Raw genomic sequence first — 132,293 nt, 5'->3', positions numbered from 1 at the left:
CATGTAACTAAATGTAGCTGGTTCACATCTATGCGCTGCACTGAGCAGCGTTACAGAAACGTAGGGTTGCATGCATTTCTGTGCTTTGAGCTGGAAAGCACACATCAATGCAAGTGAATGGGTGCGCTTTTTTAGCGCATAGAAGCGCGTACAAGCGCATAGAAGCGCATGCGTATTTTACCCCTAATTGGAGAAAAAAATACATTTACATACAAAAACAAAGTTTTATTGACAACTGCTGCTGGTACAACAAGCAAAACGTGTTTTAAAGAAGCACAGCGGAACGCACAGAAACGCGCACTAAAGCGCGCACAAGCGCATGCGTTTTTTACCACGCGCTTTCATACGTTTTTCAGCGTAGCAGATGTGAACGAGGCCTAAGTCTGCAGGATGCTATTTCTGCCCTACAAACTATCCAAAGTTCTGCCCCCGTTATACCATCAGACATGCCTTTCAGTGGAGACTTCTGGATGCCTGAGTTGCAGATAAAGGAGACTTTGCTGTAGTAAAATATATACAGTAGGTATTGCATCCTAAACAAAGGTATAATGATCTCCTAACGTATTGTCGCTGTAACGAAAAAGGTAGTGCTAATAGACAACACAAGGGTCGCAGTATCTACTACTGTATGACTGCACAGGACATTATGAGAGCACAACACACACACTCAAAACTATGAACATACTGTAAATAAGCTATAAGCCTATGCTACGTAACTGTGCATGATGAATACTTACAGCGTGCAATCTCACGGAATTAATCACATGTAGACAATTCCTGCTTGTCTTACAGGACCCACTGACTGTGCTACCTGTGTCACCACTTTGCTGATAGCACAAGAAAACATTGCCAGCAAGGCAAAACAGAGGAGTTTAACTTCCTCCTGCAGTAGAGCGGCACAGCTGATTGGCCTAATGAGCTCCTGCTCAAACTGCTTCTGACACATTTTTACTGTTTCAGAAGAGACCTTTGTCATAGGGGCATTCACACTTCTCCTTGCAAAGAAACAAGCCTGCAGTTTTCCACAGGCACGATTCTGCCATTGCAATTTTTGCATTTTTTTTTGTATGTTTTTATGTGCAATATTTCACATTGTAAATTTTCTGTAACTAAATCAATTTACAGATTGCCCAGCAAGCTCATGGTGAACCATAACGCCTAAGGGCTCGTTTCCACTGTTGCGGTGCGGAATCGCCTGGATTCCACCGCAGAAGAAATCGCATGCGGCTGCGTTTCTGCATGCGGATTTAGCCGCGATTTCGCATGCGATTTCGCATGGCAAGGAGCCAGGCGAATTTAACCATGTCACTGCCTGAGTACAGCTCCATAGCAAACCATGCGAAATCACACGCGAAATCGCGGGGAAATCCGCATGACAAAGCCGCATGCGATTTCCCTATTAAAGGCATTAGCGGCGATTCGCCCGCATTCCTCCCGCACACGAAATCTGACGGCTCTGCCGTGCAGATTTCTGCCGCACCGAAAAACGCTCCCGCCGCCGCACAAGTGGAAACAGCCCCATCCACTTACATTGACTATGCGAATCTGCATGCAGTGCCCGCATGCGGATTCGCTATAGTGGAAATGAGCCCTAAGAGTGTGTAAATCTGAATACTCCACTGACGACTCAGGAAAATGGATCTCAGAGATGTAACCCAATGACGAGCGTTCCCTGATCCTTTCTGCGGGCAGGTACAGGCGACGGCACGGGACGGCAGACGACGGGCGTGAACTGGATGTCAAGCCATCACGGTACTTTGTGAAGAGTCGTTAAGGATCTTAAAGATCCACCATGGTGGTCATTATCACTGCGTGTTGCCAAACATCGTACACATAACTGTGTGCCTGTACCCACAACGGAAGATCGTAGAAACGATCATTCCATGCTTAAATAATCACCGGTCGTTGGAAAAATTGCAAAGTGCATACGAGCCTTTAGGGCCCGTTTCCACTAGAGCGAATCTGCATGCGTTTCCTGCATGCAGATTTGCATAGTCAATACAAGTGGATGGGACTGTTTCCACTGGTCAGGATTTCCTAGCATTTTTCTGTGCAGAAAAAATCTGCACGGCAGAACCATCAGAATTAATCTAATACAATGTTACATAGTTACATAGTTATTTTGGTTGAAAAAAAACATACGTCCATCGAGTTCAACCAGTACAAAGTACAACGCCAGCCTGCTCCCTCACATATCCCTGTTGATCCAGAGGAAGGCGAAAAAACCCTTACAAGGCATGGTCCAATTAGCCCCAAAAGGGAAAAATTCCTTCCCGACTCCAGATGGCAATCAGATAAAATCCCTGGATCAACATCATTAGGCATAACCTAGTAATTGTAGCCATGGATGTCTTTCAACGCAAGGAAAGCATCTAAGCCCCCTTTAAATGCAGGTATAGAGTTTGCCATAACGACTTCCTGTGGCAATGCATTCCACATCTTAATCACTCTTACTGTAAAGAACCCTTTCCTAAATAAATGGCTAAAACGTTTTTCCTCCATGCGCAGATCATGTCCTCTAGTCCTTTGAGAAGGCCTAGGGACAAAAAGCTCATCCGCCAAGCTATTATATTGCCCTCTGATGTATTTATACATGTTAATTAGTTCTCCTCTAAGGCGTCTTTTCTCTAGACTAAATAAACCCAGTTTATCTAACCTTTCTTGGTAAGCGAGACCTTCCATCCCACGTATCAATTTTGTTGCTTGTCTCTGCACCTGCTCTAAAACTGCAATATCTTTTTTGTAATGTGGTGCCCAGAACTGAATTCCATATTCCAGATGTGGCCTTACTAAAGAGTTAAACAGGGGTAATATTATGCTAGCATCTCGAGTTTTTATTTCCCTTTTAATGCATCCCAAAATTTTGTTAGCTTTAGCTGCAGCGGCTTGGCATTGAGTACGATTATTTAACTTGTTGTCGATTATTATTATTATTATTTAGTATTTATATAGCGCCGACATATTACGCAGCGCTGTACAGTGTATATATATCTTGTCACTAACTGTCCCTCAAAGGAGCTCACAATCTAATCCCTACCATTGCAACATGTCTATATTATGTAGTGTAAGTACTGTAGTCTAGGGCCAATTTTTTTTAGGGGGGGGCCAATTAACTTATCCGTATGTTTTTGGAATGTGGGAGGAAACCGGAGTGCCCGGAGGAAACCCACGCAGACACGGAGAGAACATACAAACTCTTTGCAGATAGTGCCCTGGCTGGGATTCGAACCAGGGACCCAGCGCTGCAAGGCGAGAGAGCTAACCACTACGCCACCGTGCTGCCCATCCTAAGTCCTTCTCCAAGTTTGATGTCCCTTACTGTATCCGATTTATTTTGTATGGTGCTAGACCATTGGTACGAACAAAATGCATAACTTTACATTTGTCAACATTGAATTTCATCTGCCATGTATGTGCCCATATAGCCATCCTATCCAGATCCTGTTGCAATATGACACTATCTTGCTGAGAGTTGATGATTCTGCACAATTTTGTATCATCTGCAAAAATAGCAACATTGCTCACTACTGCATCTACTAGGTCATTAATAAATAAATTGAAGAGCACTGGACCCAGTACAGACCCCTGTGGGACCCCACTGCTAACAGTCTCCCATTTTGAATACGATCCATTGACCACAACTCTTTGTTTTCTGTCCATTAGCCAGTTCCCTATCCATGCACACAAATTCTTCCCCAGTCCTTGCATCCTCAACTTTTGCACCAGACTTCTGTGGGGAACAGTGTCGAAGGCCTTTGCAAAGTCCAAGTATATCACATCTACAGCATTCCCAATATCCATATTAGCATTCACTACCTCATAAAAGCTGAGCATGTTAGTCAAATTAATAGGAAAAATGCATACGTTTTTCTATGCATTTTCGCATGCGTTTTTGTGTAAAAACAATGTAAAAAGCACACCAGCATTGACATGGTTAAAAACGCTTGGCCACAAAACGCATGCGAAATTGCATAGAAAAACGCATGGAAAAACGCATCCGCATGCAAAATCGCACATGCGTTTTCCGCACTAATCGCACCACACCAATGGAAACTTACCCTTAGGGGCTGAAAGGGATCAAAAATAAGTACCGTATAATTTTGTTATAATAAACTCTGATATAAAAGTGAGCCGCGGCTGGGGAACGGAGGATTGCTATACAGGTCGGCTTGGGTACAGGTCGGCTGCAGGGTACACTTGGGTATTGTAAACTACCTCTCCAGGTCCCGGTCAATCTCCTTTATAAGTCTATGGGAGCAACGCCTGGCATAGTAAACTCTGATATAATAAAACTTCTGTTATAGTAAACATGTTTTCTGGCCCCTACGTGATGCTGACTTTGGATATAGTAAACTGTAGGCGGAGCTTGCGTCATATGTCAGTGTGAAACCCATGGATGGCTGCTCTCTTCAGGCTGTTTGCAAGTGAGGTGATGCATTTGTAAGAGAAGAAGAATGGCACTGGCGGTGGATATACAGTACTGTACAAATAAGCAGCCTGGGGAAAATGAGGAATAGTGTGAAAATAAACAAAAGACGATGCAGTGTTACCACTTCCACTTTGCAATTGCTTAAAAAAGTATTGTCACAGTCCTATCACAGGATTTTCTTTTGAAAAGATGCTTCATGTTTGGCCCAAGTGTGAGCAGAAAGTTTTGCAGGACACGTGCTGCAAGTCTCGCCTGTGTTGGTATTGGAGCCATTCACAGGAAGCAAGTAGCTGCCTGCAATGTTTAAGGGGCCCTGGATACTGTACTAGTAATTTGTCCAGCCTGGCTATGCCGCCCTACGGTATACTTAAAGTGGAACTGTCGGGCATAAAATAAAAAATCAATTGTTTATTTGTATCTGGTAAACAAGTAATAATGATGCTAACCAGACAATCCAAAAGTTAAAATCACTATTACTTTTCTTGTTGATAAATGATCATTCCCTAGTGTACCTGACTCTTACTTGGTACACACAAAATTTGGTCCGCACAAAGGAAGTTGCAGAGCATGCTGGGTTGTCCTTTTTTGCCTCTTAACCACTTCACCACTGAGGGGTTTTACCCCCTGACCACCAGAGCAATTTTCACCTTTCAGCGCTCCTTCCATTCATTCGTCTATAACTTTATCATTACTTATCGCAATGAAATGAACTATATCTTGTTTTTTCCGCCACCAATTAGGCTTTCTTTAGGTGGGACATTATGCCAAGAATTATTTTTTTCTAAATGTGTTTTAATGGGAAAATAGGAAAAATGTGGGGGAAAAAAAAATTATTTTTCAGTTTTCGGCCATTATAGTTTTTAAATAATGCATGCTACTGTAATTAAAACCCATGAAATTTATGTGCCCTTTTGTCCCGGTTATAAAACCGTTTAAATTATGTCCCTATCACAATGTTTGGCGCCAATATTTCATTTGGAAATAAAGGTGCATTTTTTTCAGTTTTGCGTCCATCCCTAATTACAAGCCCATAGTGTGATGATCCGCTCAGCTGGCTGCACAGGCAGACAGCTGTTTGTCCATTCCTCTAGTCTGTGGGCTGCAGGTCTCTGGAACAGAGACCTGTCTTTTCATTGCAAGTTTCTGTTCTGTTCTCTTGCTGGGGAATTTGCATACATTCGTTATGCAAATCCCCTACCTGCCTTCTTTGATGACTGGCACTATAAGAGCTTTATGCTTCCCAGAATGCTTTGCTGGTCATTTCCCTTCCATGCTCAGTTCCTGATGGACACTGCTGAAGTGTCAGCCATTGCTATCTAGTATAGTTAATTCCTGGGGGTTGCTTTAGGCTCCCCTTCTAGCCCAGTCAGGTTGTATTATCTGTATTGCCTGTTCTGTCTTGTCTTGCCTGTTTGCCATTGTCCTGTCCCTATGGTGGTTGACAGGAAATGGTTCTGATCTATGTTCTTGGAGTATAGCTGGTGCAGCGGTTGCTGCCAGCTATCTCTTCTGTTCTGTTTCCTGGGATCGCGCTAGCTACTTTGTGCTAGCGCTGGGGATCCTTCTGTTCTGTTTCCTGGGATCGCGCTAGCTACTTTGTGCTAGCGCTGGGGATCCTTCTGTTCTGTTTCCTGGGATCGCGCTAGCTACTTTGTGCGAGCGCTGGGGATCCTTCTGTTCTGTCTTGTCGGTCGCGATTGCGCTGTCACCAACGACGGTTGATAGCGAATCGTTCTGTCTTGCTGAGATCGCACTAGCCGCTAGCGTTAGCGGCTGTGGATCTTTCTGATCTGTGTTCCTGCTTGGATCACACTTGCTCTGGCGGAAGAGCGGTGGATCCTTCCTGCCTAGTTCTTGTTTTTCGTGTGTCTGTCTTGTCCGCTGCGCTTGCTACAGGCTCGGTGAGGTAACCGTTAAGCAAGCGCTCGCGTCCCCTGTTTCATGTTTGTCTGTTTATGGTTAGTTAGGCGTGCTTGTCTCTATTGTGCTTATCACGTGGAGATCGCGCATAACCGCGTGCACTGTTGCGAATGAGTGCGGTGTTCGCGGTTAGCTAGCGGTTGTTATTTTCCGTATCTCCTTATTGTATTTGCTGTGCCTTTGCTACCCTCATATTCTATTCTGTTCTGTCTTGTGCCACGTCTCGCGATCGCACCTCTCGCGATCGCGTTCCTATTTCGTATCTGCTGTTGTGTGTGCGCGGTCGCGGAGTGGCGACTGGATTGGCGCACACACATACAACCTATCCCTTTTGCTCAATCTCATTCGCAATCGCCTCTCTTGCGATTGCGTTCTGCGCTTCGTACAATTCCTGTCTGGCACTTGTGGAGGTACAGAGGATTGGTTCCTCTGCACTCCCCAGCGCCATCTGCCGACAGGAATTTCCCTCTACAGGTGCATAGCACCTTTTGCTGGGTTCCTGCAAATTATACGCTTGTGGAGGATCTCCGCCGTGTCAGCGCACGCGTTGTGCGCTGATCACGGGGAAAGTTCCACAATCGTGACACATAGTTTATAAAGTAACAGTGTTATACCCTCTTGACTTAAATATTTAAAAAGTTCAGTCCCTAAGGTAACTAATTATGTATTTTTTTTAATTGTAAATTTTTGAATTTTTTTTTAATTACAAAAAAAAAAAAAAAATGGGGAGTGTGGGAGGTAATGAGTTAATTTTTTGTGTAAAAGTAATTTATTTGTATGTGAAAAATGTGTAGGGTGTAGTTTACTATTTGGCCACAAGATGGCCACAGTAACTTTTTGCTTTATTGCGACCTCCAAGCCTCCTTCCGGAAGCTTGGAGGAAGAATAAGGAGGCTGGACACGTGAGTTTCTTCTCACAATGATCGCGCTGCCCATAGGAGAGCAGCGGGTCATTGTGGGGCTTAGATCAACGAACGGGAATGGATTTTCCCGTTCATTGATCTCCGGGCGAGCGGGCGGCGGCGTGTTTACTAGCGGCGGGCGGCGTGTTTACGAGCGGGAGCGCGGACAGCGTCGGGAACGCGGAAAGTACGTGTTTCTCCGTCCCTGGTTTTTAAAGGATGGAAAAAGGGGCGGAGAAATACGTACGCGCGGGGGTAAAGTGGTTAATTTCCCCTCAGACTTAACTAATGCAGCATGATTGGCTGACACCTCTTTCCCTGTTTTCCCCTCCCACGCCTCTGTTCCTCTCTGATTGGCCAATATTTCTCAGTCTGACACAATGCACTTTCTATAGTGGAGGGCGGGCAATGCATATACAATCAGGCAGAGGAGAGTAAGGGAGGAAATTGTGGACAGTGCAATATATACTGTATATACTCACATATAAGCCCAATTTTTCAGCTCAAAAAATGTGCTATAAAGTTACTCCCTTGGCTTATATGCAAGTCAATAGAGCAGAACAGATGGTGGAGCAGGTTTTGTTACTGGCATTGGAGCATAAGGATCATGCGCTAGTAATTCTGCTCTTGCTATCTGACTCCCTGCTGTGTTCATGCCCCCATCCCCTGCAACATGGTGTGCAGCTGCTCAAGACTACCTGTGTCCCCCGGCATGTGGAGCAGAGCATGCCAGCAACCTGGCAATGACCTGGAATTCTTCCTGTGCGGCGTCTTTAGACACAGCTGTATCATCCTTGGGGCACATCTGGCTATGGGGAGTGGAGCTGACTTGCACTGGAGGCACATCTGGCTTCTGTGGAGGGGGCTATACTAGGGAGGGACTTATACGTGAGTCAATCAATTTTTCCTGTTTTCTTAGGGAAAAGTGGGTACCTTGGCTTATACACAGGTTGGCTTATATGCGGGTTTATACGGGTATGCTATGTAAGTAGAGCAAGTATTTATCTACTTATACATGTGTTTTTTTCTGAGATATTATGGCTGACAGCTCCTCTTTAACCTTATAGTGCACCAAATGTGCAAGTGCTTGTACTGTACCTCTAATGGGAGAACAGTATTGCTCCTTTGCAGCGAAGAATGTGCTAGGGCATACTAGGCTATTTATAGGACAATTTCTGATATAGTAAACTTCTGATATAGTAAACCACTTTTCCTGGCCCCTTGGAGTTTACTATAATGAGACTATACTGTACTGTGCCTGAACAGAGTGCGCCTGGCAACGAGAGCGCATCAGCGAGCAGCGCATCCACGCATGTGCAGAAGCTGCCAACCTGGTTGGGTTGGCAGCCGCTACGGAGAGGTCCCCAAGAGACAGGCTGAGAGCGAAGCTGCAGTGAGGGACACATAGGCTTCTGGAGGCTGAAGGAAGCCCCAGGTAAATTAACATGATTCTATTTGTCTGCATGTATCCTTTAAAGCAAATACCTTCTGTTTTAAGAAGACAAAATTCTGTTTTACATATCATTTTAGTTAGGAGCAGGGGAAAACCCAGGATTTCCAAGGGGGGGGGGGGTGGGGGGGGGGGGGATTTCTGAAAGGTTTCCCTCAGCCATGCACAATACAGTATAATAATATAGTAGGAGATCATGCTTGGTACACGCAATGCAATTTCCCCGTCTGCCTGACAGGCTCTGACAATTATTTCCTAGATGTCCCATCTGCTCCTGATCGACAACGGAATCGATCAGGAGCGGTTTGGATACAGATAATGATGAAGACAGTCGACATTGCTAATGAAGAGGAAAGTGAAGCATTCACATACCAGGGCACAGGGCTATTTACATGCCTGACTCTGTTAAAGGGAAGGTTCAGGGACAGTTGATAAAAAATAAAAATCCGAATCCACTTACCTGGGGCTTCCTCCAGCCCGTGGCAGGAAGAAGGTGCCCTCGGCGCCGCTCCGCAGGCTCCCGGTGGTCTCCGGTGGCCGACCCGACCTGGCCGGCGGCCAGGTCGGGCCTCTTCTGCACTCCATTGTGCGTTCCACGCCGGCGCGCTGACGTCATCGGACGTCCTCCGGGCTGTACTGCGCAGGCTCAGTAGTTCTGAGCCTGCGCAGTACAGCCCGGAGGACGTCCGATGACGTCAGCGCGCCGGCGTGGAACGCACAATGGAGCGCAGAAGAGGCCCGACCTGGCCGCCGGCCTGGCCAGGTCGGGTCGGCCACCGGAGACCACCGGGAGCCTGCGGAGCGGCGCCGAGGGCACCTCCTGCCTGTCACGGGCTGGAGGAAGCCCCAGGTAAGTGGATTCGGATTTTTATTTTTTACCAACTGTCCCTGAACCTTCACTTTAAGTTCACCAGAGCTGCTCCATGCTCTGTACACACACTGCTGCTCCGTGCTCTGTACACACACTGCTGCCCCATGCTCTGTACACACACTGCTGCTCCATGCTTTGTACACACACTGCTGTTCTATGCTCTGTACACACACTGCTGCTCTATACTCTGTGCACACACTGCTGCCCCATGTTCTGTACACACACTGCTGTTCCATGCTCTGTACACACACTGCTGCTCTATGCTCTGTACACACACTGCTGCTCTATGCTCTGTGCACACACTGCTGCTCCTTGCTCTGTACACACACTGCTGTTCTATGCTCTGTACACACACTGCTGCTCCTTGCTCTGTACACACACTGCTGTTCCATGCTCTGTACACACACTGCTGCTCTATGCTCTGTGCTCTCACTGCTGCTACATGCGCTGTACGCATGCTGCTGCTCCATCCAAAGTCACCTGTAGCAGGGAAAGAAAGGGTGTGGTGCTGTGAGCTGCATGATGCCTGCAGATATTGTGGTGTCTCAACTTGTGCCCATCCCCAGACACTGCACTGGCCCTGGTCTGAGGGGGGATTCTGGGCAGCTGTAATCCCCCCCTGTGTTTGCCTATGAGGAGGGTTTTTGGTCTCTTCCAGTCCCTTATGCCCCTTAGGAATTCTGGTTCACCATGACCTTGCTGGGTAACCTTGCCAAAGCAGGAAGACATCGGGTGGGGTAGGGGTACAGTGGGTTAGTTTGGCTCTGTATTATTAACAAGCTGACACATCATTGCATTCCAGCGGTTCTGGGGGTTGTGTTTAGCTATCAGGGGCAACAAAGGGATGATCTGCATACTCAACCTGTTCGGGCAAACACAACATTTGCATGTAGCTGTGTAATCATTGAACACTATCCAATGCAACCGAACACTGGTAACTGGGTTGTGTCTTCAGGTGAGGTTGCTTGTAGGGGCAGTGGCTTCCAGGGGCGTTGCAAGAATCCTAAAAGATCCGGGGTACCTTGGGGCACCAAGGGCAAAGGTAGAGTGTGACGGGGCAAAAATGGATGTGGCTTTGTGTGGGTGGCAAAAATGGGTGTGGTCATGATATAGGCATAGCCAACTGTAGTGTAACAGATTAACTCAAAAGAGCCCAGGGTTTTTTCCCCAAAACACAGTCAGGCAAAGTGACCCTAAAGGTACCATAATAATAATACACATAACAAAGCAGAATTTCCCCCTTGATGTGGTGGTCTCACATCACCGATGTGCAGAAGACAAATCTGCAGAAACTAAGTCATGCAATCATGTCAATATTGGCCAAAATCTGGGGAATGCCATGAAAATGAAGGCAGTTCTGAAAGCAAAAATGATCCATCTCAGTACTAGCAAGATGTAACTAATAAAACAAACACTACACCATTATTATTATTATTATTATTATTATTATTATTATTATTATTATTGATTTATAAAGCGCCAACATATTCCGTGGCGCTGTACAAAGTAAGAAACAAACATGGGGTACATAATACAGAGAATGGTGTACACTAATATACAAGATACATAATTAGTGAGAAAATACAAAAAAAAATGATACAGCATACAGAATACAAAATACAGAAGTGGTAATGACAGTGATAAAAATAAAATGATGAATAAAATGTATAATGATTTCCAAGACACAAAAGGGGGAGAGAGCCCTGCCCTTGCGAGCTTACCAATATAAAATGCAGAATGCAGAAGCTGTTACCCCAAATGTAAAATGCAGAAACCGTTACCTCAGATGTGAAATGCAGAAATGATTACCCCACATGTCAAATGCAGAAACTCCTACCACACATTTCAAATGTAGAAACAGTTACACTACATACTGGAAATGGGAAAAAAAAAAATGTTATTGGAGATGTGAAATGCAGAAACTGTTACCTCCGGATGTACAATATAGAAACTGTTACTACAGATGTGAAATGCAGAAAACATTATGCCACTTGTGACAAGCCAGATGGATCTGTTCATTTACATAATCCTGGCCAATGGCCATACATTCTCAAGTATTGAGAGAGGGCTAAATACAAGCAGTGCAACTCGTAGCACTGATCAGTTCTGACTTAGGTGCTATACTTTTTGTTCACAGCCACAACAATAACTTTTGTTCTTCAGTCACTTACCCAAGGAGGAAGATGAGCTGAAGACAAACCAGTAAACAGCCTACATGATTGGTGTTGGTCAGCATGGTCGCTTTCATTGCACTACTACTGGCAAAAGTTATTTTGCCAGTATATCTCATTTTACGGTGCAGTGATAATTTAGCTGATCTGATGGAGGGATCGTCCCCCAAGAGCTAATACTATAACATTTTTGGGGGGTGACACTAAGGGCCCATTTCCACTACATCCGAAAACGCAGTGTTTCCCCCCATGCAAGCCAGACAATAGGCTTACCATTTAAACCGCATGCCGCTGCGATACAGACGGCATGCTGCAATTTTTCACAGCACACATCTGAATCCATAAAGCCTTGCATGGCACAGCTATAGCTATTCGGCTGCGACATCACAACAGCATGGGTACCCCGTCCAATGGCCGTAGTCATCTTTTCCACTAGCAATCGCTAGTGCTTGCGCTAAACCCTAGCGATTGCAATTCAGCAAATCCCAATTTTTTTTCCCACAGTTGCATTCGCGATTTTGCTATGCAATGCACTGCATAGCAAAATCGCGGTAAGAATTGCTCCGAGGCGCGATCGCGCTTTGGTTAAAATCGAATCGCAGAAGTGGAAAATACCTACCGCAATTCCTAGGTTATTTAGCAAACCCTAGCGATTTAAAAATCCCAGTATCACGTTCAGTACTCAACATTTTTTAGACTTATCAGTAGGATGATTGTGTCATCCTAACACTTTGAATTGTTTGTGTAGTACAGCTAGGAAATAGAACAATTGTCATCCCAGGTTCCGTTTAAGGCCCCGTTCACACTTGCGGTTGTCTGCCAAACGGACCGGATGACCTGACCGGATCCGGACCGGATCCGGATCGGAACCGTACGGTTCTGATCCGGATCCGATCCGGATCCGGTCAGGTTGCATCAGGTGTTCATCAGGATGCGATCCGGATCCGTTTGGCAAAAGTTACGTAAAAAACAAAAAAAATGTTGGGGTCTGGGAGGTCAGCAGAAGGGGGACCTGTGGAATCAGGCCCTCCGCTGTTTAGCACTCACCTCCACCTCCAACATGCTGCCAACATCTCCAGCTCGTGCTGCTCCACTCCAAAATGCTTGCCCATGTGTCCCCGATCCAATATCGCCGCAACAATCCTCATAGGAAGTGGGGTAGAACATCCGGATTTTTAGCCAGTGTGTTGTGCGCTATCCGGTTCTCATTGATTTGTATTGGCCGGATGGTGCAGTCCGGCTCCGCCCCGGATACGGCTGCCGGAGGAGCCGGACCAAAAAATAGCGCATGTTGGAACGGACGCCGGAGTCCGGATCCGGTCCGGCTCCGGTCCGGACGAAACGGACGCATGTGAACGGTCGCATAGACTTTCATTGCTATGCCGTGCGTCCGTTTCGTCCGGTCCGCATGCGGTCCGGCTCCGGCACGGCGATTCCGGATAGCAACCGCTAATGTGAACCGGGCCTAAGACTTTTGACTAGTAGTTTATGTGTTATGAGGATTTGGTAATCTATTAATAACTAGCACAAACATGAATGATGTGGCCTTTGCTGCTGCTTTCTATCTCTTGTTGTGGTGCAGCATCATTGTAAGGATATGATGTAACTGTCGCTGCATAAATGAATACACAGTGTATCCCAGACAGACACTGTTGCAACTTGCCTTCCCCTCTGTGCCCCTATAGGCTATGAGCCTCTGTCTGTCCCACAACACACAGATCAGGCAGCTCAGCCCATTGAAATCCTATAGTGTGTGTAGTTTTGGGAATTGTCCTGGCGCCCCCTCCCCACTGGCATGTCTGTGCATGGAGGAGGAGAGGGGGAGGAGGCACAGGCAGTCTGTGTGTAGTATTGTAGCAGCAGGCAGCTCGTGTGGAAGGGGCAGGAAGGACTAGATTGCCCTGCCAAGAATCATCTCACCCTCCAGACTGCGACCACTCCAGTCACCAGAGACTCCTCCACCCCTGCTGGTGCATAGAGATCACCAGATCAACCCAGTGAGATACACTCTGCCCTGGACTGACTGCCACTGAAGTGTCTGGTGGCCAAAATCCATATCCCATCCGAGATCTGGAGAATAGAGCACCTCCAAGTCACCAGAGACCACCCTAATACAACAAAGATCTGGAGAACAAAACATCCCCAAGTCACCAGAGACCACCCTAACACAATAAAGATCTGGAGAAAAGAGCACCCCAAGTCACCAGATACCACCCTAACACAAAGATCTGGAGAACAGAGCACCCCAAGTCACCAGATACCACCCTAACACAAAGATCTGGAGAACAGAGCAACTCCCAAGTCACCAGATACCACCCTAACACAAAGATCTGGAGAACAGAGTACCCACAAGTCACCAGATACCACCCTAACACAACAGAGAGAGGCGTTCAGAGCACCCCTAATCCCTGGCCCCTTGCAGAGAGGAGACAATCCCGACCACCAGAGACCCCTGAGTGAGCAGCATGTGAAGCTTACCCCCACAGTACAGAGCGCTCCACCAGCAGAGGACCAGACAGAGCCCCCTCCCCTCATTCACTGGAGACTGCAGACCACCCCCACCAAACACGAGAGAATAACCAGAGAGCCCAGCATGGAGTAACCCGAGGCCCGGAGCGCAGCGGGGAGAGATCAGAGGCTGCATGGAGTGATCGGCTGGCTGCATTGTGCAGTGTCCGGAGCTTGGGATGGAGGCCTGGGCCCTGCTGCTGGCTCTGCTCCCCGTGCTGGCCGAGGCTCTCCCCCCGGGCTGTAAGCAGGACGGCAGGCCGCGGGCGGCGGGGAAAGCGGGGACTCCGGCCAGCGGAGGAGAGGCGGGGAAGGTGCAGTGCAGCAGCCTGGACACCGGGAGGAGGTTACCGCTGGAAGCCCTGCCGAACCGGACCAGCACCCTGTGAGTACAAGCGGCTGCCTGATATTACCTGCTCGCTGGCTGAGACACCGCTCCCCACCCCACACTCTATCATCCCCCCTTCCATCATCTGCCCCACAGCCACACTCCTTCACCCCCCTCCTCTGACCCCACAGCCACACTCCTTCACCCCCCTCCTCTTACCCCACAGCCACACTCCTTCACCCCCATCCCCCATCATGTACCCCACAGCCACACTCCTTCACCCCCCTCCTCTCATCTACCCCACAACCACACACCTTCCCCCATCATCTACCCCACAGCCACACTCCTTCACCCCCATCATGTACCCCACAGCCACACTCCTTCACCCCCCTCCTCATCTACCCCACAGCCACACACCTTCCCCCATCATCTACCCCACAGCCACACTCCTTCACCCCCATCCCCCATCATGTACCCCACAGCCACACTCCTTCACCCCCCTCCTCTCACCCCACAGCCACACTCCTTCACCCCCATCATGTACCCCACAGCCACACTCCTTCACCCCCCTCCTCTTACCCCACAGCCACACTCCTTCACCCCCCTCCTCTTACCCCACAGCCACACTCCTTCACCCCCCTTCTCTTACCCCACAGCCACACTCCTTCACCCCCCTCCTCTCACCCCACAGCCACACTCCTTCACCCCCATCATGTACCCCACAGCCACACTCCTTCACCCCCCTCCTCTCATCTACCCCACAGCCACACACCTTCACCCCCTTCCCCCATCATCTACCCCACAGCCACACTCCTTCACCCCCCTCCCCCATCTACCCCACAGCCACACTCCTTCACCCCCCTCCTCTCACCCCACCGCCACACTCCTTCACCCCCCTCCTCTCATCTACCCCACAGCCACACTCCTTCACCCCCCTCATCATCTACCCCACAGCCACACTCCTTCACCCCCCTCATCATCTACCCCACAGCCGCGAAATTATGGTAGCGTACTTGCCATTAAAATCGTAATTGATAATACCGTAAGCGTAATTTTCAACACGTAATTTCGCGTTTCGTTCATAACGTAATTTCACGTTAAACCATAACGCAATTTCGCATTTCTTCGTAATTTCGTGCAGGCAGCCTCTTCCCCTATGAGATTGCTCAACTTCCTGTTGTTTTTGTTTGCATTAGCCAATTAGAAGCGAATCAGCGGTAGTAAGACGAACGCTAACAAATTTTCGCATATGAACGCTTTTTCGCGTTAAATAATGTAAAAACGAAGCATGCGCAGTTCAAGGGTGTATTGACAAGAATGTTTCTATAGTTTAGTATGAACTATCGCGGAATTACGTTATGTAACTACGCTTACAAATGGTTGCATGCAAGGCAAACGTAATTTCGCGATACCCACTGTAATGCGAAAGCTACGCGAAAATTACACTTACGCGGAATTTCGCGAAATCCTTCTTCATTACAATTATGTACTTACGGCCATAATCGTACTTACACTAATAGCGCGAAATTTCGCGAAATTGTAATTAAGTCATTACGCTCACCTCTACCTCCCACATCCCAAAAAAGTACAGACAAGTTAATTGGCTTGTTTCAAATTGTCCCTAGACTACGATGGACATATAATTAGATTGTGAGCTACTCTGGGTGACAGGCCCCGTTTCCACTTGTGCGTGGCATGCGTCTTGTGAGATGTGATGCCGGCACAGCTGCTCGTGTCTCGCAGCCGAATCTCTCTAGCCACGCAATGCACGGCTATGGGATTCGGACAAGTTGCGTGATAGTATGCTGCAGGACCTCAGATTTTTCCTCGCCCACGAATTCGGATGCTCTGCATTGACTTCTATAGGCTGCCAAATTCCATCCGAATTCGTGGCCGAGGAATCTGCCCATTTTCGCACAAGTGAAAACTTAGCCTTATTGACAAGACTATACATTCTGTACAGCGCAATGAAAGATGTCGGTGCTATATAAATACTAAATAATAATATTCCGAAAATAGGCTTGCCTTTCGAAATGCATGCCGGTGTAATTTTGGACGTCATGCTACAGTTTTCCATACCACGCCTGGCCAAATTGATAATTTTTGACGAGTCTGATCTGATCAATTTTGTACAGAAGTGATAGGAAAATCGAACAGAAAACTTGTTGGAAATCAGACTAGACCTGCTGGGAATTAACGATTTGACCTGTTGAACGGACAGGAAATTGCCTGGTGTGTACCAGGCATAAGGGTTCGAGAGCATGCTGTCCACCTAATTATGTTAGCGGAATTTCTCTGAGGTTTCCCGGGGGCCCCCTAAAATAGATGAGCTCCCAACCTCTACCACACTCTCACCCCCCTCCCCTCATCAATCCCATACCCCTATACTGCTGCTACTCCACCTACCCCACAGCTGCACTCTCTCACCCCTTCCTCTCATCCACCACCCATCACTCCCACCCCACAGTACTCTCTCACCCCCTTCCTCTCCTCCATACCCCCTATACTACTACCGCCCACCACTTCCATCCCACAGCCACACACTCTTTCCCCCTCCCATCATCTGCCCCATATCCACTCTCTCTTACCCACATCCTCAACCCCCCCCCCCCCCCCCCCTTCCTATCTTTAAGCATTGCCATCTGCTCGCCTCCTCTAACATATACCCACAGACCAATACACCCCTCCTATTCTCTACCCCAAAGTACCAACACCCTGACAACTCTCTCTCATACCCATATACTGCTTTTGCCCATCCACATCTACATACAGCCCTCAGTATTCCACCTGCATACTGCCAGCCTTTTCCCACTAATGCCCACATACTGCCAGCCATCTCCCAGCTATACATTGACAGCATTCTATCCCTTATGCCCACACACCGGCAGCCTTCTACCACTTGTAAGACCACTCTGACACACACACACACACACACACACACACACACACACACACACACACACACACACACACACACACACACACACACACACACACACACACACACACACACACACACACACACACACACACACACACACACACACACACACACACACACACACACACACACACACACACACACACACACACACACACACACACACACACACACACACCTTGCCCCAAATACCCACAAGCTGCTTCCCCTTTCCGACATACATCTAACCCCTTCCGAATCTCCCGATCCTCAATGCCCCACACAAACTACCAATCATTCCCAGTTCTTGCACAAATTCGAGCGCTTTGCGATTTCCCTATACATCTTCCCCTTTACTCCATCACACACAGCCACCTGCCACAACCAGACACACTGCTAGTATCTCTCAGCAACCAGAAACAATCCCAGCTGCTCTCAGTAGCCAGACACACTGCCAAGTCTCTTTCAGTAGCCAGACACACTGCCAAGTCTCTTTCAGTAGCCAGACACACTGCCAGTCTCTCTCAGTAGCCAGACACACTGCCAGTCTCTCTCAGTAGCCAGACACACTGCCAGTCTCTCTCAGTAGCCAGACACACTGCCAGTCTCTCTCAGTAGCCAGACACACTGCCAGTCTCTCTCAGTAGCCAGACACACTGCCAGTCTCTCTCAGTAGCCAGACACACTGCCAGTCTCTCTCAGTAGCCAGACACACTGCCAGTCTCTCTCGGGAGCCAGACACTCTGCCAGTCTCTCTCGGGAGCCAGACACTCTGCCAGTCTCTCTCGGTAGCCAGACACACTGCCAGTCTCTCTCGGTAGCCAGACACACTGCCAGTCTCTCTCGGTAGCCAGACACACTGCCAGTCTCTCTCGGTAGCCAGACACACTGCCAGTCTCTCTCGGTAGCCAGACACACTGCCAGTCTCTCTCGGTAGCCAGACACACTGCCAGTCTCTCTCGGTAGCCAGACACACTGCCAGTCGCTCTCGGTAGCCAGACACACTGCCAGTCGCTCTCGGTAGCCAGACACACTGCCAGTCGCTCTCGGTAGCCAGACACACTGCCAGTCGCTCTCGGTAGCCAGACGCACTGCCAGTCGCTCTCGGTAGCCAGGCACACTGCCTGCTTCTTCCCCCCCCCATTCCTGCACATTGCCAGCCTACTCCAGTACACCACACACTGCTATCCTCCCCTACCGGTAGTACCTACAAATTGCTAGCCTTCCCCAGTAACTGTTTAGTGTGCTGTTAAGTGGTGTGTTAACCACAAACAGTTAGACTATTGAACAGCTTGCTAAGTATCTCCTTGCTTTATAATGCTTGTTTATTTAATGACCACAAGACAAAAAACACAGTGTTAGTCTCTGTATAGAAAACACACACTGTTACATGTCGGCAATGTGTTGTGTTGCTATTATATGACTGAATACTGTGTTGCCGAATATTGAGATCAGTAGATCTATAATGAATACTTGTATTTGGGATTAGGAAACCTTATTCTGGGGGCCTACCTGAGATCGTGGAAGCTAGAACACCAGTTCAACTAGAAAAGATTTTTATTCAGAACGTAGACAACAGGTTTCAAGGGTACTATCCCGCTTCCTCAGGGCCAATACCCAGTGCATTCTGACTGTGCATAGTGTATGGGCATCTCTGACTATGGGCTCATACTCTATGCACATTTTTAGAAGGCACTGTGTATTGACCTGAGGAAGCGGGATAGTACCTGTGAAATGCATTGTCCATCTGTGTTCTGAATAAAAATCTTGCCAGTTGAACAGGTGTTCTATCTTCCAGCGAGGTAAGAGAATACCTCTCTTTTAATGAACTGTTATGCCAATAGAAAACTATTATTTAATACTCTGGGCGCCTCCACCCCCCAAAATACTTTGTATATAAGAGCTTGATAAACAGAGCAGGGGGGCTAGTCAGTCAGTGAGACAGTTTATTCCAAAACTGATGGTGATAAATTCTGGAAGCACTCATGTTGTTTAGTGTAAATGGCAAGCTTTACTTTTTTAGAAAAATAAATCTGTTTTAAAAATGTACTTACCTGCAGCTGCACAACTATCCATGCAGACACAGGACCACTACACTACTTTCCTGCGTACGAGAGGAATAGGCGCAGGAGACTTGGCCGCAGGATACAGCTCCTGCACAAATTCCCATCGATATTAAATACTATTCCCCCTCCAGGCCACCATGGATGGTAAGGAAGGAAATAATTTGGCTTCCAGCAACTGCCATATTATAGTGTTTTATAAGTAACTTCAGCTCTGTCTTCTGACGGCGCCGACGTTACTCACTGCTGCGCCCAAGTCTCCTGCACTGGAATGAAAGTGTTTGTACTTTCCTGGTGTAGTTTACTTCCTGTGTACTACAAGTCTACAGCAGCTTATGGCAGCACAGTGGCTAACGCAATGGCTATCATTCATAAAAGTGCTGTCGGTAAAGTAAATCCGTGCAGGGAAACACCGCTGACGGTATTTCAGCCTTCTGGGTGGTCATTCACAAAAATGTTGCCTGTTGCGATAGGAGTGCGGAGATATCCCGCTGTAGGCTAGTGTTAGGCTGCCGGTAGGCATGCGGAAACAGGAGAAGCTGGCCGAGTCCCTCCATGCGGTGTTCTCTCTGCTGCTGCTTGGGAGGTCTGTCCCATTCACTTACATGTACTCCGCATGCTTATCGTTACATCCAGGGGAGCGGTAATCCCCGTCCGCATACCGCCTGCGTTAGTTTTTATGAATTTACATTTTGTTACATTTCCGCATAGAATCACTGCAGAATGCGGTAATTTATTGCTCTGCTCGGAAAAGTCCGCTTCGCATGCGGAAACAGCCTTTATGAATACAAATTTTGCTCAGTGGTCTGTAAAGTCTGCTGTTCTTAGCATTTCTGCATGCGGGAACGCTTTGTGAATGATAGCCAATATGGATGAGGATGGGAAACTGTGCAACTAAACAAGAAAATGATCAATCCATTTCCATGCTTTGGTGCTGCCTCTGTCTCTATCCTTTGGCAGCACCTTCAGCATATCTTCTACTTCAATGCTAGGAAACCTAGTCAGGCTCCTTATCTTTGTTCCTATTTTTAGAGTTACATGGTCACTTCTGATTCACCCACCAGCTGAATTTCTAGCAAATTTTAACTAAAAAGTTGCTTTAGCTTCTACATGTTTTGATCATTTTGTTTTCCCCCTCTACTTGATTGCTTTTTTTAAAAAAAAAATCATGAGGTATTTTGGTTTAGTTGGAATTAAACATTCCAGAGAATTTTAAACTGTAGAAGCACCATTTTTTTTTTTTAACATTCTCATTGTAGCACTAGAGTATTCCACCTCCACATTTGTGCCACAGGGCTCCCCTCTTGTATATGAAGTGATGGGGGAACTGTGAGGGCAATGCAGAGGTTATATAAGGATATGATATGGGAGGTTATGTAATGAGTAGAGTCAACCCTGATCATGAATTCCCAAAGGTGATTGTAGGGAGAGGTTTGGCGCTACAGCATTATGTTCGTCAGGGGGGTCATTAGCTCTCAAATCTGATGCATTGCTTAAAAGGTTCCAGTTCAGGTCCCACAAATTCCCGTTTCTTTCAAAACCAAATTCCTTTTGCCCTTGATTAGATTTTATTCTTTCGTGGGTACAAGCCTCATGTGGGCTGAACCGTGTCTCAAACTCTCAGGTATAGTGCACACCAAGAGCGCTTCTGAGTGCTTTTTAACACGCCTGCACTTCAAAAAGCGCTTGGCTAATGTATTTGAATGGGTTGGAGCACAGCAGAGCGATGTGCTTTTTCCCAAATGCGGGTCCTGCAGCATTTTTGCTGATTTCTGAGGCGATTCAGCTCCAATGTTCAGTATAGGAAAGTGGAAAATAGCTCTGAAAAGTGCTAGATCAGAGCGATTTTCCAAGCGTTTTTGTTACAAAAGCTGTTCAGTTATAGCTGTACTGTAGTAAAATATAAGAAAAAAAGCTATACAAAAATGCTCCAAAAATCGCTATTCATGATTAGAAAATCGCTAGGCGCATGCCTAGAATCGCCTTAAAAAAATCACTTCAAAAAGCGCCGAGTTTGCTTTTTCACTAGCGCTTTTTGGTGTGCACTGGGCCTTAGAGAGAGAGAGAGACACATCCAAACCAGATTGAAGCGTTTTAGTATGCACAGCAAGTATAGTGGCAGTCATCCACACTATGGCATCAACAAAGTGGTTTATAGAAGGATGGCAGAGTGGCAGTACTGGGGGGACAGAATGCATTGCTACAATTGTGTTGTGTTTGTGGTTAATGTCTTATTAACCACAATTGCAGCAAAATTGTAGCTTGGCCAAAGACTCTACCGGGGAACAGCTAGGACTCAGCAAGAAGAACTGAAAAAGGCAGGTAAAATTCCAGCAGTTATTGTTGCAACAGATGTCCCATTGGGGATCCATACCTAATGTCTGTCACTGGCAGCTGTAACATTAGACACCACCCCATGGCAGGCACTCTATCCCTGAGGTGGCAAAATTAATATAGTGTTTAGAAGCTAGCCTGATCAATCCAGGGACCCATTTTCCCTGCCTTTATCAGTTCTTCCTGTTAAGTCCTAGCTTCCACAGTTCCCCAGTATTGTCATAGTCTAATGTTCCTAACTAGGATAGTTTGGGAGAAATCGGTCAACTTGCCAAAATGTTTTGGGGATATGGGAGAAATACTACGTGAACACAGAAAAAAACACACCAACTCCATGCGAATAGCGTCCTGAGAACCTGGAACCCTAGCATAGCCTCTGTGCCACTGAGCTGCCCAAGGTTTTTCACATTCAGTACTCACGGGCTACTTATATTGAGCTCACCTGGTACTTGAACTTATTGCTTGCATTTGCAGGAGTAGCCACCTAGTGAAATACAACAACAACAGTCTGGGCCACTAAGTGTAGTATTTAGGGATGTGTTTTTCTGCAGATATACTTACCAAAATGGGTTACCTTTGTGCAACTATTGTTCAGATGTGTGAAGAGAATCTACCAGTCTCCACAGAAGCATGTTGGTTGGTCACTGTCCATGCAAAAACAGTTTTCTTAGAAAACGGTCAGTGTGCGCACCCTTTATAATACATGGCTTACCAACTGGACCACAAGCGAGTGCAAGGAAAAAAAGGCCACACCCATTACGCCCATGGATATCGACACCATAAATCGAATAATTTATGGGAGCAGGGCACCCCTGGCTTTTGAAATGCACAATTCAGTGTCTATGGAAGTTTGCACACCAGCTGTTGTGTCACTACAGTTACCTGCATACCTTGCTTGTGTTTGTGCTGTTCTGCAGTTTATGGCCTTTGAGTTGTTTTCTGCTGCAGAGTGATGTGTAGATAGTATAGTCCTGTGCTGGTGTATATGTATGATGGGGGATGGTAAAGGTATGACTATACAGTACTAAGCTTATATATTGTTTTGTGTGCACTGTACATGCTTTTTTTTGTTCTTGCCACGTGAACTTCACTCTGTTTACTATGCTGAGAGTGAATCTTATCACTGCAGGCGATTGCACTGTAAGCTTGCCAAGGTTTGCCGAGGTGGCGTTACTTCTCATTGTACTTTGTATTCCTAGCTAATATTTTATGGTTTGTTTTTTAGGCACCTTCCCACTTTTACACTACCAGATCCAGTCCTACCTGTCAGATGTGATTGTGCGCCAGGCTGTAATTATCCTAGTGACCTTATAGGAAGAGCAGCTTGTAGCTGAGAATGCAGAATGGGATGTTGTTTTAAGTGGTGCTAGACTTAAAAAAAAATAGTATACATTAAAGCACACCTGTAGTGATTTTAAAATGAAAACAAATACTCACCTAAGAAGAGAGAAGGCTCTGGGTCCTATAAAGCCTTCCTGTTCCTCTTCTGGTCCCCTCGTTCCAGTGCGGCCTCGGATCCCAAGAAGACTGCTTTCTTCTGCCGTGCTAGGTTTTGGAAGTCTTTGGGAGCCCGAGTGCTTCTGAAGACAGGGGCCCGTACTACGAGAGAGCATGCCAGCACATGCATACTACGGAGCCGACCGGTCTTCGGGGGCACTCGGGATCCCAAAGACTTCCAATGCCTCCCGCAGCAGAAGAGAGCAGTCTCCGATCCAGGCCACACTGTACATGCATCTGGCAGCAATGAAGAGAAGACACTGAAGGAGCAGTGCCTCTGAACAGGTGAGATTAAAGGACAACTAAAGTTAGAGGCATATTGAGGCTGCCATATTTTCCTTTTAAACAATACCAGTTGCCTGGCAGCCCTTCTGATCTGTTTGGCTGCAGTAGTGTCTGAATAACACCAGAAACAAGCACATAGCTAACCTTGTCAGATCTGACAATAATGTCAGAAACACCTGATCTGCTGCATGCTTGTTCAGTCTATGGCTAAAAGTCTCGGTCCACACTAGGTACGGTTGCAGAACGCAATCCGTGGTCCGGGCTCTGGTTTTCAAAAAACGGAACGCAAACAGATCCGTGCTTACCTTTTGCAGCATATGTTTCCAGTCCGTTTGCGTTTTAAAGAACATGCCCCCAGCCCTGGCTGTGGGTAGGGGGGCTGCCAAGCTGGAGGGGATAGCAGCGGGCACAGCGGTGGGGAGGGTCGTCAGACCCCTCACCTGGGTCCCCACTCCCCCTCCAGCTATTTGTGACTGCAGCGAGCAGGAAAGCAATTACCTTCCTTGCGTTCCACCACTCGCCGCGTGACTTCCTGCAATGCCGCCCTCTATACTTCAGTGGGCAGTATAGCAGGAAGTCACGTGACAAGCAGAGAAAGGAAGTGGGTAACTGCTTAGCTGGAGGGGGAACGGGGGGGGGGGCAGGTGAGGGAGGGGGGCGGACCTCCCCGCTGCTGTGCACACTGCCACCCTTCCTGGCTGCCATCCCCTCCTGGCTACCTGTGGGCAAACTCTGGGGAGGTCCACAAAGATGACGTTGAGGGGAGGAGCAGCCTGTGTAGAGGGAGATCCATTTTTGTATTGCCTTACACTACCCCTCCGTGTATCCACGGCCCGTGAAGTCCCAGCAAATCCGGACTCTTCATTCAGTTTTTCACATTGGTATGCGTGGCTCCGGTTTTGGTCCGGGGCAAAAAAAACAAAGCCACTGATACGATTTTTAAACAAGTGTGAACCGAACCTTAGAGGCAGAGGATTAGCAGGGCAGTCAGGCAACTGGTATTGTTTAAAAGGAAATAAATATGGCAGCCTCCATATTCCTCTCACTTCAGCTGTCCTTTAAAGCAATGCTTCCACGCTCACCACAACCCTGGGGAGTACACATTACATGGGGGAGACCTGGGGGCCCAGCAGGCAGCTGCACAGATTTCGTATAATTATTAGAAATCTGTGTGCAGTACACTGGCAGCAGTAGATACGATGGTCAAATCAGGTGACCATCTGCCAGTGTATGGACATCTTTATTTCTTGTTCACATGTAGGTGTGGTCAGTATACACTGCAAATAATCATTGTATTCCACTGTATGCTGTAAGGAGCAGGCTTGTATTACAGTGAGGCTGTGTAGTAACAAGATACTCAGATTGCCTCAGAAGCTGTCACATTGTTTATCAGTGCATTTGACCTTTGTGTTTCAGGGGAGCTGAAAGCCTGCTGTGTGTATTTCTTAAGGGGGGGGGGGGGTCTGAGCAAGAGAGGCCTCATTCACAGAACAATTGTGGTGTCTTTGAGAGAGAAATGTGCTGATGCCATTTCAACCTAAATCCGTGAATAAAGATATTTACACATGCAGGATTTCCATCACTCAAGATCATTTTCATGATCCTCATCCTGTGTGATATTAAAGCACAACTGCAGGTTTCCTATGATTTTGTAGACTGTTATTATTTATTCGCCATTTTGCCTTCTTGTCTTTGCTGCTATTGTAATTGCTGCTCGTCTTACTACTAGTCTCCATAAACAAGAATAGGTTGTTCTGCAGACAGGCAAGAACCATGTCTGGACACTGATCATTCCAAAGTTGTTGCCCAAAACAATCATGAACAATCTTTGTTTAGCTCGCAGTATAAGCGCCTGTTCACACTACAGGTAACAAGCTGTGTTTAATGAAACACAGTTAAACACAAAAACGGATGGTTAATGCATCCTGCGTTATCAATAGGATGTGTTTTAGGATTTGTTTTCACAAACAGAATGCTAAGTGTGGTTTGCCTTCTTAACACGGAAGGAATTTGCGATAAATTCATCTGTGGTTACCCACAATGCACTGCTACTGAATATGCAAATTATCTCTTTATGCCCCAGAAGCTAAGCTTGCATCCAGAACAGCTGGTGTCTTGCAAGCCGATAGTTTTGAATTTTACTGAGCCACATCAACCCCACATGCTGACAGCCTGTTTTGGACTTTTGGTCCTTTTTAGCGCATGGCATGGATTGATATGGCTCTATGGGGTAGGGCTTAGACCAGTACGACAGAATACCCAAGCAGCTCGGGGTGACCCAAAACCACAAGGAAGGTATAGGGGACTTAAAGAGGTGGGAAAGCCTTTGCAAACGCTTGACACTCTTGCTGGACTGCAAATGCAAAATTCCAACCAGCTGCATTTTTCCGCGGCTGCATGGCAAAGTTCTGACCGCAAACATGTATTCGACACAATGCAAGCCTGTGGGAATAGACAAGGCTTCCCATTACACGAAAATCGCATAATTGTCCAGTACAAATTAGGTGCCATTGTCTGGGCTAGTCACCACTCGTTCCGGTGACCAGGAAACACAAGGCTTCTTGTTGGTTTGCAAAAGAACCAGTGGGGATCCTCCTACAGCAGAGAAAATTCTCATTGTTTCATGCAGACCTGTGAGAATCCGATCTATTTTTTTTCATACAGGAAACCCCATGTTTCCTGGTCTGTGGGCGAGCAGCGGGGTTGGTGCGGACAACGAGAAAAGCTGCAGAAGTACCAGTGGATGGGTGGCAAGCGCAGCAGCCAGTGTTACCCAGCTGAGTGGGTGTGCTTACAGCGCCGTCTACGCATACGCTGCATTTGTGGTGTAGTTTAAGCTTGGCCTTGATAAATACTGTGAATGCTTTTCTGACCATCAGCACTGTCTAAAATTGCTGCAATCACGATTTTTGGAGGGAGGGGGGGGGGGATCACGATTGTTTCAATTTTACTGCAGTTTTAATGCAAGGTGTTTGTTTTTTTTTTAGATAAACGCTCAGACAACACTGATGGTGAGAAAAGCGCTCAGAAAGTGCACACAGTGTGTCTCAGGCCTTAGTCTGTATTTACTTAAAGAGAATCTGTACTCTGAAATTCTTACAATAAAAAGCATACCATTCTATTCATTATGTGCTCCTGGTCCCCTCTGTGCTGTTTCTGCCATTCTCTGCTGCAAACCTGGCTTGTAATTGCCAGTTTTAGGCAGTGTTTACAAACAAACTAACCAGCTTCTAATAGGCTCAGCTAAGCAGAGTGTGTTAGTCACACAGAGCCTGCAGGGGGTGTGTACAGCTTCTAGCTAATCACAAGCAGCCCTGCACATTCCAGTCTGACTGCCTCAGCCTGACTGTGCCGACTATAGAGAGAAGATTAGATCATATAACAGAGATAACACAGCTACTGTGCAATTAGGAAAAGCTGCAGTAAGCCAGACCACATTAGAAAAGGCATAGGAATTTATAGCATAGAAGAAATAAAGATAAACAATTTGTTACAGAGTCTCTTTAAGAGATGCTGGCGTGTTGTCTTGTCACATGTGCAGAGTTAATGCCTTGTAGAGATGCAGTATAGCAAAATATTTTGCTATGTATCACAGTAGATTATTTTTACAGGATTACTGTACTTCATTTTTTTGCCTTGAAGGCCCGGTGTAACATCATTTGAAAGGAACTAAGCACCTGAGGTCTGTAGAACAATCGCTGGAACAGGCTACAGTTCTCGTGTGTAATCTTTCAAGCTCGGAGCTCGGAGGAATGTTTAAAAGTTGAAACATTTTTAGAAACCACATCAAAGCCTTTGTGGGTTTGTGGCAAGTCCTTAGTCGTTGTGTGAAAGGACTACCACAGTGCATCACCTGCTGGGGCTAATGGCCCACGGCCTAAACAACCATCTTGTAGTTTCCCATGTGTGATTAGACTTGAAAAAGGACAGTTCCCTTCCATACAGGGAGATCACAATATCCACAAGTTAATGTTACACAAGTGTCAAACTGCATGCTTTTGGCTGTTTAATTTGAGTTAAGTGAGGTTTTACAGATAAAACAAGTTATGTAAGTTTACCCAGAAGGCTGGAGTGTGGGGAAGCTCAGTAATGTACAAGATGTGACAGTACTGCCATCCCTGCTGTAGTCATTCAGATTCATTGTGAATTCGTCATAGTTTTAGTGGAATTTAGTACTACATACACAATCTGGCTTCGTACATTTGGGATAGTACATGATATGGAGGGAGGGAATAGGCTATATGTTATGGAGAGAAATCAGATGGATGTACTTATGTGGGGAAAGGCAGTGGATATAAGCAGTATGTGTAATGTGGGAGTACCTATTTGGGGAAAGGTAATAGATATACACAGTGGTTCATATGCAATTAACTTATTCTCCTGAGTTATCTTCTTGGAGAAAAATGTCATATTCTCTTTAAAATAACTTAAAGCATTTTACAATTGAAAAAGTACCCAATCGTTGGTGAAAAAGGACTGTCAGCATTACTTTGTGTATTTTCTTGCTTGCTGGTAGTTTCAAAGGCATTTTATGACCAGGTGCGAAAATGTCACCTAGGAGAAAAAGTGAATTGCATATGGGCCAGTATGTGTTATGTGGGAGTACTTATGTGGGGAAAGGTGATGGATATACGCAGTCTTGTTATGTGGGGAAAGGTGATGGATATACGCAGTCTTGTTATGTGGGGAAAGGTGATGGATATACGCAGTGTTATGTGGGGAAAGGTGATGGATATACGCAGTCTTGTTATGTGGGGAAAGGTGATGGATATACGCAGTCTTGTTATGTGGGGAAAGGTGATGGATATACGCAGTCTTGTTATGTGGGGAAAGGTGATGGATATACGCAGTGTTGTTATGTGGGGAAAGGTGATGGATATACGCAGTCTTGTTATATGGGGAAAGGTGATGGATATACGCAGTCTTGTTATCAGGGCTGTGGAGTCGGTCCAAAAATCCTCCGACTCCTCAGTTTAGGATTCCACCGACTCCTCGACTCCGACTCCTCTAATTTACATATTACAATTTTGTTGATTAAAAGTATGTAACATGAAATTCGTCTCTTAACTGCCAACGCTTAGGAATTTTACAAGACAACTGAAGTGAGAAGGATATGTAGACTACTATATTTATTCCCTTTAGACTAAAACTAGTCCTTGGTAAGAGTACTTGTAAAAGGTACAAACCGGAACAAAGAACATCTATCAGGCCCTAGGCAATGTAAATGTGGGTACATGTAAGAATGATGTGCAGGTACTCTGCAGGGGAATGAGGAGATTGTAAACAGACAACACCTCTGTGTTCAATGTGCACAGCATTCTCAGTGGATTCCCTGCAGCTCTGTGGGGAGTGCATATGTAGAGTATAGTACTACTGTGTAACAAAGTAAACCTGAGACAGATGAAATTAAAGTTTTATACATACCTGGGGCTTCCTCCAGCTGCCTTCAGGATAATCAGTCCCTCGTTGTCCTCCTCCACTACCTGGATCTTCTGCTATGAGTCCAGGTACTTGAGCCAGTCGGGCGTAGTGCGCATGCACACACTCCGCAGCACTATTGCGCAGGTGCAGAATGTTCCTGGCTGTGGGAGCGGCATGCGGCCGGACAGCGATGACTGGCTGAATTACCAGGACTCATAGCAGAAGATCCGGGTGGTGGAGGACAACGAGCGCCTGATTAGCCTGAAGGGGGCTGGAGGAAGCCCCAGGTATGTATAAAGCTTTACTTTACATCCGTCTCAGTTACCCTCTAATTTGTAGTCCCCAAACCAAATTTTAACAACATATCAAATTATTTGATTTCATCAGCAAAGGGAGGGCATAGATTTGCATAAACCAGCATCAATGCAGAATTATTTCTATCTCGTTGACCATCTCTATTAGTGACACAGCTACACATCAGGCTTTATTCTTACAGCATAGATGTTATTTAGTATATATAAGAGATTTCTGTGTACACATCATATATACAGTCACAATCAGATATGTATATCTGACCTTAAAAATACGGGGACTGCTTTATTGAAGCAGCACAAGCAACTAATTTTGATTGGTTTATTTCATTTTTGTGGACTAAGCACAGCTATTACTGTATATATACTGTATATATACATTATTTTTTATGACTATTATCTGAGAAATAGAACATTTTATCATATTTTCTATTTTAATTACAGTTACAAATTCATTAGGAGTCGGTGCATTTTTTCCCGACTCCGACTCCAGGCACCCAAAATTTCCCGACTCCACGACTCTGACTCCACGACACCGACTCCACAGCCCTGCTTGTTATGTGGGGAAAGGTGATGGATATACGCAGCCTTGTTATGTGGGGGAAGGTGATGGATATACGCAGTCTTGTTATGTGGGGAAAGGTGATGGATATGCACAGTCTTGTTATGTGGGGAAAGGTGATGAATATACGCAGCCTTGTTATGTGGGGAAAGGTGATGGATATGCGCAGTCTTATGTAGGAAAAGGTGATGGATGTACGCAGTCTTGTTATGTGGGGAAAGGTGATGGATATACGCAGTCTTGTTATGTGGGGAAAGGTGATGGATATACGCAGTCTTGTTATGTGGGGAAAGGTGATGGATATACGCAGTCTTGTTATGTGGGGAAAGGTGATGAATATACGCAGCCTTGTTATGTGGGGAAAGGTGATGGATATGCGCAGTCTTATGTGGGGAAAGGTGCTGGATATACGCAGTCTTGTTATGTAGGAAAAGGTGATGGATGTACGCAGTCTTGTTATGTGGGGAAAGGTGATGGATATACGCAGTGTTATGTGGGGAAATGTGATGGATATACGCAGTCTTGTGTGGGGAAAGGTGATGGATATATGCAGTCTTGTTATGTGGGGAAAGGTGATGGATATGCGCAGTCTTGTTATGTGGGGAAAGGTGATGGATATGCGCAGTCTTGTTATGTGGGGAAAGGTGATGGATATATGCAGTCTTGTTATAAGGGGAAAGGTAATGGATATACGCAGTCTTGTTATGTGGGGAAAGGTGATGGATGTACGCAGTCTTGTTATGTGGGGAAAGGTGATGGATATATGCAGTCTTGCTATTTGGGAAAGGTGATGGATATACTGTACGTAGTCTTATGTGGGGAAAGGTGATGGATATATGCAGTCTTGCTATGTGGGGAAAGGTGACGGATATACGCAGTCTAGTTATGTGTGGAAAGGTGATGGATATACACAGTCTTGTTATATGGGGAAAGGTGATGGATATATACGCAGTCTTGTTATGTGGGGAAAGGAGATGGATATGCGCAGTCTTATGTGGGGAAAGGTGATGGATATGCGCAGTCTTGTTATGTGGGGAAAGGTGATGGGTATACGCAGTCGTGTTATGTGGGGAAAGGTGATGGATATACACAGGATAGGTTATTTTGGTATTTGCTCCTTTTGGACATGCATGGCCAATTGTTTAAATCCTGACAGATGTTTGCTTGAAAATGAAATGGCCCCGCAGGGCTGTGGAGTCGGTACAAAAATCACCCGACTCCTCAGTTTATGAAACCACCGACTCCAGGTACTCAAACTTTCTCTGACTCTTTGACTCCGACTCCACAGCCCTGGACTCCAGGTACCCAAAATTGCTCCGACTTCTCTACTTGCAGGGCTATGGAGAGCGTACAAAAATCATTCGACTCCGATTCCTCAGTTTATGAAAACTCTGACTTCAGGTACCTAAAAATTGCTCCGACTCCACTGTCATGTTGGCCGGATTGGATTTTTTCCGTATTGGCTTTTGTGTGCCTGCAGTTCATGTGAAAGTGAGTTCTCCTGTGCAGTGGGTACCTGCCTGGACTGACGGGGATAAGAATGTGAAAACTGAATGATACATCATGACAAATGTCATCTATCAGTAGATCTGAGCTGTAAGATCACAGGCAAATGTAGTGCGATTCCTTTATGACAGCGTCTGCTGTGGCCGGTCATCAGCGCAGGCAGTGATGTGTCATCTAGTCACCGCAGTTTGTCTACAGGCATGCTAACTCATCCACTGGATTTTATAGCACTTTGGGTAAAATACCCCTATGCGCTGTTCAATGCCTGTTTATTTAATTGGCAATGACTGGTTGCTGGGAAAGCTTTGTTTAAAATCTCTTAATTGAACATAAATGTTTTCCGTCCCTCCCCTGTGTGTCCTAACTGATGGCAGACAGAGATGAAAGTCACGCATGCTTTATGGGACAGGAACCCGGTTTAAATTAACCACAGAATATAGTATTTGCCAGTTAAAAGGCATTTCAGGTAGGTGTATGATGTATTAAAGTGGACCTGAACTCAGAACTTCCTCTCTGCTCTAAAAGATAAGCAACAGCATAATATTTAAAGAAAAACATTTCTTTGTTACAGCTGATATAAATCTGCAATGTGTCTACTTCCTGCTTTCATGGAAGCAGACATATTGTTAATATCCTGTGTTTACCAATTTGCTGTGGCCGTCAGCTGGCACAGCTGTGTGATCAGTTTACAGATGAGGGGAAATTAGACAGGCTAAACTCTCTAAATACAAGGTGCATTTCTCTGTTTACCTTCTGTCCTGTGCAAGAGTTCAGGTCCACTTTAAGGGCCGCAAAAGCCAGCATACAAACTTAAAGGACCACTATTGTGAAAAATTGTAACCTTTAAAATGCATGTAAAAACGCACATATATAAAATGTACATTTCTCCCGTATTTAAATACACTGTATAATTTTTTTTTTTCCTATGTTGCTGTCACTTACAGTAGGTAGTTAAAATCTGACACGTCAGATGGGAGATTATTAGTATTTCCTCTATAGTTCCCTTTTTTTTATTATTATATTATGAAAGCACTCCTTGGAAATAATCTGTTCTGTACAAAGATGCCACTTGGCCTGCCTGCTCACTTGCGCACAGTTTTGGCAACTGCCATTTAGTTTTGATGATAAAGAAAACCCTGAGACGCCCCCATGAGGAAATAGACTAATCCAAAGCCTGTCAGATTTGTACTACCTACTCTAGGCTTCCAGGATGCGGTTGATAGGTAATTGGTTAGGGAGGGGACCGTGTGGAAGATGTGCCTACACGGGGCGTCCCTGTAAAACGATGCAATCTACGATTGCGTCCAACCAAAGCCTCCCACCTGAATGCTAATTTATGTCATTCCTGCTAGATTTGGTACAGCAGGCAAAGGGTGTATGACAGTACACCTGTTTGGCTGATTGGCGTCTGCTGACCAGATAAAGGCAGGAGATTGCTCTAGCTGGGAGTTAGCAATTGTGTTTGTTGCAGTTACCTACTGTAAGTGACAGCTACATAGGAAAAGGGTAAGTTATAGAGCATTTTACTCTGGGAGAAATGTGCATCCTTTATGTATGTGTAATATGTTGGCGCTTTATAAATACAATAAATAAACATGTGTATTTGAAATAATTGTTCGTGTTAGTGGTCTCCCTCCACCAGCCCGATATTGGCAGGTCCCAAAAAAGGTAATCATAATTACCTTTGCTGGCAGGCACACAAGTGGCTTTCTGCTCGGGCTCCGGTGGAAATAGCTGAGCTCAAAAGGGCCCACTCTATTGCGCAGGGAGCTCACGCCTGTGCAGTAGAGCAGACCCGATTGGGCGTGGCTATATCCCCCGGATCCCGAGGGAAAGCACTAGTGCGCCTGTGCAGCAGTGATCACAAGGGGACCTCACATAGGAATCACGTAGGATCTCGCTTGCAGTGTGTGTGCGCTCTAGTTGATTGACTTTCAGTTGACCGCACTGTTGTTGGTCGCTTGATAAAGTTGATGGAAAATTGAGTAATGTATGGACACCTTTAGTGGTTTGAAACACAACTTTTCATTTATGACACTATTAAAAAACTGTGCCTAGCAATCACTTGATGGATAAGAGAGCCCTATCTAGAACTGCTGGTGTAGTAAATAAAGCACTGAGCAGCATGGTTTCACAGTGGGACGTTACAGGCACACGTTAGAGCAGCCTGTAACGCACCCCACCGCACAGTAATGAAAAATCAATGGGCTGTTCACAGTGCCCACGTTGCGTTGCTTAGTAACGCTGCGCCACCAGACAACGTACTGCATGCAGTACTTTATAAGCGGCAGAGTCGCGTTAGACTGCTTGCACATGCTCAGTAACGTTGGGGAGGAGCGGGGAGCGGCCAGGCACATGGCTAATTAATATTCACTGCACTCAGTGACATGCAGTGTTTACTTCCTGGAGCGGCCGCTCTGTGCGGCGATTGGCCGGGCGAGACCACGTTATGCTGCATGCGTCCAAGAGTACACATCACGGCATCACGGACGCCAGAGTGAGCTGCACAATGCGGCTCACTCTGATGTCCACATCAGAGTGCACCAGACGTTGCGTTAGGGGCATGTTATACGACCATAACGTCCCCGAAAACACAACGTCCCACTGTGAAACCAGCCTAAATTATCTAATACAATTCAGTTGTGTGCCTTGCCGATGTCCTGTCTTTAGAAGGAATCTGAGTGAATGCAAACACTTCTGTGTGTACTGAGGATACCCCCATAGCCCCCATCCTGGTCCCAGCCTTGATCTCTGACCTGCATCACCTCCTGGCCTCCAGAAACTGAGCAGGAGTTGGTGAGTTGTCTCATTTGTTGGTTCACCCTCTCAGCTTCTGACTCCACAGAAGTGTGTTTACTAGAGTGAAGTACAGACTAACCAGCCAGCTCATGGTGAACCAGAACTCATTGGAGTGTGTAAGGGGCTACAATGGTCCAAAAAGCCCTCTTACTAAAATGCTATAGAAAACAAAAGTTTGCTTTCTTAAAACATAAAGTACTTGCGATAATTCAGGTTGGAGTGAGCTCTGAGATGACTCCCAGTGCAGTACTGCTGAATATATGCAAATTAACCATTGTTGCCCTTAGAAGCTAACCACACCTCCAGATCCACTGGAATGCAATGATGTGTCAGCTTATTTGTACAGAGCCATAATAATCCAAAATGCATACAGACTGTTTCGGATTGGTTGATCCTCATCCGTGCATGGCAAGGATTAATTAACAACAATAGTTGATTTGCATATATTCAGCAGTGATGCACTGGGAGACATCTCGGAGCTCACTCCAACCTGAATTATCGCAAATACTTTGTTTTAAGAAAGCAAACTTTTTGTTTTACTAGAGTGAAGGAAACTGTTCCAGTCTTTACCTGTATACATGAGCAAAATTGGTTGACTTTTTGGTTTGGCAAAGGAAAATGACTTTTAGAGTTTTTTCACAAACCCCTTTTCTTGGCCTTGGCCGAGGATCCTCTGCACCCCAGGTGTGAAAATCTATTCACATGCTAGACCGTGGCCGTTTAAAAAAATAAAAGAAAAAAAAACCCTGAGAGATCCAAAGTGGTTTGGAACAACGTCGGCACACAATTGAATTTGACAATAGCATGACGACGGTCTGTGAAATTCACCACCCGCAAATCATTATTGTTCAAACCAATCCACCTACATGGATGATAATCGTTGTCTTCTACAGTAATTGGGACACTTTTACGCTTTTTCTGAACGATTTTTGGCCAACCCGTCATTTATCCTTCTTTTCTGATTAATGCACACCAGTGTATGTATTTATTTATTTTATTTATTTATTGTATTTATAAAGCGCCAACATATTACGCAGCGCTATGTATGGGGCAATAGGCCTGTTAATGCCTCTGTAAATGTCGGCATCTGAAGAAAGCAAACGTCTTCTCTAGATGTACTGCATCCCATTTGGTTTTGCAAACCGCTTCTCCGCCAAGTTAAAATATATATGAACATAATGGTAAAACAAACACACCCATAAACATACCTCAGGCAGTTTAGTGTATCTTTTTACCGTGGCTTAACTGAATGCCTTTTTCAATATGGAAAACACCAGGGTATAATAGCGTGACCCTCTTTTCAGCTATCATTGTTCTTCACAGTTCTATTAATATTTACATTTCTTCACTACAATACATTTCCACTCAACCATAGCCTTCTTTTAGTTTTTCTCTTGTGGCATTTGGCCCCTGGCTTTTTGTGTCAGGTTTCCTCTACTAGTAAAAAAACAATCTTGTGAAACTAGGTAGCTTTTGTTGCTTTCTCTCAAGAAATACTCAAAGGCAGTCCAGTTTCGAGGATATGTTTACCTGTATGTCATTGGTTTGTCGCACCAAATAAACCCTCGGAGTGCATAGAAATTGGATCCGTGTGGTGTTTTCAATTAAATATATGCAAAGGTATATGTATGACAGGAAATTGCCTCTATTGCAAGTTTGGCTTTGAGTTTTCCACATCCCATGGGTGACAATGGCAGCCAAATGGCTCCTCCATGTTTTACTTTGCTATTCACAGCAGACTGCTTATATGTTGTTCAGACAGAGCAATCTGTTGGTATGAGGCTTGTCTGAGACAGCTGCTACTTAGAGACGCCTCACTACCCCCCTCCTGCCAGTCAATTCCTATACTTGTCAGGCAGTTAACTTCCAGCAACTACATGAATTTGGAATGCAAGTGACTGTGACCTTGAAGCACTTTCCACCATTAGCTGTTGACTGGTACTGTAGGCATGGCAGGGTGGCAAGTTAAACAGAGGCGGAGTACAGAGTTTAAAAAATGCTATGTATTTTCTCTGTTAAACTTGTAACTCCTTTTTCCAAATCGTAAAGTAGTGAGTGACCCACTATTTGAAAGGCCTATATATGCTGTGTGTTTGTGGTTTTCTGCAAAACATGCACTGTTGGTGGTACTTGAGAACAGGATTGGGAAGCCTTATGCTGGGAATACACCATGAGATTTTTTGGCAGATAGATGGTTCCATAGATAATTTCCGACATGTCCGATCGTTTTCCTGATCGATTTCTCATAGAAGTGGATGGGAATCGATTGGAAAAACAATCGGACAGTAAATCTGCTAAAACATTATACGATATAGTGAGTTGCGAGTTCTGCATACACAGTATATACATTTTAATGCAAATCTGTGATCCAGAGTCTGGACCCTCGGTAAGTTTATGTATATTAGATAAAATCAATTCAATTACAAAATCGTTATTGTATATAATTGTTATTGTGCAATAAGCGAAATTTAGCACATGACCATTATCACTAGGACAGAAGGAGGCACAAAGGGGTTCAGAGGTACACAGTAAGGCAACTGTAAGACAGAGGCAGACACTGAGGGAACAGAAGGACAGAGGTGACACAGTGGGGGTGAGAGGGGGACACTGGAGGCACAGTGGTGGTACAGAGGAAAGATATGGCAAAGCTTCGGACTTACAAACTGATTCATGTTAAGAATGCTCCTACAGTCCCTATCTATTAACCATGGACTACCTGTGCTCCACATTCTGACAGAAGAGTGAACACCAAAGTATTATATCACCTGAAACAATTGTTCATGATTGAGGTAGTTGAAAATCTAGGATTCCTCCTCTCCATTGATCGGCTGAGCCAGAAAAACATTGGCCAATTCTGTACAGCATTGTTACCTCTTCTTTAAAGTTAATTTATTCCCGTGTAAGTCCTCCCTCCCCCATATTTATTAGCATAAAGGGGCGTGTTAAAGGGTGTGATATCTGCTGAGGGATGGAGTTTAAAGAAGAACTCCAGTGAAAATAACGTAATGAACAAAAGTGCTTCATTTTTACAATAATTAAAATCATAGTAAAATCTTTCCACTCCCTGATTTACATTCTGACATTTATCACATGGTGACATTTTTACTGCTGGCAGGTGATGTCAGTGGTAGTAGCTGCTACTTGCTTTTTTGGCAGTTGGAAACTGTTATTTCCCACAATGCAACAAGGCTCCCACAGTGTGACGTCAGCACCATGGTCCTGACATCACACTGTGGGAGGGGTTTTACCACAATATCAGCCATACAGAGCTCCCTGATTATCCGTTTGTGAAAAGTAAAACATTATTCATTGGAAAAGGGGTAGCAGCTACTGATTGGGATGAAGTTTAATCCTTGGTTACGGTTTCTCTTTAAGGCATCAGGCCATGTGTTCCTGCAGTCTCCTGAGTTGTTAATACGGCCCTGCTTATGGTTATGGTAGAATACTGCTGCTAGATGTGACTATCCATGAAATGAAATGATAGCAGTCTTGATTTATTCCAGGGCTATTATGAGTCAAGTGGTTTACCAAGCTGAAAATGACCCATTTAATTTGGTCCTTAACCTTGTCTCCCTTTGGCTGTGGCTTGCCTTCCATTAATGGGCTTGTAGACTTGCCTAGTTTTTGCTCTGGTCAGGCAGCAGCATTGGTGGGCCATGTGATTTGTTGTTGCAGCACATCAGTGAGGGATGGCTCATTAACATGCTCACATTACAGAAGGAGTCCTGAAAAGAAAATAAATAAAAGAAAGTGTAAAAATAGCCCAGGGGGAAGCAGACAGTCTTCCGCTTCACAGCACCGCCAGTAACTAGCTGTGCTCCAGTTTTTACAGCACCTGTCTGTGTCCACAAGGTAATAAACGGCAAGTTTGAGGCCTGAGACCTCGGTGTAGAACTGAGCTTAGTGTTATATATTACCGTTTGGGTACTTGTTAAATCACTTTGTGGCTGCCTGAGAAGTTATAGGCCAAGGCCAGGTTTGTTACAGAAAAAAAAAACAATCCTCTACAGATCAAGTAGTTGTTTGATGGAATTTAAAGTGGATCAGAGATAAACTTTTACTCATTGCATAATTGTGTTCCTTTCATATAGTTTTATAGGACATTCCTCAAGCCAAATACTTTTTTTGTTGTATTACTCTAATTCGCTATAAACTAAACCAGCCTCGCCCACAGCTTCTCCAGAGTGCCTTGGCACTGTAGCAAGGGTTTATGGGAGCTCAGTCTGGGCAGGAGGTTACTAGTGAGAGATTTCAGAGGCAGAGGGGAGTGAAGTTTTCACAGACTGAGGGTTGGAGATGCTATCAGCTTGCCTGTGTGTAATGTGACAAACAGAACATGGCCTCATTGTATCACAGGAATAAATGATTATAAACTGTTGAAGCTGTTTGCAGCTAGATTTGCTGTGTAAACTATCTAAACTTTAGATAAGATATATAGACAAGTTACCCGTTCTAATTTAGTTTTTCATCTCGGATCCGCTTTAAGGCAACTGCGTTAATGTACAGTATTGAAGTGTAGGCTCTGGATTTAATATGTAGTCCAAAAATCTCTGTGTTATTGCATTTGCTTGCTTCAGCTTTCAGTAGAAGCTAGGCCCGGGGAAATAGATATGGGATTACTGGCGATTCATACTCCATACTGCAGGATCTGGTGAGTCATTCTTAGAGCTGGTTCACACTCGGTACACTAATCGAAATCGCGATTTTGCGTTGCAGAATTACACAATTGTGCCGCGATTGGCATTTGTCATTCCCGTTCAATAGAATGAGAATTGCATCGCAATTGCCCCCAAAATGCTACATGTTTCCGATTTATGCACATCATAAATGCTGCAGTCATAATGCTCCCATAGGGATACATTAGCAACAGCAGCAAAGCACTAAAAAGCAACCGAGTGTGAACCAGCCCTTTGGTATGGATGCTTACTAGAGCTGGATCACCCACAAGGCAACCTACACAGGTGCCTAATGCTTTTTAAAGTAAACCTGAAATCATAAAAAATGTACACTTGCCTCAGTTGGAGAAAGTCTTTGGATAGTCTAGAGGTTTTGCCCCATCTGCACTTCTCTGGGACCCACTAAATCTTCAACAACGTGTAACCCGCACTGTGCTGGCACACGGACTGCCTGGGCAGTAGCATGGAGCCGGTCATGTACTGTTGTTTGTTGTTTTTTTTTTTTTTTTGGTTTGTGCATGAGCGGCTCTTTGCTACTGTAAAGAAGTGCGCAGTGCGGCCATATTCATACAAGAAGCCGGTGGCATAGTGGTTTTGTCTGGGGTTGTCTCTGGATCATCCAGTAAGTATACCATTTTTATTTTTCATTCAACTGTACCTGAGGGGGCACGGGGGGGTCAGATGGGACACAGGGGCATGTTCCCTGCTTCATGCCATGCCTCTGTGTCCCCCGTGCCACGCTCTCACCCCGCAGAAAAACATTGGCAAGCAACTTATGGACAGCTAAGAGGCGGAAGGGCGTCCCTTGCAGGAGAGGCGCCCCTGCAAAATGCAAGCTCCAGCATTAGGAACGCCCCTTCCCCAGCTGTCATTGCCTCTACACTACCTCTACTGCCCATTTCCTGACTCCCCTCTGCCTCTCTGCACTGTGATGAGACTCAGACAGTAATACCAACCAACTGTATATAAACTTATAATTGTTTTGGGCAATTTCTCCCTCCTGTGTATGAGTCATGTGATCTACATGAAATTCTATATGGTAATTATGTCCCACTAATCCTTTAAAATTTTCTTTCATTTTTCTAGAATCCTGAACAGTAATAGGATTACAGAACTGAACAATGGTTCCTTCGAGGGACTCTATTTTTTAGAAAGACTGTAAGTATTTGTTTGGCGTTGTTATCTCATTGTTTGTCATAGATCAGAAATCGTGAGGGAATAACGAGGACATATTGTGTTCATACTGGTAATACAGGATTTATATGTGCTTTCTCATGCCTATTACAGTTTCAGAATACTTATGTTTTCATTTATAATTGATAAAACGGCTTCATTCATCCCTCAATCTCCATTGGCACGTTTGTGAGCAATGTGCCTGGCTGATAGACTCAGCTGAGCATCGGGGAGGGCATTGCTCTCCCCACTCACCCCGCCTACTTTGAAACGCTCCTTTCCCCACTCATCCTTCCCACCCCCAACCCCTTTACTGCACAGCACACTCAAACTTGCTCAGATATAGAGTGTCAATTAAAATAGTAGCGTTGTTCTGCTGTATGTAGTGAAATGGCCATTAATACGCTACCAATCCTCGCTGTTTTCTAGCTTGTCTGATCACACTTTTGATCGATAAACTTTCCCCAAAAAAACAGAAAATGATCGATCACACATGTTGGAAGCAATACAATTCTGGCGGGTTTTAATCAAAGTAATTAAATTGGCCAGGAAATTTGATGATGGAACATGTAGCTTTAGTTTCAGAGGTTTTTATTCAGAAACTGTTTAACATATATACAGGATCTTCTCAAAAAATAAGCATATTGTGATAAAGTTCATTATTTTCTGTAATGTACTGATAAACTTTAGACTTTCATATACTTTAGATTCAAATACACACAACTGAAGTAGTTCAAGCCTTTTATTGTTTTTCTTATTGATGATTTTGGCATACAGCTCATGAAAACCCAAATTTCCTATGTCAAAAAATTAGCATATTTCATCCGACCAATAAAAGAAAAGTGTTTTTAAAACAAAAAAAGTCAACCTTCAAATAATTATGTTCAGTTATGCACTCAATACTTGGTCAGAAATCCTTTTGCAGAATTGAGTGCTTCAATGCGGCGTGGCATGGAGGCAATCAGCCTGTAGCACTGCTCAGGTGTTATGGAGGCCCAGGATGCTTCAATAGCGGCCTTAAGCTCATCCAGAGTGTTGGGTCTTGCGTCTCTCAACTTTCTCTTCACAATATCCCACAGATTCTCTATGGGGTTCAGGTCATGAGAGTTGGCAGGCCAATTGAGCACAGTAATACCATGGTCAGTAAACCATTTATCAGTGGTTTTGGCACTGTGAGCAGGTGCCAGGTCGTGCTGAAAAATGAAATCTTCTTCTCCACAAAGCTTTTCAGCAGACGGAAGCATGAAGTGCTCCAAAATCTCCTGATAGCTAGCTGCTTTGATCCTTCCCTTGATAAAACAGCGGACCAACACCAGCAGCTGACATGGCACCCCAGACCATCACTGACTGTGGGTACTTGACACTGGACTTCAGGCATTTTGGCATTTCCCTCTCCCTAGTCTTCCTCCAGACTCTGGCACCTTGGTTTCCGAATGACATGTAAAAGTTGCTTTCATCCGAAAAAAAGTACTTTGGACCACTGAGCAACAGTCCAGTGCTGCTTCTTCTCTGTAGCCCAGGTCAGGCGCTTCAGCTGCTGTTTCTGGTTCAAAAGTGGGTTCATGCTTCCATCTGCTGAAAAGCTTTATAGAGATGAAGATTTCATTTTTCAGCACGACCTGGCACCTGCTCACAGTGCCAAAACCACTGGTAAATGGTTTACTGCCAAAATCATCAATATTAAAACAATAAAAGGCTTGAACTACTTCAGTTGCGTGTATTTGAATCTAAAATATATGAAAGTCTAATGTTTATCAGTACATTACAGAAAATAATGAACTTTATCACAATATGCTAATTTTTTGAGAAGATCCTGTATATGGAGCAAACAGTGTGCCACTATGGCAATCATACCTTCAGAAATCATGATCTTCTCAGGATATGACCGGGTCAATAACAAGCTTACTACTTATTCAACTAGATGCCACATATTACAGACACAGCAGTAAGGAGATGAGTAGAGTGGCACGTTCTACAGGCCTTGTTGCCCAAAAGGAGGATAGAGGGATCTCTATGCTACATCTACATCTCAGATCAACTTGACCTCCGTAGACCAAAAACAGGACACTAGAGGACAGTCCCACCACATATAGATAAATGTGCCATGCTCACCACATCGTCAATAGCATATGTCTGAAGCTTGGGAAAAGTTGTACTCTTACTGGGGTCATGTAAGCCCTGTGGAGGAGTTTTAAGTTGGTTTCCAGGAGTGAGTGATATAAAATATGGCCCTTATTCAATTCACGTTTACTCCTTGGTGATATTTTTACATCTTATCAATAAAATGCCTTTAAAGCTACCAACAAGGAAGAAAATACTATAATTCTGACAGTACGGTACTTTTTTTTACCTAGTTTTTGGTACTTTTTCATTTGTAGAGCGCTGAAAAGTTATTTAAAACAATAGATGATTGATTATAATATTAAACTTAGGAGAAAAGTGAATTGGATCAGGCCCAATCTTTAGACCATTTTTAGGTGTCCTTTTGGCATTAATATCAACTTCCCATCTGGACAAAATGGGGTCCATGGTTGCTCTAGGATGAGATGATCGTGATGGTAAACTATTAAAGTATGAAATAATACTGACTTGTAAAGGAGATAGAATGTGTAGCTTTAGGGAAAACAAAGGAGTGCAGTTTCTTATATCTCAGCTGCTTTTCCTGGTTGAAACACAAAAATGAGTGAATAAACTGAAATCTTCTAGAAGTATGTAGTCATGTACTATGTGTTTTATATTACACTGTAGAGGGGGTATGGCTGTATTTGCTGGTGTGGCAGATGTAGGAGAGTCCTGGGGGAGTGTGTGGGCTGGTCTGTCATGTTGGTATGCTGCACAGGAAATTGCCTCTCTGGGGGACAAAGCCAAGAAATGGTCCATGCCTTTTTACAATGCTTCCTCCCTTTTATACAGCACACCAGTGGAATGCACAGCTACAGCCAATTGCTTTTTCTTTTGTGTTTTCATTGGTTAGTGCATGTTCTGTTCCCACTCTTCAAAATATAATATTCCATTACATTTCTTAATGTATCTTTTAAGCATAGTGTACCATTTATCATTCTTTCAGATAAATAATCATTTGCATTGGTACCTGTCCTAATTGGGCTTACATTTTGCTGTCATTACCATGTGTACACAGATTGGAGTCAGGATTGGGTAGGAAGCTCTATACTACTGTTGATACTCCTACTGAGATGGTCACCAAAACTCAGCTAATTTTGGCCTGATCTCATGTCTGGTTGCCTGTACAAACATTGGCTTTAAAGTACAACTGAAGTGAGAAGTATATGGAGGCCGCTATATTTATTTCCTTTTTATACAATACCTGTTGCCTGGCAGCCCTGCTGGTCCATTTGGAAGCAGTAGTGTCTGAATCACACCAGAAACAAGCATGCAGCTAATCTTGTCAGATCTGACCGTAATGGCAGACACATCTGATGTGCTGCATGCTTGTTCAGGGTCTATGGCTAAAAGTATTAGAGGCAGAGAATCAGCAGGACAGCCAGGCAACTAGTATTTCTTAAAAAGAAATAAATATGTCAGCCTCCATATAGGTACCTCTCACTACAGTTGTGCTTTAATGGAAACCTGTAGGGGAAAAAAGTGCCCAGTTTGGGTACTTACCACAATAGAGGGAAGTCTCTGGATGATCCAGAGGCTTCCCCTGTCCCACTCCTCCTCACCATTCCTCCACTGTCCCCTCCACAAAACCCCTTGCTGACCCTTGTCTACAGCTCGCGCCTTCCCAGTACCAAAGGCTCACTTGGGAAAAGCCGAGGCCAATCAGGTCTGCGCTACTGCCCATGTGCGAGCCACCTGTACAGTAAAGTGGTCACGATCGGGTCAATATTACTGTGCAGGCGCTGTGTGGCCATGCTTCACTAGTCTCTGTGGCTGAGCGGCGTTTCTTTTTTAAATACAATATTCATTTATAAATAATTTAGTCAGTGTTTGCCCCCCTTGTAAAATCTTGCCTCACCCATACTGATGAGGGGGGGATGCAGTGTTCTCCCTAGAATTTTTTTTCCAGCTGGGTGGCATGAAAAAGTAGCCGGGTGGGGCAATATGAGAGAATGCAAGGCCGGTGCTTCCGTACACAACTCTGCTTATAGCATAGGAGGAGGGGAGCCAATGACAGCCGGGTGCTCATCAAAACTAGTCTGGTGGAGCACCCGGCTAAAATAGCCTGTGGAGAACACTGGGTATACAGATGCATATGGATGGACTTCATGAGAAAATTGATAACAGGACCATGAAGTTGCGTGGCATACACCATGTCCCAAGCATCTATAAAAATTCCTTCACCGCCCCAACTTGTGCTCCCCTACTGAGATCGTCACGCCGTCACACAGTCCTATACACAGGCTGCACCCTGATCTCCCCGTCACACGGTCCTATACACAGGCTGCACCCTGATCTCCCCGTCACACGGTCCTATACACAGGCTGCACCCTGATCTCCCCGTCACACGGTCCTATACACAGGCTGCACCCTGATCTCCCCGTCACACAGTCCTATACACAGGCTTCACCCTGATCTCCCTGTCACAGAATCCTATACACAGGCTGCACCCCGATCACCCCATCACACAGTCCTATACACAGGCTGCACCCTGATCTCCCCGTCACACGGTCCTATACACAGGCTGCACCCCGATCACCCCGTCACACAGTCCTATACACCGGCTGCACCCTGATCTCCCCGTCACACAGTCCTATACACAGGCTGCACCCTGATCACCCCGTCACACAATCCTATACACATTCTGCACCCTGATCACCCCGTCACACAGTCCTATACACAGGCTGCACCCTGATCACCCAGTCACACAATCCTATACACAGGCTGCGCCCTGATCTCCCTGTCACTCGGTCCTATACACAGTCTGCACCCTGATCACCCCGTCACACAATCCTATACACAGGCTGCACCCTGATCTCCCCGTCACACGGTCCTATACACAGGCTGCACCCTGATCTCCCCGTCACACAGTCCTATACACAGGCTGCACCCTGATCTCCCCGTCACATGGTCCTATACACAGGCTTCACCCTGATCTCCCTGTCACAGAATCCTATACACAGGCTGCACCCCGATCACCCCATCACACAGTCCTATACACAGGCTGCACCCTGATCTCCCCGTCACACAGTCCTATACACAGGCTGCACCCGGATCTCCCCGTCACACAATCCTATACACAGTCTGCACCCTGATCACCCCGTCACACAATCCTATACACAGTCTGCACCCTGATCACCCTGTCACACAATCCTATACACAGGCTGCACCCTGATCTCCCCGTCACACGGTCCTATACACAGGCTGCACCCTGATCTCCCCGTCACACAGTCCTATACACAGGCTGCACCCTGATCTCCCCGTCACATGGTCCTATACACAGGCTTCACCCTGATCTCCCTGTCACAGAATCCTATACACAGGCTGCACCCCGATCACCCCATCACACAGTCCTATACACAGGCTGCACCCTGATCTCCCCGTCACACAGTCCTATACACAGGCTGCACCCTGATCACCCCGTCACACAATCCTATACACAGTCTGCACCCTGATCACCCCGTCACACAATCCTATACACAGTCTGCACCCTGATCACCCCGTCACACAATCCTATACACAGTCTGCACCCTGATCACCCCGTCACACAATCCTATACACAGGCTGCACCCTGATCTCCCCGTCACACGGTCCTATACACAGGCTGCACCCTGATCTCCCCGTCACACAGTCCTATACACAGGCTGCACCCTGATCACCCTGTGTATGTGCTGTCACTGGCTGCTGCCTGGAAAATGTTCGCTGACATTCCCTATGAACAGAATCCCAGCAATGCCACTTCTATGTATAGCTGCATCCTGAATTAGCTTTCAGGCATTGTGCTTGTGATGCCAGATCTTGAATATCCTTCTCATTAAACTGGTGGATTAATTGTGCAGTTAGAACAGGGTGTGACCGTCGTTAACACGTACATCACACAAACTGAAACTGCACGGGATTCTTAAATGTAATGATGCAAGGTGGATCTCCAAGATTAAAAAAGGGTGATTTCTCATAAAAACAAAAATGATATACACACCTGCTCCACAAATATGTACAGTATATAAATATACAATACAGATATGTGTGAAAAAGTGCTTTGAACATATATGCTTTTATAAATAGAAGTGGCAATAGTTTACTTTTTATCAATGCAACATCCTTTGGCCTCTTGCACACTGCAAGTGATTCAGATTCCGCTTTTTAATCTGTTTTTACTTCTGATTCCGATTCAGATTTGCAGTTTGTTCCCTGCACACTGCAAATCGGAATCTGAATCGGATGTAAAAACTGTTTGAAAAGCAGAATCTGAATCGGAATCGCTTGCAGTGTGCAAGAGGCCTTTAACAGATTAGAAGCCTAAAGCCGTGTGCACACGCCTGACTCGAGTTAGCTGAGGCGGCCTATAACAACCGCTTCAACTGATAATCCGGCATGTGTGCAGCAGCCGCAGGCTCGCAACGCACAAGCGATTCTCGCGATGGATTGATGGCGCCATCAATCACAGGTGTGTACACACCTTTAATCAAATCAATATTTGATATGATCACCCTTTTGATTTTAAACCGCAACAGTTCCTCTAGGCACACTATCAGAAAAGACCTGGCCATTTTCACATTAGAGAAATGGACATATTCACTGATTGGGCAGCACGGTGGTGTAGTGGTTAGCGCTCTCGCCTTGCAACGCTTGGTCCCTGGTTCAAATCCCAGCCAGGTCTACATCTGCAAGGAGTTTGTATGTTCTCCTCCCACATCCCAAAAACATACAGAAAAGTTAATTGGCTTCTCCCTAAATTGGCCCTAGACTACGATACATACACTACACGATACATACATATGACTATGGTAGGGATTAGATTGTGAGCCCCTCTGAGGGACAGTTAAGTGACAAGAGTATACTCTGTACAGTGCTGCGGAAGATGCTGGCGCTATAAAAAATACTTAATAATAAATAATAATTCTACTTGTGATTCTGCAGCCGATCTGTTTGATCAGTTGCAGTAAGTGGAATGCAAATATGGAACCTGAACTATTTTTCCCGGATGCAGATGCTATGAGAATGGACAGTGTCTATATATAATTGGCATTGCCAGAGCATAGCTTTATCTACCATAATTAATAAATACATAAAATCTGTCATCTTTGTTACTTGCAGTTACTTTACCCGGCTGCAATACACAGTCGTACCTGTTACAGCTCTGGAGCTGCTCATGTATTGCGCTACAGTTGACTTCCCGACAGGAAGTGATCAGTGTTTAATATTTACACTAGTGGAAAAGTATGCATTTCCTTTCATTATATAGCACTGGAATGCTGCCCAAAGACCAATTCATATTATTTCTCCATCCTTCATATGGACTCAGAATCTAATCTCCCACCACAGTCTACAATTTGTATGGGCGAAGTTAATTACCCTGCCAAAAAGAAACCTGCCAAAAATATCAAAGCGGGATTGACAGCTATAAAATCAATCCATTTACCCACTGCTTTGTGTTTATTATGCAGTCTACAACCTCACTCTGTAATGCAAGCATTCCAATATAATCATACAGTAAATGTTTCTTCTGTAATAAATTTTATCTCAGTCCCCCTGGCTCTATTTGGTATGTTGCCAACGAGAGGGAAGCTTGTTATCTCCCCTCCCACATTCCTGCTCCTCACTGATTGGCTGAAATAGGATCTGTGTTGTGCTCACGTGTTTTCAAAGCAACCTAGATATGACAGTGCAGTTTCTAGGAGAAAAAAAGACTAAGGAAATTACAACAGGATTGGCTTCAGTCAGAGGCAGTAAAGATGGAAATGCCTGAAACTGTTTTCTCTTTATTTACTATATAACATTCACTGAAATCAAAATGTAGACCGTACAATTCATGTTACCGTATTTTTCGGTCTATAAGACGCTCCTGACCATAGCACGCACCTAGGTTTAGAAGACAAAAAAGCAGGGAAAAAATATATACTAAACCTGGTGCATCCATCGTGAAGGGGTATCTTGTGGATCATGCCCCCTTGTGTCTCCATGTGGCCTCCTCTGTCCCCCATGTGTCCGCCTCTGTCCTCCTTGTGTCCCCCTGTGTCCTCCTCTGCATGGGCACAGTACAGGGAGTCCCTGACATTGCGGTGGGTTGGAGGTTCATATTGACTGGCATTCGCAAGTCAGGAACTCCCTGCATTTGGACTATATATATAAGACACAGTGAATCCCCCCCCCCCCCCCCCCCCACACACACACACACAGTTTTTTGGGGGGGAAAAAGGTGAGTCTGAAGCTATGTTCACATTATAAATCACCAGCGCTTTTTTTGTGATTGCCTTCCCTACGCTTTATAAGCACTTTTGCAGATCATTTTTTATCACTTCCTGACGTCAGTCAGGAAGTGAACTCTTCACCTGGAAATTAATAAATACAATGTAGTTATTCATGAAAATGCTGGGGAAATCGTTAAAGTGCTTTTTCAAGCACTTTGCGATTTCCCTATTCCTTTAATTGAGCCAAACTGGTACAGACAGCACTTTTTGGAGCAGGTCGGAATCGAAGCGCTCATATGTGGACACTCTAATAGGGAATCATCACACAAGCGCATTTAGGGCGATTTTCAAAATCGCTGGTGCTAAAAAACAAACAAACAAAAAAACGCTCTAGGTGTGAACAAGCCCTTCTAGTCCAAAAAATACATGTGTTTTTTTCCCCTGGGATAGTATGGCTGTCCCTGCTGCTTACATAAGCACCAACCTCTATGAAACGTTCAGGGAGGACAGGCTGAGTACAAAGTATTGTCCTGGAATATAGCTGCAATGCTGAGACTAACGTATATAGGTTTACTGTACTCATTCTGTCCCTTTGTTTGATCTGCAGGGATCTCCGGAATAACTTGATTAGCGTAATCGAGCCTGGTGCCTTTTCAGGACTAACTTCTCTGAAGCGACTGTAAGTATTGAGCTTGTAGATGAGCCAATAGCTGTATGACTAAAAATAAGAGCTGCTGTACTTTTCATTTCCATGTCCTCACCGCAGAGCACATTTAAACAATTTATTTTGCAAGCCTGCCAGCCTGTGAATTTGTTCCTTTGTACTCTGTGTCACGGAGCAGATTGAATCAAGATACAGCCCAGTTCTCGGGTTCCTTAAGTAGACAGAAGGTCGATTTTACTTTCTGCCTTTTTCAAAAAATGGAAACCCTTTGAAGTCTGGCAATATGAATATACTTGGATATCCAATACCATCTGCCAGTCTTTATCTATAAAACTGACAGGAGTGTTTTTCAGGGGGACACTGCTATAAATAAAAATGACAGTAAATAAACCGTGAATGATACATTTGTATTGTCTATTGATTTATATTTATTCCAGGGATTGCATTAGAAATTCTATATATCTAAATACAAATGTGTATTCCTAGCAACCATAGAATCCTATTCTAACAAGTAGAGAAAGAATGAGGCTTTATTTACACTTAATGCGGCACATTTTGCCAATGGGATACAATGCGATGCAACCCAGCACAATTCCACATAACGCATTAAAGGACAACTGAAGTGAAAGAGCAATGCCAGTTGCCTGGCAGCCCAGCTGATCTGTTTGGCTGCAGTAGTGCCTGAATCACACCAGAAACGAGCATGCAGCTAAGCTTGTCAGATCTGACAATGTCAGAAATGCCTGATATGCCACATGCTTGCTCAGGGTCTATGACTAAAAGTATTAGAGGTAGAGGGTCAGCAGGACTGCCAGGCAACTGGTATTGCTTAAAGAGACTCTGAAGTCTCCTAAAATTCAGGTTTTTATTGCAAAAACCTCTTTAACATTATTGCCCTAACTAAAATGCTGCATCCCCGCGGCTGAACTGTAACTAAATTGGCCCAAACTCCCCGGGGCACACTTGGGGAGCGCTTCCTGTAGAGGCAGAGCTTTCAGCTGCAGCTCTGCCTCCCGGGGCAGCAAGATCCACGACCAAGAAAGTCGTAGATTTTGCGAGGGGAGTTGGGGGCGATTTTACTTATAGTTCAACTGCTGGGATGCAGCGTTTTAGTTAGGGCAATAATGTTAAAGAGGTTTTTGCAATAAAAAGCTGAATTTTAGGAGACTTCTGTGTTTCTTTAAAGGGGAATAAATATGGCAGCCTCCATATCTCTCTGACTTCAGTTGTCCTTTAAATGTAAATAGGGCCTTAATCACCACCTTACTTATATTATAGGCTGTGCAGTCTTGACTAACTAATAAAAAAAAAAAAAAAAAAAAGTGCTGAGAGCCTCAGTGGGTCCGATTTTTCCTTTTTGCACTTGGGGTTGTGGATGACTGGTCACACCCCCTGATTACATCATACTGGCTTCTGTACCTGTGTGCAGTTATGTAGAATTGATGTGTTGCCAACATGCATCCAGCTTCATATCCTCAGGGGATCTGCTGGTGCTCTGTGGAGCTGCATTATAGGGAGCAGACAGCACAGCCTGGTGGGTAAGACTTAAAGCGGAACTGAAGATTAGTTAAAGACCAACAGTTTCACTTACCCGGGGCATCCCCAAGCCCCCTTCAGCTGCCCTGTCCCGTGCCAGTCCTCTATGATCTTCCATTCTTCTGTTTCGTTACTGCTGACTTGTAAGTCCATGGCAACTGCTGCGCAGCCCTGGCCACACGTATCCTTCTTCGCATCACCGTCTGCTGCAGGATGGTAATGCGAAGAAGTATATGCGCGGCCAGGGCTGGGCAGGCGCAGTTGCCGTCGGCAGTAACTAAACTGTACTGCGGCGGAGAACGGAGGATCGTGGTGGAGCGGTGCGGGACTGGGCGGCTACAGGGGGCTTGGGGAAGCCCTGGGTAAGTGAAACTGTTTGTTTTTAACTAATCTTCAGTTCCACTTTAAAGGAACAGCAAGGAGAACGCCAGCGCATACCACTAAGGCTGCATCTGAAATGACCACCAGCTCAGTGTGTAGCACCTATATAGACTTTCTGCACACTTCGCATTCAATTCAGATGCAAATCATATGCAAATCTGCTACTACTTATCATGCAAACAGGAAACTCAGGAGGAGGGGCTGGGAGCAGCTAACCTGACAGTTACAAAGTTAAGGAAAGGTGGGGGGGAAAGGCTGCGCATCCCTAAACATATGTTGCAATTGAATAGTTAATCGCACAGGCATACACCGCCCTTGCCAGACTGAAAAGTGCATGCCCTGCATCCAAGACAAGTGCTAACATTTATTAAACTAGGAGGTGCTTTAGCTTCCAATATGGTTTGCATGCAAAGTATATTATACTAGACACTTGGCGCAAGTGTCTAGTATAATATACTTTGCATGCAAACCATATTGGAAGCTAAAGTACCTCCTAGTTTAATAAATGTTAGCACTTGTCTTGGATGCAGGGCATGCACTTTTCAGTCTGGCAAGGGCGGTGTATGCCTGTGCGATTAACTATTCAATTGCATCATGTGTTTAGGGATGCGCAGCCTTTCCCCCCCCCCCCCCCCCACCTTTCCTCCACTTTAAAGGAAACCTGAAGTGGGACTGATATGAAGTCTGCAATATTTATTTTTTAAACCATATTAGGTGCCTGGCAGCCCTACTGATCCTTTCTCCAATACCTTTAGGCATAGACCCTGAACAAGCATTCAGATCAGGTGTTTCTGACTGGATCAGCCGCATGCTTGTTTCAGTTGTGTGATACAGATACTACTGCAGCCAAAGAGACCAGCAGGACTGCCAGGAAACTAGTATGGTTTAAAAGAAAATAAATATGGCAGCCTCTGTATCCCTTTTGGTTCCTGTGTCCTTTAAACACAGTTTTCTGTTCAGAATCACATTCAATTTAAATTGTTATCTCTGGCAACACTTTCTAAAGCCAACATCATTCTTTATTTCCTTCTTTCCTTCCTTCAGCACAATGTAGTTACATTTGAAATAACTTATTAATGAGAATTGTGTTTTTGAAATTGTGTTTTATAGAGACCTTGCCAATAACCGGATTGGATGCCTCAATGCTGATCTATTTAAAGGTCTTCCCAACTTGGTTAGACTGTAAGTGCAGTTTTGTCATCATTCCTTTTAACTGGTATATAGAATGAAACTATTTTATTAGAAATTGTATCTTTTAACTGTGTATGTAGAAGAGCAATCGTGATCTCTGTATGCTGAAGGAAGGTGCCTACAGACATTGAGAGGTGACACCTGCCCAAACTAACCACACCCAGCACTCCTTGTCCACTGGCTACAAAAAGGAATGCTTGGCTTAGCTGAGTGCTGCTGTTACTTCTGTGGCAAAAGGGCCCATGCAAAAAAAAGTGTTGTTTCATCAGCAAACCTTATACTACTTAAAGCGGTATAAAACCCTGACATAATATTCAATAAAAACATGTTTTCCTACTTTTTACATGCAATACGGTTATCATATTTGCTTTTGTGCATAACTATTATTATTCATTTAGAAATTACAAGTTTCCAAAGTCCTTTTTTGCTGTGAGCACTGACTTTGCATTTTATTCATAACTGCTTTATTCATCTTCTAATGCAAGCAGAAATGCTTTCTGATTGTCTGACTGTCTTCAGGAGAGAACTTTTTACATTCCTCACTTGATACAATTAAGTAAACACAAGATAACATTATCTCCAGTTTGGATGCTTCCAGCTTTCTCTGCACTGAGCTTCTAAGGGGGCCCATACACCTAACGATTTTCCTGGCGATTTACAGCAGATTCGATTTCTGTCCGAAATCGATCGTTCCTGTCGATCCATTCGTGCGGAAGATTTTGCTTGATCGCCGGCAGGTCGGAAGTGCGGCGTTTGAATGCCTGACGACTGACGCAATAGAGCGGCAATACATTATTGTCACTATCTCCGTTGTCTTCTTCTCCGCTGGGCTCCGAGTCCGGCAGGCTTCACTAAACTTCCTGTACCGGCAGGAAATTTAAACAGTAGAGCGCCAGCGGAGAAGAAGACAGCGGAGACCAGGGGACTCGCACCGGCCGAATCAGGTAATGTATGCAGGGGGCGGCAGCAGCTTCACAGATTGTGATCGGTTTCATGCTGAAATCGATTCACAATCTGTTTGCAGTAAAGGCAGCCATGTGATCCCTCTCTGATCAGATTCGATCAGAGAGGGATCTATCTGTTGGTCGATCTGATGGCAAATCGACCAGTGTATGGCCACCTCTAGTCCTGTGTTTAACCCTTTGCTGTTCTAGTAAAAAAAAAAATGGTGGTAGTATATAATATCCGGTTCAGCACCGAAAATCTCATGCATCCGAGCAGCGTTCACCTCCCATTCATTCACCTATAACTTTATTGCTACTTATCACAATGAATTGATCTATATCTTGTTTTTTCGCGCCACTAATTAGGCTTTCTTTGGGTAGTACATTTTGCTAAGAATTATTTTTTTGTAAACAGGAAGATTAAGAAAGAAATGAAAAAAAATCATTATTTCTCAGTTTTTGGCCATTATAGTTTGAAATTAATATACGCTACCATAATTAAAACCCATGTATTTTTTATTTGCCCATCTGTCCTGGTTATTACACCGTTTAAACGATGTCCCTATCACAATTTATGGTGCCGATATTTCATTTAGAAATAAAGGTGCATTTTTTTCAATTTGCGTCCATCACTATTTATAAGCTTATAATTTTAAATAATATAATAACATACTCTTTTGACATGCATATTTAAAAAGTTTAGACCCTTGGGTAACTATTTGTTGTTGGTTTTTTTTTTTTGTTTTGTTTTTTTTTTACTGTATTTTTTTTTTTAAAAATAAAAAATTTATGTGAGTCCAGGTACTTCAGCCAGTCTGGCGTAGTGCGCATGCACATACTCCGTCGCCGGAAGCGTACTACACCTGCGCAGTACTATTGCACAGGTGCAGAACGCTCCTGGCTGTGGAAGCGGCATGCGGCCGGTCTGCACTGACTAGATGAATTACCAGGACTCCTAGCAGAAGATCCAGGTGGTGGAGGTGGACAGTGAGGGACTGATTAGCCTGAGGAAGCCCCAGGTATGTATAAAACTTTTCTTTTCATCCTTCTCAGGTACCATTTAATTCATAGTCGCAAAACCAAATTTTAACCACATATCAAATTATTTGATTTCATCAGCAAATGAGTACATTTGCATAAATCCGAATCCACGCAGAATTATTTCCATCTCATTGACCATCTCTGTTAGTGACACGGCTACACATCAGGCTTTATACTTACAGCATAGATGTTATTTAGTATATATAAGAGATTCCTGTGTACACATCATATATACAGTCACAATCAGATGTGTATATCTGACTTTAAAAATTCGGGGACTGCTTTATTGAAGCAGCACAAGTAACTAATTTTGATTGGTTTATTTTATTTTTGTGGACGAAGCACAGCTATTACTGTATGTATAAATTATTTATGAAGACTATTATCTGAGAAATAGAACATTTTATCATATTTTCTATTTTAATTACAGTTTAAGTTCATTAGGAGTCGGTGCATTTTTTCCCGACTCCGACTCCAGGCACCCAAAATTGCCCCGACTCCACAGCCCTGGAGAAATGTATGACCAGTGGCTACACCACTGCATTATTACAGCATAATCCCTTTTTATAGAAGTTGTAAGATGTAACCAGTATGCTTCTTAGATGTACATCTGATTAACCTTCATTTCCAGCATGGAGTTGGCACAAGGCAAGGGGGGTGTCAAGTGGTCCCCATGTTCCTCTTGGTGTATGTAGTCTATGGCCTTTATTAAACTCCTTTTTTTTTTTTTCGCCTACATTTCCCCCTAGGTGATATTTTTGCACCTTATCAATAAAATGCCTTTAAAGTCACCAGCAAGTAATACAATACTTCTGACGGAACTTTTTCACCTACTTATCCAGTTGCAGAGTAATTTAAAAATGATTTTAACCAGAAGATGAAAATTTATCTCAGAGGAGAAAACTTTGGAGACTAAAGCTCAACACACACCATACAATCTTGGTTGTACAGATTTACCAAATCTATGTAGTATAAGGGCCAACAGATTGAAAATACCTTGTATAATTGATTGGATAAGCTCTTATACTACATAAAAGTGGTAAGATTGAACAACCAAGATTGTATGGTGTGTGTTGAGCCTTAGGCTGGTTTCACAGTGGGACGTTAAAGTCCCACGTTACAGCAGCCAGTAACGCAGCCTAACTCACAGCACTGTAAAATCAATGTGCTGTTCACAGTACGTTGCGTTACATTGTAACACAGCATGATTAAACAAAGTGCTGCATGCTGTACGTTATACTGGGCTAAGCCACGTTAGACTGTTTGCACATGCTCAGTAATGTTGGAGGCGGCCAGCCACATGGCTAATTAATATTCACTGCACTGTAGTGACTGGTGGTGGAACTCGTAGTGTTGTCCGGATCATGAACGAATCGTTCATTTGATCCAGATTTTTTTTTGTGAGTCGAATAATCCGGATCATCACAATGAAAGATTCGGTTCACAGTGGATGTCTGTCTGGAAGAAACAGGAACATACAGAATGTACAGTGCAGGGAAAGTCCTGTCCTGCTAGTCATTTCACCCCCAGTCTGCTTCCCTAGTAAAATGATTCAAATGATTCGGTTCAAATGATCCGAATCCTTAAAAAGATCGGACTTCCTATCACTAACCTGGAGCGGCTGCTTTGAGAGCTGCATAACGCAGCTCAATCTGACATCCAACTTCAACACCACCATACTTTGCGACCATAACGTCTCCTAAAACGCAACGTCTTGGTGGGAAAGTAGCCTAAGTGAATTGAATAAGAGCCAATACCTGTGTTACCAGTAATATCAATGGATTGTGAAATCCCTATCTAGACTGTGCAGCTGGGTTACTTCTGAAAAAGAAACCTGCCACAGCTACTTTTAGTACAGCAGAGTCCCGATTATCTGGAACTCGACCAACCAGCAATCTCAACTAACCTGCACAAACCACTGGCAGCCCTCACATTGGTGAAGGCCACCTTCTTAGGTTGTTTGTGGGCTCTGCTGTGTATAAGGACTGGGTTCCACGGCTCCCCCAAGGTTAATATTCTTTCAATGACTGTATTTTAACATTTATAATACAGAGTTCATGGTGTGTGTATAGAGATGGGTAAAGTACTGTTTTAGTTAGGCTTATATTTAATATGAAGTCTCAAGCAACCAGAAAGTATACTTATCCGGCATCTGCCTATCCCTGTCGTTGCCGAATAATTGAGACTCTACTGTGATGTGTTTGTCAACCAACTACAGCACAAACTTAGATCTTTGTTTTGATATCAAAGAGAAGTTAAAATTGTTTTCATTGCTATGAAGTGGTTAAATCTCTCAACATGGACAGAGGCAATACACATTTATATCTTTGATTTAGAGTAAAACCTTATGCACATGCTAGAGGGTTCTCTGCCGAGGTGGCCATCTCTGCCAAGAATCTTGCATGTGTACGACGACCACGAAGCGTCCCCAAGAGATCTGGAGAGACAGATCATCTTGGCGAAGCACAGGCTTAACCGATGGTTCCCCCCCTACTCACCCAGCCTAAGCAAACCACTCCGTTGTGCGCCATGCCGCCATCCCTCCTCCTCTTTTCCATAGTAACCAAATACCTGTAGGCTAGGGAGATGAGGAACTCCAGCCTAAACAAACACACTGTCATTAAGTTACATTAGTTATGTTAATTAAAATAGATAGGTAATATAATCTCTTACCCACACTATTTAAAAAAAACAGGCAAATGTTTGATTTCATGAGGGCAGCCAACTTTTTGGTTGAAAGGAGGTTACAGGGAGCATGAGATACAGTTCCAACTGTCCTGTGTCCTGAGCGCCTCTCCCAGTTGCTAGGCAATGGGAATAACAACATAGGAAATCCCATCATGCTCTGCACAGCATCAGGAAAAAAAAAGCCTGGGTTTTTTTTTCTTTGATGGGTGGAGCTTAGCTAAAAATGCAGCTAAAAATGATGCTTTGGTAAGAAAAACAAAGTTCTGATGCTGTGACACTGTTAAAGAAACACCAAGCCTTTTCAGTTCTGCTGAGTAGATTTTTAGTCCGGAGGTTCACTTTAAATCCTGATTCCTAAAGGTGACTTTAATCATACATGTGTACACACCGTTACTCCCACTGGACACCCAGTTCTTACATCAATGCTTTTGGTGTCACTGGGTGTGGAAAGGAGGGAACGCTTAAGAACTGGTTCACAGATATAAAGTGACTGAGATGCTAATATGCACTCTGTCCAAAGCTAAAAATTACAAATATAGAAATAATAAATGTTTTGTCCGGAGTCTGGTTTTAACATGACTATCATAGGGTTTATGACACCAGCAAGCATCTCACAAGTCTCGATATTCCTTTCTGTATTTCAGATTTTTTTGAAACCAATAAGAATTTCAGACGTTTGGAGTAAAAACACTTTGGTAGACTTGACACATTCTACATGCATCTCCCTTTCTAACATGCCTCGGCTCTGTTTTGTGACTTAAACATCACAGACCTAAAAATATTTCTAACTTCCAAAACAAGTAGAACAAATGTTTACCAAATGTGGAGAATCAGGACAGGAAATTTTAATGTGTTTTTTATAATGTTCCAAGCGTTGTTCATTCTTCCGTTACTTGAAGTGTGAATCTGAAAGTCAATGTTCTTTTCTGGAAAGCTGAGAAATATCACTAAGCAAGGACTTTGTGTTCATTCTAGATTGTTTTTGAAGGTACTTGACTGATTATAGGAAGGGAAATTTCATTTTAGGCCTTCTCTGATGATAATAATGAGCCTGTGTAAAAGCTACTGCCAGTGCCAACATTCTGGTCTGCAGAGTATTTGCTAGGATGTTAAATAGCCAAGTTGGAACATGTATCTGTGAAACTGCTGTATTCCTACATCTATGCAAGATTTTATGATTTCCTCCATTAGATCCAAGATGGGCTGGTGCTTCCAAAGAGGTAAACTGGGCAATTTCCCAGGGCTCCAGAGCTGGCTGTTGGGCCCCTAGAAAGTGTTCATGACAAAAAAACGTATGAAATGAGGCTGACTGTTCTACTATATTTAGTGACTGGAGTCCACACATTGTTACCACAATGTCTGTGGTAAGCTCTACTGATAGTAAGGAAGTGGGTTTTTTCCCCCCATGGGTCCTGCTACGTACCACATCTTAGTGATGCTCCACCAGCGTCGATGGTTAGCGCTGTCCTGTATAAGACCATATACAGTATGTTTGTTGTATGTTTCATCTATAGTCTCTATTCAATGTCTGGCTTTGTCACCATCAGGTCTAATGCTAAGTCAGTTTTGTTGTGGATGTGGCATGCACAAATATCAAAGTATAACTGCAATATCAAAAAACTTGACCAGGATAGCAGTACTAATGCATTGCAGCATTTTTTTTGGAGCCAGTACATAGAATAATTATCAAATGAAGTATGGAATCCAGACAGTGCTCGACCACAGACAGTTAGTCCATAGAACAATAGAATGGGAAAGAAGGTCCGCACTTTGTCCAAAGTATCCAAAATAGAAATCTTTATTATGGACGTACACAGTAAAATAACCAGCGTTCATCAACAGCTTATGTGTTTCAGACCGATATGGTCCTTAGTCATAGCTACAACTAAGGACCAAATCGGCCCTAAGCATTTAAGTTGTTGGTGAGCACTGGTTATTTTACTGGATACGTCCGTAATAAAGATTTCTATTTTGGATACTTTGGACAAAGTGCGGACCTTCTTTACTATTCTAATTAAATGAACTGAAACCAAGACGTGTTGTCTGCAACATGATTTTAATATTTATTTTTCGCATTACCGCAGGCATTTACAGTGTAGTATGAGAGCGTAAATTGGCCAGAAGCTCTGGTTAGCTTTGGGTTTATGGCCAAACTGGAAGTGTCCAATCTCTCTTGTATATAGTACATCTTCATATCTGGGTTTTCCAGCGGACGGCAGAACAATCTAGCTTATGATACTAATAGCTCTTTCTGGCACCGCCACCTGTAGGGATTTGCTGCATGGTCTAGTTTTGTTACTCACATTTACATTAATAGGTGGTGCTTTTTGTTGTATGTTCAGCTCATACCTGTTTGTTTTTATATGTCTGTTATGTTTTCTTTTAGCAATCTTTCTGGGAATTTATTTTCTTCGTTGGCACAAGGAACATTTGCTAACCTGATTGCCTTAAAATCATTGTAAGTATCATCTGTTTGTGTTGCCTCCATAGATAACTGTGCAGTTTGAAGGTTATTATTATTTAGTGCCAACATCTTCTACAGCGCTTTACAGACTATATGTAGTCATGTCACGAACTGTTGCACAGATGGGCCCAATATCTAATCCTACCATAGACCTATGCAATGTTCCCCTAAGCTCTTTTAGCCTGGTGCTCCACCCGGCTAATTTTGGTGAGCACCCAGCTTTCATTGGTTGGCCTTTCTATCCTCCTATGCTGTAAGCAGAGTTGAGCCAATATTGCATTCCCCCATCGTGCCCCACCCGGCTACTTTTTCATGCCCCCTGGCTGGAACAAAATTCTGGGGAGAACACTGCATATGTCCATTGTAGTCTAGGGTTAATTCAGGGAAAATCGGTTAACTCGTCTGGAATGTCAGAGGAAACACACGCAGACATGGGGAGAACATACAAGCTCAATGCAGATAGTGCCCTGACTGGAATTGGAACCAGATACCCAAGAGTGCTGTCCACTCCGCCACTCTCCCTGATTTTCATTCTGAAGTTTATCACTGGTGGTGACCTCTTTAGCTCTGCCAGGTGATCTGTACAGAATGTTTTGTAATGAGAGTTCTATGCACAGAGAGAGATATTGCTTGCTTGGCAGTTGGAAAAAGCTGTTATTTCCCATAATACAACGAGGTTCACAGACAGCAAACTGTCAGGACATTGGTCATGACATCACATTGGGAGGGGTTTCACCACAATAGCAGCCATACAATCCACCTGGGTGCTCTATTTGAGGAAAAGAAAATATTACTTGTGGGAAAGGGGATATTGGGTGCTGATTTTTATGTGATCTGTACTGTTGTACTATCAAGAGTAACTAAGCAGCTTGGGGCGACCCAAAACCACTAGGAAAGTATAGGGCACTAAAACACAGCTGAATATGTGTAAGTTATGTAACTGCTTTACACTTTAACATTGATGTTAATCATATTTGTAAGGAATACTGGATGACTAGTTTCTCTGACTAGTGTATGTACTGTGTGGTCTCCTAGGTCCCATATTTGCCATATTAGGCAGGTTTTGCAGGTATGAACAGTGGCAGAACAATGAATCTGATGTGTGCAGGATCCGTAACATCCTTTGTGCTGCAACAAAGCGAAACAAAGGAAATATCCATTGTAGTCAGCTGCACACAGTGTAAAATCAATTTAGCGTGAAAAAGCAAGCACTGTGACCCTAGGGCAGTGGCATTGTCTGGCCTACTTCTCTGAATGCATTGGGAATGTGTGCGTGAGCCCTATACATACCTGAAATAGTACAGAAGTGTATTTAGCAGTGCTTCTCTGGGAAATTGCAGTTACAGCATTCTGGTTCATAGAGGGAACATTTATCAAAACCCGTACAGTGGAAACTTGAGCAGAACTGGCACACAAACCAAACAGATCTCCAGATCAAGGATTCTGATTGGTCGGACTGAGCATCAAGGCTGTAGCAATGTGCTTTCGCAAGTTGGTATTGCGGAGAGGACTTGAGAAGCTTTATTTAGGGCCACAATGCCAGCACCACTTGCTGAAACTATCAGGGCTGTGGAATCTGTACAAAAATCATCCAGCTCTGGAGTTTATGAAACCTCTGACTCCAAGTACCTAAAAATTGCTCAGACTTTGACTTCGACTCCACAGCACTGGAATGTCTAGTGGATTTTTACAGTTAACATTTAAAAGCAAGTTGAAGACTTTAATGTGATAACCTTAAAGGACCACTATTGCGAAAATTCTAAAATTTAAAATACATGTAAACGCATGCAAATAAGAAGAAGGTTTCCTGCAGAGCAAAATGAGCCATAAATTACTTTTCTCCTATGTTGCTGTCACTTACAGTAGGTAGTAGAAATCTGACAGAACCGACAGGTTTTGGACTAGCACATCTCTTCATAGGGGATTCTCAGGGTTTTGTTTATTTTCAAAAGCATTTAGTGGCAGTTGCTCTGTCCAACTGCCAAAAAGTGTGCAACAAACAGGGAATCTGGCCAGAATCAGTGTATTAATCCTTTTCAGGGAATATCTCTATAAAGAATAAGAGCCTTGCTGAGAATCTCCCATGAAGAGATGGACTAGTCCAGTGATCTGCAAACTTGGCTCTCCAGCTGTTAACTACATGTCCCACAATGCATTTGCCTTTATGAATCATTACTGTGGCTGTCAGACTCCTTCAATGCATTGTGGGAATTGTAGTTCCTTAACAGCTGGAGAGCCAAGTTTGCAGATCACTGGACTAGTCCAAAACCTGTTGGTTCTGTCAGATTTCTACTACTTACTGTAAGCAACATAGGAGAAAAGTTATTTATGGCTCATTTTACTCTGGAAGAAAAATACTACGGTGCTTATTTGTATATGTTTACACGCATTTTACATTTGACTATTTTTCGTGATAGTGGTCCTTTTTTAAAGGTGAGGTGGCTGCAACATATTATATTTCCCGCGAGGCATGCACAGACGCATGCGCAGAAGCTGCGGGAACTCCAGCAGATATGCACCAGTGCTTTCAGCAATTATTTTAACCATGGTAATGGGAGTGGATCAGCGAACAGGAAAGTACCAACATCTACAGGTAGGCAGTAGGACATTTATTTAAAAAAACAAAACTATTCCATGCACCCCCTTACACTTGGTACTACCAGCCCCAAAAGCCTTGTAACCATGCTAAACGTTTCTCAGCTGAGGTGGCTGGTTGGGTCCACTTTATTTATTGATTTATTGTATTTGTAAAGCGCCAACATATTACGCAGCGCTGGACATTAGTTTAGGTTACAGACAATATTTAGGGGCAAAATGACAATACATGAATACAAGAAAGACCAGATCATGCAGCACAGTATGAGTACAAGGTAATGCTTAGTCAGTCACTGGATGGGAGCATGGAGATTAGGCAAGTTAGGCTCACTCAGATGCATAGCATGGGCTCACAGTAATGGAGGTACATAATCGGGTGATGCGGAGGGCTGTCAGGCGAAGTTCATTGGAAGAGCGGAGTGGGCGGCTAGGTGTGTACCTCTGACTAAGATCGGAAATGTAGGTTGGACAGGTTTTGCGGACAGATTTGTAGATCAGACACAGTAACTTAAATCTGATTCTGGACTGGATAGGAAGCCAGTGGAGGGGTTCAAGGAGGAGATCCGCCGTGGTGGAGTGATGGGAGCAGTGGATAATTCTGGCTGCCACATTCATGATGGACTGCAGTGGGGCTATTCGGGTCATAGGGAGACCAGATAGAAGGGGATTGCAGTAGTCAAGGCAGGAAATTATGAGGGCATAGATGAGGAGTTTGGTGGTGGCAGAGGTCAGGAAAGGGTGAATCTTACAGATGTTACGAAGGTGGAAGTTGCAGGACTTTGTGAGGTTTTGGATGTGGGGAGTGAAGAGTGAGAGTGCGGAGTCCAGGGTGACACCCAGACAGCAGGCTTGTGAGGTAGGGCGAATGGTAGTGTGGTTAACAGTGACATACACATCTGGGAGGTTCATGGATGGCCGGTGTGGGAAGATCATAAATTCAGTTTTGTCTATTTAGTTTCAGTAACCTAGCGGACATCCAGGAAGAGATTGCCGATAGGCAGGAGGAGACCTTGTCCATGGTAGTGGTGGATATGTCAGGGGTGTGGAGGTAGATCTGGATGTCATCTGCATACAGATGATAGTTAAAACCCATGGAGGAGATAACCTTGCCAATGGAGGATGTGTATAGGGTGAACAGTAGGGGCCAAGGACCGAACCTTGGGGGGCTCCCACCGAGAGGTGGTTGGGGGTGGACGAGGACTCATTGAAGGCGGTCGTGAAGGAGCGGTTGGAGAGGTAGGATGAAAGCCAGGTCAGGGCGAGATCGTGAATGCGGAGGGACTGGAGGAGTAGGGCATGATCTACTGTGTCAAAAGCAGAGAGTTGAAAGTGGCAAAAAGATGCCGGGGGTTGGAAGCTTGTGCTCCGATGAGCTTGGTAAAGTATTCCTGCTTCGCATGAGCAAGGGCAGTGTGGAACTGCAGCAGGTTATTCTTGTACTGTAGGAAATCCTGGTTAAGTCTAGTTTTCCTCCATTTCCGTTCAGTGGCTCGTGTTTTCCTCTGGAGGTTGCGAGTGTGGGTAGTGCACCAGGGCTGTGGATTAGGGGGTTGGTTGCGGCGAAATATTGGTGGAGCAGCTTTCTCTAGGGTTGATGAGAGAGTTAACTTTAACGATAACTAAGCTGTAAAACAAAAAGAAAAATCCTGTCAGGTGGGACAGTAGGACTTTTTTTTTTTTCTCACTTTGCCCTTCTTGTCCGTTTGCAGAGAGTTTCAGACAGATTATCTTCTTTGTGACTGTAATCTTCTGTGGATGGTTCGGTGGATGAAAGCCAGAAACATTACAGTGCGTGAGACCAAGTGCTCTTACCCCAAAGCACTTCAAGGACAGCCAATCGGAGCTCTGAAGCCAGAACAGCTGACATGTGGTAACTATTTTCCCCCTCTAACTTATGGTTCGGTTTCCAGGACTTCCAAATGCAGCTGTGGTGGGAGTTTTATTCCCTGACCGTGTATAATGGGGAGCCTGAGAAAATGCACTCCGACTGAGCCCAAAGTGCCAGGAGGTTTCGCTGATTGAGCAATTTAACTATTAATATTCACATATGTGAATTGTTTAAACAAGACATGTCATTTTGGTAATCCGGTCCTGCAAATGATCAGCAAGCTAATGATAATTTGCTGTCAGCAGGAACAGTACAAGTGCACAGTATTGTAAGATCATCTGCTTCAGGCCTCATTCACACTGGAGTGTTTTACTAGTGGTTTCAGCTTGTCTGTAAATCGCTAGTGCTTAAAAAAGCGCTATGGCAATGCAAATCAAAGGTATTGTTAGAGCCGGTTCACAGTCGGAAGTGAATCGCCATTGCAATTTTGCGCTGTGATTTTTCTGGGTTTCCACTCTTTTGCACATTTACCTTGTTTTTTTCTAATTTGAGCTACGGCTTTTTTGTTGGTTTTCATTTAAAAAGTGCAATTCACTGTCATGTTCGCAGATATTGTGTACACGGACCGTGATATGGCTGCCAGTGCCTGTCGAAGTAAAGCGCCTACTGGTTTCCGCAAAATTCACGGTTTCCACGGTATTCCATTTTCATCGACCATATTGCAAAAATACAAAGTATTCCGACACAAAAATTTGCAAGCAACACTCTTGAAAACATTTTTCACGTAGCAGTGATATTTGCATTGCGTTTCTTGCGATTATGTAGAGAGATTGAGGAATGCTGGATATGAACACTTTTGCTTACAATATTCCTTTTTCTTCTTGAATATATAATTATATATTTTCCCCTTTTATTAAAGGGAATGTCCAAGCAAAATAAAAAAAATGAGTTTTACTTACCTGGGGCTTCTACCAGCCCCATGCAGCCATCCTGTGCCCTCGTAGTCAATCACTGCTGCTCCAGTCCCCCGCTGGCAACTTGCCAACCTCGGAGGTCGGCGGGACGCATTGCGTACATTTTTACGAATTCCCACTAGTGCAGGAACATTAACACATACATTTTTACGCGTTACTGGTTCAATGCGTACATTTTTACGCATTGAACCAGTAATGCGTAAAAATGTGTGTTAATGTTCCTGTACTAGCGGGAATGCGTAAATGTACGCAATGCATTCCGCCGACCTCCGAGGTTGGCAAGTTGCCAGCGGGGGACTGGAGCAGCAGTGATTGACTACGAGGGCACAGGATGGCTGCATGGGGCTGGTAGAAGCCCCCGGGTAAGTGAAACTCATTTTTTAATATTGCTTGGACATTCCCTTTAACGAGAATCTGTACTCTAAAATTCTTACAATAAAAAGCATACCATTCTATTCATTATGTTCTCCTGTGCCCCTCTGTGCTGTTTCTGCCACTCCCTGCTGCAATTTAGGCAGTGTTTACAAACAAAAGACATGGCTGCTAACCAGCTTGTGATAGGCTCAGATAAGCTCAGTCTGTGACTCATACAGAGCCTGGAGGGGACGTGGAGAGGGTGTGTATAACTTATATCCTATCACAGCAGAGCAGCACATTCTTGCCTGAGCCGACAAAGCTGATAAAGGAAAGATTAGATTATATAATACAGCCACTGTGCAACTAGGAAAGGCTGCAGTAAGACAGACCACATTACAACAGGTATAGGAACTTATAGGATAGAATAAATAAGGCTGAACATTTTGTTACAGAGTCTCTTTAAATACTAGGCCTTAAGGCCCGTTTAAAAGCAGGCGCTCGGCTCTGGCCGCGACCCCCGCACTGCCATTCTCCAACATAAGCCCCGTACACACGCCCGCCCCCCTGGCCTCATCATTCTCCTGCTCTAACTGCCACCCGCCTGCTGTGCATGCGTGGTACGCAAAAGCCCGTACAACACAGGGACACACAGGAGAAGGACACAGTGACACATGGGGATTTATCACATAAGATTTACCATTTTTTTCCAGGTACTTAGTTTTTGACCTTGCTATTAACATATTGCTGAATGTGTAACTGAATGGATTTCAGGAGGCCTATCCATGCTATTTACCTGGACACAGTCTCCTGTGCAGCCTACATACACAGGCCTCTGCCATGCACAGAATTACAGCAGGGGAGGGGAGGCACCTCCTTATTTCTGCCATGACCTTTGTTCTCACACTGTACAAACCACTTCTCTGACTTGTTGACGGCTGTCACAAGTATATGAGGCGTGACTGTGGCTTCTATTTTCTGTGATGATTAATGTGTCCCTTTATTGCTTGCTGCAGACTGCCAGGCATTGTGAAGGGTTCCAAATTTAGAAGGAGGGGGTGGTTAATAAAGATAATGTGTTGCTTACATGGCCAAGTTTCCAGCTTGTGAAAAAGAAGGCAAATATAGGTATTACACCTATTCTGCAGAATCCTTATCATGCTAATGTTCCGTACAATAGAAGGGCAATGATGTTATGAATTACAGTTCAATAAAAATGTCACAAGCTCAGACATGATTGCCAGGCCCCTCCTCTTGCCATCATTGAGTGTTGTGCTATGGAAAGGGATTTCTATTTTACATAGTCTTAAGGTGCACATCAACGGTACAATTTTTTTCATCAGGTGCGATCTTTCAACGTGATTTTTAAGATCAATTGTTCTCATAAATGGGTTGATTAGGGCATTTTCTATCTTCCAATTGGATCCTAAAATCCCAACATTTGGTTCAATTAAAATATTCTGTTTCGACCATAGGATCGTTGTATATTGATTTTCTCCACATATTGCACAGTTTTCTGTACAATCTTAAAAAAAAAATCAAAAGTTTGCATCTATTGAAAAAGATTGTTCTGTTAATGGAAACCTTTTTATTGGACCCCTTCAGCTTCTTGCGTGTTGAGAGGGTAAACTGGTAATTCCCTCCTATAGCTTTTCTGGTAACTGTTCACTGCAAATTAGCTTGTCTCCACTGCTCCAATTGGATTTATATCGGACTCTGCTGTTGGTAGACAGACTGAAGAGGTGACATCCTGGTTAGTGTTGGTGTTCAAATTCGGTGTATTGAATTTAGAACACCTGAATGCTGCCAAATGCCACACTTCAGCACTGAGCAAGCGGATAGGGTCAAGGGGAGTTCGCTTACTTGCCCTTTACGACCTGTTTCAGGTAACTCCGATGCTTCTTCCTTCTGGATTTGGAAGGAGTAAACATCAGTCATGTGAAACGTGCTGTAAAGTGCGAGTGAGTAAGCACTCCCCAGACCTGGTCTACTTGTTCAGTGCTGAAGTGTGGTGTTCAGCAGTATTTGGGTGTCCTGAAATCAATACACCTCTAGGAGGCATACTTTTGAAATCATTGCGGACAAATTTCTGTGCAGGGTGAAGCCAAAAGACAGCTCACTTTACACCTGCTAAAAGTCTGGGATGGCGTTAATGCTATTCCCTTCTGAGATGTAGAAACTCAGGGTGAGGCGATGAACATGTAATTTGGGCAATTGCACTTGTTAAAAACTAGGTAAATAAATTACCTAGTTTTTTTTCTAATTTGAGCTCCGGCACCCAAACGATCTATAGCGTCACCCAAATCATCGGCACAGTTCTGCACCAAAATTAGTTGTCTCGTCTTTTAGAGATATCAAAGAAATAACATCTAGTATCTGGCTTTAGAAGAACTAGGGGTTTTTGTGTTATTTTTATGTTGTATTGGAAATAACGAAGAATAAAAAATGCTGTTGGTTTCTGGGTTAAACAAACTTAGTTCTGAATTCCATATTTGTAAGCTGCTATTCATTTTCTTACGACTAAAAAAATTTAATAAGGAATTTAATAGCAGTTTAAAAAAGAACATTTGCTTGCTGAAGGCCAGGCTGATCTTCTTATCCCTATTAGGAAATCTTGTGTTACGGTGCAGTATCAAGTATTTCCACTTTTAGATTTTGGAGTTTCCTAGCTTTCTGGCTTTGAGGATTATTCGTACCACGTAACGGTACAGTCACAACAACATTTCAAAGTGTTCGTTAAATGGTTTGTTTTTTTTCTAGTCCATCCCCCGTAATGTAGGTGGTCATTGCTGCAGTCGACTGAACAAGCATCATGATTATGTAATGCAGGTGGTCAGTGCTGGAGTGGACTGAACAAGCATCATGATTATGTAATGCAGGTGGTCATTGCTGCAGTGGACTGAATGAGCTCAAACACTTTCAGATAACCATAAAAAAAGTATACATTTTTTAATGGTTTTGTAGTTACATTTTGCAGAACCATGATTGGGATGCGTTAAAAGGGAAATAAAAACCTGGTATGCTAGGAAAGTACTCATTTTGGACAAAGAAAACTGGTTTGCGATAGCAGTGAAATGGGCCATCTGAGAGGAACAAGCATCCTTAAAGGAAACCAGAGACTTCATTGAAAAAAAGATTTGATACTTACCCGGGGATTCCTCCAGCCCCATGAGCACCGATGCATACCACACTATTCAGACGCAATCCCTTCTGGTAAACTGGCTCAGTTATGTGCGACGGGGGCCCAAGGAACCTGATGTGAGAGACCTATGGAAGCTGCCATATTTTTTTCCTTTTACACAATGCCAGTTGCCTGGCAGTGCTTGTACTTGTAAGTACACGTTGACAACATGTTAAATAATAATTGTATTCGATGCAAAGCAGCTGCAGCTAAAGTTCATACAATTTTGGGATTCACCCAAAACTTGAAATATGAGGTCTGGATGTAGGTAGTCTTTAATCTATAAGTTGCAGAACAGAGTGGTATTAGGTTTTATAATTTTTGACTTTTGTTCTCTTTTAGAGTCTCCCCTAGAGCTTCCATCTTTCTTCATGACCCCATCACACCGCCAGGTAGTCTTCGAAGGGGACAGCCTTCCATTCCAGTGCATGGCTTCCTACATAGATCAGGACATGCAGGTGCTTTGGTACCAAGATGGGAAGATTGTGGAGACCGATGAGTCGCAGGGGATTTATGTGGAGAAGAACATGATTCATAACTGCTCATTAATTGCCAGGTATTTGTTTTCTTATACTGAGTACTCGTACAGTGTGATGTCCTTGGGAGACATAAGTAAGCCCATTCTCTTGGCTTCTGTCAGCACTGTGAACAGATTACTACTGGTATAACATCTTCTGGCACTCTGCGTTTTCTGTCACAGTTGTGTAATAGTTCTCATGTGTGACCCCATTTGCTGTGAGGAGTGGGTTAGGTTATTTTTTGGCCACAAGTTGCATTTTGGACTCAAGGGTTTATTTTGGGTGGTTTATTTGGCCCCTAAAGCATACATTCAGTGCTATTGGTAAAGAGGACAGAACTTGAGTATGGTATCGGTCGGTTAATGTGGGAGGATATGATAGATTTAGGTGTTTCAGAGGTAAGGTTTGTTTTAGGTGTCGGGGTGGGGTTAATGGTAGGGGTTTAACTTAGGGAGGTGTTAAGGCTAGGCTTCTGGATGCACTTCACTCTAGTAATGGTAAGGGAAGGGGTTATGGGGTGAGAGGTTAGAGTTAGGTGTCGGGCGTTATCGTTGGGAGGTAAAGGGTAGAGTTAGTTTGGGTATGTGACACATTTGGTTGTGTTATCATTCCTTCTCTCAGGTTGATCTCTTGCCTAACATTGGACTACCAGCAATTGCTGTGCCGATACTCTGTGTCTGCGTTAAAAGCAGCTATACCAAATCTGTATAAACCCCTCTGTCTTTTCTTTTGCACCATGTTTAATTTGCTGTACTGAGAAACAGTACAACCGTGCATTAGGTCCCTTTGTGCCGGACCTCTCAATACCTTTACCTAACACCACCATTCAATAATCCTGGATTCCAGGCAGACATGTATTCTGTTCCCTGCTTTGCAGTTTACTGGACGGACATCATACCCATTTAACAGGAAGAGTTTCATTTACTCTTTTTATGTATTCACTTGAACAGACCAGATGACAAAACGCAGTGTAACTTCAGAAGAGCTTTAACCTATTATTTGGAAGAAAAACACATACTGACTATACAGTTATCCCATTCTTAATACACAGATGTTACATACATCTAATCATTTCTATTATTGCTGTTTTTATTTTGGTCTGCTCCAATATACAGTAATATGCAGTGCAGTGTATTAAACAAAGTGTGTATATATACAGTAGAACAGTGCCCCCTCCAGAACAAACATGCAGATCAGATTTTTCACTGAAGTTTGACTCGAGTTGCCGCATGCTTGCTTCATATGTGTTGTTCAAACCCTACTGATGCATGAAAGATCAGCAGAGCAGTCGGACAACTGGTATTTTTTTTTTTTAAAGGCAGTATAATATGGCAGCCACCATACAGCTCTCACTTCTGGTGTCCTTTAGGTGTCCTTTAATGGTAGCTGTTAAAAACAAAAGACTGATCTTTCTTGTGCTTTTCTTTTACAAGGCCCATCATTGATTTAGATGTATGTGACTATGGTCATAGTTTGGCTATAGAGAGTGGTAGAACAGACATCATGCATGCTGATGCCCGCTTCTTAGGGGCTAATGGCAATAAGGCTTCCTTGTTGATCATATCACTTTTCTTCCCTGACTGCACTCAGAGGTGTCTGCAAGGATCTCACAAACCAAATGTTTCACGCAGCATTCATCTCATACCTGTTCCCATAGTGTAATAACTATGTGAGCTGCTGATCAGTCATACACCACTGGAGTTCCCATAGCTTCCATTAGTTGTTGACTTTTTAGAATGTAATGAAATATTTTAAGTCACATTTATTTTTTCATCCTTAGTGCTCTTACGATATCCAATATCCAAGCTGGGTCGACAGGGAACTGGGGCTGTCAGGTCCAGAGTCGCCGTGGTAACAACACCAGGACAGTGGATATTGTTGTACTGGAGAGCTCTGCACAGTACTGTCCTGCTGAAAGAGTTATAAATAACAAGGGAGACTTCAGGTAGGTTCACTGCAATCTGCATTTATAACATTGTCATTACACCAATGTAGAATCCACCGAGGTTCCACACGTGGTCTTCCTCATTCCTGGAGTGGTGTTCCGTCTTTATGGTGCATTCCTGTCACCTGGCTACCTATACTGGGAAGACAGGGAGCATCTGGCTTTCTTTACTGGAGTAAAGAACTGGCTATCTATGCTGGGATGGGGCATCTGGCAACTTATCCTGGGGTGAGGGTCATCTGGCTCCCTTATCTTTGGGGAGGAGAGTACACTGGCTACCTGTACTTGACTTATACTTGGGGGAGAGGGGGGGCGGTGTTGTTCTCTAGTTGCCTGTACATGAGGAGGGGGGAGTGGGTCATCCGGCTACAGTATTCAGGTTGGACCTCTTTAATACGCGATACTGAAGGTAGGGTTGGCCAATGAGTTGATGCAGGATTATACAAATTTTGTATGCAAATGTATGCAGCTTGAAAATGGACCAATAGAATTTTACCTGAGCAGGATTTGATTGGTTCATGTTCAAGCTGCATAAATTTGCATACAAAATTTGCATAATGCTGCATCAACTCGCAATTAGTCACATCTTGCCACGGCCATGTTCAGGCACAAAATATCATGCTTTTCTGCTGCCATATACTGTAACACCACTATGTGCCAATGACTAAGGTTAAGAACGCTGTCATTCTGTTGCATGTAATTGGGGCTGGCACAGCGCTTGTGGCTGGAAGGCTGATCTGCCAGACACGTGTAGCTCAGCATACCGTGTGAAAGAGGTCTTAAATTGCTATGTTGGCACCTTGTGATAAATAAGTGAGATTTTGGGTTGTGGTTTGGGCACTCTGTCTCTAAAGGGTTCACCATCACTGCCCTAGACTGTCTCGCCAAATTTTACTAGTATCCAAATCCTATGTTCTGTATATCATCACAGGTTATCTCTCCTAGCAACATATATTACAAAGATATACAGTGGGTTGCAAAAGTATTCGGCCCCCTTGAAGTTTCCCACATTTTGTCATATTACTGCCACAAACATGAATCAATTTTATTGGAATTCCACATGAAAGACCATTACAAAGTGGGGTACACGTGAGAAGTGGAACGAAAATCGTACATGATTCCAAACATTTTATACAAATAATTAACTGCAAAGTGGTATGTGCATAATTATTCAGCCCCCTTTGGTCTGAGTGTAGTCAGTTGCCTATAGACATTGCCTGATGAGTGCTAATGACTAAATAGAGTGCACTTGTGTGTAATGTAATGTCAGTACAAATACAGCTGCTCTGTGAGGGCCTCAGAGGTTGTCTAAGAGAATATTGGGAGCAACAACACTGTGACGTCCAAAGAACACACAAGACAGGTCAGGGATCAAGTTATTGAGAAATTTAAAGCAGGCTTAGGCTACAAAAAGATTTCCAAAGCCTTGAACATGCCACGGAGCACTGTTAAAGCGATTATTTAGAAATGGAAGGAGTATGGCACAACTGTAAACCTACCAAGACAAGGCCATCCACCTAAACTCACAGGCCGAACAAGGAAAGCACTGATCAGAAATGCAGTCCAGAGGCCCATGGTGACTCTGAACGAGCTGCAGAGATCTACAGCTCAGGTGGGAGCCTCTGTCCATAGGACAACTATTAGTCATGCACTGTACAAAGTTGGCCTTTATGGAAGAGTAGCAAGAAGAAAGGCATTTTTAACAGAAAGCATAAGAAGTCCCGTTTGCAGTTTGCCACAAGCCATGTGGGGGACACAGCAACCATGTGGAAGAAGGTGCTCTGGTCAGATGAGACCAAAATGGAACTTTTTGGCCAAAATGCAAAACTCTGTGTGGCAGAAAACTAGCACTGCACATCACTCTGAACACACCACCCCCACTGTCAAATATGGTAGTGGCAGTATCATGCTCGGGGGGTGCATCTCTTCAGCAGGGACAGGGAAGCTGGTCAGAGTTGATGAAAAGATGGATGGAACAAAATACAGGGCAAACTTGGAAGAAAACCTCTTGGAGACTGCAAAAGACTTGAGACTGGGGCGGATGTTCACCTTCCAGCAGGACAATGACCCCAAACAGGGCAACAATGGAATGGTTTAAAACATAACATATCTATGTGTTAGAATGGCCCAGTCAAAGTCCAGATGTAAATCCAATCGAGAATCTGTGGCAAGATCTGAAAACTGCTGTTCACAAATGCTGTTCATCTAATCTGACTGAGCTCTAGCCGTTTTGCAAAGAAGAATGGGCAAGGATTTCAGTCTCTAGATGTGCAAAGCTGGTAGAGACATACCCTAAAAGACTGGCAGCTGTAATTGCAGCAAAAGGTGGTTCTACAAAGTATTGATTCAGGGGGCCGAATAATTACGCACCCCCCACTTTGCAGTTATTGACTTGTAAAAAATGTTTGGAATGATGTATGATTTTGGATCCACTTCTCACATGTACACCACTTTGTATTGATCTTTCACGTGGAATTCCAATAAAATTGATTCATGTTTGTGGCAGTAATGTGACAAAATGTGGAAAACTTCAAGGGGGCCGAATACTTTTGCAACCCACTGTATGTATAGAACAGCCTTTCTCAACCTTTCTACCCTGGAGGAACCCTGCAAATAACTTTTGGCTCTCAAGGAACCCCATGCAAACAATTTTTTGAATTCGAGGAACTCCTGCATTTATTTTGCAGTACATAATGGTCTTTAAAAGTCGGTGAGGCTGTTTATTTTACTACCCACCTAATACACTGCCACTCATTATACTGTCTCCTTATCCTAGAGCTTTTTGTTAAGGTTTTAATTATTATTCTGACCCCCAATTTAGTGCACCTTTTTACAGTAACCCCTATTATAATGTGCTCTATCATACTTCCTCCACGATGGGGAAAAATGCAGAGCAACCATTGCAGAGTACTCAAGGAACCCTGGTTGAGAAAGCCTGGTATAGAACAATGTGGTATAAGCTGGGATTCAAATGTGATTTTTGTAAAAGACTGCATATTTAATAGGCTATTAAACTGAATCAGTTCCTTTTCTAAGATTGCATAGCTCCTGATCATTACCACAACTGGACATGGCTTTAGTGAGTGCTCCTGTAATTCCTATACGTGTGGATGAGAAGGTCACAGCACGGTCTGGATTAGTAAATTGGCAGCTCTTCAGAGGATTACACATACTTTCATTATCTGAGTGAGCAGGACCTGTCATGTGAATACCCAGCAGTGTTTATTTAACGAGAACATTGTTCATGTGATGCGGTCCCTGAACTCAAATGATATATCTTTTCTAAAGCTCTTAAAGTGCATGTTCCTTCGTTACTTACAGAAGTCTTTCCACTTTAGCAGTACTGCGTGAATTCATTTATGCATTAGTCTTTTTCTGAATGAACTGACATTTTCATGCTTTAAAACCATTTTTCTTGCAAAACAGAGCTTTTAATTAAGTTCCCATAGCAGTCGCTGAAAGGTAGAGAGGTTTTACAAATGTGGAGTCACCTCCTCAAAAACATTTTGTTGCTTTTGAAGATTGAAATGACTGACAAGAACACATGCAAAAGTATTTTTTCAACTGTGTTCACTGAATGCAACTTGGTCACGTGTGATATAAGCCATGTGAAAGATTTTACGGCCACAGTTTACTTAATCCCATGTAACTATTCATCATCTTCATTGTACACTAAGCTTCCACCTGTGATCAATTGTAATCATTTGAATAAGTCCCGCCTAATAACATAGCAACAGCTATTCCTGGAGCATTTCAGTGCTTGATAGAGCAACTGAAAGCAAGCAATCAGCTATATGTAGCAAGGCTACTGTTCATAATCAGACCTCGCATCTAAGAAGCTGCAGAGAACATATCAGTACATGAGGTTGAATAGTGCCATCAGCTTCCCTGCCTTATGGTTGTTTTGTGTCTGTTTTTGCAGACAAATGAGCACAAGGCAGTGTACATGTTGTTCTTGTACAATAAGGGCCTAAGCAGACAGAAGTAGACATAAGCAGAAAGAAGTAGACACAACTGCGTTAGTGGGTTCAGGCCCTAAGAGAACATTTGTTAAATCCCAATTCCAGGAAATTGTTTTAGATTACTTTTTAAATACCATATGTATTGGAAGATATGAGAGTGAATTAAGAGCCTAAAAAAAACACTTTTTTTCTTCTTCTTTTTTTTTAATAAAATATTAATTTACCTCTGAGAACATCATCCTTTTGGATGTGGTTTTTAACCAATGTTTCCAGTTAATAAACTTCCTTGGACTTCCTTTTTCATCTCTAGATCCTTTGTGATCTCATATCATGCAAAAGGTTCTCGGCTTTGGAGACATTAGAGGCTAGTGGTTGTTTCCAAGCTTTGAACATGCAGACAGGAGAATGTTGCTTATTATAACTCTACTCTTTGTTGAAACCTTTTCTGTCCCTATAATTAATTGAGTAGGACTTCATCGGAGGCAGCACCTGGCAAGTTATCTTAGCAGCTAGTTTAAATGTTTTGTTTCAGACAAGTGTTCTCCTTGTACCACTTCCCTAACTACTTCATGTATGCAATGAGGGAGAAGCCTAGACAGCTATCTGTGCTGTACTAATGCACTCTGGTATCAAGAGGAAAAGGAGCTACAGGACACAGCCAGCCATGGACTTTAAATGTATTTACTGCAAGAAAATACTGATGTGAAAGGCATTAAACTTTGTGCATTGTTAAAGAGGAACAGTAAGGTAGAAATGAACTTGTCACCACTGTGAAGCTGATGGCAGGTTTGTCAGAGAAGATCAGGGCTGTGGAGTCGGTACAAAAATCATCTGATTCAAGGTACCCAAAATTGCTCTGACTCCAACTCCTCGACTCCTAATCCTTTGTCTAATTTTTACAAAGGCTGTGGTTTTGGTTCAAAAATCATCCAACTCCTCATTTTATTGAAACCACTGACTCCGACTCCAGGTACCCAAAATTACTCCGATTCCGACTCCCCAGCCCTGGAGAAAATAGTCCTCAGAGGGGAAAAAGTCCTGTAGCCAATGGAAATCCAGCTGAAAAGGTGAAAACTTTCCACTCAGAGATGTTAGACCTAGGACTATTTAAAATTCACCCTGGATGCACAGCCTTGTGGGTATTTTTTATTTAGGCCTTTTTATTTTCTATACTACACTTTTTTTTTTTTTTTTTTTAATAAAATAATCTCCTTAGAGTCCCTTTTTAATAAATGCAAATGAAAAACATCTAGGGGACCAAATTTTGAGATACATTTTTGTTTTTCGCATGAAGCATTCTTACAGGAAAATAGTAGGTTGTAGTAATGAAACTGGAAATTAGATTTTGCTTGTGCTATGATACTACTTTTCAGTATTCATACATTTGATATTTGTTTTAGAATATTGATCTATATTACTCTGACATTTGAAATCCTTGATTATCAGCAGCTGTTGTTGTTTGAATTGTACTGAATTCTAATGGAAAGATGTAATTATGTTACCCACTAGGTGGCCTAGAACATTGGCAGGAATCACTGCGTATGTGCTGTGCACCCGCTACTCTGCCGGTGGTAGCATCTTTCCTGGCAGCCAGCAAGATGACATCAGAGCTTGGCGACGATGTGACCGAGGGGGCTTCTGGGCAGAAGACGACTATTCTAAATGCCAGTATGCTAATGATGTTACACGAGTCCTGTTCATGTTTAATCAGGTATTTAAAAAAAAAAAATCACTAAAGTTTTTGTATCATTTCTGATTTTCAGTTTGCCTAATGCTGGGTACACACCATGCATTTTCCCGCTTGATCCGCGGGTCGATCGGGATCGATTCGACTATCTCCGACGTGCTCGAATCGGGCTTTGATCGTTCCCGCCGTCAATTTGCATGTTCAGTACGCTAAATCGACGACAGGAACGATCGAAGCCCAAATCGAGCACGTCGGAAATAGTCAAATCTATACCGATCGACCAGTGGATCGAGCGGGAAAACACATGGTGTGTACCCAGCATTAGGTTATTAAATGGATCACACCAGTAACATGGAAGTCTCATAAGTACACTTAAATGGGTGCAAGAGAGGGTGGAAGAGGCGCCCAGAGGGAATAAAACTAGGTTAAAAAACGTAAAATAGAAAAAATTTGTTAGATTACCTCAATGAAGACAAATTCATGTAATTAATTTTAAAATGCACTGGCAACGCATTTCGGGGGTCTGTGCCCACTTCCTCAGGCCAGATAAAAGTGCCTTAACTTAAATGGGTGATTCCACATAAATTGAATATTTATATAATTTTTATTACTACCATTTAAACCTTGTTGCTTAATGATTGCAGTTAAAACTACCATTCTGTTTGTCTGTTGCCCATTTTACCTTTGTAAAACTATTGCCAAATTATGCTTCCTTTCAATAGTAAGAGCACTCAGTGTGATGTACAGGAATTCTGAGAATTCTTATCACTCTGCTATTGGTACAGTCTGCCTCCAGACGTCGAGGTCTACTTAAAGCAGGCAAAACAATTCCAGACATCCGAGTCACTCAGTTTACTGTTGTATGCAGTCAAACAGAGGCGCCAAAAGAATAAAAATAGCCAAAATGGTTAAAAAAATAGAGGCGGCAGTGGTGGACTTCCCTCCTCCAAGTAGACACAAGATAGTTGTATTGTACAATGATATAGTTTATTTACATACTCCAAGCTTCAATGCAACGCGTTTCGCGGGTGTGACCCCTGCTTCATCAGGCAGTATAGACAGGAGCATATAATAAATGCAGGTCTAGTTCAAACCAAGCGCCTCGCTGAGGAGGTAAGTCTACCACTGCCTCCTCTATTTATTTTTTAACAATTTTAGCTATTTTTATTCTTTTGGCACCTCCTTTTGACTGCATATTGTCTGAGACCACCCTTGGTGGAGTGGTGTTACCCCTTTTTTCCTAACTACGGAGAGTGACTTCTTAATCCTTATTGGAATCGGGTCTAATCTCCCCACCTGCATTGACAGTGGTTGCCTGAGTGGTAACCCTGGTTTGTGAGTATACTTATTCTCTCTCACTTATACATCATACCAGTACATACTGGTAAGAGAAAAGTATACATAATTAGGATGACTGTCTTCTTCTTTGAGAAAAAAACAGACACTTTGCCGGGTGTAGTTTTTCTAGCATTTCATACGATATAAAGCAAACCTGAAGTGAAAATAGGCTTTTGAGATAATTAATTGTATGTCTAATACTAATGGTAAATAGAACTTTTCCTGGAGTTTCATTTCCTTATATTCAATTTAAGGGCTAAATTGTCTGAATGTAAACTTCGCATGCTAGTGTGACACAAATCTGGTTCATTCAGCTCCTAGAAAGAGATAAAAAACCTTGTTTTGACCCTTCCAGTACTATCCTGTTATCATGAATGTTTATTCAGCCAGATGCAAGAGTTGTGGCCTCTAATTACTTTTCAGGAGAGCTGTCTCTGCAGTGTGACTTCTCTGACTGCACAGATAAAGCTGGTTTACTATGAAAAAATGAATAAAGATGAGTTCTGAGTAGTATTGGTAATAGATACATTTATATCATCATGTCAGATGTCATTTCAGGTATGCTTTAATAAAAATGCATAAAATGCATATGCTAAAAAGTAAATATATTTAATGTTCTATATTTTGTTCCATGTTTAAAGGACACCCAAACTGAATGGGAAAAGATTAATTTACTTACTTAAGGTTTCTTCCAGCCCCTAGAAGTCTCACTGCAGGTTCGTAGCCCTCCAGTGCATCACTAGCCCCTCCAATAGATCCCCCACCACAGCTGTAGTCGCGGGCTACTTTGCAAGTGCCGCCACAAGCCTCTCTCGAGCACGTTTCCATAGCCAGGAGCATTCTGTGCTTGCGCAGTCCACAACGACTTTAAAGAGACACTTAAGCCAGAAAAAAAGAGTTTTACTCACCTGGGGCCTCTACCAGCCACATGCAGCAGTCCTGTGCCCTCGCAGCCACTCACTAATCCTCTGGTCCCCCGCTGCCAGCTAGTTTCGTTTTTGCCGACAGGCCCGTCAGGACTAGCCACGCGTAGCTTTTTCCGCATTCCCGACTGTAATTAGCGCTATTGCGGGCCGCATTACGCACGCATAGATATGCGACAACGCGTATTTTTGTATGCGTTGCGGCCCGCAATAGAGCTAATTACAGCCGGGAATGCGGAAAAAGCTACGCGCGGCCAGTCCTGACAGGCCTAGCGGCAAAAACGAAACTAGCTGGCAGCGGGGGACCAGAGGATTAGTGAGTGGCTGCGAGGGTACAGGACTGCTGCAGGGGGCTGGTAGAAGCCCCAGGTGAGTAAAACTCATTTATTTTTTCTGACTTTAGGTTCACTTTAACAGCGCAAAATGCTAGGAGAGGGAAGAAGCCCCAGGTAAGTACAATGCACCCCCACCCCACCACCCTGGGCATCCTTTAATATATTTACTTAGTACAGTTGCTAGGATGAACCTCTAGTAGTCATATTGTATTCTGCATGTAAACATTATTATGAAGTTACCTTATTTGGTTATGTGCTGGCTGCAGAGAGAGGACTCACTTCTTGTCTTTATCTGTCCATATAGTGCTTCTGGTGTCTGAGACTTCAGACATGCAGAGCTCTATAGCTTTACCTCACATGACCTCTATGTCAGGAACAGTCAGTGATGTTCTCCCATTATTTTGATACCCACATCAGCAAATGGGTGGGGCCAGGCTTTACACACCAGAGCATAACACTAGTAATGTTTTTACACTTCACATTGTAGGAGAGCTGTTTAGATACTGTTAGTTATCTTTTTACACAAGGTCTGCTGTAAAGGATTGGTCCATGTGAGCATCCATATTCAGTATTTTGGTATAGTGTTCAGTCAGCTCCTCCCAATTTCTTGTAGGCAGATTTCTGAGTCTCTGTTCTTTGTTCCACGCACCTGCTGCAGACAGTCAGAAGGACTTTTCACAAATCCTCTTGGAATTTTAATTTATTTCACATTGCAGATAGTGCAGCAGGAGAGAGACACCAAGAAAGCAGAGGGCAAAGCTGGAATTTCGTTCGGAGAGAACCCTTTTCTGAAGTCCCCTAAAGATGTAAGAAGCCAGTGGACGATTCCGTCCATCCGCATCCACTCATAACTGAAATATTCATTTTGGGTGGGCGGTCTTTTTAAAGTACACCTGTCACTAGTTGAAACCAAGTGCGCTAATGAGAGAGTATTTAATGATGGGGAGGAGCTTCCCAGTGACCTCTTTCTTGAGAATTGCCGTTCAAGCAGTGGTAATTGACTCTCTCTGTTAGGCTTGGTGTGAGAGTCATGCTCCACATGCTTATATGGCACAGCCAGTCTCAAAAATGTTTAATAGTCTTGTGTGAAAGGGGTCACTGGGTCGTTCCAAAAATCCCTGCACAAGGTAAGTTGCTTCTGTTCGTGAATTTTTATTTTGTTTGTTACTGTAAAGTAGTCATTGCATGACCTGTTTGGGAACATCCATACTGTACTGGCATATGAGGAGACACTGCAGGTTGTAGCCACATCTCCTGTAGGTTTCCACCAACTTTTTCATGAAATGCCTCGACTTCTGTCTTCTTCCACCCATGTGGATGGAAGCACCTCCGACTAAGCATCAGTCACAAAGGGGTTTTGTCATTGTAGACAGTCTTCGAGCCTGCTCCATTAAGAATTAGTCGTTAGACAAATCCCAGGTGTCAGGCACCCAAGGTTCCATAAATATTACACCTGAACCAAGCTTATAAGGTTTAACCTAAATGTCAACTAATAAGCATTTCTTTCTGGCTCCTGGAATGGACTGGTTGGTTTCTGAAAGGTACATTTTCACTGTTGAGTTAATTGGGCACTATTGCAAAATAATAGCACTATTGCAAAATAATAACCATTTAATTTAGTATTAAATGAGTTACTGGCATAAAAAGTACATTTTACAAACATATAAAACACACATAAATGTTATTTCTATGTTTTACATAGCAGGATATAGTGGCTGGACTGTGTACTGGTTAAGGGCTCTGCCTCTGACACAGGAGACCAGGGTTCGAATCTCTTCCTGTTCAGTAAGCCAGCACCTATTCAGTAAGGAGCTTGGGCAAGACTCCCTAACACTGCTACTGCCTATAGAGTGCGTCCCAGCAGCTGTAGCTCTAGCGCTTTGAGTCCGCCAGGAGTAAAGCATGATATAAATGTGCTGTTTCTTGTCTTGTATATTTTACACACTTTCAGAAAATATATCTTTTATACCAGTAACTTAATTTAATATTTACATTTTGATCATTTTGATCAATAGTACCCCTTTAAGTCCAGTTAAAATTGGCATTGTGTACAACAGTTTCTGGACTATAATTAGATCTAATAAAAAAGCTGCATATAATAACCCATTAGATTTCAGCAGTACCCTCTCATTCCCGTGACTGAAACTAGTTTAAGCGGACCTGAACTCTTGAACAGGAGAGATGGGAAACACCGAAATGCACCCTGTGTGTTTTTATAGCGAACAGCCTGTGTAATTTGAGCTCCCAGCTGTCTGTTGAGTCTGCAGAGTTGTGAGCTAATATGTAAACACAGGAGGTTAACCCTTCTGTGCTCCCAGGATACCAGGAAGTAACCACTGCAGAATCTCAGTAGGAGTTCTATAAGCTGTAACAAGGAAATGTTTTTTCTGTACAGGTTGTTATGCTGTTGCTTATCTTTAAGAACAGAGAGAAAGTTCTGAGTTCAGGTCCGCTTTATGAGCAGTAACTAATAAAGAATGATATTGCTAGTGGCTGAGGTGCTACTGCAGAAATCTTTTAGTAAAACAAGTGTTATACTTGCCCTAACAGTATCTTTTAAAGGAGACTTCTAGGATATGCAAAATAAATTATCTTTTTAGTTAATCTTTAAATACTGTTCCCTTGCCTAAAATATACATTTTAAATTGTACTGATACTGAAAACAGCATTTCTGCTATTGAAAGCACAGTGTATCATGGAGTTTAAATGTGCTTTCAGAAGATATTAAGAAATGCTGCAAGTAAGGGTCTTTGTGGGGAATTAGAAGTGTAAACTGGTTTAAAGCGTACTAGAGGCAGTTTTTTCAATATAAAAAAGGGATACAGAGGCATATTCCCATCTGAAGGACATGCCTTTGTGTGCCCTCCGAGCTGCTCTCAGTCCCTTCCATGCCTGCCTTAGTACATCATTATACATCAATTGCATATTTATCTCTATAGCACAGCTGCCGATATAGACCCTCCTGCTATAACTCAACAGCGTTAATACTAAGACACTTTTCCCATATTGTGGATGTCAGTTTTAATTGATTTGTGTAATAAAATGTGTAGCAGTTCTTTTGATCTGCTTCTTTGAGAAATAACCTTTTGTACAAAGAAACTGTGAAAAGAACGTAGAGGCCTAGCAATAGGGGATGCAGAGGTTGTGACAGCATTGGGGACCCTGTACCAGAGTGTCCCACCTGGTCCCTCCTTCAACTGCTGTATTAGCCCTTAATTAGCGTCATGCTGGTAATGGTCACCTCTAGATATGCTTTGAATAGTGACAACCATTAACAATATTCCCCTCCCTGCTTACAACTAACGCTACGGCTGTTCTTGGCACATTTTCGTGTTCTACATCAGTTATGTGTGCTTGAGGAGGCCTAATGTAAAACTCACACTGGGCCCTATAGCTCCTTAGCTACGGTACTGAAAGGGCATCTGTCTGCTAGATATAGGACTTGTGTGTAGCTCGATGATACCACTGGTAACGTCCCATCAAAGCTGGAATATGTGGCTTGCCTATTGAGTATTATTAGGAAAAAAGTAAACTACCGTATATTGAGCATTTATCATTGTTACTTGGATTTGCGTGTGTGTGATTAATCGATCTGATTTTTTTAGATGCCATTAAACCTTACCAATGCAGTCGCAACCGCTAAGCAACTTCTGGCCTACACCGTGGAAGCTGCAAACTTCTCTGACAAAATGGATGTCATCTTTGTTGCTGAAATGATCGAGAAATTTGGCCGGTTTGCAGAAAAATATAAAGAGGTGAATAAAACAATGTGTTAAATCACCGTATAAATATTCTTTTTGGTTTTACTAGTTAGTAGTAATTTATTGTTTAAATGTTAAATTGCAAAAGCTAAGCTAGGCATACTTGGGTTGAGAATGGCCTGATATGTCAAGCTAACTTGACCCCACCCTAACCAGTAGACAGTGATCTACTCAAAGTTCAGCAGCAACGTGTCAGCACTGCATTACCTTACACCAGTGGTCCTCAAACTAAGGCCCGCGGGCCGAACGTGGCCCCCTGAGGCTTTTTTTTACCGGCCCCCACACACAAATTGTATTACTTATAGAAGCCGTCAGCTACATCTTTAAATATTGGTGGTCCACAAATAGAATAGCAGTGCTGGCACCACCCATCCACATGGGAGCCAGAAAGCCGTAATTCGCTGGTTTCCAATCAAATTCCACATTAGGTGATACTGCTGTCCACTGCAGGTTGTCACCTGGGTATGCTTCACTGTCTGGCCCGCAAAGACTTCTACATCATTTTATGTATACCCCGGCCCCCCAGCAGTCTGAAGTATGTTGACCCGGCCCTCGACCCAAAACGTTTGGTGACCCCTGCCTTACACTCTCGGGTGAAACGCGTCAGCACTGCATTACCTTACAAAAAGCTAGTATACACATAGAGGAGTTTAGAAAAAGTTCCATCTAATTTGGGAAAGATAGAAAAACCGCTGATGATGTTCACGCTATGGTCAGTATTTATTTCCCTAAACAATTGCTAGCTGAGTCCACTATACCACTATATAGCCTAAAACCCTTACATTGTTCCATTACCTAACTTTATACTATTCAGAATATGCTTTTACTTTGGTCCTGCCAACACAACTTGTATTGACATATGTACATCATAAAATGCCAAGACTGTGTCTTTTGATGTGATACTAGCATGTTATTACCTCCTGTATTTCCTTGTATCTCCTTTACTTCAATAAAGTTATTTTTGTTTAAAAAAAAAAAAAAAGTTCAGCAACAATCTATGGAGCATCATTTGAACTGTTGGCGTTGTACTGATTGGTGCAGTGCTTTGTGGCCATTGATCATTGAGACTTTCCATCATTCCTGCCTCACCTTCAATTGATAAACTGCCCAAAAATGAAGGTGAATTTGTTGGATAAGTTAGGAATAGTTATCTGGCAGATTCGATCTATGCAGTAGAATCCGACACACAAATATACATAGGTCTATGTCTAAAGCTACATACATACTGCCGCCCACACAGACCAGTACTGGATCTCTCGAGTGACTGTTCAGGCCGACTTCTATACTAGCCTATAGCCTATAGATTAGCAACATTACTGTGGGGGCAGTAAGGAGGGATGACACATGGCAGAATGGCTTCCAGGAGGAGGGGCAAGTGGGAGATGAATGGGTTATTGTGTTCAGGGTGTTTTTTAAACCACTGCTGTGTATAACTGGTTTGTAATCCTGTTACAGATTGGAGACGTCATGGTTGATATTGCCAGTAATATTATGCTGGCTGATGAGCGTGTCTTGTGGATGGCTCAAAAAGAGGCAAAAGCGTGCACACGTATAGTGCAGTGTTTACAACGCATTGCTGCCTATCGGCTTGCCAATGGGGCACAGGTATACTCCACGGTAAGTCCTTACGGGTGACTTAGCGCATCGCTAGACTTATAAACTTTCAAGAAATTCCATCAATTTCTTTTTTTAATTTCATATTGTTCAGATATTCTTTTTAATTTGTTTGCACTTTCTAAACTAACTTAACCACTTGACGGCCGCAGTGTTAACCCCCTAGCGACCAGGCAATTTTTAGTTAAATAGGCCACTGCAGCTTTAAGGCCAAGCTGCAGGGCCGTACAACTCAGCACACAAGTGATTTCCCCCCCTTCCTTTTCTCCCCACCAACAGAGCTCTCTGTTGGTGGGGTCTGATCCCCCCCCAATGTTTTTCTTTTTTTATAAGTATTTATATTATTTTTAATAAAATCCAGCTTTTTTTTTTTTTTTTACTAACCTTATTACCCTCCCTCCCCCCGCCAGCCAATCAGCGCGATCGGCTGTGATAGGCTTCATCCTATCACAGCGAATCGCTTCCCTGTGTCCCAGGGACACGGCTGTCCCCAGTACAGCGCTGCTGCAGATCGCAGTGCTGTACAAAGCAATTAGACGGCAAAACCGCAATCGCAGCTTGAAGACTGAAGGCGGGGCGGAGCTCCGCCCCAGAGCAGGAGATGCGCGCGATCTCCTGCTAGCCCCATAGACAACCATTCACGCCAATGGGCGTGGAGCGGTCCTGGAGCTGCCACACTGCTCACGCCTATTGGTGTGGAGCAGTCGGCAAGGGGTTAATGGGAGCCTGAAACCAAATTTAAAAAAAACAAAACAGATTCTTACCTAAGCAGGGTAAAGGTTCTGGGACCTATAGAGCCTTCCCATTCTTCTCCTCATCCTATTGGTCCGTCATTCCTGCGCTGGCTCCCCCGTTAGCAGTCTCTAACCCATCGGTCAGAAACTGCTCTCTTCCACTGTGGGTGGGCTTCAGAAATCTTTAGGACAGAGCACTCGGGATCCCAAAGACTGCTGGAGCCTCCCACGGCGGGAGATTTAATCGGAGGAGCCTGTGGGGGGACGAGGGGATGAGGAGAGGAACGGCAAGGCTTTATAGGACCCCAGAGCCTTCCCTCTCCTTAGGTAAGTATCGGTTTAATTTTTTGTTTCGTTTTTTGGGGGGCTTCAGATTTACTTTAAAGTTCAAATTGCAATCTTTTGTGAGCATGGCATTTGCACTCTGGAGTACAAACTTCCTAGAAGTTCCTATTTTGCTGCAAGAGTAATTACCTGCACAGAACTGGAACCTTCGTTATTCCTTTATAATTCAGTAATCCATAGCAAGTTTTTAGACTCGTACATTTAAAAAGGGCTCCTGATATAGACAAAGTCAGATTCAGCTACAAAGGGCGCCTGGTGTATCCCATATGCCAAATTCAACTACAAAGGGCACCTGGTTCAGTCCATATGCCAAATTCAATTACAAAGGGCGCCTGGTGTAGGCGAAATGTCAGTTTCAGCTACAAAGGGTGCCCGGTGTAGCCCATATGCCAAATTCAACTATAAAGGTTGCCTGGTGTAGCCCATATGCCAAATTCGGCAAAAAAGGGCGCCTGGTGTAGCCTATATGCCAATTTTTTTTTTTTTTTTATTTTCATGAAGGAGTCCGCACACAAACCGTAGAAGCAATAAACGTGAAGTATTTATTCTCCCATCACATACATGTGCAGACACGGTCTGACCTGCTTAGGTCGACGCACGTTTCGGGGCCACGCAGGGTCCCCTTTGTCAATACAGATAGCAGATAAGACATACACCTTGTCAAACCAGTATACAACTATAGATATACCCCCTAATCCTTTTGGAACAACCCCTGGGCGGTTTCATCAATCACAAAGCTGTTACAATTCAAAATAGCTGTTGCAATTCAAACATGTCTATTTGCAATTCAATTGCATTGCCTGAATGTCAATAGGTCTACCGACCTGTCAATCAATCTTATGATACTCCGATGGGTGGTTCCATCAATCACAAAACTGTTACAGTTCAAATAGCTGTTACAATTCAAAAATGTCTATTTGCAATTCAATTGCATTGCCTTAATGTCAATAGGTCTATCAGCCTGTCAATCAATCCTATGACACTCCGATGCACTGCATGTCCCAGCATGGTGTTCACATGAAACAGCATATCCAACCAACCTATCCTTGCTTTGGAAGGTGTGACCACCTCCCTGGTAATCATGTATGTGACTATGTGTAGCCGAACGCGTCTCGCGCGTTCGCATGGCCCGCCCCTGTTGCCATAGCAATCTCTAAGGGGATGCGACCGTTACGTCGCATTGTGGGCTATGTCGCATGTACACAATTGACGTGCGATGCGTCACAATGTACGCATGACGCCATACGATGCGTCGCAATGTACGCATCGCGTTATGCGATGCGCCACAATATGAGACAAAGTGCAGGTACGAAATTAACATGTAATGCGTCACAGTGTGCGCTTGACGTCGTATGATGCGTCGTAACGTACGCATCGCGTCACGCATCTCCAGGGTAACCAGCAAGGATGGTCATATGCGCATATATCAACCCATAATGCGCAACATTCTCTTTCAGGCTATCATGGGACAGGCTGGGGGAGGTCCCTCAAGGAACTCACATGCTGCCCACCCGTTACCATGGTGCTGTTACATAAACACGCTAAAAAAAAATGGTAATATTACCCAGTATGTAAAGCTGTTCATGCTAAGTTTTTGAACCACTGCCACAGCACAGCAAAGCCTAAAGTAAATGGATATGTGTTACATACCACCCAGATTGACAACGCAGTCCTCGAAGAGCCAGGACCGATGTACTCGGATGTTGAGAATAGGGGTAATCATGGATTAGTGAAGTGCACGTGATAATCCCTATTAAATAAAAAAACATATAAATTACACATTAAAAGTTAAAAACAATCTGTTGCAACAAAATATGAAAAGACTATAATACACCAAAATAAGAGTTAGGTCACCTCATCGCTCACCTAAAAAACATGCCAGACCACTGTTACTATTGAGGCCCATCGGTTTTACCGTATTTAATGTGAAGATCCTGTTCCCCCCCCCCTCTTCTGGGGGCCAGTACTTGTTCAATCGCCATGCCCCTTAGACACTGCACAATGTGTTTTGCTTCTACGGTTTGTGTGCGGACTCCTTCATGAAAATTGCTTGCACATTGCCTGGGGGTCCAGCACCATCCTACCTACCGACATGTGTGCGATCCTTGTATTGGAGATTATATGCCAAATTTTGGCTACTAAGGGCGCCTGGTGTAGCCCATATGCCAAATTTGGCTACTAAGGGCGCCTGGTGTATCCCATATGCCAAATTCAAATACAAAGGGCACCTGGTTTAGTCCATATGCCAAATTCAATTACAAAGGGCGCCTGGTGTAGGCGAAATGTCAGTTTCAGCTACAAAGGGTGCCCGGTATAGCCCATATGCCAAATTCAACTATAAAGGTTGCCTGGTGTAGCCCATATGCCAAATTTGGCTACTAAGGGTGCCTGGTGTAGCCCATATGTCAAATTTGGCTACAAGGGGTGCCTGTGTAGCCGGAAAGCTAGTTTTAGTTTATAAAAAGGATGTTGTTATAGGCAAAATTTGTTGGGCTATAAAAGGGCTCTGGATATAGCTGAGAAAAAGTGATTACTATGACCGAACGTCTCCCTACTCTCACACAGTGGTGGTGGTACCTAACCCGAAGACCCCCGTGGTGAATTACTATGACCTAACTTCTCCCTACTCTCACACAGAACCCTCCCCTGGTGGTGCCTTACCCTTAGACCCCCCCTCCCCCCTAGTGGTACCTAATCCTAACAACCCCCAGCACCCCGGCCTCACTGAATCAGAAATCTCCGCTATAAATGGCACCCTTTTGTAGCAGAATCAAAAACCTTGTAGCCAAATTAAAAATTTCGGCTACAAAGGGGCGCCCTTTTATAGTTGAATCAAAAACCGTGTAGCAGACAGAAAACTCGGGATCCCTTTCCACCACCTTGTAGCCCATATTTGCAGAAATAACATAGAAGTCTATGGAGGAGCCCTTTTAATACAGATGGCTCAGGAGCCCTTTTCAACTGACTCCTTTTACACTCTCACCTTTCTATCAGAAACCTATAAGATAGGAGTTCTCTGTGACTGACATTTACATGGTGAGTTACCCCAAACAAGAGGGCACTGGCAGACCAAAAATAAAGACTGTGGTAGCATATGGTATACATGAAATATTCACAGTTAATAGTTCAAAATGTAGCTGATGTACAGAAAAAAGAATTCTTAACTAGTTCTCCAGAAAATAACGAAGATCACAAATTTATATGTAACAAATAGTTTCTTGACTTTTAATTTCAGTATTCTCCCAACATTGCACTGGAAGCGTATGTAATAAAGTCCGCACTCTTCACTGGAATGACGTGTGCAGTGTTTCAGAAGCTAGCTGCATCCGATCGTGCTGTGTTAGCAGAATTCGCAAGGAGAGACCCGGATGGAAACCTGGATAAGCAACTCAGTTTCAAGTGCAACGTGTCAAGTACCTTCAGCATGGTGGCATTAAAGGTAATGACTGCCCCAAACAAAGTACTCTACTGGTTTAATGCCCACCAGGGTGTTTATGTACAGCAGAAGGTCCTGAGGTGTTAAATGTAGGTTCCAGTGAATCCAGCAGGTGTTGTGTAAAACAACTTGAAGCCAACATGAACTAAAAATAAACTTCTGTAATCCTTTATAGAACTTTGTAGTACTAGGACTATGAAGCTCAGATCAAAAAAGAATTGTGCACTTACAAATGTCAAAGGGGAAAAAATATTGATAAATACAATTCTGTACCACAGATAGTTAAAAAAAACATGCAAGTGAAGCAAAACTACAATAATTAACAAGGTCTATAAATAAAGACATACGCTAACTAAAAGCATGTATGTTAATGAATGTCTTCCTAGCTGCTGGTGTTCTAGTGGCATTCATGTAAAAAGGCATCTGGAAAAAAAGGGTGCGGGGGATTGCCGCTAGTAGAAGATCAGTAAAATTACCAATATTCTACTACTAGTCCCAATAGTAAAATATAGGTAATCTTTACAGATATTTTACTATTTCTTAACCTAACCCTACTCTTACACAGAACCCTCCCTCTACTGATGCCCAATCCTAAGACCTCCCTCTACCTATGTTAACCCTACGACCTCCCTCTACGGATGCCTAACCCTACGACCTCCCTCTACGGATGCCTAACCCTAAGACCTATCTCTACCAATGCCTAACCCTAAGACCTCCCTCTACCTATGTCTAACCCTAAGACTTCCCTTTACCGATGCCTAACCCTAATGCTGGGTACACATGTTGCGATTTCCCGCTCGATCACAAGCTCGATCCTGGTCGATCCATTATTTCCGACATGTTCGATCGTGTCTCCATCGATACAGCCGTCGATTTACTCATGTTAAGTACGCAAAATTGATGGCTGTATCGATCGAAACCCGATTGAACATGCCGGAAATAATCGTTTGACCAGGATCGATCGAGCGAGAAATCTCACCGTGCGTACTTAGCATTAGACCCCCGTCTACCGATGCCCAACCCTAAGGGCGCAATTCCACTAGAGCGGCGCGCGTCTGCGAGACTCGAGCCGGCTCTTCCGGGTCTGCGGGGAAAGCACACGAATCCCATCAGCCGTGCCATGCACGGCTATGGGATCCACAGCCCCCCGCGCCGATTCGGATGGAAAAGCCGGCCGAATCGCTAGCGGAAGCGATTCGGCCAGCGTTACCATTGCACCCTATGGCAGAGTTTCCCCGCACTATCCGCCTGCAGGGAAACTCTGCAGATTAGCGGCGGCTTCCGCTCAAGTAGAAACGCGCCCTAAGACCTCACTTTACTGATGCCTGAAATTAAAGGAGGAGTCAGGTTAAAAAAAAAAAAAAGCTTTACTCACCTGGGGCTTTCTCCAGCCCCTTGCAGCCGACTGCCCCACGCTGACCTCTCCACCGCCATCGCGGTCTCCCCGCACGGTGCAGAGGCTGAGGTCCTTACTGCGCCTGAGTGAAGTGCACTGTCAATCATGGCCGCGTTGCCCGAAGCGTACTGCGCAGCAGCAGAACTACTGCACCTGCACAGTACGCCGCTGGCAACGTGGCCATGATTGACAGCGGCGCTTTACGCAGGCACAGTAAGGACGACCTCGAGGTTGGCCTCTGCACCGTGCAGAGAGCCTGGGCCGGCGAGAGCGGAGCGGTCAGCGTGGGGCAGTCGGCTGCTAGGGGCTGGAGAAAGCCCAAGGTGATCACGTAAAGCTTTTTCTTTGTTTTGCCTGATGACTCCTTTAAAGAGACTCTGTAACAAAATTTGCAGCCTTATTTCTTCTATCCTATACCTGTTCTAATGTGGTCTGTCTTACTGCAGCCTTTCCTAGTTGCACAGTGGCTGTATTATCTCTGTTATATAATCTAATCTTTTTTCCTTTGACGGCTTTGTCGAGCTCAGGCACTCAGGCAGGAATGTGCTGCTCTGCTTGTGATAGGTACAAGCTATACACACCCTCTCCACGCCCCCTGCAGGCCCTGTATGAGTCAGACTGAGCTTCTCTCAGCCTATAACATGCTGGTTAGCAGACATGTTTTTTGTTTGTAAACACTGCCTAAAACTGGCAATTACAAGCCAGGATTGCAGCAGGGAGTGGCAGAAACAGCACAGAGGGGCCCAGGAGAACATAATGAATAGAATGGTATGCTTTTTATTGTAAGAATTTTAAGTACAGATTCTCTTTAAGACTTTCCTCTACCTATGACTTCCCATTAACCCCCCCCCCACCACCCCAGCACTTAACACCCTCCTCAGAATTTCAACCTGAGAATGATTATAAAGGCCAGTTCCACTCAAAATCATTTTACTTTTCCCTGTAATCCAGTAAAGATCTGACCCATTAAATTTGGCTTTTCCTTCATCTTTCCCCCACCGGTACTCTCTTGGCTATCATCTGCTCACCCAACACCTCCGAGCCTGGTCAACCCATTCATGTACAGAGAGACTCTATATAGGACAAGAGGTTAGCATGACTAATTTTTAAATATTTGTCAAAATCTGATAAAATATGGCACAGGGTCCATGAAGGCAAAGATTCTATTTATAGCTAATAGATAATCTTTCTGCAGAGGTTGGAAATGTGCACAGAACTAATGAATATGTGTTGAATTGAAATATATATGAAACAATAAAACAGAGTGATATCATTACGCTCCAGCTGCAAATCTTAAGGCTCATTATCTGCCCGACTCCTGGGATTGGTCCGGCCCTAGATTGCACTTCTCACTGTGATTTATGCTGTTCGGAGTGTTAGGAAGGCTGAATACATTGCAGTGCAGCAATGACAGTATTCCATTCTCTACAGGGGAATAATTACCACTTTGTGATATGTGTGTGTGATATCATGCGTTTCTCTTCTCGGCCAAAGCAGCTACATTATTAGTTGTCTATTCTGCGTACATGAATTTCAGGTGCCATGGAAAATTGGGCACAGGAACAGTGCCGATAGTAGAATATCTGTAAATTTACGGATTCTCTACTATGTAGTGTGTTAATTTTTGTTAGTAAAATACTGGAATTACTACCGATATTTTGCTATAGCTAAAGCTAACCCTACTCTCTCACACTGAAGCCCTCTACTACCAATGCCCAACATTACGAAAAGTCGTGCGCTATCGCCAACGACTTGCGGAATGGTCCAGCCCATTACTGTCAGTCCTGTGTAGAATAAAACAAAATACCTTTCCTTTTGCTCTTCTCACTGGAAGCAAAAGCCCCTCACCCACATCCTGTGTCAGGTCAGAAAAGAATTTCACACGTGGCCGACCCCCTAGGCAGAGCCATTTGGCTGCACAGCTCATGTCCCAGAAACTAGCTCCAACCAGTAAGATAAGAGATTCCCTCCAAAATCATACAATCAAACAAAGAGAACTATGTATTTGTAATTCAAAATAGCCTTGTTGCAGAACGACAAAAAACACATTTTCTGATACCTAGAAATCAGTTCTATCATTCACCTGAACTACAATTTTCTAACTGTCAGGAATCCGTAAGAAAACCACTTTATCCGGCCTGCGTAGAGCGAATGCAATAGAATAGGCATGTATAGCCTCGTTTGATACAGGGTCGCAGGCCGCTTATGAATATAGTCTCGGATTTGCGATGCGCCAATCTGGGGCGCAATCACACAGATTATTAATAATTGGTACATTTTTCCTGCTCTGAGTCTGGGGGTGGCAACCTTGCTGCCAGGAGATAACCCTACCTTAAACACACCTACTTTCCAGGTAATGACAGCCCAAAACTCAGGTCCTATAAAAGTGGGGCAGGACCAAACCCGCCCAGTTCTCCAAATTCCATCGACCAGGAAAGTCCATGCAGGCGTTTAAGGAGAGCCGACGCCTGCTGTGTTCAAGGACCCTTAAAGGGAAGGTTCAGGGACTAGCTAAAAAAAATAAAAATCCATTTCCACTTACCTGGGGCTTCCTCTAGCCCGTGGCAGGCAGGAGGTGCCCTCGGCGCCGCTCCGCAGGCTCCCGGTGGTCTCCGGTGGCCGACCCGACCTGGCCAGGCCGGCGGCCAGGTCGGGCCTCTTCTGCGCTCCATGGTGCGTTCCACGCCGGCGCGCTGACGTCATCGGACGTCCTCCGGGTTGTACTGCGCAGGCTCAGAACTACTGAGCCTGCGCAGTACAGCCCGGAGGACGTCCGATGATGTCAGCGCGCCGGCGTGGAACGCACCATGGAGCGCAGAAGAGGCCCGACCTGGCCGCCGGTCGGGTCGGCCACCGGAGACCACCGGGAGCCTGCGGAGCGGCGCCGAGGGCACCTCCTGCCTGCCACGGGCTGGAGGAAGCCCCAGGTAAGTGGAAATGGATTTTTATTTTTTTTAGCTAGTCCCTGAACCTTCCCTTTAACATTAGTGCCTACTTTTAAACTGGACTCTTTTCTTCATTCTTCAAATGGACTGCTCAGCATAACTACAGTAAGAACTTTCTGATTTATTCCTGTTATTTTAAGCTTTGTGTCTGTGTTAATCTGTGTAAATGGATGTAATGCATTTTTATTATTAAACGTTTTAAAAATCGTTTAGCGGTTATGACCTGTTGCTGAACATACACAATCATACCTATTCTCCTGAAATCGCTACCCTGTGTTTAATAGAAGTGTGCCTTTATAACCCGTATGCGAGAACCCGGCCCAGATATAAAGATCTGACCCAGGTTCCAGCATACTGCTAAGGGTTAATATAGCGTTCTCGAAGTCCTAGTATAATTACAGTAGCGGGCTGTGTAGCCCGCTTGGTGGCAGATCTTTGAATTGTATGTGTGAGGTGAGTCCTTTGTTGTCTGAACGCTCCCTCCGCGAGTCAGTTCATCAAATTGCGGAGTCGGGTTACCCTTCGTGATGAACAAAATGACCGTGTAAGAGGATTTCTGACGCTGATTGATTGACCCCATCCGCAGACCGGCCTTGTCTGTGACAGAGGGATCTATCTAATAGTTGATCAGGTAACTTTGCGGCTGATCGACCATCCGATTAGCTAATTATCGAATCAGATGCAAATCCGTGCAGCCAAAAACATGCCTGATCAGTCAGACATGCTGCAAGATGTAGGGCCAACTTGCTTGATTGGGATGCTGTAACGGCATGTGATATTGGGACGAGTAACGAACATGGTTGAATAACCTCCCACCACCCCTTTCCCCCCCACCCCCAGCGCTGTCCTCCCTAATGTAAAATGTTCCCCGTACCTGGTGAAGTATACTGCTCTAGGGGGGGAGCCTTTCACATTAGGGGGGACAGTGTGGGATGCAATGTCACAAGGCCGGTTCCTGAAAGATTGCATACTGAAATCGATCAGGAATCGGCCTGTGGTATATGGGCAGACAATTGAACTGTTTCCGATCAGAGAGAGATCTGTCTTTTGGATGATCTGCCCATAGATCGAGTGAGGTTTGGTCACCTTAGGCAAACTAAGAATGGTAACTTGAATAGAATATGACAAAGTTTACTACTGATGTTCCTCAGTCCAGCTTACGGTTCACTTGTGTGAAATGTGTATTGTTTGTTGTGTCTCATCAGAACACTGTGGTGGAAGCGTCTATCCAGCTGCCGGCTGCTCTGTTTGGGACCAGAGAGAAGCGAGAGAGGAGAGCAGTGGAGGAGTCTGTATACAAGCTGCAGCTGATTGCATTCCGGAATGGAAAGCTTTTCCCTGTCACTGGAAATTCCACACACCTCGCTGATGATGGAAAGAGACGTTCTGTGGTGACTCCAGTCATTCTGGCCAAATTAGGTTTGTACAGAGCTGTGTGTGCCTTCACTTCCCAGATTCCCTTATAACGAACGTGCTGTGCTGCAGGGGGGGCAGAATTCAGTCCAGTAGCATCAGAGCAGACTTCTGAACGGACTACAGATAGAAGGGAAGAGCATGTCCTGCGGGAGTCTCAGGTATTTGTGTCAGTGTCTTGTGGTCTTTCAAGTTTGTGATGCCCTGTAGACAGTCTAGTAGCAATAGGGGGTGCAGAGGTTGCAACCGTTCTGGGGCCCCTGAACCAGCGGGGCCCACTAAGGACCCACCTTTATCTTATTCGCTTTTCATTGGTGCTATGCTGATAATGAACACCTCTATATGTGCATTGCATAGTAGTAATCCTTAAACTGTAGCAAGAGGGCTATGGAGGCTGCCATATGTATTTCCTTTTAAGCAATACCAGTTGCCTGGCTGTCCTGCTGATCCTCTGCAGCTAATACTTTCAGTCATAGACACTGAACAAGCATGCAGCAGATCAGGTGTTTCTGACATTGTCAGATCTGACCAGATTAGCTGCATGCTTGTTTCTGGTGTGAATCAGACACTACTGCAGCCAAATAGATCAGCAGGACTGCCAGGCAACTGGTATTGTCTAACAGGTAATAAATATGGCAGCCTCCATATTCTTCTCACTTTAGTTGTCCTTTAACAAACGGTTTCCTTACTCTGATTATAGCTCTCTGACGCTGCAGCTGTCCTTGGTAGGTTTTGGGGCTCCATATCAATAGAGTGCTTGGGGCCCCATGTAAAACTTGCACCGGGGCCCTAAATGCCTAAGTTACACCACTGCATGTAGATCTTAGTAAAAACAATGTCTTGTCTTGTAATCTGAAGGTCCCTAAAAGCTAGGTGTGCATGGGTTGATAACCGCCTGATATGCCAAGCCAATCAGTCCCTCCCCAACTGGTATCCAATCTGATAGTGATGAATTTATGCACACATACGACAAATTCAGTCTTGGTAGATGTCATCAGGACAGGACACATCATGCGTGGATTGAAATGCAAATGTTGTACTGATAAATGCAGAGCTTGCTATAGGACCATCAGTCTGCCACCCCTCCTGCACCCAAAGTGTGGAGATCTTCCAGCACTTGCAGTCATACCTTAGATCCATAAACTGTTCAGTGTTGATTGAAAGTGAATTGATTGGATATGTAGGGGCAAGAGATGTTCGGAAGATTTGATCAGTGATTGATTTGGCTGGAAACGTTGAATGTATGGCCATCTTAAAGGACACTTGAAGTGAGAGGGATATGGAGGCTGCCATATTTATTTCCTTTTAAATAATACCAATTGCCTGGCTGTCCTGCTCATCAAGCATGCATGTAATCGTGTCAGATCTGACAATGTCAGAAACACCTGATCTGTTGCATGCTTGTTCAGTGTCTATGGCTAAAAAATATCAGAGGCAGAGGATCAGTAGGCTAGCCAGGCAACATATGGCATCCTCCATATCGCTCTAGCTTCAATTGTCCTTAAGACAGAATTTGGGATCACATAGTATGTGTGTGCACCTGTTTTTGGATACGTATAACCTTGTGTTATTTTTGTTTGTTTTCAGATGGTCTGAATAGAAGCATTCCGAGAGTCCCGGTAAACGTCACCCTGCGGCGCATCGCTCATGGGAAGGACCCTGTAGCTGCTCAGTGGGATTTTGACCTACTTAACGGACAAGGTGGCTGGAAATCCGAAGGCTGCCAAATAATTGCATCAGATGATAACGTGACAACAGTCCAGTGCGACTCTCTCAGCAACTATGCAGTATTAATGGTAGGATGTGAGGCTCTTTACAGCCGCCGTAGCTAATCCATAGTGACTTTCTCATTTACTCATCTGTATACACATTGTATAGTGAAAAAATAGATCTGGAGTAAATCCCCATAAAATGTGCCATGTATGTATCCTATAATCTTGTGTTAAAGGGGCACTACAGCAATAAACTGTAAAATTTTAAATTATGTGCAAACATTTTTCCAGAGTAAAATGAGCCATAAATTACTTTTCTCCTATGTTGCTGTCACTTACAGTAGGTAGTAGAAATCTGACAGAAGTGACAGGTTTTGGACTAGTCCATCTTTTCATGGGGGATTCTCAGCAAGGCTTTTATTCTTTATAAAGATATTCCCTAAAAAGGATTTAAACAATAATGCTGGCCAGCTTCCCTGCTTGCTACACAGTTTTTGGGCAGTTGGACAGAACTGCCATTCACTAAGTGCTTTTTGAAAATTAAATATATCCCTGATAATCCCCTATAAAGAGATGGACTAGTCCACAACCTGTTGCTTTTGTCAGATTTCTACTAATTTTTCTCTGGAAAAAATGTACTTCTTATTTGTATATGTTTGCACATATTTTAAATTTTACAGTTTTTCGCTGTAGTGCCCCTTTAGGGTGACCATTAACAATCCCATTTCCCAATCAATCGACCCAATCAAATTTGGTTGGTGCCTGTAACTGGAGGCAGAAAATATTGCCAATAGCTGCCAATCACCATTCAAGGGTCTGTTTTCTCAGCAGAGATTTGACAGAACATGTCCAATAACCATGGCAACTTAGGTATTTATTTCTCTTTAGTTTGAGTTGATCTCATCCTTTATTTCACTTTTTTTTTTAGTTAATAAGTGACAAAAAGCTTAATGTGGTGTTTTGTATGAGTAGAACTATTGTCCTCATTATTTTCACTTGGTGCCACATCTTATTAGTGTGTTTTTTTGCTTTTATCATTGCTGCCTATGGGATTCATTATTACTTTCTCGTGAGTTATTGCCATACGGGTAGTATGGAGAAGCATTTGTGTCATTTCTAGTTTGCATTTTGCTTTTAGTTACTTCACTGCCAGGTCTCAATGTTAATTGCGATGTGTTTTTATTTCACAGGACTTGACAGGGACGGAACCGGACACCCACCCAGTGACTCTGCTACATCCAGTTGTGTATGCCTCTGCTGTGGTGTTACTGCTATGCTTACTGCTGCTTATTATCAGCTATTTGTACTTTCACAGGTAAGGGTCAGTCTGCTGTTGGCTTACATGACTTTTGGCAAGTGCTGCATCCTGACATCACTATTTTAAACCTAAGTCCATGATAATTAGATATTCATCATACTAACATCTGAAAAATGTAGAACAAATCTTCTCAACCAGGTGCTGATTTTGTAATTTTTTGAATCCTACAAGGAATGAATTGTAGTGTGCTTTGTATGGTTTGGAAAACAGATATGTAGCAATATTTTCTAATCACTGCTTTACACCGTAGGCATGGTCAGTGAGCCCCCCCCCCCCTCCCAAAAAATTACAAAAATGTGCCTAGGTAGATGATAATGTACTTATTTTCCCCGCGGTTAATGTTAATTTGGGCACTGGGAGAAGTTCAGAGATGACTTTACCCTGCTCTGGATAATTTAAACGATTGATGACCAAAGTTGCCTAATTTACTCCTTTGTCATATTTTGGGGTCTGGCTGTTGCTGGCACCAGAAATTGCAGTAATTTCACTGAAATTCCCTCTGTGCTGCTATAGCCGTAAATAACATTACGGTCTATGGCAGCGCCTCCATCAGGCGCTGCACAGTGCTGAGTAGGCGCTGACACGACTTGACTTGAAACGCCTAGTCCACAGGCTTCCCATCTCCTCATCGACTAGGGATCATTGAGATGCTAATAATATTTCTTTGCATTCAAAGTTCATGTAAATTATATGCAGCTTGAAATTGAACAAATAAAAATAGACAGGAAATTATTCTGATTGGTCCAAGTTCAAGCTGCATAACCTGTACATTAAATTTGAAATTTGAATGCAAGGAGAAATTGTTTGCATCTTAAAGGGATACTTAAGTCTGAGAAAAAAAATGACTCACCCGAGGCTCCCCTCAGCCTCCTGCAGCTGAACGGTGCCTTCGCCGTGTCCCTCCGATACACCTGTACTCGCCGGCGGCCACTTCCGGTTTGGCCGTCACCGGCCGACAGGCTGGGAACGCGGCTGATTATCCGCGTCCCTGGCCGCAATAGCGCCCTCTATAATGCTATTGCGGCCGGGGACACAGATAATCAGCCACGTTCCCAGCCTGTCGGCCGGTGACGGCCAAACCGGAGGTGGCCGCCGGCGAGTCCAGGTGTATCGCAGGGACCCGGCGAGGGCACCGTTCAGCTGCAGGAGGCTGAGGGGAGCCCCGGGTGAGTAAAAGTCATTTTTTTTTCTCAGACTTAAGTATCCCTTTAATGATCATCCCTATCCTCGACCCCACTGTTGTCGCATACAAACCCTCAGAACATGTCTGACGAGCTTGTTGGGTATGTGGACACACTCCCCACCGTGTGTAAGAGTGGCCATACTGCGCCTGCACAGTAAGCTAAAGCCGCTTGTCCACAAGCATCTCTGTGCTGCTACACAGGCGTTGCCTTATTTGTGCAAGCCCAGTGCAGCTGTGCAGGAAGAGGAGAGCAACCATGAACTAAAAGAGTTCCGGCCAACGGTGGTGGGGGGGTCACAGAGGACCTGGAAAGCCCCTGGAGGACCAGTCTTCAGCCTGGAAACATGTTCAGCCGATATGACGCATGAGTGGCTTCAAGCGGGAAGGGTAGGAGGAGGAGAACAATGGTCTCCATTCTGGTAGCTATGTGAGGTAAATAATGTTTTTGTTGGTAAAATACCTTGTGCAGTATTTTCCTTTTTTTTTTTTTTTTTTTTCTTTTTTTCCAATTCTGAAAGATTTTTCTGCATTTCCAAACGTGTTAAAATGTGCGGCATTTCAGCGGTGAGCATGCAGTAAATAAATAATAGTAGTCGTTATTGGTCTTCCCTAAGTTAGTCTTTGGAAGATTTTTTTTTTTTTGAGGGAAGGTGTATTTGATTATGTAACAACCTATGAAAAGTATATTTATAGGCATCCCTTATAAAAAAAAAAAATTCAGTAAATATTTGGAGTTTTACTTCATTTGCAAAATGCATACAAGTTGACTTTACTTCCAGGTACAGGCAGGACTTAAAGGGATAGTGTAGGGGGTCGGGGGAAAATGAGCTGAACTTACCCGGGGCTTCTAATGATCCCCCGCAGACATCCTGTGCCCGCTCACCAATGCTCTGGTCCCCCCTCCGGTTCACCTCTGGAATTTCAGACTTTAAAGTCTGAAAACCACTGCGCCTGTGTTGCCGTGACCTCTCTCCCGCTGATGTCACCAGGAGTGTACTGCGCAGGCACAGACCATAGTGGGCTTGTGCTATACACTCCTGGTGACGTCAGCGGGAGCGAGGACACGGCAACGCAGGTTCAGTGGTTTTCAGCCTTTAAAGTCTGAAATTCCAGAAGTGAACCGAAGGCGGGGCCGGAGCATCGGGGAGTGGCTGCGCGGGCACAGGACGTCTGCGGGGGACCATTAGAAGCCCCGGGTAAGTTCAACTAATTTTCCCTTGACCCCGCCCCCCCCAACAGTATTCCTTTAAAGAGACACTGAAGCGAGACTAAATCTCGCTTCAGGTCTTATATATAGCAGGGGCACCTGCTAAAACGCCGCTATCCCGCGGCTTAACGGGGGTCCCTTCACCCCCAACCCACCCCCCCCCCCACCCCCCCCGCAAAAGTTGGTCGGAAAATGGTTGCTCGTATTCTTCTTCCTGGAGGCAGGGCTAACGGCTGCAGCCCTGCCTCCAGTCGCGTCTGTCAGACGCGCATCGCCGCCTCTCCCCCGCCCCTCTCAGTGAAGGAAGACTGAGAGGGGCGGGGGAGAGGCGGAGATACGCGTCTGACAGACGCGCATGGGGCAGGGCTGCGGCGGTTAGCCCTGCCCCAACCAGGAAGCGCTCCCCCGCTGCACGGAGGGGGTTTGGGGGGACAGGGACCCCCGTTAAGCCGCGCTATAGCGGCGTTTTAGCAGGGGCACGCATGCCCCTGCTATCTATGAGGTCTGAAGCGAGATCTATTCTCGCTTCAGACTCTCTTTAAACTGATCAATAAATTATGTGCTAATATGCTCCCTAAATTCCACGAGAATAGCTATTTTTTGTAAAATAGATGCAAATTAACTCAAAATGACCTCGTAATTTACCACAGAAGGTAAAACATGACTAAAACCTACCAGAATTGCTAAATGTCATTACCTCATGAGGTAAATTACCGTACATGAGGTAATTTGTTTGAAAACCCTACCAGAATTGAGGCCATTGTGTTTGGCTGAGAAGATCTGGCACTCCAGATCTTACGACAACGAATCGGGGCCGCTACACACATTAGTTTAATCACAGAGACAGCTCCAACATGCCGCCTTGCCCAAGAACCCTCTAGCGCATACATTTCAAACTCTGGCCCTCAGAGCCATTAAATTTGGCCCTCAAGTGGTTTCTCCAGTTTGCATTATGTTTGGCCCACTCTAGACCACCAGGGAAGCTATATTGGAGGTGAAACCCTAGAACACCTGTGAAAACATATGGGGGAGGGAGGGGGGAAGCACTAAACACCAGGGAACTTTATAGGGGAGGGAGGAGGGCCATCTTGGAATTTTATAAGGTAGGAAGGTGGCCAGTAGACAGTTGAGGTTGGCCTACGACTAGGTCCCAGTGTACAATTATGGCCCGTGACTAGGTGTCGGTGTACAATTTCGGCCCATTTTGTATTTGAGTTTGCCACCCCTGCTCTAGCGTGTGTGTGTGATGCTTTACCTTGGAGGCTGTAACCTGGCGTGAAGGGACGGTATACTTCAGACTGGTTTAAACAGGAAGATTAAAAGAAAAAATAAGTAGTATTTATGAATACAGTATAGTATAAAATATGTTTTAAATGTAATATATTTGAGGGGAGAGAAACCACTAAATTCATACAAAAAAAAATACTTATTTAGTTTAAACCCAACTCTCATTCTCCCATTGTGTCCTGTCTTCTGTCTAGCGTTATTCGAGTTAGTCTTAAAAGCTGGCACATGTTGGTGAACCTGAACCTTCACATCTTCCTGACCTGTATAGTGTATGTGGGAGGCATCACTCAGACCGGAAACGCCAGCGTCTGTCAAGCTGTAAGTATGCCGGCTTCACAAAGCAACACTGGAATATAGTAGCCATGTTTATTACCTTGGAATGCTTGCGGAAAGCTGAGATTTTTGTCAGTTTAGAGCAGAGATGTCAGACCAGTCCTTTGAGGGCCGAGGTCCATCAGGTAACACATTACTCTTTCTCAGTCCATCCTAAACACTGGCATGGATCTGGCCCGCCTCCAGGCCTGGAGTTCGGCACATGTGGTTTAGACTTAATGAAAAACTCACAGTGACCGAATCCTATTTTATAACAAGAATCACACTTGTGAGTCTGCACACTCTTGTGCGGTCTATGATTATTCCCAGAGAGCAGATGCAATTCCCATAAAGCTTGTGGTGGAAACTCATCCGCCCTGGGTTCCAACTGGACCACAAACAGACCACTGGAGAAGACGCTACACCAGGGGTCTCAAACTCAATTTACCTGGGGGCCGCAGGAGGCAAAGTCAGGATGAGACTGGGCCGCATAAGGAATTTCACAATCGCGGCGCATCCGTGCCTCTGCCCGCCCCTCTCACTCTTACATCACAGAGAGGGGCGGGGAGAGGCGGCGATCCGTGCGGCGATTGACGTCAGGAGGGGCAGAGCTGAAGCTGAAAGCTCTGCCCCTTCCAGGAAATGCCGGCGGATTGCCCCCCGGGCGATTTGGGGGCCCTGCAGCCCTAGTTTAGCAGCGGGGGTACGGCGGATTACTTGGGAGCACTGAAGCGAACTATAAGGAAGCTTTTGCCGGCGAGGGCCACAAAATATTGTATCGAGGGCCGCAAATGGCCCGCAGGCCGCGAGTTTGAGACCCCTACGCTACACCATTCATGGGCAAACTTGGCCCTCCAGCTGTTGAGGAACTACAAGTCCCACAATGCATTGCAGGAGTCTGACAGCCACAGTCATGACTCATAAAGGCAAGTGCATTGTGGGATTTGTAGTTCCTTAATAGCTGGAGGGCCAAGTTTGCCCATGCCTGCACTACACTGTCCAGCTTAAAGGGAACCTTAAAGCGGAATATAACCCTGCATTTCAACTTTGCTCTAAAACATTATTTACAGTATATTATATGCAACCAGCATTTTTTTTTTTTACTAGACCAGCATTGGAAGGGTTACACAGGGCTTTAAAGTTCCTTTAGATTTCTGCAGACGCATCCAAAGCTGAAAAGAGATACATTTTGTTTACAGAAATGTATCTAAGGCCCCGTTCACACTGCACGCGTTTCCAGCCGCGTTTTGGAAACGCGTGCAGGTGGCCGACACGCACGACATCAGACATTGCATAGAGTGCAATGTCTGATGTTCACACTGCATGCGTTCCGGACCTGTGCGGTCCGGGAACGCATGCTGCATGCATTTTTTGCTAAAACGCATGGCTGTCCCATTCACTTTTCAGTGATGGGATCAGCCACGCAACGCACACAAACGCGGATGGCGTGCGTTCGTACGCGTTGCGTTTCGCATGCGTTCCGCACGCATGACCATCCGCGTTTGTGATGTGAACGAGGCCTAAGTGTTGAATGACTCATCTCTCTGACTGAGAAGGAGCTTGGAGGACTGCCAAAGAGTGTGTAACTGTTTATCAATAGATACATAGAATGTAACAATCTGAACCTCTGCATATCTCTCCACGGAACTTGAAACGTCTGTGTTTAACCCTTCCAATGCTGGTCTAGTAAAAAAAAAATGCTTTTTGCATATAATATGCTGTAAATAATATTTTAGAGCAAAGTTGAAATGCAGGGTTATATTCCGCTTTAACTAAGAGGGATATGGATGTTTTCTTTCAAACAATAGTAGTGACTGAATCACACACCTGAAACAAGCATGCAGCTAATCCAGTCTGAATTCAGTCAGAGCACCTGATCTGCATGCTTGTTGAGGGGCTGTGGCTAAAAGTATTAGAGACACAGAATCAGCAGGAAAGTCAGGCAACTAGTATTATTTTTAAAAGAAAAAATCCATAGTCTTCTCAGTTTAGGTTCCCTTTAAGTGTGAACCTAGCCTTAAACCTGAAAAACTATCCAGCGTGTGACTGTAGGAACACCTTGTTTGCTCACTTGTGAATTTTTTCCAGGTGATTTAGTTAGTACTTCATCTAGAGTATTAGCCTCAATGGGATGTACGCAATAAACAGCGTTAAAGAGACTCTGAAGCGACAATAAATAGTTATTTTTTTCCCTGCTAATTTGCTTAAGAAGTAGAAGAAGAGGTGAAACGCTGCATTCCCGAGGGGTTTAGACCCCCCCCCCCAAATCCCCGGGGCAAACATCCACGTCTTTCAAAGCCTTGGATTTTGCTGCCCGGGGAGGCAGAGCTTTGAGCTGTAGCTCTGCCTCACTGAAGTCAATCTGCCCACAGTTCTCTGCCTCTCCCCGCCCCTCTCTGTGAAGGAAGATTGAGAGGGTCGGGGAGAGACAGCGATTGACTTCAGCGCTGAGCTCAGCCTCTTTCAGGAAGCACTGCCTAGATTTCCCCCCGGGGATTTGGGGGGTCTAAACCCCTCCTTTTGCCGCTGGAATGCGGCGTTTCACCTCTTCTTATACTTCTTAAGCAAACTAGCAGGTAAAAATAACTATCTCACTTCAGACTCTCTTTAAGCAGAATAACATGCAGTCTTACCGCAAGATGAGTAGAGCAGAATGCAATACATTACATGCAATGTATTCTGCTCTACTCACTGTGCGGTAAGACTTCACGCACGTAATCCTGCTTAACACAATTTTCTGCATACACCCTAATGACTTTTAATATGCCGCATGCATAATTGTACGGATGTGTAAGTACGGGATGCACTGCTTTATTTTGTGTGGCTTCCTAATGATTAATATTGGACACACTTTATTATGCTGATAAAGCCCCCCTCCTTTCCCAACTACAGTGGTGTAGCAATAGGAGATGCAGAGGATGCAACCATACCAGGGATTACTTATTGCGGTGGTGCCCTTACTATTGGGCGCCAGGTTTAGCCGTTCGTTAAAATATTGATAATGCAATATTATCAATATTTTACTATAGTCTTTCCCGGCCCCCTAGCTAGAAGATCGGCTATTGTAACACATTAGGAACTTAGAGTTATCTCGTTTAAGATAAGTTCACTGCTTTTGATTTCAGTCGCCAGAACTCATTGTGCTGTAAATTCTTGGAATGCTTTGATTTCTCTCTCACCTTGCATAAAATATAGAAACAGAAAGCAGAAGTCTGTTATTGACTCACACTGCCCCCCCCTACTGACAAGTGGCCATAAATACACATTATAGCAGTACTAATTAGAAGCGGGGAAATGTAACCAATAAGAAATAAAATGTGCTACATTCAATTGGCCTGGAACACTTGCAAACCTCTAAATAAATTGGCTGCTAAAGGGTTAACAACCTCTGCTGCTAAGCGCATATGCATGAAGGTTCCGATCAGCAGAATTTGGAACAAGGTTGCACATTCGAGGATGCTGAATGCACCAACACTAGCTTTATTAGTTATCGCTGAGTTCAATGGGTAAACCAAAAGCCCAATAAATAGATCAAGAGCTTGTAGTGTTGTTTTTGGTATTGTACGGGCAGTAAGTAACTTATTTTTTTTTTTTTTATATATTTCATTTCAGATCGGAATTCTCCTCCATTACTCCACGCTGGCTACAGTGCTCTGGGTGGGCGTCACAGCTCGAAACATTTACAAGCAAGTCACTAAGAAAGCCAAGCGGTGTCAGGATCCAGATGAGCTGCCTCCTCCTCCTAGACCAATGCTCAGGTATGCAGTATGAAGTTTTACCTGGACTGCTGCGGTGTGACTGAAGTGGTACAGACAGTCCCCTACCTACAAATGACTGGAGTTACAATGTTTTAGAGATGCAAACAAAGTTGTCTTCTTGTACAAAATATACCATAGTGTTTTTCTTTTATTACATACTTTTATTGTTAACGTGACACTGAAGCAAAAGAAAATAATTATGATATAAAGGTAGTCACGAGATAGGAACTGTAGGTTCATTCTTAACCTGAATTTGTTCTTAAGTCGGAACATTGTGCCATCTCTGTCCCCTGTACCTCCTCGGTGCCTCCAGTATGCCCCTCTGTGTCACCTCTGCCCTCTGTACCTGCTTATACAAGTTTAAAGTCCAATTTGAAAAAAAAATGTTTTGACTTTTTCCCATGGAAACAGAATCCATGCCGTTCGTATCGGCGGGTCGGTAAGTCGGGCGTTCGTAAGTCGGGGACTACCTGTAATGAATTGATTGTGTAGTACAGATAATTAATGGAACATTAGTAGCAATGAAAATAGTCTCATATTTTTATTTTCAGTTATATAGTTTTTTGTTTTTGTTTTTTTAATAACATTGCATCATTCTCTAATATTTGCAGTTTACACATTACACTCAGCATTCTAAATGATTTCACAAAGCAGGCTAGTGACCTTTTGAACTTTCCTCTGCAGAAAAAACAAAATACAATGAGACAGTTGAGATAATAAGCTTCAGAAGACAGAGCTCTCTGCGACTTTGAAAGTCGGAGAGCTCAGTGAAGCTCTTCTGCATAGATAACTGGAGTTTCTTAAAGGACCACTATCTTGAAAAAAAGTAGGCAGTTAAAATCTGACAGAACTGACAGGTTTTCGGCCAGTCCATCTCTTTGTGGGGGGTTCTCAAGGTTTTCTTTGTTTTCAACAGAATTTCCTGAACAGCAGTTGAACTGCCAAAAATAGTAAGATACCAGCCAGCCTCCCTTTCCTCTTGCACATGATTTAGTCAGTTAGACTTTGCAACTGCTGTTCATGAAATGCTGTTGAAAACAAGGAAAACCCTGAGAATCCCCATGAGGAAATGGGCTGGCCCAAAACCTGTTGGTTCTGTCAGATTTTAACTGCCTACATTTTTCACGATAGTGGTCTTTTAACTCTTCCTGTACTGGAAACAATATTAGACTCATATCTCAGCTGCTAAAGTTTTCATTTCATGGCTATATTACACATACAAATAATATCATAAGTTTATTTTCACTTCAGATTCCCTTTAAATGTTGCAGTATTGTATAAACCAAAAAACATAGTTTATGCTATATGTCCAAATCCAGGCTTTGTTTACGTTATAAATCACCAGTGCTATCTCAAGCGCTGAGCGATATATTGGGTGATTTTGAAAGCGCTTTTCTAAACACTTTCAGAGCGATTTGCGCTTTTCTAAGCGCTTTGGTGTAGGGATTTTTTTTCACTTCAGTCAGGAAGTGAACTCTTTGCCCTGGAAATGAATAATTACAATGTATTTATTCACTAAAAGAGCTCAGAAAATCTCATTTCAAAGCACTTTTTTAAGCTCTTAGCGATTATTCTATTGAATCACAAACTCTCAGAAAATGGTGCAGGATCCGAGTTTACGATTGAATAGAAAGCTCATTGCTCGTGTGAGAACACTCGCAGCCGAAGCTCGGGTACACTTCAAAATTGTAAAGCTTTCTTAAAGGACACCTATTTTTTTCCTTTTAAACCAGGGGTGCCAAATACAAAGTGGGCCGAAATTGTACATTGGGACCAAGTCGCAGGCCAATCTTAATGTCTACTGGCCACCTTCCTCCCTTATAAAGTTCCCAAGTGTCTAATGGTTCCCCCTCCAACCCCTACATAGTTCCCTGGTGTCTAGAGGCCCCCAACCTCCCCTATACAGTTCCCTAGTGTGAAGTGCTTTCCCTTTCCCTCCTCCATATGGCTGCCCTGGTGTTCTAGGGCTTCACTTCCAATATCGCTTCCCTGGTGGTCTAATGGGCCAAACATAATGCAAAGTGGGGAAACCTCTTGAGGGCCAAATTGAATGGCTCTGAGGGCCAGATTTAGCCCACGGGCCGGAGTTTGACATGTATGTTGTAAACAATGCAAATTGTATGGCTGTCCAGCTGATCCTCTGCCCCTAATACTTATAGTCATAGGCTCTGAGCTGTCAGCCATACTGTCTCAGGGAAAAAAACACATACTGTATAAGTAGATAAATACTTGCACTACTTACATCACATATGTATTGCACTGTCCACGTTTTGATATTAGTGAATTTTCTACAGTAAAAAAAAAATCCTTCTTAGCATTTCCTATTTTAATGGTGGCTATTTTGAAGCCAATCCTGATGTCATTTCCTGCCCTACTCTCCTCTGCCTGATTTGCCCGCCCTTCACTATAGAAAGTGCATTGTCTCAGCATGAGAAATATTGGCCAGTCGGAGAGGAAGAGAGGTGTGGGAGGGGAAAACAGGAGGGAAAGAGGCTTCAGCCAATCAGGCTGCATTAGTTAAGTCTGCGGGAAAATAGAGAAGAACCTTTTTGTGTACCAAATAAGAGTCTAGTAAACTGGGTAATAATCATTTATACACAAAAATAGTAATCGTGATTTTAAATTTTGGATTGCCTGGTTAGCATCCTTATTACTGGTTTACCAGATAAAAATTAAGAATTGATTTTTTAACCACTTCCCTACCACGCTATTTTGTGCTGATCTGTGCTGCGTGGACTCTCCAGCCCACAGCACAGATCAGGTTGCAGCCAGGCCGATCAGACTTCCCCCCCCCTTTTTTCCCCACTAGGGGGATGTCCTGCTGGGGGGGTCTGATCGCCGCCGGCTGCTTGCGCTTGCGGGGGGGGGGGCTCTTCAAAGCCCCCCTCCGCAGCGCTTCCTGGCTTCCTTCCCCTTCCCTCCCTCTCCCTCCCCCTGTGAGCGGCGCAGGATGGAAATCCGTCCTGCGCCTGATGGGATAGGCTTTAGCCTATCAGATGCCGGTGATCCCCGGCCAATCAGAGGCCGGGGATCACCGATCTCCTCTACGGCGCTGCTGCGCAGCAGCGCCGTATACATGTAAACACCGGGGAAGGTCTTCCACGTGTGTTTACATTTACCCTGCGAGCCGCCGATCGGCTCGCAGGGTGTTCACGGAGACACCCTCCGGGAACTGACATGGAACATGGAATACACTTCAGGATTCAGGGGCGTGTATATACGCTCCGAGAATCCGGAAGTGGTTAATTTTATGCCCAACAGTTACACTTTAAGGCATCCTCCATCTTGTTCTCTGTTCAGATTTCCTTTACACAAACATCCAGTTTTCCTGCCGCACATTTAATCTCTCTAGCAAGCTGAAGGGTACTTACAGCAACTCCGTCCACAAGGTGGCAGTAGAATTTATACATTTTTGTTAGATTATTTTTTTCCTTCCTTTCTTGTAAATTTGGCCCCTGTCCAACAACAATAGACAATGCCGTTGTATTTCTGTGAAAGTGATGAATGAAATGGTCACGCTTGCAGGAAGTTTGACTGAATTAATCTGCAATTCAGCGGCAGTAGGAAATAGCCACGGAAACAGTTGTATAAATATTTTTAGATCATGTTATTAATCAACCGCTGATAAGTTCATTTATTTTACCCCCTTTAGGTTTTACTTAATCGGTGGCGGCATCCCTATCATTGTCTGTGGAATAACGGCTGCTGCAAACATTAAGAACTATGGGTGCCAACCTAACGCGCATTAGTAAGTAAAGGTTCAGAATGTCCTGAATGTTCTTTTTATCGTTGGGAACTGTACAGACAAATGATGATGTGCTTTTGTGAGCTGACATTCCATTGCAGATCCTGTTATAGAATACGATCTCCCTGTTCCACTGTAGATAGCTACATCTCTTTCCTGATCTCTGTGCCTGAGTCTTGCCAGCTTATGAAACTGATTATAGCTGTGTAAACTGCTTTTTTTTTCATACCAGAGCTTTTTGTCTCTTTTTTTTATCATTATATACAGTGGGATGTGTTATCCAGAACTCTGTTAACTGACAATCTAAAGCAACTGGCATCCACTTTTCTTGATCCTGCCATAGGGTCGTTTTTAAATACCATTACTCCAGACCGTAGCCTGGAGCACTGTCCTGAGTGAAGGGCGCACAGCTGTCTCACCAATATAATCTGATGCGATGTTTACATTATAGGCTCTCCACCCCTATCATTTACTTGAGGCCTGGAACCCACTACAAAACGCTACCGCTAATTGCTTTGTATGAGCGGTTTGTAAGCGATTTCATGGTGGTTTCGAGATTGATTTTAAAAGGTGTAATTAATTTGCCAGCAGTTGTGTAGCGGTTAGCGTTTTTAATTCTGATTGGTCCTTTCAATTAATTCTCATTTTGTTACAGTGTGCAGTAATATAAAAACGCTTGCAAAATTGCGCTGTGTAGGTTTTGACGAGTGATTATGCCAGCGTTTATATACTTTACATTTCAGAAACGCTAACGCTCAAAAATGCTGCATGTCCTGAGTTTTGCGATTTGGTAATCGCAATCCATCCCATGGAATTTGGCCCATCCGTTAACATTAGGGAAATCGCTCGCAGTTTGAATCGCTCCCTAAACGCTCAGAAAATCGCTCTAGTGAGTTCCAGCCCTCAAGTGACACGCTAGATTCTTGCGCAAGACTGTCTTTATCAGCCGAATTTAATTCAGTGTGTTTACATAGCTTTACTCTATAGATCCACAGTAACACTGGATGTGGGTATGACATAAATCTGTACAAATGTTCTACAAAGGCGCACAGCTCAGATACAAAGAAAATTAAAAACAAGGGGACATATAGAGACCTATTTTAGAAAAGAATAAGGGGGTTACTTATATATTTGGTGCTTACCTGAGGAAAATGTATGCGTGCTCTAACACCAAGTTTTAACCCTAGCAAGTCTGGCTCTGCAAATCTGGCTCAATTGGCTATTCATGAGGCAATGCTCATGCAAATATGCATTTGCTTTCGCACGCCAAACTATGCAGGGTCAAAAAACGAATACCGCAAAGCGGTCGCCCTGCGGGAATTAGTTCATGCCACATTAGCACTATCCAGGAGCGCCACGGGGAGGCTTCCCAATGCCCCCATACAACCGGGGGACTGCGGGGTCCCAGGCACTCTCACCGCCTGAGAACCACAGCAGCACCCCGGAGGGGGAGACTGGGTGGCGCAGGCGACCCCCGCCCCCTCCCCCCCCCCCCCCCCCAAGCGTGGCCAGCGACGGGGGGAGCCATCCGCTCCAACCTCCCAATATTAAAAACCAGCACTTACCTTAACGTCCATTGCGTTCTGCTACATGCGCATTAACTTGGGGGCACCACATGAGAAAGGAGTGAAGCATGATTCACCCCGAGCTTTAGAGCTCAGGGCTGGCTCACACACAACACTCCAGAGGGGGGGGGAGGACAGGTGCAAACAACTCACTCCAGGGCTCACACCACCAGAGCAAGCCATCTTCCACCTGCCTCCAAAGGATACAACTGCAAAAAATGCTTACCTGAGGAAAATGTATGCGTGCTCTAACACCAAGTTTTAACCCTAGCAAGTCTGGCTCTGCAAATCTGGCTCAATTGGCTATTCATGAGGCAATGCTCATGCAAATATGCATTTGCTTTCGCACGCCAAACTATGCAGGGTCAAAAAACGAATACCGCAAAGCGGTCGCCCTGCGGGAATTAGTTCATGCCACATTAGCACTATCCAGGAGCGCCACGGGGAGGCTTCCCACTTATATATTTGGGGCACTAACTATTTTTAGGCAATTTTTTTGGGGGGGATGTTACAGTTGCCTTTAACCAGACGTAGTCACCACTTTGCAAACAACATGCCCGTTAAATGCTAGTTTTGGGGGGTGTTTCATTTATTTGATCTATCTTGGCTTGTTGCCACCTTTAGTAATGCTTTAGGTTTGCTTTAAATATTGTCTGTCTTTATTTTCCTCTTGCAAATATTTTATTTTTTCATTGTTTGCTCTGTAGAATTTTAATTACTTTTTTTTTCCATTTTCAGCTGTTGGATGGCTTGGGAACCCAGTCTTGGAGCATTCTATGGTCCAGCAAGCTTTATTGTCTTTATAAATTGTATGTACTTCCTCTGTATATTTATTCAACTGAAGCGGCACCCAGACAGAGTGTTTGAGTTGAAAGAACAGACCGAGGAACAGCAGCGACTAGCAGCCAGCGAAAGCGGAGAGGGGAATCATCAAGATTCTCTCTCTGTGTCTTTAGTGTCCACATCAGCTTTGGAAAATGAACAGACCTTCCAAGCCCAACTGCTTGGAGCCAGTCTCACTCTGTTTCTCTATGTTTCCCTCTGGATTTTTGGAGCTTTGGCAGTTTCCTTGTACTATCCCATGGACCTGGTCTTCAGTTGCTTTTTTGGGGTCACTTGTCTAAGCCTCGGTGCCTTTTTAGTGGTACACCACTGCATTAATCGGGAAGATTTGAGAAGAGCTTTAATAAATACCTTTTGCCCAGGCAGGAGTACATACTCTGTCCAAGTAAATGTTCCACCGTCCAACTCTACGATCACTAATGGAGAGGCTCCAAAGTGTACAAACAGCAGTGCTGAGTCCTCGTGCACTAATAAGACTGCATCTAGTGTCAAAAACTCTTCACAGGGTTGCAAATTAACTAATATACAAGCAGCTGCAGCTCAGTGTAACACAAACTCATTGCCAGCCAACACAGCACCAGCACCCCAGCTTGACAACAGTTTGACTGAACATTCTTTGGACAATGACATCAAAATGCATGTTGCACCCTTAGAGGTTCAGTATCGTTCTAATGGTCATCCATCCAGACATCACAAGAACAGAAGCAAAGGCCACCGTTCAAGCAGGCTCACCGTTCTTAGGGAATATGCTTACGATGTCCCAACAAGTGTTGATGGGAGCGTACAAAGCGCAGTTCCAAGAAGTCGGCCAAGCTATTCTGAAGGTCATTCTCGCAGCAGGAGAGCTTATTTGGCATACCGTGAGCGCCATTTTAATCAGAGCCACCAGGACAGTAGTGATGCTGGTAGCTCTCTGCCAAGATATAGCAGAAACATGGACAAGGCAGCTTCCAGTAACCACAAAAAAGACATTTTGAGGGAACCCATAGCTGTGGAATTGGAAAGCCAGCAAAAATCGTACGGCCTAAATCTAGCTGTCCAAAATGAGCCAGCTAAAGATGAAGTGGCGGAGGAGCCACCATTAAATGCAGATAGTAATGGCAATGTTCGGACTGGATTATGGAAGCATGAAACTACTGTGTAGTACTTCCATGCTGGATTAGTGGTGACAACTCTTTTTAGATAGGATGGATCCATTCCTTCAAAGACTTGATAACTACTAATGTTTACAGTCTTTTATTTGTAATAGTATAATTTGTACTTTTTGGGAGAACACGAGCTATGAAGGAAGGAAGATATTCTAATTTCTAACTTCAATTGACTTTATATGAGACTTGTTTTTTCTTGCGTGTGATGTTTTCTTTTTTTATTATTTTATAAATATTTTTTTAAGAAAAGACAAACTTTTTTATGTATTTTTGACATATCTGGAATGCCTTTTTCCTTAATGGATTTGTATTTAAACATGTAATAAATGGCTTTTTTTTTAGTCATATTTGATACAATTGAAACTTGTGTTCATTGTCTAAAGGAAATGATGAGCAAAACAAGGCGCTAGTCTACTTGAGATGATCCATAGGGAACAGTTCTCCAGTCACAGCACCTTCTAAAACTAGAAGCATTGTAATTGGCCAAATAGTGTGGGTGTGGTTGTTATTACAGCCTATCTGAAGCATAAACATTGTAGAGGGTGCTGTCATTGGAGAACTGTTAAAACACCAACCAGCCACATTTGCGGAATTTCCCTATGAGGTCTCCCACTGGGTCTCCTCAGGTAGACTAGCGCCTAAAACAAGTTTTAAATAGTTTTTATTGAAGTTTTGTACATTATAGGAAAATAAATAGGCAATCAAATCATGCAGAATTATATTTCTCGGACATTGTGGTTCTAGGAATCGCATATACAAATGAGTAAAAGTGTCAAAAGAAATGCATTGCCTTGATGGAAAACGCTACTTCTACAGAATTAAAGCGAAGTTGAAGGATATGGTTACTCAAAGTATAACAACAATTATAACTGTTAAAAAAAAAAAAAATCTTACTCCTACATAAACTAGAGCAATAACCAGGGCTGTGGAGTCGGTACAAAAATCTTCCAACTCCGACTAAGACTCCTCAGTTTATAAACCCACGACTCCGACTCTGGGTACCCAGAATGGCTCCGACTCCTCGACTCCGACTCCTTAGTCTAATACTTAACAGGGCTGTGGATTTTGTACAAAAGTCATCCGACTCAGACTCCTCAGTTTATGAAATCAACGACTCCAACTCCGACTCCAGGTGCCCAAAATTGCCCCGACTCCGACTCCACAGCCCTGGAAATTACAATGTAGTTTGAACAAACATTTGATGTCTGCCTTACCCTCTACCAGCTACTAATTGTAGAAGTGGAAGTATTTTCAAGTGGGTGGCTTTCATCCAGCAAGTGATTTGGGGATATTGGTACCTCGTTAGGTCAATGTCCAAATATTTCAAAGCTTAAGTTGAAAAAAAAGAATAATTTACCAGACATCATTAAGCCACCTAGTGAATTAATTCCCAATGCTAACCACTTCTTGTAGTTAGTCAGGAATTACATAAATTCATACTATTATTGAAATTCTTAACTGTGAAGCAGTGTTCTCCCCAGAATTTTTTTCCAGCCGGGTGGCATGAAAAAGTAGCCGGGTGGGGCAATATGAGAGAATGCAGGTCCGGTGCTTCTGTGCACAACTCTGCTTATAGCAGAGGAGGAGATGAGCCGATGACAGCCGGGTGCTCACAAAAACTGGCCGGGTGGAGCACCCGGCTAAAAAAGCCTGTGGAGAACACTGTGAAGTATTGTCTTTGAATGTACCATTATCTACAAAAACCTTCCAGGCCTGAAATGTGGCTTGTACAGTAGGGGAGTCAGAGGGTAGAGAGTCTAATTGTAATAGACTTAGTGCAATGAGGTCTCAAAGATGTGGGGATGTTGTTGCTGATTCCAAGGGTACCCAGGTTTTAGGCGAGGTAGAGTGCCACCGTATTCCAGGAATCAAAAAAGAAAAAAAGGCACTGCCCTAGGCTCCCATTATAAAAGCCGCAATGGGTGAAAATTTGGGCGCAGGGAGGTGCCAGATTAAAATGGCCGGTGCCAAGTCTTCCCACTATGGGTTGCTACTTTACATAGCAAATTGCATAGCGGGTAGACTCAGTACCCGTTATTTTATCGGGCGGCTTCCTGTGCCCAACTTTACTGCCACAAATCGTGGCTCTGCAGCGGGTAGGGAAGTTAAAGTTTAGGCACCACTGGGGAGGAGGGGGTTGTGTTAGGCGACACCAAGAGAGGGGTTAAGGGTTATGCATAGATAGAGGGACGGATTTCAGTAGTAGAATGTTCTTAATTTTAATCATCTACTAGCGGCAATCTCCTGTGCCCTTTTTTCCTGGTACATTTTTATTCGAATTAAGGTACCCCCTCCCCTCTCCTGTATAAATAGCCCGATGTGCCTCCAGTATTAGGTCCCCCTCAGTATAAATAACCAGATGTGCCCCAGTATTAGCGACCCAGTACAGGTAGCCGGATGTTCCACCAGTATTAGGTCCCCCCTCAGTATAAATAACCAGATGTGCCCCAGTATTAGCCACCCAGTACAGGTAGCCGGATGTGCCTCCAGTATTAGGTCCCCCTCAGTATAAATAACCAGATGTGCCCCAGAATTGGCCACCCAGTACGGGTAGCCAGTCAAGCCTCCAGTTTTAGGACCCCCCTCAGTATAAATAACCAGATGTGCCCCAGTATAGGTAACCAGATGTGCCCTCCAGTATTAGGTCCCCCCTCAGTATAAATAACCAGATGTGCCCCAGTACAGGTGGCCGGATGTTCCACCAGTATTAGGTCCCCCTCAGTATAAATAACCAGATGTTCCCTCCAGTATTAGGTCCCCCCTCAGTATAAATAACCAGATGTGCCCCAGTATTAGGTACCCATATACCTCCAGTATAGGTAGCCAGACGTAGTATTAGCCCCCATAGGTAGGTAGATGTATACCTTGTATTAGGTTCTCTCGGGATAGAAAGCCAGATAAAAGTAATTAATGGTGCATTTTAATCTGGGAGAAATGCACATTTATATGTATGTAATTTAAAAATTAATTTTTTCACCATAGTTGTCCTTTAAAAGCAAAATTGTCTGACTGTAGAGCATTTTCTGTTCTTCTAGCAACCACAAAATAGCTGCTACAAACAGTAAATAGTGGGTGCCGGGGTCACCCACTATGCAAATTGAAGCTATAAATAGCGGCCAGAATAATCTCGGCTTTTAAAATTTCCGACTATGGCAGCACTATTTTTAACAGACAAAGTAAAAGTACCGATCCGCACACAGACTTGTGCAGGAACAGTGTAAATCTTTATTGTCCCATCACACACGTGCAGTATATTCTGAGCATGCACCGATGATAGTTTCGGAGCCCTTTGCCAACGCTTGGACAGGCATTCCTGCATAAATCTGTGCGCGGATCCGTACTTTTACTTTGTGGATTACAATTGCTGGGGATCCTGCACAAGGTGTGCGGTTCTACGTTTCTGCCATTTTTAACAGGGTGCCCTTTTTACCTACTACAGTATATGAAGTGTTTCTACTGCTGAAACCAGGATAATTAAGGTAAAATGAGTAACCTGGATAATTTATTACATTCTACAATATTTTATTACAGTTCCTCTAGGGGAGGATTGATGGCGTAAACAGGCACATTTCATATAACCTCCTGTTGTAAAAATAAAAAGTAAGTAAACTATAACTGCCATTAAATTGTGATTTTCAACTCTCTTTGTTATGTTAAACAATAACTTGCATGATTTTTTTATAATAGTTATCCTTGCATTAAGCACGTGGCTTTGTAAATGTCATAGCACCATGTCATCAAAAGTCCAATTTTCAAACCAGTTGGTGGGCAATTGTAACGTGCAATACGCAGGAGTCTGTAACCTTTTATAGGCTATCACAGGGGTTTCGTCAGTGGTGCGAAGGCCAGGGTATTTAAAGGTCAACTGAAGTGATGGGGATATGGAGGCTTCCATATTTATTTCATTGTAAGCAATACCAATTGCCTGGCTGTCCTGCTGATCCTCAACATCTAATACTTTTAGCCATAGCCCCTGAACAAGTATGCAGCAGATCAGGTGTTTCTCACATTATTGTCAGATCTGACAAGATTAGCTGCATGCTTTTTCCTGATGTTATTCAGACACTCCTGCAGCTAAATAGATCAGCAGGGCAACTGGTATTGTTTAAAAGGAAATCAATATGGCAGCCTCCATATCCCTCTCACTTCAGTTGTCCTTTTAAACCCTGACCAAACAGCGCTCAGTGCTGTTTTGTAAACTGAGCAGCTGCTACATGTCTCTAAGCTGTTTGCGACTCCAGTCACTCCCTCTTCTGCCCTGTCCAGTCCGTCAGTCCTGTCACAGCAGTCAAGTCAGTCTGGTCTGCCCCGTCCTGTCACAGCAGTTAAAGAGGAACTCCAGTGAAAATAATGTAATAAAGAAGTGCTTAATTTTTACAATGATTATGTATAAATGATTGTCAGTGTTTTCCCATTGTAAAAGCTTTCCTCTCCCTGATTTAAATTCTGACATTTATCACATGGTGACATTTTTACTGCTGGCAGGTGATGTCATTGGAAGTAGCTGCTGCTTGCTTTTTTTGGCAGTTGGAAACCGCTGTAAACAGCTATTTCTCACAATGCAACGGGGTTCACAGACAGGAAACTGCCAGGACCATGGTCCTCAGTTTCCTGTGCAAGGGGTTTCACCACAATATCAGCCATAAATAGCCCCCAATGATCCGTTTGTGAAAAGGAAAAGATTTCTCATGGTAAAGGGGGTATCCGTTACTGAATGGGATGAAGTTAAAGTCTTGGTCACGGTTTCTCTTTGTCAGTCTGTTCTGTCACGGAAATCAACTCTACCTGTCCTGTCATATCTGCCTAGCCTGTCCTCAGTCAGTCAGTCACCACAGTCCAGACAGCTATCAACCTGTCCTGTCTTGTCAGTCCTCAGTCTGTCCTGTCACATCAGTCCGCCCTTCTCCCCTTACTGCAGGGTTCACCTCTCCTGTTCTCATCGCTGGTGGGGCAGTCCCAGTCACGACCTAGTGGGCACTAAGTAGCTAAGTAGTCCATCTCTCATTAGGGGTGACATGAGCCCATCATCCCTTGTGGAGTGAACTGGTGAAGACCCGTGCCTACTTAGATTCAATACCCTAGGGGTGCCCACACCTATCACTGATGCGGAGATCAACAGGACATTGACAGACAGCCAAGCAATGTGCACTTAAAGGATATGGAAGCTGCCATATTTATTTCCTTTTAAACAATACAAATTACCTGGCTGTCCTGCTGATCCTCTTCCTCTAATACTTTGCACATCAGATGTTTGACTTAAGTTTCACTGCATTTGCTGCATGGTTGTTTTCAGGTGTGTGATTCAAGCACTACTGCAGCCAGAGAGATCAGCAGGATGCCAGGTGTTGTTTAAAAGGAAATGAACATGACAGCCTCCATGTTCCTCTCACTTCAGTTGCCCTTGAAAGCTCATATTAACCCCCTCAGGACAGGATTAGCTAGCAGAAGTAAGGATTTATAAATACTGATTGTAATTTTAGACTAAGGAGAGTGTGATAATTATCATCGTAGAGACGATGCTGGAAATCTGAGAAGGGTGGAGGGAGAAATTGAGGCCCTAGACTGGGCAGATTCTAAAGGCTGAGATGCACAAAAGGAAGAAACAATGCTGTGTTTATATATTGTTGCTGCAGTTGTGCTGTATTTGGGCCATAAGGATCAGTATATTTGTGTTTTGTGAATGCAGCTGAAAACATTTGTTTGTTAACTGTGCAATTAAAGTACAGAAAGGGCCCTTCCACACAGCATGCACTTCGATCCAGTTTTTGAAGTGTATGCTTTTTGCCGACTGCAAGGACATTGTGATTAGCATAGTAATCTCCGTGCCCCGTCAGAGTGGTACGATCTGTTTTTAGTTTCAAAACGTTTTTGTTTGTTTTTTTTATTAATGAACCGCATTCACACACATAGATACCCAAGCAAGGGTTCTAAAATATTTGCGTAAAATGACAGGTGTAATATACAGTATGATCTACACGCATGAATTTGTATCAATACTCAGAGCCATAACAAAGGGTACTACTCTGTCTCCTGACAGTCCCTGTGACAGGATAAGATAGCTTCTCGGGAGGAACAAGCATCTCTACCCTCCAAGCAGCACAGTAGAAATCCAGTACAAAAGAAGTTTCCCCTGCAGCCCTTCAACCAGAGGAACAACTGGGGAAATCACCTAAGCATGGTGTGTTTAATGTTTCTTGGAAGTTTACCTAAACTGTGGCAATAAAATAAAATGTTAGGACTAATGGACAAATTCAAAGGGAGCAGAGGCAGTATAACAGACATGTATATTCTAAAGAGATGTCTGGGATGACTATTACTATTGTAATGCCCTCACTGCACTGAACAGCATGTAGCAAACCGGAGACAACTCCATACTCTTCTGCTGTTACCTAACAGGTTTTTGTGAATTGAAGCCAATTTTTTCGGTAAATTACCAAACTTCTACTGCACCTGTGAAAATCTTGATGAATTGCCAAAAAACGTCTAAAATACGGAATGCAATATTTTTCCATTTTTTTTTTTAATCGAACAGCCTTTGATGAATTGAAGCCATAGCTACTTAACAAATAAGTTCTTCAATGTTCAATGGAATAACTTGAGAAAATGGAAAGTCACATAAAGTTGGAACAGATAGGCCTCAGGAGAACTGTAGCAGCGGTTGCAGGCCCAAGTTGTCTGTTCTCTGCACCCCTGGATTCCATATATTTTGAAAGTTATCTAGATGGTCATCCAGCCTAGTTAGGATAAATTCAGATATCTGGATATTCGTAAGAGGCCTAAGCACCTTTTTTCCTCAACAGGTGGGAGGTCTTCCATTGTCTAGCATAGTGATCTGCAAACTTGGCTTTCCAGCTGTTAAGGAACTACAAGTCCCACAATGCATTGTGGGAGTCTGACAGCCACACTCATGATTCATAAAGGCAAATGCATTGTGGGACTTGTAGTTCCTAAACAGCTGGAGAGCCAAGTTTGCAGATCACTGGTCTAGCAAGATGACATCTGGCTAGGGAGGCCACCAACTGAATAAACGTATGCTTAAGGTTAATGATGCTCCCAGGTTTCCAAGGATGAGGACGTGGGATCCAATGATGGTAAATGGGAGTGTATTGACTAAGGTTGATAGGCTGTAAGACCAAAAAGAGCTTGGCAGATGGGCAAGCCCACCACATATGCCAGGCATTGCCAATATGAACACAACTTCTATAGATCAGAGATACTGGGGTTAATCCTGTGCATTTTCTCAGGAGGCAGGTAGAAACAAAACAATGAATTGAGGTCTCTAACTTGGAATCATATGTTTCCCCTTGTCAAGGTGGTATTACAGTGCACACATATAGCATCTGAAAGTGTTTGGTGAGCGTCCGCTTCCCAGCCTAGGACAGAAGAGAACCTGAACTGAAAATAAAAAGTCAAAATAACCATACACAGGTCATACTTACCTCCTGTGTAGTCTACTCCTCAATCTCTTTCTGCTCTCCTGCGTCCCATTTGTCCACTGTGATGAATGCATTTCTCCATCCTCCATTTCAAAAATGGCCACTACCCCATAACAGCTTCCTGGTCAGCACACTGTTGAACTGTAATATCTACTTGAGTCATAGGGAAACATGGACATTGCGTTGCACATTCAGTTGTAACTGACAACTGCTGAAATATAACTGACAGCAACTGGTATATTTCCGTTCTGACAAAACATTGTCAGAACTGGAAGGGATCACTGTAAGAAGAAAATGGTAAGCTTCTGAGAGAAACTGACAGTGAGGTTAGTATGAAATATTCATTTGCAACTATGTCATGTGTTTATTTTAAATAATTTTCCTTACTTCAGGTTCCCTTTAAAGAGAACCCGAGGTGGGTTTGAAGAATGTTATCTGCATACAGAGGCTGGATCTGCCTATACAGCCCTGCCTCTGTTGCTATCCCAAACCCCCCTAAGGTCCCCCTGCACTCTGCAATCCCTCATAAATCACAGCCACGCTGCTGACAAACAGCTTGTCAAAGCTGGCTGTGTTTATCTCTATAGTGTCAGTCTGCTGCTCTCCCCGCCTCCTGCAGAACTCCGATCCCCGCCTGCATCTTTTCCCTCCCTGCTGATTGGAGGGAAGGGATGGGGGCAGGGACCGGAGCTATGCAGGAGGCGGGGGAGCAGCCGAGACTGATACTACAGATGTAAACACAGCCTCACAGCACTGTTGTGATTTATGGGGGATTGCAGAGTGCAGGGGGACCTTAGGAAGGTTTGGGATAGCAACAGAGGCTGGGCTGTATAGGCAGATCCAGCCTCTGTATGCAGATAGCATTCTTTAAACACACCTCGAGTTCTCTTTAAGTTATCAGAGTAACTGATGTAAAAATAAAATCTTACCTTTATCCCTAGGGATATGTTTTCCAATACATCCTTTGAAACAAGATGCAGAAATATTTGTGGGGCTTTTATTAGAGCCTAGGAAATGAAAAGATCTAAAAAAAAAAAAAATTACTTGAGGGGACATCATAGCTTTGCCTAAATTGTTCAAGGGACATCATTTGCAAAGATTGACATAATGTCCAAACCTCAAATTGTTGGCAATTCACCAGCTGAATGCATCAATGTTACCTCCAGGGGGAAAGTCCGGATTATGGAAGATCTCCTCCCTCTAGCTTGTTTATTAGCCCAAGGAAAACGGATACTATTTTGTGTCTGAAGTTGGAGGATGCTTTTGTTACATTAATTGTGTCTGAAGTTGGAGGATGCATTTGTTACATTGTGTCTGAAGTTGGAGGATGCTTTTGTTACATTGTGTCTGAAGTTGGAGGATGCTTTTGTTACATTGTGTCTGAAGTTGGAGGATGCTTTTGTTACATTGTGTCTGAAGTTGGAGGATGCTTTTGTTACATTGTGTCTGAAGTTGGAGGATGCTTTTGTTACATTGTGTCTGAAGTTGGAGGATGCTTTTGTTACTGTCACAGGGAGAACCTAAAGAAGCTGGGGTAACAATGTCATTTTCACTAATTGTGAAATACAAGGAGAGCTTACAACAATTATCTGGGTCCTGAGAATTTTTTTTTTTTAATTTTTTTTTTATCAAAGTGAGATTATTCCCAAAGTATACATCTTTGGGGTTTGTAGGCTACTTAATGCTGTGATAATTATTATAATTGGGCTGATACTTAACCCCAGAGAGTCAGCTAAGTGTGTACTGACAGTTTCAGATAAGTTAATCATAAATTCAGTTTTGTCTAAATTCAGCTTTACGCCTGAGATTTATCCAAAGAGTGTCAGTCTGCAGAAGTTTAGGAATAGAGGTATGCAGGCTGTGCAGTTGAACAATCTTCGACGTTGATGATTGCTCGTGGCCACACTACCCTCCGTGTAAGAACTGGGCCCCACTGCACAGGCCCAAAGCACATCCTGCACAATAGCATGAAGCTGCGCATGCATTTCTCCATGCACAAGCAACTCTCTGTGCTACTGCACAGGCATGAAACCACTTCTACATGCAGGGCAGTGCAGCTGCGGAGCTGAAGAGGGTCTTAGCCAACAGTGGATGTATCGGGGTACCCTTTGATCACATGGGTGGAGGGGATTGGCTGGGAGTCATGTCTTTCAGGTGAGTGGGTGGAGCTAGGCTGCACTTCAAGGGTGAGTCTTTTTCCAGTAAGGTGATGGAGTTGTTGGTGCCCATACATGGTACATACCAAAACAGACATAGGCTCCAATTCATCAAGCATTACCGCATTTTTCAGGAGCATTTTGTGAAATGTCAATTCATCAGGGCTGTTACCGCATGGCAAGCAAACATTTTTCTTTTTTTTTTTTTTATTACGTCATTTCGTTTGTTTATTTCATTAGATCGAATATAAAGATTTTTCCAACATGTTCGATGGGATTTTTATAAAAAAAAAAATCTGGATAATTGTTCATTTTTCTTGATCGACAAAAAAAAGATTCTTTTTTCAATTCTATCATTTTGGTCGAATAAACGGGAAAAATTGAACCTTTTTATTGTATCATGTATGGGCACCATTAGACAGATTTACTACTGGTAACTATACATTTTTTTTCCTTTCTCCCTCTGAAATTGTTAATGTTAAGTTGCACCTTTAAGATATTTATACTACCCTAAATTTGGCTGTAGGTCAAATACTAACTCGATTGCTGCGCATACACTTGATAAAATATAACCTTAATTTGGCCTGAGTTGCAAATTAAAAATTATAGCCACATTAACCAGCCTAGCGTTATGGACGAGCTCAGCTCGTCCAGTACCGCCAGGCTGGATACCTCACTTTTTTTTTTTACAATTTTTTTTTTTTAAAACCCGTAGCTAGCACTTTGCTAGCTGTGTGTTTTATTCGATCACTGCCGATCCGCCGCTACACGCCGCGAAAGAGGGCCCTCCCCCAGACCCATAGCGCAGCCTGGCAAATCAACGGCAGGCTGCGCTATGGGGTGGATTAAGACTCCCCATGACATCGATGATGTCATTTTGATCGTCGCCATGGCGACAAGGGAAGCCCTAACAGGAAATCCCGTTCAGAGCGAGATTTCCTGTTAGGTATGATCGGAGGGGTGGGAGAGATAGCGCAGGGATGGGGGAATCATGTAGCTGGCGCTAGGCTAGCTACATGATTAAAAAAAATTAGGTGAAAAAAACCCCACCCGCGGCCGAGCGCTGCAAAAAACTAAACCGCCAGGGTGTTTAAGAGAAATATAGTGTTAGCTTCTCCATGTTGTGGGAATATGTGAACTTGAGAGCAGATGGAATTTAATCAGTTTAATGTCAAAGTAATCAATCCTAACCATGCTGGGACAGGCTCCAAGTACAGAGAAGAAAAAATGAGTTTCATGGGAAGGTAAAAACACTTCCGAATGTGACAATTTCTTTCACATCGAGAGCTGGAGGGTTCTTGTTATCTATTTACACTGAACATTTTCACCAGCAATCTACAGAGTACATTGGGCAATTCATGTCACTGAATGACACCCATACACTAAGCAATTTGTAGTAGATCAAAAAAACATCATTAATTAAAGCAGGCCTAAACTCAGAACTTGTTCTCTGCTCTAAAAGATAAGCAACAGTATAATAACCTTTAAAGAAAACCATTTCTTTGTTACTGTTTACAGAACTTATGCAATAAATCTGCAGTGTGTCTACTTCCTGCTTTCATGAGAGCGGGCAAAGGGTTAACATCTTCTGTTTACATATTAGCTTTGTCTGCTGAGGACTGACACATTTCGATGCTGACAAAGCTGAGGGATCAAATTATACTTGTGATTACTTGAAGATGAGGGTGAATTAGGCAGGCTTTTCTCTTGAAAAACACACCGGGCGCATTTCTCTCTGTTTTCCTTGTGTCCTGTGGAAAAGTTCAGGTCCACTTTAATATCTTCTTGATGCCCATCATTTACATAGTAGTAGACCTCTTGTCACCATTTGATAGTCTGTTTTCTGAAATCTGATCTAATATTGATTGCACTACTGCTTAATGCAGTACAAAGCTATGAAACGGGGACATTTTTTTAGGCATAGGCAAACCAGGCACATGCAGTGCTTGTTCCTGGTGGCACGCCGAGTATTGGCAGTGAGAAGGTGATAGAAGAAGGCAGAAGAAAGGGACAGAAAGCAGGAGGTGACAGTAGACAATGTCTGCTCTCATAGGTTTTTACTGATTCCATCGACATCCACAGTGTCTGCAAGCTGCTAAGCTCAGGAAAGCCGAGAAGAGAGGCCAGGTACAAGTTATTTTGGGGAAAAACAGGCAACCCTAAGAAGCTGTCTCTTCTATGGGCTGTCTGTTGATGAGATTGGGCAGCATTTCTGCCTTTCTGGGATGTCTCCAGGAGGAACTGGATCTGCAGACCACCACAAGTGAGGCCTTATTCATATTGCGTGCCGATCGAGTTAGCGTTTGTGTTGGACATTTTTTCATGCCTTTTTTTTTTTTTTTTTTTTTTTGCGATTCCCGGCACTTGGGTGGGCGGTGCGTTTTTGTTAAAAGCGCTTTTTTAAGCGCTTTTCTAGAGTGATTTTTTTAATTCACTCCCTGACGCAAGGAAGTTAACTCTTTGACCCGGAAAATAATAAATACAATGTATTTATTCTTAAAAATGTGAATGCAATCACTGCACAAATCGATTTTTGTGAGCATTTTTCCTATACCTTCCATTGATGCAAAATCGCCCTGAAAATGGTCCATGCATCGCTTTTCTGATCGGAAAGCGAACGGAACGCCCCATCCGAACTAGCGCATAGGAAATCATGGTGTAAGCGCTTTCAGGGTCGATTTTGAAATATCGCCAGTGCTTAAAAAAATCAAAAGCGCCTCTGGTGTGAACTAGTAAAAGGGCATTGCCTGCACTGTGCAAACTGCTTGCAGTTCTGCTTTTGTAGGCCATGCCATGTTCCAGCCAGTCGGCACACAACTTTTTGACATTAATCATCTAATTAACCTTCCATTTCAGAGATTTTGAGGCCTTGTTCACATTGCGTTCGGCCCGCGTGTCCGCCGTCCGTGGTGAGCTTTTTTTCCCGCGTTTTTTAAAGCGTTTTCCGGTGATTGGCGATTTTCTATGCGTTTGCTCAATTTTGTGGTGGTTTAAGACAATCAGAAGACGCAGAATGAATAAGCCAATCAGAGAATGCGGAAATTTCTGCCTAAATCCCCATTCTCTGATTGGTTTATTCACTCTGAGTCTTCTGATTGGCTTAAAATTACCGCATATCAGATAATGCAGATTTTCTGCATTTTACATTACAGTAAAAATCTGTCGACTTTAGTGGTTAATAGCAAAGCCCATGTAAGTCCTAGAAACACCAAATTTTTCAGGGTTTATTAAACTGAATCTTGTGAACAAGATGCAAAAAAAAAGTTTTCAAAAAGACCTTAGTTTTTGAGAAAATCAATGTTAAAGTCGGCGGAAATTTCCGCACTTGTATTACCGATTTCCACATTCCGATGCGGAAATGCAATTTCCGATCGGAATTTCGGAAATTGCATTTCCGTGGAATCCGAATGAGCATCCCTAGTCTCCTGAGGGCTAAGGTCAGTCTACAAGTTTTTTCAACCTGCTATCTGTAGCTGTGTACATGCAGTCATTAGAACATTGCAGCAGACTGAGATAGATTTTTTTTTTTCATGAAGCCATAGGGAGAGCTTAGGTGAAAGGGTTGAGGGACACAGATTCATAGTTAGTATAATTCTTTATCTGTGTGGTGGGCACATGCAGTCACTAGAACAATGTTACATAGTGCAGAAGTTTTATTTATGGACCCTGAAGTTCTTTTTTTATGGACCTCTTCAGTCTGCCTCCCTGAAACACGGCATTCAGGTTGCTTCATGGTACATTCGACACTGCTCAGTCTGGCAAATATGCTTTTGGATGGGTTACACTAGGTCTTTCCATCCTTTTTCCACTTTCCAGAGCAGACCAAGGGAATTTTCCTCTGGAGGCAGCAAATTCTTACCTAAAGCATGGTTTCCATTTGGAACCAAGTAAAATGACCCGTTCAGATTGGAACGGAGCAGTTCAGTGTCCTATCCACTCCATTTTCTTGTCCCATTCGTGTCCGGGAATTATGCATTTCCACCATAGGTTGCTATGAGAAACACATCCACTATCCGATAAAGATGCAGCGGGTCGGGGCTTAACAGATCTGTTAATAGAAGCAAGTGGAAGCACAAGCTATTTTTAGCATTGGATCCCTTTGCATGTCCGATCCTGCATTACCAAAAATGTACCGAACTGGTACGTTTTTGGTGCAAGTGGGAACTGAGCCTAATACAACCCTCCCATACACTTAAGTTGGGATCCTTTGCATCTGGTTCCAGACAATTGCAATACCGACAGCAGTTGCTTTTATCTGTCTCTATAGTAATTTTTTTTGTGTTACTGGAACGCAATTTTAGTGCTACATTTTCGTTTCTTTTAATTCTTTGTTAGATCAGCTCTTAAGTGTAAATTGGAAAACCTCGGCCTCGGCACACTAACAGAAAGAGTTGTAGGAGCTGCCAGAAGCCAGTTAAGTCATTTTAACACCACTTGCAGAGTGCTATTGATCTCTTTCTAATATATCAAATGATAAATATATTACAGAAGTGTGAGCTTCAAGGAGATGTACCTCATGTAGTCCGCTGCATCAGACCTGTGCAGCACTGAGATCAGAAAGTTTCATGGCTTTGTTCTGTTATCCCAAACTTAAAGGGAACCTGTCACAGTGCCTAGGCAACAGAAACCATCACAAGATGATACATGTCAGAGCTGCAGAAATCTGATGAAAATGTAATTGCTTGTTATGTATTGTTTTTTCCATTCTATACTATGTATGAATTATTTGTGAAAGATGATATATTGTACAGCTATTAAGGTAGCCGTACATCGAGCAATGATGGGCAGATTTGACCAAGAGACAAATCCCTCTTTCATTGAACCTGATTAGAGAGAGATCTGTCAGCTGCCCATACACCGCAGTAGGTAGATTCCAGATAGACTTCATGCTGAATTCGTTCCAGAATCGGCCTTGTTATGCCGCATCCACCGCCTCACCAGCCTAACGTTGTCCACCTCATGTGTAATGTGCCCCCCATGCCCAGTGCACATTACCTGTCCACGTCCACTTACCCCTTGTTGTTGCCTTTGTACACGCAGGCCTACAGCAACCACATGGGGCATGCGTATGGACAAAGGACAGCGCCTGGAGCCAGCGGCGGACAATCGTTGGGCACGGACTGGTGATGTATAGTGCACTGGACACCAAGGGGGCACATTACACATTGGGAGGACAGCGTCGGGGGTTTTGTTGCATCATTCATCTTTCATCCCAATATTGCTCCCAAATACCACCGCGTACCAGATCGAGCAAGTCGGACCTACTTCATGCAGCATGTCCGACTGATTAATGTGACCAATTTCGGCCCAAAATTGTCAATCGGGCATGCACTTGGAGGCACCAATTTTCATCTGATTCCGATTATAATAATCCAATTGGATGGTCGATCCGCTGCCAAGTCACCTGATGTATGGCCACACTTAGTATTAAGTCTATAGGTGATCTATTATTTGCTCTGTATTTACAGAGGACATTGACCAAATCACATCACTAAAGCTAAACACACGCTACATAAAGTAGGCTCGATCCAGAAAATGAGTGATATTTCCCTGATAATATTAATATTTTCTGCACTTTTATTTTGGTGGTAATGACTACTGCATTTGAAATGTGTTGTAATGATTGCTGCATTTTATATTGGCGGTAATGTTTGCCACATTTCATATGTGGAGTTTTAATTGGTGACGGGGCGTAACAATAGACCCTGAAAGGGATGCAGCCGCAGGAGGGCCCAGAAGCCGCAGGGGGCCCAATGATCCCCCATCCAAAGTTTCACATTGGGCCCCAGTGATTTCTAGTTACACCCCTCATTGGTGGTAATGTTTTCTGCATTTCATATTAAGGTAATGTTTAAAGTAAGAAGAGAGCCTGCAACAGGCTGGAACAAGTCCAATAAAATTAATTTATTAAAAAAAAAGGTAAAAAACATAGTTAACATGTTTTAGATACTAGTGCCTTACTCATGTCTCGAGTGTTAGCCATGTATCCTATAATTTTGCATGTATGAATAAAGTAACCTATTTTATTGAATTCATCCCAATGTACTGCAGTCTCTCTACATACCTTGGATTCTAGACCTACAAGTGGTTTTGTCCTCCACCACAGTGTTTACACAGTAGACCCAGCTTCTGTGTATGCTGCCAACTCCCCCCCCCCCCCCACCACCACCACCACCACCACCACCAACGCATGATGTCTTATATTGGAAAGGAATTGCTAGGCAAGGCTGTGTGAGGCTCCGACACCTGTGCAATACCGACTGGCAATGGCATTGACCATGGCATGAGAGGAGTGTGCAGGAAGTGGATGGCACTTCTTTCCCTCTTTTTCCAAAACCCCCTTGTTCATGACAAGGACAAAGGATCCATGTTTAGCAGCAAGTTTGCGATCTTTACCTTTAAAATGGCTCTCTGCCATATACAAGGCCATTGTTTTATGGAGCTTAAAGCGTAACTTTACTGTTTATAACTTAATTAATAAAATTACTTATTTGTTACAATAATACATTCTAGATTATTTATCCAGTGTTTTCTGATTGGAAAATCTTTCCTCATTTACATACTTAAATTTAAAGTGGACCTGAACTCTTGCACAGGACTGAAGAAATACATAGATAAATGCACCCTGTATGTATTTAGAGAGTTTACTCAGTGTATTTCCCCCCTCATCTGTGACTAATCACACGTTTTAATCTGATCTCTCCCCTGTGTCACATGACTGCAGAGATGGCAGATAAGGCCATTTGAAAGTAGAGGAGGTTAACAACATGGCTGCTTCCATGAATCAGGAAGTAGAAACAGTGCAGATTTATTTTAGGATTTGTATCAGGTGTAACACAGAAATATTTTTTGTTTAAATGTTATTATGCTGTTGCCTATCTTTTAGAGAAGAGGACGTTCTGAGTTCAGGTCCACTTTAACACAGGTGGTGACATCTTTACTGCTGGCAAGATGCATTACTGGGGAATGTGTGTGTTTTGAAGTGAGCATGAACAACACCTGGGCCCATACACAATTCACTTTTTCACCCGCGTTTTCTCCTAGGTGATATTTTCACAACTTGTAAATAAAATGCCTTTTACACCACCAGCAAGCAAGAAAATCATCAAAATAATTTTCCCAGTACCATTTCACCTACTGTTTGGTACTTTTTCCATTGCAAATTGCTAAAAAGTTGATTTAAATTGAAGATGAAAAATTAACTCCAAGGAGAAAACTCAGGAGAAAGAGTGAATTGCATATGGGCGCTGGTCTTCCAGAATGCTCTGGGAGGAGAAGACTGCATAACTTAATAATCTAGGCTAAACATCACTGGGTTGGTGGGGCTACATACCAATATATACAGCATTATATAGATATAGAAAGTGTTTTTGATACTGAAACCTGGATAACTGAAGTAAAATTGGGCATCCTAAATAATGACTTACATCCCATTGTATGTTATTACAGTGCCTCTTTAACATTTTTAGAACGCATGAAGCAATAGTTGTTACCTTTTTTGGTTGTACTCTATTATTACCATTTTAGGCCTCCCGTAAAAAATCTCACTTGTTGACTGTTGTCTCTTGGAAATGTTGTGCTGGTGAAAGAAAGGATGATGTGACTGAAAGCATTAGATTATTGGGACGAAGCGTCAAATGTTTAATGTTGATGTTCTGTTGCTGGCTGTCATCGCTGTATTTCCTCAGGGAATGGCAGGCCAGCTCACGGCACAATCACTTACACTTCAGGACGATGAGGGGCCTTACTGGAGCAACAAACCCTAATGTTGTCATAACTGTGGAGATAATGGAAGATCACTGAAACTTCTAACCAAAACACTGGCTTCACGTGACGACACTTCACCAGTAAAAGCTCAGCAATAATGTAGATAAACTAGAAGATATAAATAGCCTAGATTAGATTAAATCTAATGCAATGCAGAGAAGTCATAAGGCCTATGTGCATTCCGCAACTCAGCCTCCAGTGAAAAGGGATAATTTTAATGACTATATATTGTTTTTATCTCACTAATGGTTCTTTGAAATTTGTCTCTTTTTGTCTCTAACTCTTGAATGGAATTCAAATAAATAGGGTGGAACTGGGATCAAAAACACAAAACTTCTCATAAATGACTTATTTATCACCCAAGTGATAAAAATAACCTTTCAGCACACTTACGAACAAAATAATCTCTCAAAATAAGTTGTTACTGATTAACTTCAGTTCAATATTACCTTTCTTACCTTAATTATATTATATTTTTGCTCTTTGGAAGCTTAAACATGTAACATAGATGAGATGAAAACAGGAAAACTGGTGAAAAAGCTTTGTGAATCACACCCATTGTGGTGTAGTGGAAAGAACTCTCACTTTGCAGTGGTAAGGTTCCAGGTTCAAACCTTGGCCCCAACACTATCTGCATGGTCATGGAGTTAGTATGGGTTTCCTTTGGATAATTCGGTTTCCGCATACATCTCAAAAATATTCAGTACAATCCCTTTATAGTAAACTCCAAGGGACCAAGGAAAAGTAGTTTACTATATCAGAATTGGTCATGCATTGTTATTGGTTATACATACAGACACAGTTGCTGGGACCTGAGGACTGAGTTTACTATATCCAGAGGGTTACTGTAATGAGTCTACTGTACTGCTTAGTTAACTGGCTTCTAATCCCCCAAATCTTCCCACACACTGTGATAAGAACACCAGATTATGACTGTGGTAGGGATTGGATTGTGAGCTCCTCTAAGACTGAAATCATCTGATTTTCAAGAAAGCAAAATCACATTCTGCCTGATCGCTGTGTATTTTCTACCACTAAACCTGAATTTTCATATGTGAAAAAAAAAGCATCCGAAAATTATTTCCCTAGTAGAAATGATGCCTTTTGGTTATAATCTCTGATATAGTAGAAGTTTGGATATAGTAATCGAAATATCCAGGTCCCAGCCAAGTGCCATTATATAGTGATATAATAGTTCTTTGGTTATACTGAATCTGTTTTTTCACCCCTGTGTATCTGGCTATAGTGGAAAGTGGGAGGGAACATGCTTCATGTGTCAGTCAGAGACCACGAGTTGTGGTCAGTGGGCAGACTGGCAGCCACTTGTAGCCTGCTTGCTATCTGCACACTATTCTGAGCCCAGAAGGATAACCTCAAAAGAAAAGACTGCAAGCTGCATCTAATGGTGTAACCTATGCTTCCTTTTTAAAGCTGCTGCCTGATTATTAAGGATGATACTGTAGTGTGCATGGCTGCAGTGCTACAGCATCATCCAGGCTGCACAGAAATGTGAACAGAGGAGCACACTGTAAGTACCATACCTGCATTAACTGGTGAGACCTATGCTTCCTGTGCAAGCTGTGATTATTACATGCAAATCTGTGAATATTGTGCACGGTGAATTTTGATCAAGCTTAAGGTGGCCACACACACAATACAATAAAGTAAGGAACAGTGAAAAGACTGTACATAAACTGCACCACCAATGCAATATTCAAAAGGTACAAATTTTATTGAACAACCAGAACCATAAAAACATTTAAGAAGAGGTACTATAAACCACTGATACAAAACCCTTTATGAAGACACATGATAATGTTATGATAAACAATGCCTCACCTCAAAGTAATAGATAATGGGCCTGATTCAGAAAACGGTGCTAACCCAGTTAGCATGCCTAAAGGCTTTGAGCGTGCTAACTAGGGTGCTAAGTAGTTAGCACATGCAAACTACTTAGCACCGTAGTTAGCACATGCAAACTTAGCACCGTAGTTAGCACATGCAAAATACTTAGCACCGTAGTTAGCACATGCAAACTACTACTTAGCACCGTGCTAATTAGGGTGCTAAGTAGTTTGCACGTGCTAACTAGGTTGCTAAGTAGTTTACATGCGCTAACTATGGTGCTAAGTAGTTTGCATGCGCTAACTACTTAGCACCCTAGTTAGCACATGCAAAGCATGTTAGCACATGCAAAGTGGCTTTTCACTGGCGTGCTAACACTT

The 132,293-nt window shown here is 43.8% G+C and overlaps 1 protein-coding gene across 2 annotated transcripts; it reads left to right on the top strand.

The window, feature by feature from the left end:
- The first annotated feature begins 13,581 nt into the window (after window positions 1-13,581).
- ADGRA3 (adhesion G protein-coupled receptor A3) lies at window positions 13,582-113,056 on the top strand. 2 transcript variants are annotated; one of them, XM_068278087.1, is made up of 20 exons: window positions 13,582-14,636; window positions 40,040-40,111; window positions 49,046-49,117; window positions 52,130-52,201; window positions 59,270-59,341; window positions 63,652-63,812; window positions 68,622-68,835; window positions 70,578-70,742; window positions 76,214-76,415; window positions 79,704-79,793; window positions 82,593-82,742; window positions 84,204-84,365; window positions 88,677-88,880; window positions 94,424-94,637; window positions 96,219-96,427; window positions 97,534-97,658; window positions 101,533-101,656; window positions 105,263-105,408; window positions 109,061-109,156; window positions 111,457-113,056. In XM_068278087.1, the coding sequence occupies exons 1-20, from the start codon at window positions 14,431-14,433 to the stop codon at window positions 112,703-112,705; spliced, it is 4,005 nt and encodes a 1,334-aa protein (XP_068134188.1). In that variant the 5' UTR covers window positions 13,582-14,430; the 3' UTR covers window positions 112,706-113,056. The 2 variants fall into 2 exon arrangements, with proteins under 2 accessions (XP_068134188.1, XP_068134196.1); XM_068278095.1 differs by lacking the exon at window positions 79,704-79,793 and having other exon boundaries at window positions 13,583-14,636.
- Window positions 113,057-132,293: the final 19,237 nt, after the last annotated feature.

The sequence above is a fragment of the Hyperolius riggenbachi genome, chromosome 1 (genome assembly GCF_040937935.1).
Source record: "Hyperolius riggenbachi isolate aHypRig1 chromosome 1, aHypRig1.pri, whole genome shotgun sequence".
Lineage (NCBI taxonomy): Eukaryota > Metazoa > Chordata > Amphibia > Anura > Hyperoliidae > Hyperolius > Hyperolius riggenbachi.
This window is presented reverse-complemented; position numbering and strand designations above follow the sequence as displayed.

Bases quoted from the DNA above. Each gene is read 5' to 3' on its own strand.
- ADGRA3 (XM_068278087.1), top strand. From the start codon at position 14,431: ATGGAGGCCTGGGCCCTGCTGCTGGCTCTGCTCCCCGTGCTGGCCGAG. The intron at 63,813-68,621 runs GTAACTATTTTC...GTTCTCTTTTAG, and splicing joins GCCAGAACAGCTGACATGTG to AGTCTCCCCTAGAGCTTCCA. The intron at 82,743-84,203 runs GTGAATAAAACA...ATCCTGTTACAG, and splicing joins TTGCAGAAAAATATAAAGAG to ATTGGAGACGTCATGGTTGA.